Source organism: Polypterus senegalus, chromosome 2 (genome assembly GCF_016835505.1).
Source record: "Polypterus senegalus isolate Bchr_013 chromosome 2, ASM1683550v1, whole genome shotgun sequence".
Classification (NCBI taxonomy): Eukaryota; Metazoa; Chordata; class Cladistia; order Polypteriformes; family Polypteridae; genus Polypterus; species Polypterus senegalus.
Window position 1 is genome coordinate 210,115,297 of NC_053155.1, and position 144,179 is coordinate 210,259,475.

A 144,179-nucleotide genomic window follows, 5' to 3' on the forward strand; every position below is an offset into this window, starting at 1 on the left:
TGCATTCCACAGCCAATGTGTGTGTTTTACGATTATGGATGTCTGAATTTCAGTGATGAAGATGATGATGCAGCAGGGCCCTCCTGTAATGCCACATGCCATCTTTTTGTGTCATATCTAAGCACTTATTTATAGCTGCAGCTCAGAGCTCATTGTCACATTCGTGGACAAAACCTTACAATTCTCAGAGTGGTATTGTGAAATTTAACTTTTTTCTCAGTTTAGACCTTTTTGAAAGCACCTTTTTTTCACTTTTTGGATAACGTTTTGGTTTAGTCTTTTCAGTCAGCTCATCTTTCTGGCTCAGAACTTTTGTGCGTCCCTAGATTTTGTTTTTGGCTCCATCAGCTGGTAACCCTCTAATGCAACTGTAGTCATTTTAACAGTAGCTGTACAGGAGCAATAGACCATGCGGTGGTCTGGAAGTAGAAAAGTGATCCCTGGGAATATTCTGTGTAGGTTTTCACACAATGCTGGAAAGTAGGTCATCCAAAAAATCCATGGATGTCTAACTTTCCTTGGAAAAGGAGAGTTTTCAAGACCTCCTGACAGTTAGATGGCAGCATAGTGGCACAAAGGGAGAAGTGCTGCCTTGACAAGTGGCAGGGAACCTACTTTGGAGACCTGGTACAAATAAAGTTATTTATAATTCAAGGAAGCATAGATCTCAAAGAGTGCAACCAGAATTCTAGCCTCAAACACCTGTAGCCAAAGCACCTTGTAAAACTATAAGCTTAGTTGTTACAATCTTCCTTTTTTAACTTGGGCATAGCCTTATGGAGAATGAGACTATAAATATTTTTTAAAGATGTTACTCAAAAACAACCAATAACTGCCTGCATCGGTACAGATATATTTTTGTATCTGAGCAGGCCGCCTTAAATTTCAGTGCTGCAAAGCTCTGCGGGCAGTTGACAGCTGCCTGCAGTGGAAGGTATTGTTAAATGAATCTAGCTGCTATAAATGTGTTTTTTCAACTCCCAGCAAGAGGTACTCAGCAGAAAAACAGCAGTTACTGGAGTCTCCAGCAGAGTAGATAGACATATTAGCTGATTTTTTTTTTTATTTTAGACTTCAGAAACAACATTTTTAAATGTCAAAGGGTTAGCAGTAGTGTCTAAGGTTGTTTCTTTTTTGAGATGTCTTTTTCATATTTTTTGGGGAACTTTTAATATAATTCAGGCTATGCAGTAATTTTTTCACTGCTATGTAATCACTTACCTTTTTCTTTCTACTTTTTACTCTGTCAAGATATTATCAATTTACATCCACCAAGTATAATCAAGCTAATTTGAGTTAGAGGGCCACTCAGATTTTTTAAAAAATATTTTCTGTGATTGTATGAATAAAAAGAACTACTTCACTTCAAATCTTTCCCACTTTAGTGCTTTTTAAATACATTAAATCTGGTAAAGAAGAAATATGTGCAAATGTTTTGGCAGCAAATTATTTGTGTAACTCTTTAAACAAATACACATACATTGATCAATTGTGTTTTGTCACTCACATACTTTCTGAAAGGTGCTACGTATAAAGACTTAGATAGATAGATAGATAGATAGATAGATAGATAGATAGATAGATAGATAGATAGATAGATAGATAGATAGATAGAACATGAAGTGAATTCATGTTTAAAGTGCAAGGAATAAAATTTAATTTTATTCAGTTTACCAACTCTGCAAAGCTCTTTGACCGCGGAGTTTTATATAGTCGTCTCCAAGATGTTAAACATGCATGAGACCTGCAAACAAGATATGGAAGTTAGCATTGTAACGAATATACAAAAAAAAACAAACAAACAAACAACAAAAAAACCTCCCATATTGTAAAAAGGTACTACACATGTAGTTGCTGCAGTTGATATACATCGTTAAAATATCTGAAGGTTGAGGCTCGCAAGTCGAGGGCAAACTCTAAGCTCGGTGCAGACTGCCTCAAATTGCAAAGAAAGTGGCAAACCACTGAGTGGTTTGGCCATTGGAAAAAAAAAATTATAGGTTTCTTCTTTTAACCGCTTCTTTGTCAAAGACGGTCCTGCTACAAAAAAGAAGTCATTTAATTAATGGTTAAATTAAGTAATCAATTCGGCCTAAGTGTCTCGAGTACTCGGGATATAGATAGAGGCAATCAGAAGATAAATGCATACTGCTGATGTATGGTAATGTTCAATAATACATTCTCCAGCAGTCAGCTCTATTCATCAGAGAATTTCTCCAGGGTAAGACATTTGTTATTGGTTGTCTGCGGACCTCAAGGATAACATTTCTGTCCTTTTGATTGGCTGTGCCTTTGCTGCAAGATTCCCAGCGTCTAATTTTGACAGGGACTATAAAACCAAATCGCGGAGTAGTGTGAGAGTCTGTTTCAAATCTGCAGTACTTTCAACCGCGCCGACTAGACTCGGACTAACCTTTTTTTGGTCATTATTATCATTATTATTTTCCTCATCCCGATCTCTCTCTGCCCAGAAGCCGTGCTTCCTCCTCCGCCGCTCTTCTCCGGCTTGTAATTCTGTCGCTCAAGGGCTGCGACTCGCACTGTGGTTGAGAGACGGAGCTCACTGTTGACTTTTCCACCGGAGTGTTCAGTCAAGGAAAGTTGTAATGCTCTTTTTCACACAATGTTTTGGTATCTTCACGGATCTCGTTCATTTACGATGTCGACATCCCATAAAGAGTAACAGATGCACATTCTCTGGGACCGGACCTGTTGTGTGCGTCGTAAACCCGGCAAGTCCTCACGGGGTAAGTCGAAACTTTTCAGTATGTGAGATGTTCCGGAGTTATTCCCTGTGTGCATTGTGCGTCCTGTGCAACATATTGGTTGGAGACGAAAGTGGCAATGTTTTGCAGAGAGCTGCTACAAAGTAGATACGTGTAAAAGGCGAAGCACTTCCCATAGTGGCAGCTGGAATTGGGCTGCAAGGTTGGATACTTAAAGTCGAAAAGCAACATATTGATCTGACGATACTAGTACTGTCTTGCTGTCACAATATCTCTAGTGTCTTATCTTTCAATCTATTTCCTGTAGTGTCGTTCACAACTGTCAATCTATCTCTGTCAAGGCGATCTGCTTTTAAGACATTTGGTTCTGTTTTATTATCCGTTTTGCACGCACCAACTATTTATTTTTTTAAAAATCGTTGAGGCCGTAAATAAAAGTGATCAAAGTCAAATGCAACAAGTAACTTTTTCGAACTAAATGATGCAGTTTTAGCAAATCTGCCAATCGCTTTCATGTCATGGTTTGCGCGAAGGACTGGTCGATAAAGAGTGGTGCCTCTGATTCTCGTCCCAGCGAGTGAGCAAATAAAAAAGGTTGCAATCTTCCTGATAAGTTATAAGCGAAGTAAACTGATCTCATCTAAACCTCATCCTACCGTCAAATGTGAATCGAATGCAAAGGCAGAAACGTGTACGGGAAAATGTCAGCACTTGTTATTTTTGAGCACCTGTTCCAATCGAGGGTAGCCGTCTTGTAAAACTATTTGCCAGTATTTGTGACCTTGTATCACTTGTAACCCCCATGTTTATTTTCTTAACATAAAAAACACCTTCGCAATATTGATAGGACTCGATTTTTTAATCACTGAAATTCTATAAGGAATATCTAAAAAAATGAGATCGTGTACGGTACTATTGTATCTTGCGCATACACCATTGATTCCTGCATTCCACAGTCCTCGTCCAGCCCTTCACCATCCATAACTGCTTTACTGACGTTTACTGTACATAGTGCTTGACAACAGGATCTCGTCAAGGCAGAGAAATATCCGAGCAGAATCCGAACGTGAACTTGGCCGCAGTGCAATCCCAGGGCACACTCATTCGCACACACACACTCACTCACTCATGCGAGACACTATAGAGTCAATAACAAGTGTGCGCGAACGCTTTAATGTGCGAGAATGGCGAGAGAAAGTTCACATGTGAACAGGGAGAACTTGAAAAATTCAGAGTTGCGGAATTTACATCTTTTTTTTCTCTCTTCTGCAATAGCGTCAAGGAACGTTGTAAAATATATACATGTATTTTAAGTTTTGAAGACCATTACACTTCGAGACGGCTTACAAAGCGCTTCATCCCCACTCTTGTAACGTCATATTTATCCAACAGTGTTTTAGGACTGCGCTCGTTGTTTGTGTAAGCATTTGTGAGAAAATGTGTGAAAGTGTGATTTCGGTAACAAGAAAAGTTTCCTCGATCTGTGCACTTTTAGACACCGCCTGCCTAAACGCGTTATTTCCCAGCATGAAATAAGTAGCCTGTCTTTTCGTTTTTCATTTGACTTTAAAACAATTCTAATTAATACTCTCAGTCCATTATTTAATCCTGTGAAAACTGTACTTACTGTATGTACAGTATATGCGTATACTGTGGAATAAATCGTCACTCCTAAGATGTGAAATCGTGTGACTTCCCTCCTTCTTTTCTAGACGTATTATTTTACCTGCATGACACGCACAGATGGCGTGACTGAAAAGTACCGCATCATCCCAGTATTTGAACACGTGTCGCTTAATAAAATTCGGTTTCGCTTCAAAGTCTGTGTGCATTATTAGATAGTCCTTCTTGAGAGGGAAACAGGTTTACCGCACAGATTTATTTTTCTTTGAACAGGCCACGGTATTACTAAAAGCTATCAACTAAATCAAAACCATCGTACCCCTTATTTCTCTGAATATGTTTGAAATCTGATATATCTTAGATGTCTTTAAGTTTTGAATAAGGATACCTGGGTACATCTATTAGTCAGGTACTGCTATGTATGAAGACCTAAATGATTTGTTTGAGTTACAAACTGTTAAGAGACCGACTGATGTATTATTCCAATTCCTTTACGTCCTAATTTCAAAGTCATTCGGTCAGTCATTATCAAACTCGCTACATTCTAGCACAGGGTCACGGGGGTCTGCTAGAGCCAATCCCAGCAAACACAGGGCGCAAGGCAGGAAACAAAACAGGGTACCAACCCACCGCAGGGCACACACACACACTTCAGGTACAATTTAGGATCTCCAATGCACATAACCTGCATGTCTTTAGACTGTGTCAGGAAACCGGAGTACCCGGAGGAAACTCACGCAGACACTGGGAGAACAACGGGAAGCGAACCCTGGTCTCCTTACTGCGAGGCAGCAGCGCTACCACTGCGCCGCCAAATCTTAAAGTGTAACCATATATTGTATGTATTGGCCTCAGCAAGTAGAGAATCCTGTGGCGGAGTGCGCCATATGACTTAGGACATTAAACCCCGAGTTTCTGCAACCATGTGCAAGTTATCTCACCTGCCTGTACTAAAATTACAAAAAACAAAAAAAATGTAACCAGTTGCATCTGAAATGTTCAAAGTCGCATTGGACACATGCGCGAGCCAAATAATAATTAAAAGATAATAAACAATGTTGGCAAGATTTGACATCCATTGGTTGTTTAATACAGAAGTAGGATTGATCGCTAGGCAGGAACAACAGCCCATTCGTTGCACATCAAACACGCATATAACAGTATGTCCAGTACATATATACAAGACAGAATACTGTATTCTGAAGATCACCCACACATACATGGAGAGAACTTTCAAACGCCATACATAGCAGAACAGGACGGTGATTTTGAACTGTGAAACAGAAGCGCTAGCTACAGCGCTGCCGCTACATATTTATTGATTGTTTTTATATTGTGTATATTTGAATACTATAGAAGAAATAGCAGTGAGAACTAAAGAACGTTAAAGCAATGACGGAAAAATAATATCGACAGACTGGCAGTTTTTGTATTCTAAAACCCTTCGCATCGATTGAGCTGCGGTAAGTGCAGCCAGCTATTGTGCAGTCAAATTTCATTCCCGTAAGTGATCCTCACTGCGCGGCCAATAGAAGGCACGCATGGCTGCGCTAATCCCACTTTTCACGGCGGGTCGTTGTGCTCGCCAGTTTACTCGCAAAAAGCTCTCCCTGAGAGCATTTTGCTAAGGAAACAAAATCTTTGCTCCCTTAGTTGTGCTTATGATCTTGTTTAAGTGGTTACTCGTATCCGCAGCTGCCTACTTTAAGCCTTTTTTATCCGCTTTCAATTACTGTCGTACGTATGCTACCTTTTCCCTTGAAAGTCCTGATTTCTTGTTTACGGTTTGTGAACACTATCAAGAGGACGAACGGAAAACTCTTGACATGTCACGTGTTTCCTTCTAGTGAAATATTTTAAGCTTTGCGAGGCCCGGTGACACAATGATTAGTTCGGATCCAGGAGATTGGCTTCGATTTCTCGGTCCGATCACTCGCTGCTTTTTCATGTGTGTCTGGGCTCTCGGTAGAGCAGTCCGATTTTCCATCCATGTTACAAAGACATGCGAATTATAGTGATTTACAAGTCTAAATTGGCGTGGCGTAGGTGAGCGTGCCCAGCACACCGGCATTGGCACCTATCACGTGTGTTACGCTCGTTAACCTGATTCAAAAATGGACGAACAACTGGCTTCACAGTAGCAAATTCGTGTCAGTTGATCTAAGGGAGTGATGAGTATGCTGAATACTAGAATAAACAGATACGGGTTTGACTGCCTAGTTTTACTACTCTTAATATTTTTAAGTTTATAGAGTTGAGCCTGACTTCCTGACTGATTTTTCAATATTTGCAGTGAACCACTATAACAAGGTCAACGTAGCAGAATTATTATTTTTGTAATAAAGATATAGATGGATGGTTACATAGACAGACACAGTGCACTCAAGTTAAACAGTAAAATAAATGTTCAATATTTGTTTGAGGCAGACTTTATTGTCTTAGAAAATTATGTAAGCACTTCCAGCTCTTACACACCAAAAATCTTGTCAGACTCCCATCCTTCCATCCATCCATCACCACACCTGCTTAATTCCGTTCAAGGTCATCCTTCTCAAGTTACTTTAGGATCATAGCACATTCCTGTCCATTGTCTTAAAATACTCCAAAGTGATGTGGCTTCATTTTGGGGATAGTGTATCAGTGTCTTAATGTCTTAGCCCTACAGCGATAAGCACAATAGATCACTCTTTAAGCAATCCTAGATTAATACAGATGCACACCACATGCATATGCAAAATGAAGAGGTGCCACTTTAGTGGTAGTGTGTTGGGTGTGTCCTGATAATGCAAAGTACAAAAACTACAGATGAAGTTTTCTTTTATGTCAATAGAGTAGTTCAGCTTTAGACCTTTTGCCCAAACACAAATAAAGGTGCCAAGAAGACACTTTAAAGAATCATCTTGAGTTCTGCAACGGGCTCACAAAGAATGTCCTTCTACAAAAAATGGTTTTGGAGATCAAGATGATGAAAGCTGTAGGTAATTAGCTTCAAAAACTAGAACTCCATTTCAGAAGCACAAACGCTGTGCCCGTGATTCAGGCTTTTCTAACAGCTAGTCTTGAGATGAGTGCTGGGTAATTCGGCACATTTTGCAGCCTGGCATGTGCCTTGTTAGACTGATAAGTACAGTGTGGTGGATAGCAAGCTTAAAATAAAGGTAGTCTATCAGATGGTGCTGTATACTGCACATGTATGAGGTTCTTGCTGATTGAAATGCCTTTTTAATTCTTTCAGTGTGTTTGCTCCAACCACTCGGTCACTTGTGGAGTGAGAATAACAAAGTGCTCTGTGTGTCAATGAAGTCAGTATTGACCTGTAAAGAAAGACCTTGCTAGTAGCATTTTTTCTGTCAACAAAGTGGATAATAGTATGGTTCCTGATGACAATGAAAACATCCATTAGGGGGGGCTTTTAAACAGGAAGGGAAAAGAAGGGTCTCACATGATAAAATAGCTATGAGTAGTGTAATAGTGTAACAGCTAGCAGAGCAGGTCAAAGAAGAATTAGTAATGCCTAAAATGGCAGTAGCAGTCAACTGACTTAATAAAATCAATATGTTTTCATGGTCAAGTGCAAGCTTTTCACAACTAATGGAGACAAAAAACTATTAACAGCCCATCCATTCAATTTGGGAACTTGCTTTAACCCTAAATGAGATGTCAGGTTTTGATAGACCAGTAGCATTGAATGACGTTAGTTACTAAAGTGCTTAGTTATTTTATCCAGGGTCTTATTAACACAAGGTGGCACTGTGTTTAGCGCTGTTATTGCAAAACTATAAGAGCTGGGGTTCAGTTAATAGCCTGGCCACTGCGTGGAGTGATTTGATTAATTTGATTAAGAAGGTTTGATGATGGATGATTTTTCATTCTGGGTTTTGCATCCCATGTTCTGTTGTCATCTGTGCAGGTGGTCCTCCACATATACCAGTTTTCCACCCACATCCCAAAAGTCAAGCAGGTTAGGTTAATTGGTGAATGCTGACTGGTCCCGTGTGAGTGAGTGTGTCCTGCGATGGATTGGAATCCTTTCCTGGGCTGTTTCCTAACTTGACACAATGCCTAGATGGCCTTTCAAGAGACTTAGAATGTTAGCGAGCTTGAAAATGGTATGGTATGTTCTATTACTGTGAAAGTAAAAAGATCCTAAGTAACTTTGTAAAAAGAGTTAAGAGGGAGGTATAACGCTTGATCAAGAAAGCTTGAAATATTCAAATATACAACTTGCAGTGAGGTTGTTTAATGAGTTAATGATCCTCCCAAGTATAAAATGAAGCCTCTTTAGCACATTAATCAGGCTAGAATGTGCTGCAAGGTGCTCTCACCGTGGCTGCATGGCCTTGATCTTCTTTACTCTCATGATTCATTACTGAAAATAAATACATTTGAAATGATAGTGACTCAGATGTTGCTATTCATAAAATGTTGTGTGCTGGAAATAAGAAAAGGTTATATACTATATCCTTTCTTCCGCTATCAAAGTGTTTTAGTCTGGAATGCTTTGGTCAGGTATGCCTTCTGGTTGATTTATATATTATTTTTTTTTTTTGCTTTATTGATTTTAGACATAACTCAGCCAGACGTTTAATGCTAGATGTTATTCAAAAAGAGCTGATTTATATATGGAGCAAAATACTGAGGCATCAAGAAGGGTAACAGTGTTAGAGTGTGCTTAGCTAATTGAGGATACCATTAATTAATACCTGCCAGATTCTAAAAAAATTGCACATTGTTCCTTATAATCTTACTTTAACTTTTTGTAATTTTAAGTAAAACAGGACATTCTTTTCACATTGTATTGTGACAGGTGGTTAATCATTTTTTCACTAGAATAAGGTAAGACAGCGTGTTAGCAGTGAAGTATAAAAAATCTCAAGCACAACAGTTCTATAAAGCAGATAAAGTATTATAGAGAATCTGTAATTGTCTGATAAAGAAGCAACGATTTTGTTCCAGTAAGGCCTAAGTTGGGGACATTAGTAAAATGAGTGACACAGTGAATCAAGTGCCTGATAGTATCGCTTACTATTAAGATCCTGATCATTTTGTCTGATTCTGAGTTGAGGAGGGTGTGTTTGTCATTTTATCTTGAGCTTATTGAAAAATCGGCAAAAGTGCAAAGACATTTATCTAATAAAACCAATAATCAGGGTTTAAGGTAGACTATAAATGAAACAAGAAAAATACTTAGTAATAAAGCAAACCCAGCACATTAGTTTCAGAATGATTGACCTATTTATTTCCTAAATCTGTTTAAATCAATTAAAGATCCTAGAGGCCAGAACCTATCCTGACAGAACTGGGTATAAGATAGTGAACAGCAGTGGATGCAATATGAGAATATTGCAGGGTATATGTACATATCTTTCTCTCTCAAACAAAGCCAATTTAAACCTGCCAGTCAGTCTAATACATACGTCTTTGGAACACGAGCGGGAAGCCAAGGTCCTCAGAAAAAAATGCCAAATTGGAAAGAACATGCAAACTCCACACAAACAGTGAGTGCACATGAAATCAAAGTCTTTGGAGTCATTGTTAGGCAGCAAGACCAACAACTGCACCATCATGGCACACATGTCCTAAGATACATTAGAAAAATAGACCTCATTCATCACCTTCAAGTTAATATGTGGACTTCATTGCAAATTACACAAGTCTCTCTTAGTGTAAAAGCCCCACTTGAAGACAATGTCAAAAGAGCAATTTTTTATATCTAAATTGTACAAGAAAGTTAAATTAAAAAGTGAACATTTCCCTGCATTCCACAAACAGTGCCTTGTCATTCTCATTTACGCAGCAAAAAAAGTGTCCATCCCTGAATTGATCAAATATGTATTACAGTAAGTTTGATGTAGGGGTCATTTTTTCGTCAGCACATAACATACTTTAAAGTCTGCTGGGATGCTGCTGTGTGCACAGAAATAGTACGAATGTGCACTGCTTGATTTTAATAAAAGATCTATTTTGTATTGTAATGGCATATATTATGTTACCATTGTGCAATGACTGTGTAAAATATCAAATTCAAACTGAAAAAAAATCAATGATTTGTAAGACTGGCTTTACATAGTTTCAAGCCTGATGGGATGCAGAGCGACAGCTGAAGTAACCAAGCTTACCTTTGCTTAGCTTATTTTACCTTGTACATTAATGAAATTAGAATATAATATAAATTGCATTTCTTATTAGCTTACATACCTGAAAGACTGCAAGACTTAAAAAAGTACAAATATCCATATGTATATATACTGTAGGTATCTGTGCATGTGTATGTGTATTGTTATTGGGTACCCCAATATACCCAGTATAAATGTCAAGCAGGCTGAAGTATTTACAAATTGCACACTTATAAAAATAAATTCAAGGGAGGGATGAAAGCGAGAGAACACAAAAATATAAAAATAAGGAAGAAAACCCAACAAACCCTCCATCCTCTCTCGTCTTTGAACTTACCTATCTGTTGGCCTCCTTCTCCTTTTGTTAAGGTAAAGAAGCACTCCCTTCTTTCACTTGCCATCTTTCTTTCTCCCCTACACACACTATAGCCTCTTTTCCTACTGAAAGCTAAGCCCTATCCCATGCCACATCCTAGCTCCAGAGTCAAAATTCACTTAAGATAGTTTTAAATGTCCTCTCTGGGTTACCTCAGGCCACACTAGGAATTATTTCTTGGATTTTCTTGCCCTTTAAGCTATACTGGCAAGATGATGTCTGCTGCTACTGGCAATGCGCGTTTTTCTTCATCACTTAGGCTTGTGTCTGTGCTGAGAAATGTACTCTGTGGCATTGCTTCTAGGCACTTCCTGTCTATCGTGAACTGGAGGCAGATGAAATAGCTCCTAAACTGCAATGGCACACCTCCGTGTGTGTGATATCTGGTTGGCTGTCTCCCAAATACCCACTTCTGCATGTGCCTGAATTATTGTAACCCACAGAGAAGCCTGTCTTGTGCCATTTTTTCTGACTGGTTAACCCTTGCCCACCAGTAATCCATTACAATGTGTATATTGCATTTTAATTGTAAATGTACTCTGTACGAAAACAGAAATTTGCAATTGTCGTGAAACCAAGTCACAAAACAGCATTTATATTAATAATAGGTAAAAACATAAATAATTAACTTTAGCATTATGTTGATTTTATATTGTACCTTATGATTTGTAAACGTTTCACTATTTTGCTGCTTAGTACTATGTCAGTTATCAAATTTGTTATGCAAATTAAAAGCATTGTTTTGATTTTCTGCCAAAAAGCAGAAATGTGCAACCAGGAAGATGAGAAAGGAAACAAGCATACTCGAGATCAGGAAAGGGGTCTGAATACCGAGAGAGAGTAAATAGCCAATGCTCAACACTGGACACCAAGAATCCAAAGCAAAAGTCCTAACACTAAAAACTGTCTTGGAAGTGCCTTTTAGCTTCCTCTGTACTACCTGTGAATGAAGAAAAGAATGAAAGGGATGCAGAAGTTGAGTGATGCTTTTTGCATGACTGCTCTTAGAGGCTCGGCTAGACAAACTTGGCTGCAAAGATTGTGTCAAAACAGAACATAACATAGCATCAGTAGGAAACAGGTAGTATATCTCAATCAGCCTATATCTAAATAATTTTAAAATGGAGATACTGATAGGGTTTCCCAAGGGTCTTATAACTCATTTCACAACACACACCCTTTCTGACATATTTAATTTGCGAATACTCTAATTATACTACTGTACACTGTTCTGCTTAAGCACTTTGAGAGGGTGTTCGCTGTGGAAAGTAACACAGAGTAACATTCTCTAATCCATTTCAGGACCACAGCCATTCCTGGCAGTGTTGGCCACAAAGCTTGAAGCAGCTTATCAGGACTCACTCATGAACACAGCAATGCTATGAACACCTTGCAAGCAAAGTGGCTGACTTGAAGAGAGCTACAGCTTTAATCGTGACTTTAATCTTAATCTTTAATCAGAAAAACTGGACTCTTCAAACATTTGTTGATCAAGTAAACAAATGCTCTGTGTATGTTCTTAAGAACTTCCTAAAACACTGAGGTGTCCTTTCATTTGCAAAGTGTTTGTTATGTATTGCCTAGTGCACAGGAAAATGTAATTTTTTCTATTTGTGAAAACTTTTTTGCTTTGCTCTTCAGTTTACACTAGAATAGGCTGGTTGAACAATTTTGGGGGACAAGTTTTTAAATACATGTTGTTAGTTCTTCCTCACCAGAAATTCCTTAAACTAAACCCTGCTAACTGTGGCTGGCCTGTCAGGAGATGATTAACTTTGTGATATGAAGACATGATATACTTTCTTCCTATATGCAGTACACAATCATATTTAGCAATATAATCAGTAGCATATACAGTAGGTAGTAAGATTTGTTGTCTGGATTCGACCTGGTTATATAATAATATTAACTGACACCCACGGCTCCGCCTGCGTAGTAGTGAAACAGGACAAACTTTAAAAATCAATAAACATAGTTATCGTTAGCTAAGTGGAGGCAAGGTAGGCTATGAGGCTGCAATGTGAGTGAGGAGGGCCCTGCCCAGCTCCCTACTCCTGACATCACACTTCCCCCTTCCCTCGGCCTGCAGCCTCTGTCTTAGATTAGCACAAATAAATCACTCCTACAAGCAAACTATGATACTTAGCACTCTGATAGAAGTCGCAAAATCAACTGGAATGTTCAAGCAAATTATGGAAAAAAAACAGATCTAAATCTGTTAAGTAGTTCTCTCATGAAAAGCGGACAGACATACAGAATGACAGACAGACAGACATGGGATTTTATATATATATATATAGAGATGCATCTGAAATTCCTTGATAAGCTGCTTTATGGGAAAATATGATGCACAAAATACGCATAAACAGAGATTATCTTCAATCCAACAAATGGTGTGGGCTACAATTACAAATTTATGGATTATTATATCAATTTGCTTTTATCATACATTCCTAATTCAGAGAAGCATATCCTAGCAAAAATGGGATCCAGTCAGTAACCCAACCTCAACAATGAACCACTCTATTGTGTGGCACATGCACATGCACAGCTACAACTTCTTATACGGATGCAATTTAGAATAATCAATTAAATTAAAACAGAAATCTTTGTATTGTAAAAAGAAAACTGGAATATCCAGTGGAAAAAAATCATACTGAAAGAGTAAAAACATGCAAACTTTGTAGTGCCTGGGTTTGACTGATAACCAGAACTCTGCAACTGTAAGGTACTAACAACTCAAAAATGCTTCCTGAATTTGAACTGTTAGAATTTTTATCTTTATCAATAGTATATTGCACAAAGTTGTCCAGGAGTATTTTACAGACATTAAAGATACAAAACATGATAGACCATCTATTTAGAAAATTAGAGAGATAAAGAATTTGGGGAAAAAAAACAGAACAGATTTAATCTCTACACCTCTAGTTATGGCCTAGATAAAGCTTCTACCTCCACACAGAGACCCTGGGTTAACTGGTGAGTTGGACTTTTTCTGAAGTCTTAATTTTCAAAATGTGAAGTAACACACAAAATGTATGTTATGGCTTTAGAAATACACTGATCAGCCATGAAAATGAAACCACATGCCTAATTTGGTGTAGGACCCCTTTTTACCACTAAAACAGCTCTGACCCATTGAGATAAGGACTCCACAAGACCTCTGAAGGTGTCCTGTAGTATATGGCACTAAAATGTTAAAAATGTTAGCAACAGATCCTTTAAGTCCTGTAACTTGCAATGTGGGGTCTCCATGGATCAGACTTGGAATTTGGAGGCCAATTCAATCTTTGTCATGTTCCTCAAACCATTCCTGAATAATTTTTGCTGTGCAAGCAGGATACATTATTCTGCTGAAAGAGGGAATACTGTTGCCATGGAGGGGTGTACATGTTTTGCATCAATCTTTAGGTAGGTGGTATGTGTCAAAGTAACATTCACTTGAATGCCAGAACCAAAGGTTTCCCAGCAGAACACTTCCCAGAGCATCACAGTGCCCCTGACAACATGCCTTCTTCCCATAGTGCCTTCTGCTGCCATCTCTTCCCTAGGTAAAAGATGCACACAAACATAGCCGATCATTTGATCTAAAAGAAAATGTGATTCATCAGACCAAACCACCTTCTTCCATTGCTCCATGGTTCAGTTTTGATGGTCATGTGTCCATTGAAGGCACTTTCAGCGGTGGACAGGAGTAAGCATAAGCATTCTGACTGGTCTGCAGCTATAACCCCCTTCACATCAAGCTGTGATACACTGTATGTTCTGATGCCTTTCTCTCATGACCAGCTTCAAGTTTTTTTTTTGCACTTTGTGCTACAGTAAGTCTTCTGTGGAATGGGACCAGACAGGCTAGACTTTGCTCCCCATATGCATCAGTGAGCCTTGGGTACCTATTATGCTGTTGCCAGTTCACCAATTGTTCTTCCTTAGACCAGTTTTTGTAGGTACTAAACACTGCATACCAGGCACACCACACAGGACCTGCCATTTTGGAGATGCTGTGACCCAGCTGTCTAACTATCACAGTTTGGCCCTTGTCAAAGTCACCCAGATCCTTACGCTTGCCCATTTGTCCTGTTTCCAATGCATCACCCTGACTGACTGTTGAACTGACTGTTCACTTGCTGCCTAATATGCTGTATTTCATACTGCTTACATGTACTAAAATATTTTTTTTTTATTTTTCATTTATTTTATGAGTATATTAGAAACCTGTAAGACATATGGTGCTACATTTTCTTCAAAACTACTCTAGTATCTCTTCCCTATCCATTTAGGGATCAGAGGAATACAATGATTAAAGTTTTAGTAAGAGATCAATTTAGCATAATTGATTGACTAACTTATTTTGAATAAATGGATGTCTGACAACCATAGACTTGGTCAGGCAGTTTAATATTACATCACTGGGAAATTCAAATAAACTGACATCCAAAGTGGGGATCCTACATTTGACTAACACCCTTATTCAAGGTAACTTGAACTGCAATTGTTTGTTGACTTATTATTTATTTCTAAAACAAAATTGGAGCAAAGGCAATTTAGGTGAATGAGGCACTGGTATGAATTAAAGAAGCATCATTAAGGTTTAAAGTTCAAACATTCACAACACCCCTCATAGCAAAAATACTCTGGTAACATATCAGCTACTCTGCAGTAGAACAGGAGGAATGGAATAGCAGAGATGGCAAACAGCATTAGCCCTGTCAATAAAGTCTGAAGAAGAGGAGTGAGACCATTTTCTGCTCTTTTCCAAATTCTTTGATTGATAGGATATTTTTCACTGTTAACCAAAAGGAAATACTGATTAGTTTTAGTTTTCCTAAAGTTTTATTTTAAATGTTTCCTTTGGGGAATTAAGAGAAACAAATACTTGATTGCTCTGATATTTTAACAGCACACCTTTAACATGTGCTTTTGTAAAATTCTACAGCTCAATACAAGTGCTGTTATTATTATTATTATTATTATTATTATTATTATTATTGTGTTTTAGTTATTGTAGTATTTTTGGCTAATATCTTTACCCAAGGCAACTTAATAGATAAGGTTAAGTGACAAGGTCAGGGGGAAACAGCATATCTGTGGTATTCAAGATGCTTTGATTTATATAGATACACATATTTTCCATTTTTTAAATTAATATATATGTGCCATGCACTACAGATTTCCAGTATTTGATTTCTTTGTCTTATATTTTAGTCTGTTGTTTAAATCTGCACATTTTAGTTGCAGTACTAATGGATTTCTGATTAAATAAGATGACTATACTGATTACAAGTGCAGCTTAATCTACTAAAAGACTTTACTGTGTAACCTTGGACAGAATGTTAACATGGCAAGTTCATTACAAAGTGCCATTTCTATTCAATTTCCAACGGACATGCTACTGTATGTATTACTAAATGAGATTAATCTAGCTGTTTCAATGCAGGTGCTGCAAAGAAAACTCATTAGACAAAACATTGCTGGCAATTTTGGATATAAGCATTTTATAGGGCATTGTGCCAGACTGAGTGGTTGCTCAATAAATTAATTTCAGCCTTTTGGAAAAGGAGCACAGATTGCTTTGGTCGATTGCAAAGCAGGGTGGATGTTAAAATGAGATTTGATCCTACAATACTAATATTCAGAACACAACTTTAGTGAGGTCTGCCAGAACACAAGAAGGCTTTGAGATTTTGGGAATTCCCTCAGGCAGCCTAGTCATTTGTTAGACATCTGTATCTTCTTGTCTGAAGCTTTCATCAAATTCCTTGCTTTATTATTATTATTATTATTATTATTATTATTATTATTATTATTATTATTATTATTATTATTATTATAACTGACATTGGAACACAGTGGAAACCATTTTAGAGTGGGTATAGAGGAAGGTCCAAGATTTAGGTCTAATTAAAGTTAAGGGGTGGCTGGTGAAAGCCAGCTCAAGGGAAAACATTTAGTATTAATTACCACCAATAGCGTCAAGTACTGCGCTGACAATGGATGCCATGCATAACAATGCTTTTTTTGTAGAACAGAGATCTTAACATTGGGTGAAAGCTTTCAATGTATCATTTAGAGGATTAAGCAGTAACCCCAGTAGCACCTATGATGATAAGAAGTATTTGAACATTTGTTCTTCACAGTCTCTTAATATTGTTCTGTAGCTGATGGTAGAGCTCTAATTTATACTGTTTTCTTCAACTAATGTTATAGTCAAATTGAATCCAAATATCAATTAAATTTGTTTTATTGGTGGATAAGTTTATATAAATGATGTCCAATTGGTTTTCATTAATAGTAATGTTGGAGTTTCCAGAGATGAAGTATTCTTCAGGTTTTTATGCTTCATCAGTCTGTCTCCATTAATGACTTAGTGTTTGTAATGTGTTTATCTTAGACAGAGTCCTGTGGATATTGATCACTAAGTTGTTATGGCTCCATAAATTAGATGCATTGGCCAGTATTTACTCACACCTGTACAGTATGTTTTTACCCTTGTAGAGTCTTCTGGTTTAAGAACACACTTAGGCTATGTGATCAGTTTGAGATCATCTACTCTCAGAGTGCTTACATCCAGCTCCACACAGATCATAATCCATTTAATCCTGGGCCATGAAACCTTGAGTCAGGTGCTGCGGGTGCTGGAATGTAGACCTAAAGTCTCAAGTTCCTAACTTTCTGGAATTTCATCAGAGTCTGTTCAAGCGTTAATATCTTTTCTATATTATGGTTCATGATTACTTACAAATCCTTGACTCTTAACTTTTTTGGGCAATTGATTACTCATATCATTTGATATGAACAACCACAATTTTAACTTTCTGGCTAATTGTCTTGTATCATGTTCAGGTCTTGCAAGGCCTTGATAATACTGTATTATCACTTACTCAAAACAGTTATTCCTCAATACATTTCAATTAATTGCTCAAGATCCTTTTTCAGGACCTTCATTCTTGCATTGAGTGGATAAATCCATGCCAATATTGTAGTTGCCCTTCTAGTTGATGTTCTAAATGATTTTTTGATCATTCGATCATTTTGTAAAGCATATTGCAAGTACAGCTAATAAGTATTCATTTAGGATTTGCAAGTTTCTTCAGTATCTCTTGCTTAGTTTGGCCCTGGGTAAAGATAGTCTGGGTAAAGATCTACCTTCACCACTTTGGCCTCTGCAAAATTTTGCAAGAAATGATTTAACAATGTTATTTTTCTCCTCTATTTCAAAAAGTATTTTTTAAGAGCAATTTTTTGGATATGATCTGCCTTACTTAAGCCTACCACTGAATCCTTAGATTTTAGGATTGTTTGGATGATGAATTTTATATGGGCACGGAAGTCTTGATACATAGCCAGGTCCTTTCTTATGCTTCACCTCATAATATCCACATTCCTTATATGTTGCTTTGATTGCTGGAAAGGGGTTCCAACATGACTATTCAAGGCATAAGGGTCCATGGACAAAGCAGCATGTCCTTCACCACATCTATGTCGGCTGGCATATCTTCTTTGAGAAGACGAATGGCTATCATTCAGGTATGGTCTAGCGAAAAAGCCTCTGATAGTGGCTATAGCAAATTTTTTGAGCAAGACCCCCTGCCTAAGCTTCAAATGTGTCCCTTGATAACCTGTACAACAGGTAACGTCTTATATGATTTATGTTTAGATACTTACATTTTTACACTGCTAAAGGAGGTGTGGGTTTCCTTGAGGTTAGTAAGCCCATAACATCATTATGTGTGAGCCCATATTATTATTACTGTTATTGTTGTTGTTAATTTCCACATAGATATTTCTGAATTATTATAGTTTACATTTAAAATTATGTCATGTACCAACCTCTGAAGTTGGCAATGTCTACCACCTTTACTCTTTTGAAGAGTGCAAAACCTCTAGATATAGAAATTACTGGGGTCAAAAGTCATCTTCATCTCCTTTTGAATAATCACTAATTAGCATGAAAGCCTGAAAAGAATGATAAGAGAAAAGAGAAAAACATGAGAGTTTACACATTTTTTTTGCTTCTATGTTTAGATTTGGTTGTTAGTCTTCAGCAGACTGGTAAGTCCAGACCAATGTGAAAGTGACTTGTCTTGTTAGTATCACATCTCAACAACCTTTGTCTTAATCATCAAACAACAGGGCAATATAATAAAATTACAGTGCTATCAGAAACATGGCAGTGGTTATATTTGAAGATGTACAGTACATAATTAGAATGCATAATTAATTTAATTAATATTGTCCGAACTGAACAATAGGCAGTGCACTTTGGGTAGCAATTCTTTCTCATAGCCTCAATGTCATTAGTGAGTCAAGTGACTATTCTTGTTTCCACATGTGTGTTCTTGGGGCTTCTTGGTTTCCTTCTAAATTGTAGTAAAGTAAGCTTCAGGTTGACTGGAAACTCCAAAATGGCCTGGCATGACTGTAGGTGCATTAGTATACTTCACAATAAGTGGTCTTGCTGCCTTGTGTTCAGTGCTGGAGGGATAGGATTTGGCTCTACAATACCACAAATAGAATAAACACTTTTGGTAAATGCATAAATGAAGGAATAGATGGTATGCTCATGCAATGGGGTATAAAGAGCCAAGACAAGAATACCTTTAAGAAGATATACATCCCAAAAAGGTGTGATGATTTTTTACTTTGTTTTTTGTTTTTTTACTATAAGGTAAAGAACGATGTAATAAATTTGGTAGATTGTTCCTCTCCATTGATGATGTGGTGCTGCTAGTCCAAGTAAAAAGTGTTTTTTTTCCCCATAAAAGTTCAGGTCTGGAAAAAAAACCCTTTAGAATAACATCTGCCAAGGCTCAGGCCTCTTCCAATTGAGATACCTTAACCCAAAGTTAGAAGGGAGTCCTCTGCAAACAGGGGTTTACACTGAACTGTCAGATTTTCTGTTCTCGGGGGTCTTCTGACCAGAAGTGGCATTTCCGTCTCTGGGCTCCTTAAGGGGCATAGCTTCTTTCTCTTGCCATCATTGAATGTCCCTGGGTTTAGTCACTCTGGTAGACTTCTTTCATGTTTTGCAGTTTTGAAATTACATGCAGAATTAATTTTGCAAAACTGTATGTAAAATTAAACTGTGCTGATCTTCTTATGACTGGTTGTCAACAATACACAAATCAGAACAACAGATATAATTAAAAATTATCTACAAGGAAAAAAGAAAACAAGGAAAAATATTCAAGGTACACCAAAATAATACCTGAAGATCCTGACAAGGGTCAACTCCATGGTCACTCCCAAAGGGTAGGGCTTGACAGGATCCAAAACTCAGTCTGAAGAAGTCAAACTTCTTTAAATGAACTGAAAATCCAAAATTAAGTAATTGGGATTTATAAACTGAAGGATGTTTATGGACATTGAACCACTGATGATACTAAGCTTCATCTAATATTGCATTTCATCACGGCGGTAGTCTAAGGTCACTTTTTTTTTCCCGATAGCAGTAGCAATATATAAATGTTATAAGGAAGTGAGAGACACCACCATGAAAAGCAGCTTTGAGTTGTAATTGCCACCAGTGGCAATGATTGCATGAAGCCAATAATGTAGGAAGACATGACGACATAACTTTCCTCTCAGTCCAAGATAGTTTCTCAGAGAGTTCACCCATATGTCAAAAGCATCATTGAGTCAAGGAAAATCAGTGCAGAGTGAAATCTCACATTGTGAACGCAGAGGAAGTCACTTTAAATGTGAACGAGGGTCATTTTGGAGCTGAAGTTGATCAGAATTCAGACTGAAAAGATTCAAAAGCACTAATGTTGAATATACCAAAAAGACACAAACCATTCAAGAATTTAGACAAGCATGGCAGTTTTAAGAAAAGGGAAAAGAAGAGAAAGAAAATAATTAGTGTGAGCTTCATGTTCATAAGCTTAAGAACAACAACAGATGACATACTGTACATAGAGAATCCAGATGGCAGGGAGGGAACTTACAGACAGAAGAGTGTAGGCAGTTTTAGAATAAAGAAGAGTCAAGATGCGGCAGAGTGAGGAGTATGCTATAGGAACGGAAGGGCAGAAAGATGTTGAAATCAGTGCTTTCTGACAAGGCTCATTATGCAAGGTACTATATGCAATCATTGATCTAAAATGATTTAAAAGAGAACATATAATTTTGACAAACATGATTTTGAATATTGCAGCTGATGCTTGGTTTTTAAAGTGTGAAAACAGGTCATAACCCTTCATCCCTCAACATTCACTTTTTTTTTTTGAAAAGCAAAAACAGCGATTCAGATTTTTACAAATACTTATTTGGTGATTCCCCATAAGCCCCTAACTGGAGTAAGCAGGCTAAGAAAATAGAGGAGAGTAACTGTAACATTTTTATGTTTTTATTCTGTTATAACCCTAGGTTTATTTGTGTTGGTCAGAAAGCTTGTGTAGATTCATTCTTTTATAAGACATTTCAGAGTACCAAAGTGGAATTCTTTTGATATCAAACAGTAATGGCCACATTTGAATGCTTTGTCTTCTTACACTGACAATATGTGTCTTGACATGTTGCTTTCGGCTGCATCTGACAATTGCAGTAAGCCTCTATGAAAGATATTCAGTTTTAAAACTCTGTTTTGAGCCGCAATGTTGAAACAGTTATGATAACCACTCACTGTAATGATGTCTGTGTGTCGGCCCATTCTTCTAACTTCCCCCTTTTATATTCCACGGCTCCTATCTGCCTTCTCCATCTGGCGTGGCCACCACTGCGAGGTCAGCAGTTTGCCATTGCTTTTATCAGAGTCATTTTTCTTTCTCCAGAGCTGTTTCAACTCATTCTAGTCACGTGTTCCCATACTGTTGGTGGCTGAAAGTGATGAGGACTTCATCCTGAGAAGCAATATTAAAGAAGTCAGCTTTGCTATTCATCAACTGGCCTGGTCGACTGCTTAAATGATCAGTAAATCTATAGGCTAGGCTCTTGTTACTGAAGGAGTTATGATAGTGCACCATTCAATTGGCCCTGTCTTTTTTAAATAAAGATTTACCATTACAAGTGACTTAAAAATTGAAAGTAAAAACACTGTAGGCAGATATTTCTGTTGTTTTACATTATGGATAAACTGTATCATCATGTGTTGGCAGATTTTATTGAGGATATTTTATATCTCTAGTAACAGCCCCCGGGGCATCTTCACTTGCAGTTTCCTCAAAAATGAAAGAAGATTATTGAATAGACTTTATGTTTTAAGGAGAAATGCAAAAAAATTTCAATTGCACTTACAACACTTTTTTTGTTGATATTACTTCTGCATAATTACAAGTCAAGAGCAAAGCTCTAATCATAAGAACATATAAGCAACATATGAGAGAGAGAGAGGTACACGCAATTTGAGATAAAATTCTGTTCAAAGCTGTTTTATACAGTACTGCATTCTTACATAAGTTGCTACAATGGATAGTACCTCATATCTTTGCAGTCCCTTGTTCAGATCTCCACTATGAACACGGCTTGTGTTAGATTTGAACATTTTACCATGTGTGAATGGATTTCTGTCCAGGTACTCTGATTTACCACCTTCATTATGTCTATGCTTTCATTATTTAGTCAGCCTGAATGAAAAGTCCCTGATGATACTAGTAGCAGAAGAGACAGTCGGTATATTCATTTTACAGCTCCTTTACAGTGATACTTTTACAAGAATGAAGGAAAAATAAGCATATTTTTTGTAGCTGACAGACATTTCAAAAAAGAACATTAACAGTGCAGCACATTAAGGAGATATATGAGACTCTTAAGTCAAAGACAACACAGAACTGTAATATTCACATGCCATCCATCCATCGTCAAATCCACAATCCAACTGGGAGTTGTAGTGAGCAGACGCCAATTCCAGCAGCAGTTGATGCAAGGCAGGAACCCATGCTGGATGCAGTAAATATTCCATTCTAGACTTAATATATTCTTACATATAATCTGTATTTCCCCATCATATTTATCCCTTGCTGAGTGTCTGTGTAGTCAGTATTTAAACATGTTCTGTAGATATTCAAAACTCAATTCACAGTCAGGCACCAAAAATGTGTTACTGTCTCCTTAATCATTTTTACTTACTTTAGGAAGGTGTAAAGTTGATTTATGCTTTTTAATATCTGGCTCAAATATGTTATACAAGGTGGAAGAGAGAGTTGGACAGGAGTGTAGGATCTGATTTAGTAGTATAGTGGGACCAAAGTGTCATGGAATTTTGTCACGCGATGCCCTCATCAACCACTTTGCAAACATGATAAACAGAAAAGGCTCTTGATATGTCCTCTCTGCTTATACAAACAACATTATGTCACAAATCAAAGAAAAGTCTCTGTGAATACAATAGCTTAGATTGCTACTAGGACTCACCTGGCATCTACTGAATCTGTAATACAGTATTTGAGGTGATAACAAAACGTGTCACAAGAAGAACTATGATAGTGGCGGCCCTTGTGCTCAGCCACTCCAAAACAGCCTGACAGCCAAGGCCAAGAGATATAAAAGCACTATATACAGGTGTTCAAATGAAGTGACTTGTCCACTTGCCTATGTTTCAAACCTACCAAATTTCATCTCCATTTCTTCACTCTCTACTGTATCATCATAATCTGGTCTCACTCTTCCTCCCACCATTTGAGCCTTGCCCCTAACCAGCCTTCTGGTTCCAAGCAGGTCAATGAGCTCAAGGCAGCTTTAAATCCCCTCCTGCTGTCACTTCTGTCCAAGCTTCAGATTTACTACCAGGGTCAGGACAGCTTTATCTTTGCAACAAGGGCACCAGGCTAATGTTTAATCTAACAACCATTGGAATATTCACACCTATTAGCTGCCTTAGGCTTGAGAGAATCACAACTCCAAGGCATCTTCCACACAATTTAAAAGGTCAGCTCTGTCTGCTCTTCCAGCCTGCAGACATTTGCTGTCTGATCAGGATGTCTGTCAACATTCTGCCAGCCCTTTATGGCTTTGCTCTCTTTACATAAAGAAGGTCTGATGTTTCTGACAACTACAGGGTCTCATTAGTGTCCTGGTGGAAATTTACATTTTCAACCCAGGAGCAGCTTTCTCCCTACCTCCCACATGGCTTTATCTATAGACCCTCTGAGATATCAGTTCCACCCCTGGTGGCACCCATATTTCTGTACAGGCATGATGACGTACATCATCCTTAGCAGTGTTTATTTATGTGTTCTTGTGGCACCCAGACCCAATCCTGTGCCACCCTTTTCTGCCTGTAGTCTGCCACTCATGACTAAGGAATTCGAGACTAAAATGTTTTGCTACCACCGATGAAATAAGAGTCTATTGTGACAATAACCTCTGTACTGTGATATTTTATAATGCAATCATCATTATATTTTAGATTGTTTATGAAATCTATAAAATATATGTTAAAAATTTAAGACATCAAAAGGATGAAATATTTGCTTAAAATTTTTATCATGCTTTGAAATGACCTGACAATGATTAAACAAAAACAAGCTATGATTTTCTTAATGCACAGTGAATGCCAGGCCACTGCATTTAACTAAGGGCCCTAAAGTCAACATGTAATCATCATCAGAATTTCTCTTCCAGTTCTTTCAAAAACCGAACAATGAAAGTGAAGTCCACCTGCGGATACGGTTTAATGAGTAAAGATGTGCAGCTGCCAGTGACTCCCTCTCAAGTGAATGAAATGTTCAAATCAAATGAGTGAATTCACTAATAATGCTTTAGTCAAATTCATCACCCCAATAATAATGGTAGCTATTACTATTTGTGAGTAAGCAGTGGTGAGCACTGATTTAGGCAGCTCAGGTTTGGTTAATTGATGAATGTGTTTACAATCAGTAGACAGTAAGAGGCAATACGTGCAGAAGAAAATGAGAAAACTGTAAATATATACTGTATATATGCACCATTATATATATATATATATATATATATATATATATATATATATATATATATATAAAATCCAATGTTTGTCTGTCTGTATGTCTGTCCGCTTTTCTCGAGAGAACTACTTAATGAATTTAGATTGGGCTTTTGTTTTCTAATTTGCTTGGACATTCCGGTTGATTTTGCGACTTCTGCCATTGCGCTATGTATCATAATTCGCTTGTGATACCAATTTATTTGCACGGATCCAAGAGACACACAGAGGGCCGAGGAGAGGAGAGCAGGGACCTCCTCACTCATGCATCAGCTTCGGGCCGTATCTTACATCCGCTTAGCTAGTGAGCAAGAGAACTACTTAACGGATTTAGATTGGGCATTTGTTCTATAATTTGCTTGAACATTCCGGTTGATTTTGCGACTTCCCTCATCACACTAAGAATCATAGTTTGCTTGCAGTAGCGATAAATTCGCGCTAATCTGAGACAGAGGCCGCGGCCCAAGGGGAGGGGGAAGCTTGATGTCAGAAGTAGGGAGCCAGGCAGGGTTCTCTTCACTTTCCTTTTTCACTAATATGCGGGCAGACCCGCAGGGCATGGCTAGTATATCTATATATAGCATAACAGAAAATTTTAAATCTGTTAGAGTTGTGGATGTTGTTCTTTGCTTTGTGTAAGCCATATTTTTGTTTAACCATGCATTACTATTTTATTTATATAACAACCTGTAAAGCACAAGGCGAGGGTGTTGGAATACCAAGGCAAAAGCCATGTTTAAGTGAGAAAAAATCAAGAATAAAATAAGGAAAAGACAAACCAAAGGCCTCAAAATACTAGCTTTCACAGCCTGTCAGATACAGTGGTCTGTCCTCTTCAGTATCAGAGTCCATAATGAACACAGACAGGTGGATTGTTGGTATATATGCAGTATACCCCCATGACCATGTGTTAAGATATAGCGGGTTGGACAATGACTGACTGACTGACCTTTTGGTCAATTGCTTTAATCTCCCACCTGAAAAAAATGAGAGAAATCCAACCTTTAACTGAATTTATTCTGAGAAAAAATATTTCCTTATCAAAAATTCATTATATTTAACAAAACCACATATGAATTTTTTTACAACCCTTTTTTACTCATCCTTTACCAGGGGTGCCAATAATTGTGGCGGTGATGTATGTTTCGGAGAGCAAGGGGCAAGGCTGTGCACTAAGAGTGATATCATTTCTTCACTGTAAAACTCTTCTTCTGGCCTAGAGAAAAGAAAACAGTAGTCATTAAAGATGGTGTTGTGCCATCATCCTTGTCTGACTTTGTCACCTGCTTAAAGGCTATAAGCTGCCCCGTCAGCTTGCATGTGTGACACAGCCCTTATAATCGGAATTAAGATCGAGAGGCAAGAAGACCAAGGTCTGGAACCGAAACCGATTCTGAACCAATATTAAAGCCAGCTTTTCAGCAATACACTTTTGAGCTTACGGTTAGAGTATCTTCTAGGCAAGAGCTTAGCTGGTATGTAGAAAATGCAGATAATGTTTCTGTGGAGGTAAATGTAAAATAAAATGTTTTTGATGCTTGTGCAACTGTATTTCAGATGGTCAGCAAGGGGACAAGTCACCCCACCAGTTAGAGCCTGTAGAGTTAGGTTAAATGGCTGCTCAGGTTTCCTTTGATTTGCTACTTTGTGTTCCCCAGTTTATCTCTTTGTAATTTGTTCTTTTGTTATAATTGAAACTATTATTTTAATAAGAGGTTATTTGAGTGATTTTTGGCTGGGTAGAGGTGGGACACAGAATTGCTCTGTCACAATAGATAAGTATCATTTATTTGAGCATTAGATCGGTGTAGTTTAACCTTGCCTCTTTTTATTTCTTTTTATTTCATGGAAACATTGTTGAAGTCTGTTTAACTGTTTGAACTGAAATTGTAATTCAAGCTTCGATTAAAGAGATCACTTGAAAACCTTTCCAGTGCAGTCTTCTGGCACAAAAATATTAATTGATCTCCACTCACCCAAAACGCAGACAAAAGAGCTGTGAGCTTGAAGCTGCAGATATCAAGCGTTAGCTGGTAATCTGTTGTAGAAAAGACACTCCAGCTCCTCGAGGAGTACTTATAGTACCAAACTTATTTGGCTAAAGAGCATGTGTGGCTTAGCAGCGGCAAGCAGAGCACGAGGCCCATGAAGCTTTCTGACTCACAGGATTAGTGAGATCTGCTGGGGCTTCACCAGTAAAATGTGACCTCTGTCTGAGTAACAACAGTTTGAAGCAAATAGCCTCCCATTCATCCATCCTAGCCTAAATTTACAGTACTACTTATTGTATGGTATATGTAAATGGTTTAAGTTTAGTTTTTTATTTAAAAAATTGCTAGCACCATCTCCAAAGTAAGTAGCTGAACTTCAAAGGGATGTGACAACATATTGCAAACGAAAAAAGAAAGTCTCTGTTTAAGTGAACGTTTATTTGTTCACCATACCTGAAACAAATCATCAACTGTTAAAGAGTTAGAGCAGCACTCCTCTGAGTCCTCCTTAACACGACTTTCCTGACCAATGCTGTTCAAAAGTCATTTTATTGTTGAAGTCTGTGATGCACTTAATCTTAAACATTTATTAAGAGCATGTATAATATTGTATCACAAACAAGGAATAAGCCTGGAAACAGAGACCCAACACCAAAAATAATCTTTTATTTTGCTGCATGCTGAGATGCTTCAGTGGTTAACAAAGAACTCTTTTAAAAGATGTCCTGTAACAGTGTATGCAGCATTTGACACACCAGCAGCGCACCCTTTTTTAACACCAATCAGAAAAGGAGGTGTGAAAACTAAATGAAAAATGAACTTATTCCCTTCCATGTTGTCTCTTTATAAAAAGAAGAAGATTCAGGACTGCCTAGCTGCCTAGCAAACATTCCTGTGTTAAGCTATAGGCCAAAATATGAAAGGCGTTTTTGGAATTTTCTTGCAACTTAGTGGAATTAAGATATAAAAAAAAGATTTTTGTAATTGCTTTTTTTTTGTTAATACATTTTGAAAAAATAAAAAAAATAGATGAATTGTTTGCAGTCATTGCAGCTGAAGTTGGCTCAACCAGTCATTAAATGTAAGGGGGCAATTACTTTTTCACACATTGCCAGTTGGTTTTGCATAACTTTGTTCACTCAAATCATGATATACAATAAGCTAAGAAAAATCTTTTTTGTTCTCTCAGGTGCCCTTTATTAGATATCGGATTTTGGTTGAAGCCCTAAAAACATTCAGTGTCAAGAATATAGTCAATCAGACAGGGTGCAAATACTTTTTCACAGTGCTGTATATTAACTGATTTTAGATGTCTTGAGACAAAGATGGAGTAACTCCGGCCCAGACTCCTGACTTTCAAGACCAGCCTAGAGAGAACCATTACATTTCAAAAAGCTGGAAAAGTCTGCAGACCCACAATAGTTTTTATAAAAAGGGAATACTCAGCGTTAGGTGTTTTTAAAATAAAAAATGGCTGATGCTAGAACCAATTAAAGTTAAAGGGGAGCTGAGATGGTGCACCTTTAGACTAGATTCAGTGGGAATTCATGATATACAGTAAGCATAGAAATGACAGACACACAAAGTGTGGTGTAGTGTTTAAGGCTTTGGACCTCAGTCTATTAGATTGTGGGTTCATATCCCACTATTGACACTGTGTGACCCTGAGCAAGTCACTTCACCTGCCTGTGCTCCAATCACAAAAGAAAGGTAACCAAATTTATTTTCAAATGTTGTAAGTCAGCTTAGACTAAGGTGGCAGCCAAAATAAATAAATGTAAATATAAAAGAGAAATGTTCACTGAGGTCAAGTGGCAACCACCTACCCACCCACCTTGCCTGACTGCAGTTACACCTTACTGCCCATAAGGATGTCAGATGGCAGAAGAGGACTGCAAAATTTAAAAGAAATGCTTGTATTTGTTCATTATACAGTATGTTGTAATCATTGTTTTTATACCATTCATGTGCTGACTTTAACTGTAAACTCCTCATAAGAGGAAAGATGCTATAACGGGGTCTCTGGTAAGCACAACATGTGTTCATGTGTTGTATTTTCAATATTCAGAGATTTGTATTGAAAGGCACTATACAATAAACATAAAGTGTGGGCAGTTTTCAATTTCATTTTCAATTTCACTCCCTCAAATATACACTTTGTATGAAGTTAATAAAGGATTCTATAAAGAGATGAACTAAGGGCTAGGAACCCAGGAGGGTTATAAACAGACTTGGAAGAGCTGCTCTGTCTAACAGGCCTGGATCCTGTCCATGACAAAGTTGACTCATTAGCCATGAAATTTCAAGTCGTTAAATGTAAAGTGCAGCCTAATAGTTACAATAACCAGGAATATAAAACAGAATTAATGGATGTGCTGTTTAGTGTAATAAATGTGGGAAGGACCTCAAAGAGTGAAAACCTGGCAGCTCATGTCAAAGTGGATTAAATGCTTTGGTGTTAAAACAAAACAAACTCCATATGAACCCTGAGCTGTGTAAAATATGTTAGGCACATGGCTGGACTAAGTGGTCTGAAAAATCCACATTACCATAACTCTTTGGCTTGACAAACTTTGGTACCTTCATGCCCTCTCTCTGTTTTTTCATCATTTATTTTTTTGGGCATTTTTCTACATCTACTTTATGTTGTTATAGCTCTCCTACCTATAGGGTGGTCCAGATCTAATTATGCAATTTTCATTACGCTATAACTTATAAAGTTTATTACATAGAAAACCACCCAAAAAATCCAGGACCATCGAGAAGTGTGTGAACTGACGAATCGTCTTCATGTCGAACTGGAATCGTTCCCTCATAAATCAAAGTCATCCAGACAATCTGGATCTGCATAATTAGATCTGGACCAACCTGTATTTATGCTTCACCTTAAAATGTGTCAGTACATTTTTACTCATTCTATATACATTTATGCTATATACATACCATATATACTCATGTACAGTGGTGTGAAAAACTATTTGCCCCCTTCCTGATTTCTTATTCTTTTGCATGTTTGTCACACAAAATGTTTCTGATCATCAAACACATTTAACCATTAGTCAAATATAACACAGGTAAACACAAAATGCAGTTTTTAAATGATGGTTTTTATTATTTAAGGAGAAAAAAAATCCAAACCTACATGGCCCTGTGTGAAAAAGTAATTGCCCCCTTGTTAAAAAATAACCTAACTGTGGTGTATCACACCTGAGTTCAATTTCAGTAGCCACCCCCAGGCCTGATTACTGCCACACCTGTTTCAATCAAGAAATCACTTAAATAGGAGCTGCCTGACACAGAGAAGTAGACCAAAAGCACCTCAAAAGCTAGACATTATGCCAAGATCCAAAGAAATTCAGGAACAAATGAGAACAGAAGTAATTGAGATCTATCAGTCTGGTAAAGGTTATAAAGCCATTTCTAAAGCTTTGGGACTCCAGCGAACCACAGTGAGAGCCATTATCCACAAATGGCAAAAACATGGAACAGTGGTGAACCTTCCCAGGAGTGACCGGCCGACCAAAATTACCCCAAGAGCGCAGAGACGACTCATCCGAGAGGTCACAAAGACCCCAGGACAACGTCTAAAGAACTGCAGGCCTCACTTGCCTCAATTAAGGTCAGTGTTCACGACTCCACCATAAGAAAGAGACTGGGCAAAAACGGCCTGCATGGCAGATTTCCAAGACGCAAACCACTGATAAGCAAAAAGAACATTAGGGCTCGTCTCAATTTTGCCAAGAAACATTTCAATGATTGCCAAGACTTTTGGGAAAATACCTTGTGGACTGATGAGACAAAAGTTGAACTTTTTGGAAGGCAAATGTCCCGTTACATCTGGCGTAAAAGGAACACAGCATTTGAGAAAAGAACATCATACCAACAGTAAAATATGGTGGTGGTAGTGTGATGGTCTGGGGTTGTTTTGCTGCTTCAGGACCTGGAAGGCTTGCTGTGATAGATGGAACCATGAATTCTACTGTCTACCAAAAATCCTGAAGGAGAATGTCCGGCCATCTGTTCGTCAACTCAAGCTGAAGCGATCTTGGGTGCTGCAACAGGACAATGACCCAAAACACACCAGCAAATCCACCTCTGAATGGCTGAAGAAAAACAAAATGAAGACTTTGGAGTGGCCTAGTCAAAGTCCTGACCTGAAACCAATTGAGATGCTATGGCATGTCCTTAAAAAGGCGGTTCATGCTAGAAAACCCCCAAATAAAGCTGAATTACAACAATTCTGCAAAGATGAGTGGGCCAAAATTCCTCCAGAGCACTGTAAAAGACTCATTGCAAGTTATCGCAAACGCTTGATTGCAGTTATTGCTGCTAAGGGTGGCCCAACCAGTTATTAGGTTCAGGGGGCAATTACTTTTTCACACAGGGCCATGTAGGTTTGGAATTTTTTTTCTCCCTAAATAATAAAAACCATCATTTAAAAACTGCATTTTGTGTTTACTTGTGTTATATTTGACTAATGGTTAAATGTGTTTGATGATCAGAAACATTTTGTGTGACAAACATGCAAAAGAATAAGAAATCAGGAAGGGGGCAAATAGTTTTTCACACCACTGTATATGTTGGGTCTAAAAACCTGAATAAGAGCATAAAATCAGACCCCAACTTATATGCCCGTTCAAAAGTGCAACATTTTTTTTTTTTTACATCTTCTTGCCTCCTCCAATCATGCATCAGTTTCTCAGACGCATCGAATTTTGTTGCAGCAGTGAAGTTACCAATTTTAAACCAACTTCATATTTTCTTCTGATCGAATGCTTCATCGTAGATAAGGGATGCTCTTATGATAAAGGTGTATGAGGATGCGAGATACAAAACACACAAATCAGTGCAAATGTTGCCTCGGAATAGTTCTGGTATTACCGTGTGGTCAAGTAGGCGCAGTAGAGAGAGAGGGAGAGAGAGAGAAGTTAGGAGCACGCTCTGATACAGTGCATTGCCACGCCCACATAGAAAAAAAGGGCAGTGTGCTCCATGGTTACTCTCTCAGGTGGGCATTAGCATATCATAATCTCTTGGACCAATAGCGTGAGTTTCCTGCATTCGACTTATACGACGACATTATAAAATACCAGAAGTTATACGGTAACATCAAGTCCCGACTTATCCACGAGTTTATACGGTAAATGTATGTATTTGCATCACCTCTAATTACTTTGATTGTAACTATTTTTCCTTTTCAATTCATTTGATTATTTTTGTTACAATATAATTGTTTCTGGGCGGCACAGTGGTAGCACTGCTGCCTCGCATATAGGAGACCTGGGATCGCTTCCCGGGTCATCCCTGCGTGGAGTTTGCATGTTCTGCCTGTGTCTGTGAGGGTTACCTCCATGTGCTCCGGTTTCCTCCCACAGTCCAAAGACATGCAGGTTAATGTGTGCTTGATGTGTGTGTGTGTGTGTGTGTGTGCGCCCTGTGGTGGGCTGGCACCCTGCCCGGGGTTTGTGTCCTGCCTTATGTCCTGTGTCGGCTGGGACTGGCTCCAGCAGACCCCTGTGACCCTGTAGTTAAGATGTAGCAGGTTAGATAATGGATGGATTTGTCTCTAACTTTTATTAACTTTTATCACAACTTTTTTCTCTTATATTATTTTCATTTGCTATTATTGATAGTTATATGTGTGTGTGTGTGTGTGTATATATATATATTTATTTTTTTTTTCAACCTTTGACACAGTGGTATCAGAAATGTATTCTTTACATGTGTTCAAATTATTTGATTCTTTATCCAGTTTATACTTTTCTTCAACCTTTGAAGAAATATACCTTTGATATATTTGTGTACATCATCACTCTGCTCTACAGCCAATGATGATATATTGCGCTCATGAAGGTAATTCCTAGTACTAGCTAGGGTGGTTAGGGGGTCACCTCATAACTGCTACAGATATCTTGAAACATTGCATTCTGATACTTCTAGTAGCACTGCACACGCTAACAAGTTGGTGCAATTGGCTAGTAGTTAGTACTGCTTGCTGCCTCACAGCTTCAGCAGACTTGGTTAAAATCTTGTATGTGTGTGGATTTTGCACATGTTCCAGTGTCTGTGAGTTAGGAGAGGTCAAGCTAGTATATCAGATTAAATTTTCCTTCGGTATTGAATTAAAAAACATTTTACCAGAATGGTAAAATTAGAGGAAAACTTGCAAATACATGTAAATATGAAACCCAAAACATGTGTATCCCAGATCGCAACAGGAAACAGAAATAGTGATTTTTCTGTTGGTGTACTCATTTCTTAAAGGTGATGTCTTTTTGGATGAACTTTATGTATGTAAACTTGGCAACTTTAACAATATTACCCAGAGTACTGTGTGATTCAACCTGATTGGCAAATCAATATAAACAGAAGAAAGGACAGGAAAAAGCTATGATTTAGTATGGGTTTGATTGGCACCACTACCAGCGTGAGTGATTGTGACAGAATTTTATGAGTTCAAGAGGTGAATACCTGTTAATCTAAGTAAAACATAGTTAACAAGCATTTAAAAAAATAAGAGGTGTACCGGTAGTACATTTTTGGCTTCTTAAAAGGTACTTTCTGTGTGAAAAGTAAATAAAATGCAATTTGCTGCAATATACTTATCTTGAACTGGGAGTTCAAAGCACCAGAGAATTCTAATAAGTTCCAAAAGATCTTCCAGAACTGTCCATTAGAGGTGAATATCACTGACAAACGCATGCTAGTAATAAGTTCAAACTCGGGATCTTTATAAAATAAAAACATTTATTCTTAACACAGTGCTCTGTAATAAAAGCAAGCTCGATGAAACACAAAAGGCAAAAAGAATTGTCTGAGGCAAAGGCAATCCAAGTTAAAGAAAGTTCCAAAACAGAATTCAAGGCAAGGTCTAAAAACACAGCAAACAGGATAAAAATCCAATAATTCACAGTAAGCACAAAAAAAGGGTTGCTTTATGCTTTATTTATATGATTGCAAGACAGGGACGCTATCCAGTGACCTGAGACAAAGATTGGACTCCTTTGGTACTGTTTCTCTCTGGTGAATCCTTAGGTACCGCTTGTTTGACTTTGTGTCAAATGAGCGATTGCTCATGGAGTCCCGAATGAGGCACATTACCTCCATTGTGAGGGAGTGTCAGTTACAGCACTATGGCTATGTGGTACAATTCCCCGAGGGTGATCCAGCTCAAACTGTTGGAGATCCGAGCGGCTGGACCAGGCCAAGGGGTCGCCCATATAACGTCTGGCTGCGGCAGATAGAAGGTCATTTCCGGAGGGTGGGACTGGACTGCGTGTCTGCCTGGGGGGTTGCCAACCAGGATCCCTATTTTGTCGTGCGCCTGCTCCCCAACCTGACTTGACAGAAAAAGGCACAAGAACTCACTAATTCCAGAATGCATTCAAAATTAACCGCTAGGAACCATTGAAGAGCCTCCAGTTTTCTAGGGTGGAGGGCAGTTCCAGGTGGTCATTGGCAGGTGGCCCCACCTCTTGAGGGATCACCCACAAAACGCATGGCACATAACACCGGCATAGATACAGATACATAAAATGTAAAGAATACTGTAAATCATAAACAAAAGTAATAGTAACATATACAAGTAAATCAAAAATGAGCAACAAAGACACAAAATAAACATTTGAACCTCAGCCAAGGGATATGACAATACCAAAGCCTTCAGAATTTTTAATTATACCATGATATGGATTTATGGCTATATAAGGAGAAGCATTCTGATCATCTGCAGGCTTTTTGTTGCTGGCAAGCTGCATGTTTTGCTTGTCTCTTGTCGTTGTTTTAAGAGCTGGGAGCACATGAAGCGTGTCTGCCAACAGCAATCCAACAGCTGCTAGGTTAGATGTCTGCGGACTTGTTTTAAGTGATGTGCCATCGCGCTGCTATCAGTCTTCCGTGCTGTACTCCGCCCTACCTCAATCGGACCTAACAGTTACTTAAAACAAAAATGGCTTCAACCTGGCTGGGACGTTACAATACTTTCAAATTTTACTGCTTTCATATTCTTTACCTTTCTCTGCATGTGTTTTGCGCCATCGTTTGTTTGAGCCTTTCGAATTCCACTGCTTTCATAATCTTTTATCTGCCTTTTTTTCTCTCCAACGCTTTTGGGTCTTTTTTCTCCGTGCTGCTCTTTCTTCTTCTTTCGTTGACCTTTCATCTACAACGCATTGTCCTTATATGCTTTATATGTGCTGAGAGCACAGGATCTGTGTGTGCTACGTGTCTTTACACGACTGAGTGTTATTTGATATTGTTTGCGTCTCACAGGTCTTTTAAGTGTCTTCCGAGAACTTCCGAGAAGATCGCGTATCGTCGTCCTGCTCTTCCTTTCCAGGATTTTTTTTTTATAAAGAAAAATGTCAAAGCCAGCTTATACACCTAGAGTTGCTTCATTGGCTGGGACCTTCTTTGCTTTCAAACTTTTACTTCAGCCCAGTTTACCACCATTAAAGGGCTTCAGACCCATGTCCTTGTGCCATTATGGGGCAAGATAATGAACAATCTAACCTCCTAACAGTGCTAGTAGCAGTCAGAAAGAGGCTTTAAGCTTTCACTTAAGAAAACTTATTTATTTGCATTAAAACCAATAGCAGCCGATATAAACTGATACAAAGAATTATACAACCCGATTGGCTTCATGTGATCTTGATCTTCATCCAGTCCAATTAACAACATCAAAGACGCAAATGACACTTTCACAAATGATACATATCCTTACTTACAAATTACATATCCTCAATTGAAGAGTGAACAGAAAAAGAGTTTCATGACAATTTCTGTCAACTAAGCAGCATCTGAGAGAGAGAAAGAGCTCCTTGCAAGCATACTTAAGCTGAGATGAAACTGAAAAGCTCTGCGATTGTCCATTTTTTTCAGCAAACAGCAACTGGTCTGAGTTTTTGCAGAAGACTCAGGCACTTGTTCTCTCCGTTGCTGTTTTTCTGTTTCAAGCAACACCCGAGAGACAACTGAAAAGTGTATTTTGTCACAATTAAGAAAATAGCATCTCATTCTTCCTTTCTTGCCCAAAATGAAGAAACACACAGAACCCCTGGCATACTGGTTTACATCTCTGTTAACAGGGCATAATGAAATTTAGCAGTTTCTCAAAGCACACAAAAAATGTTTCAGACATCATTATCACAATTTGAAAGTTATTTTCCTATAGGCTCCAGTACTCCACAGCCCTGCTCAGGATTAGAAAATGGTACAGTATGGTATGGTATCATATGCACAATCTAACTGTTCAAAAAACTCTGTGAATCTTGTTCTCCTTTGAGCCTTATGAAAATACACAGCACTCTTCTTCAGCTTGGCAAGCTAAGGCCTATCACCTAAAATCAATCTGCTGAAAGGGTTAGTATATCCCCTATACACTTAGCTAGAGTAAACTGGTCATTCTAAATGTTCCCTATGTAAATTAAGGTTGAATCCTCCCTTTTGCCAGATGCTGCCCTAAACTTGAATTTAGGAATGGATAGAAGTGAATACTTCTAAAAACTTCCATATATATATTCAGGTCCCAAATATTAGACATTGCATTTAAAAAAACAGTCGGGATGCTTCATATCCATTTATTATGCATCCCATCATTCATCATTAATATTTACTGTTATGAAGCTCCCCTCAAAAAATTATAAAAATGCTGTAGGCCTTTAATTATCTAAAACCAGGTCAGTAATTCTTTTGTCTAAAACCAAAAAACAGACCTCACCCCAGACAGATTTGTCCTTATCACAAAAGGCAGACCACAGCCTGCATGGGCTCAAAATGGGGTTCAGGCTTTAAAAGTTAAAAGCAAAAAAAAAAATCTCAAAATTGCCCATCAGAGTAGAGGACTAGAGTAAATCCTAGGTCTTCAGGACAAAAACAATACTTAGTTCTTTACTCTTTCAAAGTTTTATTAAACATTCAAAAAGAAGAACAAGGGAGGGGATAGGACATATTTATGTCTCTGAGGCTAGGGATTTGCACTTGTTGGTTCAAATCCCGTAAACACCTAAAGTGACTCTACTTGACTAAACCCTTGAGCAAGGCCCTTAACCTGCAATTGCTCCGTCCTGGGTATGTCGTTAATCTGCATCCAGCCCTGCATGTAGGCCCTCCAACCTGCAGGGAGAAACCTGGGGGATGGTGGCAGAATTGGCACTCCAGCCACCATAAAAAACCTCACACTGTTCCACTCCATCTGAGCTAGTGTGGTGCTGAGGTGTTGTCCATTGCATGGCTGCATTCGGGTCCTAATCTGGGATCCTGAGTTGGCTTGTCTTGTGGTGGGTGTGGCAATGCGCTGTATCATTGCATGCTCCTAACATCTGTCTCTCTCAACCCAGAGCAAACAAATGTAATACAAAACCAAAATCACGAAAACAAAGCAACAAAAAATTCAAAAACCAGAAAATACAGCAACACTCACTAACAATTCAAACTTCACAACTAACAATACTGTGCTGGACTCTCTGCCTTGAATAAACAGGCAGAGGGCAGTCCTCCAACTGAAAGTTGTGGAGGTCCCGCTCCCTGATACTCTATCTTATAAAAAAATAAATATATACATAATAAATAATGAATGAATAACATAACAAACATAACATATACGAATGCTGAAAATAATTCCAAATACAAAACATTCAAAATAATACACAAATAACGAGATAAATATTAAAATAAACTGTACATGAGCCAGAGACAAAACTCTGGGTAACCCATGGCAATTATCTAGCGGGTCGATGTAAGACACGCACAAACACAGGACATCAATTCACTCCTGAATTCCCACAAATTTGACTTGAATGTGTATTTGAGATCCTAGATATACAATATGAATTATCCTGCTGAGACAAGTTACTGAGGCACAGCCTTTACTGACTTAAAGTTTACTTTCCTGGCATGTGCCTGTTAGCCTGTTTCTTGAGCTTTCCAGTCTCCAATTGGATTCTCAGCTTGTTCTATTAGTTTGCAGACACACAGTGTCATACTCTTTTGATGATGTATGAATGTCTTGTGAATGGGTTTTTGTTTCTTTGGTATTGTGATTATTTGCTGGAATTGACTTCTGCTGATAAGACTTTCCTCCACGGACCAAACAAAAACACAGCCAAATGTCGCCTCCTCCCGGTAATCAAGCCTGTCTTTGTTAAGGGTCGCCACCTTTTCTTGGGTGTTTTCGATTTTTCATTCATGCACATAAATAAGTGAGTGAAGAAAAAAAATCTTTTTTTTTTTTACTTTTTTTTTGGACAAGTCATAACTAAAACAGATGGGAACATTTACAATATAATTGGGTTAAATCCTCTAGAGGAGAGTAAAAACTAATATGCATGCCATAAGTACCTGCTGCAGGCCTGTTAGCTAGAGATATTCTTCACGCTGTGATTGCCTCCTGCTATCAGGCTTGTTTAAGCCTCCTGGAAATAGAGCTCATAGTGGAGTCTGACTTCTTTAGGGGTGTGGGCCATGGGCTATACTCTTGCTACTGAGCCAACATTCAAATGAATAAGGCCAGCAGAAGATGATAAACACAGCATTTAAATGGTATAATACAAGGACAAAGTAAAAAAAAAAATCAAATTTGGGATGTGCCTGCTGTGGGTCAGGAAAGGTTGGCTTTCATTAGTACCTGCCCTGTCTATTTCTTTTTAGCTTTTTGGAAATGGTCTTAGAAAAAGAGACTGGCTATAAGAAGTGGGCTGCACTTGGTGTGCTCATACCCCAGTTTGGTTCCCATACACAAGGACTTTGCACATTCTCCATTGCAAATGTGTGATGACATGTGCCCTGCAATGGACTGGGATCTCCTCCAGGGTAGGTCCTTTCCTTATGACATATAAAGGAAAACACAGGCTGAAAAATGGATGGATTGATGTTTGTTACAGTTATGTTAAACCGACTATGTGACATATATATGATGTAAAGAATGAAAAGATTTATCAAAAACCAAGTTGTTGGAAATCTGGATGATACTTTAGCTCCATTGAGCTCAGCACATTAGTAAAAAAGTGAAGGCAGAAGTGCTGCCTCACTAGCACTCTAAACAGGAAAAATTAGCCATGTTTTATTTTTGTTTATCATGCAAATTACCTCATTATCTTTCATGGACAAGTTTGAAGATCTGATTTAAATTGTTATAATGATTTCACCACTACATTGTGTTCTTTTAATCTCCTTTAATTACATGAGCTCCTCACTTGCCTCAGATATAGTTAATTCCTCTGTGCATTGGACAGGCATCAGTATTTGAGGACATTGGACAAATAAATATGTTTTGATTACATGCCATAAAAATTTTGTGCCAACTTCCTTTCGCTACATGATTAATGCCTATAACCCTAAATTTAGATTTTGCAAAGTCGAAAATGGATGGATCTATCAAGTAAAAACACATTACAAAGTCTAACCTTCTGCCAAGTTAAGTTTCAGGGTATTAAGGAGCTGGAACTTATCCCAACATCAATGAAAACCAGCCCTAAATGGGATGCAGGACATTAGCATTTGCCAAACTAAGTGTGTCCATTTATGTCTCTGAATGTGAGAGGAAGCTGAAGCACTTCTTAAAAGAAGCAGCTCAGGCAGCTAGTTGGCTGGAAATGAAAGCCATGCACCTGAATTTTTTTAGGCTGCAGCATTTTGCACGTACCACCTTGCTGCCTCAATACATTGATGTTTAGAGTGGTGACATGTTGCATGTTGATTAGCAAAGGCAAGTAAAACTTTCTCTGCAATCTGTCCATGTGACAATAACCACCCTATGAATAATTTACATTTTGCTTGGAACAGCATGATGCTTACAGATCCAATGCCTTGGGTTCAATTTCTATGCCTGATCATTGGCTTTGGAAAGTTTTGCATGTTCTCCCTGTGCTTATGTGTATATTCCTCCACAGCCAATCACAACCCTGAACTGGACTACGTAGGTCTGAAAGTTTCTCCGGTTTGCCTTCCACATAAAGACATGCAAGCTGGGTTAACTTGTGAACTTAAATTGTCCTTGCATAAATGTAAATGTGGTTGTGTGCTTGAGTGATCCCTGGGATGGACCGACACTCAGTCCATGACTGTTTCCTGCCTTTCGTCCAGTGTAGCTGGCATAGGTTCATGACCCTGAGGTGTATTAACCAGGTCTGAGAATGTTTGGTACATTACTCTAGTAGCACCTGTAAAATATAGCCCAAACACTAAGACAGCCAGTTGTCCAAAAAGCACTCTTTTATTCTTCACAACACAGCACAAACACAGTGCCCAAAGACTCACAGTCCTTTTCCACTCCTTTCTCTGTATCGCCGCTTCTGCTGCATTCCTCGCAAGTTCCATCCTCTTCCGCCCGACTCCGGCTCCCTGAATGGAGTGAGGCAGCCCCTTTTATAATGCACCCAAATGTGCTCCAGGTGCTTCCTGATGATCTCCCTGCAGCACTTCCTGCTGTGGCGGAAGTGCTGCATTGGCACCCGGAAGCACTCCGGGTGTACCTGCTTCCTTGTTTGGTAACACTTCCTGGTGTGGTGGAAGTGCTGTAGTTCTAGGCTTCTTAGTCCTCCGAGCGCCCCCTGGCGGTGGCCACGGATCCCCACAGGGTTGATCCTTCCAGCTCCGAGGTTCTCACACAATCCAGGATGGCTGCCCTCTTGCGTCCTGGGGAAGGAATTTCCCCTCACCCGGTCCCCTGCTTCTCCTGTCCTCCCAGTGGGGCAAGGTCCCCGGGCATCCATCACAACTCTTTATTTATATGTACAATGGCAACAAAGGCTTTGTATCGAATTGAATTAAATCAAATAGTATTTAGTACATTTCTCTTTGAAGGCTAAAATAACAAAATTCAAGTCAAATGGACTTACTAAAGGGTTACAGTAGCATTTATCTGCAAATGGAAAATAACATAAAGGTTATTCTGTGATGAAAGCTTCTCTTCTGAAACATTTTGTTTCTAACTTTTTTACCTTTCAATGTGAAATAAACTTTTTTTTTTTTCGTAAAGCAGCCTATCCGTAGCAAGAACTGTTGCAGTGTATATTCCAAAACATCAAAAACAAAAATTCTCTCTGTATTGCCTTTTAAAGCTCACACTCTCCCAAAATCATTACAAAACCAGTGAATGAGTATACCATAAACTGAAATTCATAATGGAGCAGCATGCTGGCACAGTGGTTTATGCTGGCACCTCACAGCTCCAGGAAGCTAGCTTTGAATGCTGCCCCATACACCATCTGTGTGAAATTTGGAGTTTATTTTCATTATGTCTGCATGATATTTTTTTCAAGTATTCTGTCTTTCCTCCCAAACCCCAAAGAGATTCGAGTGTTGGCTTAATCGGTAGGTCTAAGTTGACCTGGTTGTCTGCCCATATCGCCACAATATGCTTGCTAGGTAGGGTAGTCTGTGCTGGCCTGGTAAGAATGAGTCTGGTATCACATCAAGGACTGGTGCCTGCCTTACACCAGCTGCTGCCAAGAACTGAAAAGGATTAAGCAGGTTGAATTAATCAGGGATGGATTTTCATAATGAAGGCCTAAAGCTCTATCGTTCGCTGTTTATCAGATTTGAAGCTCTGTGTGAATAATTATTGAATTGGCTAAAGCACCATCATATTGTATGTCAGTCAAACCCCAAGTGGAATTGAGCACATGAGTGATAGAGACCGCCTGCAAAGAACTACTGTGAATGTAATATACATGTTGCTTCAGCTGCTTTAAGTCTGGTTATAGTTGAATTTTTTTCAGATATGCACGGAGGGGACGAGTCATCAATTGTCATGGGAACAAACAAGCAGTATCTTATTAGTTATTGTCACTACAGAATCCCATCAAATCCCTGATGCCAGAATGTAAAAGAGAAAAGCCTTTCTGGCTTCATTCATCCCTGTCATTCTTGTTGCTTTTTCTTTTGTGTTTGTGTGTGAAATTTCAGGCCAACAACGCCCAGAGTCTATGGTTTTGACTCCTTCAGTAAGCCCCTGGAGTGAAAGCTTTCTGAGGCTGGATCCAGATGAGAGGGATGTAATCTGATGAGTCTCATTCCCTGTCATTTTCAATCATTCTAATTATATTTGGACAGAGGGCTCATTTTTAGAGGGGATCGATTTATCTCCGAAAACCAAGTTAACATCAACAAGACTGGGTTTATTAGCACTCAGCTCAAACCTGTGGAGACCAATTAAAAGGTTGTTACTTGATTCTGATCGGTAAGTGTTGCTCACTTGCCGTCACTGAACCTTACCCCTAATTTTTCATCCTAATCAGATCAAGATGACAAATCTATCTGCTGCATTAGCGCTTGATAATATGGAAGATTCTGACAAGCCTGAAAGTGATGTAAAACTTAGTGGGTTTGGTTTTGTTATGTATAACTTCAAAAGAAAGTAACCTATTTTGCCTTTGTAGAACTTTGACCAATTGTTTTGAATATCCATCCATCCATCCATTATCCAACCCGCTATATCCTAACTACAGGGTCACGGGGGTCTGCTGGAGCCAATCCCAGCCAATCCCAGGGTGCAAGGCAGGAAACATACCCCAGGCAGGGCGCCAGCCCACCGCAGGGCATATTTTGAATATTTGTTTTTTAGTTGAAATAGGCCACATTTTTGGCATTCTTAGAGTGATAAAGCATGTACTAGAAAAAAAAAACTTTAAGGATTAGAAGAAAACTTTGTACTGTCATTTTTTAGTTAATCTATAAGGAGAACTTGGCACTGCCATTTTTTTAGTTAATCTATAAGGAGAACCTGCTTGCCTGCTCTACAGTACTTAGTATTTAACAGGTCAGACAGCTAAAAGAGGAACTGGGGTCTTTGCAATTGATATAATAACGACAGGTTTGGATCTACAAATATAAGAGACACACACCAGCCCAGGGCCACAGTTAGAACATTGATTGCTAGAAGTTTCAAGAATGTTGTTCATGCCTAGTCAGGATTAATTCAAGGGCAAGAAGAGTAAGATGGAAGTCAGCCCCTAAACTATGATGCCCTCTTGATGAAAGGCGATCAGTAAAGAAGAACAAGACCAGCATAAATATTCAGCTTGTTAGGAAGCTCTAGATCTCTCTCATTCCATCAGTTCAATCTACAGACCATGCTGTACACAAGATCTAACAGTTTATTAGCCCAGCGAGAGATGGAAAAGTCACCTAACACTCTAGGCACATTGGGTTTCTAGACATCTAGCAAGAAGACCTTCTATCCATTCAGGTTATAATGTCATTAGTTGCATATTAAGAACCTTAGTTTAGAGAATATTATTCAATATTGCTCCTCTATGTACCTTATATGTTCTTACAAATCACCTTGTGCCTCATGTATAATGCCATGCATAGAATTCACACTAAAACATGGCACATGGACGAAACAAAATGTTCGTACGCACAAAAAAGTTCAGATGCATAAAACTGTGGATAAGTAAAGTTCCACACACACTTCCGCTTTATAAATCCCTATCAACATGAATCTTAACGCACATAGACACGCCTACAGATCCACCCAGACTTCTCCCAGAATTATCGTTATTTGAATATGCAAATCAATATAAGTAGCCCCTTCTGTTCAGTGGCACATGTTAAAAAGAAGATGGAGATCCTACTCAGTTATTTGTTTGTTTTTGCACAATGTGCATGATTTCCTATTAACTATATAAGAAAGAAGTGAGACAGAAAGAATGCTCATTTCAGTTTAGAAATCTAATTATTTCTTTTGGACTGTTTTAAAAGCACATTGTGTTCATTACAAGCAAATGTTATATAAATAAATGCTGATTAACTGAATGGGTTGCTGCTTAGAGTGCAATGCTGCTGAGATAGGCTCCATCCGACACCACAACACTGGGGAACATGCAATCCCCCTGTATCAGAAGCATAATTTATAGTGATGTCTTTGTGACTGAGGAGATTGAAAACTGCCTCCAAGAAGATTCCTCTGCAAGTGTGCCTTCTCTAACCAGAATCTCTGCATGGCAGCCAGTTTTGTGGTCTATCACACATTGTGTATATCAACTATCCTGCATGGATGTGAGTCCTGGACTCCCTACAGCAAGCAAATCTGCATCCTAGAAATGTTCCACATTTGCTGCCTTTAGAGGATCCTGGACATCACTTGGGGGACTGGATCCCACACACTAAAATTCTGGAATGCTGCTAATCAACCAGCTCTGGGGCCTTTGACTGGGTATATTATCCTTATGGATGAGTTCTGGCTTCCCCTGATAGTCTCATGTGGTGAAGGGATGCCAAACTCAGGATGGCCCAAAGAAACCCTGGAAGAACTACCTGAAGAATTCTCTCAAGGCCTGCTCCATTCCACATAGGCAGCTTGAGACACTTGTTGGGAATCACACGCTTTGGAGACAGACCATCATTGAAGGAGTTTGAGGGAGCACTTTAAACAACAATGGACCCATGAATAAGAAGTTATTGCACCTAGGGGTCAATTCCCCTGTCCATTATGCCTCAGGGTCTCCATTTCCTGAATTAGACTGCTCTCCCACTAGCGTAGACACAGGAGGAAGAGTGTCTTGAAATTGATAAGTGGATGGACAGTGTCAGTGTTGTATCAGTTGGCAGCCATGACTGAATAACTTACTGAATGATATTCCATCTACCACTGTAATTGTTTTCAAAAAGTGTATCTATGGATGTTTAAGTAAATGGATGGGTAAATGGGAGGTCAGGTGGATGATAGAATGATTGTATGAATGAATAAATGAATGGATGAATGGATTGATGGCATAATAAATGGATAAACGAACAGATAAATGGATGATTGAATTAAGGTGTGTGAGTTCAACTCAGACTTAGAAAGCAACTGGTATTGAGGCTTTAGGATTTCTTCTCTCCATCCATCCATCCATCCATTTCCAGATCCAGTTAATCCACATAATCTTCCTTTGAAATTCATATGTGTGCTTGTGATATTAAAATTAATGTTCTTCCCAGCACATTTTTGGCTTGCTTCAGCTGATCAACACCAACAGGCAATGAGAAGAAGATGAGATGGCTGAAGTATTCCGCAAGAAAAGTGTACTTTAAATAAAGCACTTTAAACATTTCATCCAACCATTTTCCTAATTCATTTATATGAAGCAGGGTTGCAAGAAGGCTAGAGCCTATGCCAGGAAGCATTGGACACAAGGCAGAAACAATCCCTGGACCACACAGCAGTCTATTGCAGGGTAACACATACACACGCACACTTTAAGGCCAATTTGGCATCACCAATCCACCTAATTTGAAATATTTTGGACTGTAGGAGGGAACAGGAGCACCAAACTCCAAAACCATTCCAAAACTAGTCAGTATTTGTCTACGTTTACTCACATAGTTCAGAGTCATGCGTAGGCAGTGTTAGAATCTGTGCTGGCAAAAGTAGAGGGATGAAAACTACCTAGCATGCCAATCCATCACAAGGCAGATTTCCATGCACATCCACACTCTGTCACACCAAAGCACTTTAGTGTCGCTAGTCATCCTAGCAGAAAAATTTTAGACTCTGCAAAGAAACCTGTGTCCTTAGAGAAAGATATGCAAACTGGGAATTAAACTGAAGTGAAGTGACAAGCATGACTGCAAAATCACTGTGCCACCCAATGTTAACTGTAAATAAGACAATAATAACTGAAAATAAAAGAAGAAATATCAGATGCAAGCAGATAAAGGAACTGAGTTACTATTACAAAATTGGATACAAAGATATGACTTTATGGTTCCAAGGCTAAATCCTAAGCCCATCAGCCACAACACAATTTGAAAACTATGGATTGGATCTTAAATGGATGAATGAGTGACTAGATGAATTTAAAGGTGAGCTGCATGGCGGTGCAGTAGTTCCTGTTATTTTCTCACCATTTCAAGTACAGTGGAACCTTGGTTCACGACCATAATTTGTTCCAAAACTCTGGTCGTAAACTGATTTGGTCGTGAACCGAAGCAATTTCCACCATAGGATTGTATGTAAATACAATGAATCCGTTCCAGACCGTACGAACTGTATGTAAATATACATTTTTTTAGTTTTTAAGCACAAATATAGTTAATTAAACCATAGCATGCACAGCGTAATAGTAAAGTAAATGTAAAAACATTGAATAACACTGAGAAAATCTTGAACAACAGAGAAAACTAACACTGCAATAGTTTGCGCTACAGTGCTAGGAACCGCTCGCTAAAAACACTGAGTTTTAAGCACAGGGAAAAAAATGAACATTTGAAAAATTTAATAAACCACCAAGAAAAGTAACATTGCAACAATGCACGCTACGAACCGATCGCTGGAAACAGAAGTGAAAACAAAATCAAGCCTTTTCTACCTTATGCGTCCAGCCCTCCATCTCTCGCTCGCTCTCTCTTTTGCAAGCCTGGAGCGCCTGTGTGTGTCTCTCTCTTGCGCGCCTGTGTGTGTGTGTGTGTCGCGCTCTCTCTCTCTTGCTCGCTCACTCGCTGCACAGGAAATGCACAGGGAGAGACTGAACTTGTACAAACCGAAAGGGAAACTGGCTTGTTCGTATAACAAGTGTGTGGTCATGAACCGAGGCAAAAGTTTGGCAAACTTTTTGGTTGTAAACCGATTTGTACGTGTACCGAAACGTTTGTGAACCGAGGTTCCACGGTACCCAGGTTCAACACCTGGAGTTGTTCCTGTCTTTGTAGATTTTTCAGTTCTTCTCTATTTCCTCCTTCATCCTAAAGATGAGCATTTTAGATTGGCAACTCTAACTTGCTCTGGCATGAGTGTGTGTATGTGAGTGATTATGTCTTACAATGCACTGGTGTAGCCAGTTCCCCAGCACCCTGAAACACAGGATACAAGTTTGGTAAATTTTTGTGTTTTTTTTCATAGTTATCATTGCACAAAACTGATGGTTTTTACACCCTCCGGATAATAATGATTAAAATGGTGAATCAGGACAATATTTACTGTATGAGAACAAATGTTCTACCACTACCTTATCATGCAAATGCACTAGATCATCAGGTTTATGTGGCTAGTATCCCTCACGCCTGTCTACTGTATGTCAGCCTCATTTGTCACAAACATGCATGACTTCACATTCCCCAGCCCACCCTGCTTCTCCAGGAGCTGACTCAGCAGTTGCCTTTATGCACTAGAAACACCTCATTAGGTAAGCCTATGAGCAACTTAAAGTGGAGTCTGTACATGTGAGCTCAGCCACGTCATGCAATAGAACAGCTGTAACTGCTGCAGCCACATGGGACCCATGCTTGTCCCAGATGACAGAGAAATGACACTGGACACTGTGACTATTTTGAGGAGCTCATAAAGTAGACATTTTCCAGCAGGGCGCTCACTGTTTTCTGCAAAGGATAGAGTTAACTGTCATGCATGGTGACACCTGTATTATTTGTAACATTTTTTTGATTCAAGTTAAGTGGGGCTACTAATACACTGTCGGAGAAAGTTGTGTCCATGAATAGGGAGCAGGCCAGTTTGATTTTCCTTGTTTATATTAAATTTTAATTTATATTCATGCACCCAATGTTGGACCAGTCAGATTTCTTTATTCTCTCTTTTTTTGAATCCTGTCGCCATGGCATATTTTCATTATTTATATTTTCCAATAGCTAGTAAGAGAGAAAAGTCTGCTCCATAGCAATATACACACACGATGGGTATCCCATTCTATGGAAAGAGAAAAAGCAAAATAAAACCCACTGAGTCAAATATTTGCTTTTCAACCTTTCTTGACTTGCTTTCCTTTCTATTATGATAAGATAATGTCATGAATAATCTAGGTTTGATCCCTTTCTTGTATTAGATGGTGTAGCAATACACTTCAGCTGCTGCATCCATGAACTGGACAAAGTGAGTACAGAAAATGGATTGATGGACTGATGTCGTGAATATGAGAAAAACTAAACAGATCAGCAATGCCCTATAATGATCTCATTTAAGGCGTGTGTTGGTCAAATGTCAGTATTGCAGCTGGAGAAAAGTCATTCCAGCAATGAGCGCTGAGATCTTCACCTCTAACCCTGTTAGTTGAATATCTGGTTACTTGGGTGGGGGTCTGGACTTTTTGGATGACAGGACTGTTCTTCTTCTCCTGTGTATAAAATGTTAAGAAAAGGCTAAATAAGGCATGGTCATGTATCTATGGAAAAACTAATATAACACTAATACAGACACAATTAAAAAAAGTAAAAATTAATGAACAGAAACACGAGAAAGTCAAAAAATCAAGGAATGCTAAGAAGTTTCAGATCACACATTGCATATTGGCAGAGGCTTTCTTTAAGTTAATTTAACTGAAAGGGCACAGTAAGCTACAGCTTATCATCAGGCACAAGGCAGAGACCATCCCTGGATCCATCAGCTATCTGCATCAGACTCATCTACACTGAAGCAATTTAGAGACATCATAAATTAACTTGACCTGTGTGTCTTTGGGACTTGGGATGGACCTGGAATACACTAAGAATAAAAAAATGAATAACCTTTCTGATAATATCAGGAACATGTAATATTTTATTTTTGTTTTGGTTTGATAAATTGTTTAGTTTTTATTTGTAGTAGTTTGTTTTTTATCCTTCTCCATATCTCCACTATGTGACAGTGGTCAGCACCACAATGGCACTTTAAAGATGCACAAAACACACTTTTGTAAACTTTTCCAAATGTTGTCTAACAAAGGAAAGGCCGAACAGCAAATATACTGGTATTGACTTGAGTTCATTTTGTGTCTGTAAATCTGATTTTCTCCTAGTAATGTGCCAAGATTAGTGATGCTTTGAGTGAACCACCTCAACTAAACATTAAACATTACATGGCCATTCTTTAAAGAAAGTTCACTACAGCAGTTATGGTAAATGGCCTGTATTTGATATAGCGCCTACTAGAGTTCAAGAACCCCCCTAGGCGCTTCACAACACAACAGTCATTCACACGCTGGTGATGATAAGCTACTTTGTAGCCACAGCTGCCCTGGGGCGCACTGACAGAGGCGAGGCTGCCAAACACTGGTGCCACCAATCCTTCCGACCGCCACCAGCAGGCAAGGTAGGTTAAGTGTCTTGCCCAAGGACACAACAGCTGCATTCTCATGCCGGGAGCCAGGATCGAACCTGCGACCCTCCGATTGCTGGACAACCCACTCTACCAACTGAGCTATTCTGCTTGAACCACCAAACAAGTTAAACAATGGGAGAATGGACAAACTGCACAAATACGCCAGGATTTCAAGTGATATCTTCAGATAAGAACATTCTTTGGTTGCTGTATCCAAGAAACAGAATATGTTGTTGGCTATTGGCAAGGACATGATAGACTTTTATAAAGAAGGTTTCAGTCATGTGTTGGACTTGCATATTTGGTACTGAAGCTCAGGTTCACCTAATCTCTAACAAGCAAATACAATTGGTTTCACTAAGCTTAATTATTGGTCCACACACCTGTCCATTTTACAAATGTTTTATCTGTCTGAGGTGGCAAGAATCCAGGCAGGATTGGGATAAGGTGGAAATTAGCCCAAGATGGAGCTAAAGATGGGACTTCCTTCCTTTCTTCCTAAAAGGTTTTTCCATTATCTGCATGGATGATTACACCCCTTGTAACAGCTCAGTCACCTAGGGGGTGCCTTAATAAGAATTAGAGCCACAGCTATGCACGTCATTGCTCATTTTATCTCTCGAGCCATTCATCTCACTCTTTGAAATGATCTTATAGTGCAAATGTGGCCAGTTTTAGACTTCAGCTTCAGTGACAAATTCCAAAACATGTTAAATACAGATGACCAAAAGTAGGGGGACAAGACTGATAAGATTTAGGGATGCCCCCTCTGTCCAGGAGATCTGTATCCGTGTAAAGAATGTTTGATGGAGATGCTCATTTCTTTCAAATTAAGGAAAAAAAACATTAACATGTTTCACCCATGCTCAGTGATGTTGATTTTCTTCTTCTTCTTGATATTCTCTCTACAAAACACTGATTAGTTTTGCCTCCAAAAATGTGCAGGTTAGATTAATTGGTGAATTTAAACTGGCCCTGACTATGTGCAAGACAGGGCACTGTGATGGACTGCTGCCTACTCTAGGGTTGATTCCTGACTTTCTCCTAATTCTGATTGAATAGATTCTGGACCTCTGTAACCCTGAATGTGATTAAGCAGGTTTGAGATGTTTCTTTTTATGTTACATCACTATAAAATTCACAACAACCTCTGTTGTAATAGCTTGATCAACTATGAAGGTCACATTATGTAGGACATCTTCTACTCTCACTTCTTCTTCAAAATTTCAGTCATCTTAATAAACATCAGTTCTAAGAAGAGAAGGTATTATATAAATGTTTAAACACAGTCTTCAAGAAGATCTTTATGAGTCAAGTGTGGAGCGAAACGTTACATGGCTTATTGAAAAAAAAGGTGAGAAAGAAAAATTTGGCGGGGGGGGCTAGAAGTAATTAAAATGTGGACATAAAAGTAATATGGATAGAATCAAGTGGAAAGATCATAAAGAAGAACACTAAATATGTAAGTCAATGTTAGGAGAAGATAGAAAGAGGTAATGGGGACAGTTTAGAAGTTCAAAGTCTGGCAAATGAGGCACTTCATGGTAGATTTGTAAGACAAATGGTAAATAGCCACTAGTCACCATTATTAAGTAATGCTAACTATTAATTAATTGATATGGTCATTACATATTGTGGTCTATGGCCGGCCAGTCATCCTGGTCAATACCCCCAGACCGCCAGGTGGAGCCCTCCCTGCAGCATGGAGGTGCCCCGAATACCAGCAGGGAATTATGGACAATGGAGTTTTCATCCTCAGCCCTGCTGGATACCACAAGGGCCACTAGATGGAGCTGCAGGGAGGAGCAAAGAATATTTGCCCTATGCCCCGGAAGTACGTCCGAGTTACATGGACAAGAGGAATGATGTGCTTCCGGGGTGAAGAAAAAGGACTTTTTATCTGAGTGTTCCTAGTCACATGGACAGAAGGAGCGAAACACTTCTGGGTCAAGAACTATAAAGGAAATCCTCAGACGACGAGCTGAGCTGGGTGGAAGGGTGGCAACGCGTCTGGGAGAGTGGAGGAATTGTTTATTGTGTATTTGGGAGTGATTAATGAGTATTGTGGAGAGGAGGGTGTTTTGTGCACTTTTTAATAATAAAAAGTCATATATATGGACTTTTATGTGGTGTCTGGCTTATAGTCTGAGGATTCAAGTGAGCGATAGCGCCCCCTATCTGTCACAATATGTAGAGCTTCCACATCCTCTCCACATCTGTGTGAATTGTTCTTCCCTGTAAAAATCCTGAGTGTGCCTTGTTATGGGCTGGCTATCCCTTCAGGGGTGGTTACCACCTTACATCTAGTCCTGTGTGTATATGTGCCAGCTCTGCACAATGCTGAGCAGAATAGTTGTTAGAAAATTGAATGACTGATATTAGGAGAAATCAAAAGAGAGCCACAATTTGGAGAAATTAGGTTAAGAGAGAATGTGAACAGCTAAGCACCTTGAACCATCATTGACTAAACTATAGTGACATTTCTGATAGAATATCTTTACAATTTGAGAACTGCCTCATTAGGTGATTTGTTTACTATCACAGCGTGAGCCACAGGGGGGTTAACCTACAGTTGTACTGTATGAATTGCAACTAAACTCCCTACCTACTACACTAACCATGTCACTTGCTACTACATCTTCTCAAAAAAATTTGAAAAATTACACTTTTTTTTTTTACTTTTTTATATTCTATACCAGATATAGTTGTTTTCAATGCATAACACATTCCTGCAACAGGTAGCGTGTAAAGGATAACCATTTCTTTAGGTGTGTAGAGGCTTGTATTTCAGAGTTCCTTTTTGTAAAATAAGAATGGAGGTAAGAATGCTGGAATATAAAGAAGACCTCAGACGCCTCAAAACTGATTTCCTCGTGTGAGATAGATGGGCTAAAATGTTTAATGCACTTGAAATGTTATTATAAAAGCAAGCGATAAATTATTGGCCTCACTGTATGAAGAAAGCAATCTCTTAAATATACTCATATAAGATATTTTATATCAAACGAATATAAATATGCGCTTAGATGTTATGTACATTTTAAATGTTTCCTTGTCAAACAGATAATGATGATGATGAGGATGATGATGTTTTCAGAGCAGTCATGTGACGTGTGACCTTCTTTAAACAGCCTGCATACAACACTTGGTGATTAATTCACTGTAACTGACATGGATTGTCCTCATAAATCATTGCCTGCTTTTATGCTTTGAGCACATTCTTAGTTTTATTGACCTTTTCTCTTTGACCCAGGAGGGAAAAAAAATCAATCCAGCAAGAAACCGACAAGCAAGTAGATCTATATCAACTGAATTCAACCACTGGGATTAAATCAATAGTTACTGATTGTAGTCTGTAATATTAATAAATTCTACCCTGTACTGTATGCAAGGATTTGTTAGTCTGCAAGCAGACTGTTATACTTTAAATAAATAATTCCAGAACGTAATGATCAGAATGTATCTTTCTGGCAGCATTAATAATGCTGCATGTTTTATTTACAACAGTTGCACCATTACTGTAATTGATATATGCAGTATAACTATAAAAATTTACAAACACTTCTCAATATACACTGTAGGACCAAAAATTTGCAGACACCTGAGCATCACACCTATATGAGCTTGTTAGACATCCCGTTCCAAACCCATGAGCATTAATATGGAGTTGTCAGCCCCCTCTTCTGCTACAGCTTTCCGTAAGATTTTAGAGTGTGTCTGTGGGAATGTGTGCCCATTCAGCCAAAAACACACTTGTGAGGCCAGATACTAATGTTGGACAACAAGACCTAGCTTACAATCGGCATTGCAATTCCTCCCAAAGGTGTTCAGTAGGGAAACCCATTTCATGAACATCCCAATGCACACTTGTTGTGCTGATGTTGCTTCTCGAGGCAGTTTGAAACTCTGTTCTGAGTGATGCAAAAGAGGATGGGTGATTTTCATACACCGTGCGTTTCAGCTTTGTGAGTTTGTATGTAGCTATTGACTCTGCAGAAAGTTGCCGACTTCTGCACACTGGGCACCTCACCATGCGCTGTCCTCTCTCTGCGATTTTACGTGGCCAACCAATTCATGGCTGAGTTGTTGTTGCTCCTAGATGCTTTTACTTCACAACAAAAGCACTTACAGTTGACCAGGGATTATCCAGTGAAGTAGAAATTTCACATATGCATTTGACAAAGGTGACATCTTATGACAGTGTCACGTTTAAAGTCTCTGAGCTCTTCGGTATGACCCATTCTAATGCCAGTGTTTGTTAATACAGATTATATGGCTATGTGCTGATTTTATACATCAGTCAACAATATGTTAACAACCTGAAATAAATATTTTATGTCCATATACATTTGGCTATATAGTGTTCCTCTTTCTGTTGTATGTCTACATAATATAATATAATATAATATAATATAATATAATATAATATAATATAATATAATATAATATATACACATCTACGTGTGGAAGTGTGTGTGTCTGTCTGTCCGGCCTGGAAGTGCAAGGCTACAGCATGAAGCTCAATGAAAGCGACTCTGTCACCAAAGTGAAACCGCTGAGAAAAGAAAAACTCGCTTAGCCACTAATACACAAGTGAGGCGAACACATTGGCAAAAGGACACCTCTGAGGAGAGAGAAACTCACTTAGCCGCTGATAGACAGCAAAGCCGAGCACGTCGGCAAAACAGAACCGCCGAGGAAAGAGAACCTCGCTTAGCCGCTAATGCACACCTGATGCGATTGATTGATTGAAGTGCCAGAATCCATGGTTTCTAGGAGCCTGGGCTTTTTACAGCATAGGCTTACACAGCTAGTATAATATAATATAATATCCATCCATCCACCCATTTTCTAACCCGCTGAATCCGAATACAGGGTCACAGGGGTCTACTGGAGCCAATCCCAGCCAACACAGGGCACAAGGCAGGACCAAAATCCTGAGCAGGGTGCCAACCCACCGCAGGACACACACAAACACACCCACACACCAAGCACACACTAGGGCCAATTTAGAAACGCCAATCCACTTAACCTGCATGTCTTTGGATTGTGGGAGGAAACCGGAGCAAACCCACGCAGACACGGGGAGAACATGCAAACTCCACGCAGGGAGGACCCGGGAAGCAAACCCGGGTCTCCTAACTGCGAGGCAGCAGCGCTACCACTGCGACACTGTGCCGCCCATTATATAATATAATATAATATAATATAATATAATATAATATAATATAATATAATATAATATAATATAATGGACTGGTGCCCTATACAGTGCTAATTCCTGTCTTGTGCCCAAAACTGCCAGTATTGAATGATTCCTGTGATGTAGTGATGCCCTGTTCAGTGTTGTTTACTACCTTGTACTCAATAATTCCAGTTTTGCCTTTGACTCCTATAACCCACAAAAAAATTAAGCATAAGCAGGTATGGCAGAATTATAGTATAGGGTAATAGATAAATAGCCTTTTAATCCCAATCAAAAAATAAGGTGTTATACTATCACAAAAATGTTAACATATTGCTGTGGGGCATAGTGGCACAGTGGTTAGCACAGCTGCCTACAAGACTAGTTGTAATCTCAGGCTTGCTCATGCTGTGTATGTGCATAGGTTTTGTGTTCTTGCCTTATCTGCTTTTTTTATAAGACTGTTGGGTTTCCAACTAAAGATATGCATGGTAGTCTAACCGTCAGCTCTAAACTGGCCCCATGTCAGTGAGTGTTCTCTGAGGTGGACTGAATATAATATAATATAATATAATATAATATAATATAATATAATATAATATAATATAATGGGTAGTATCACATCAGTCTTGTTTTTCTTTAGATAACAAAATCTCACTTTAAACTCATAAAAAGAAAATTTTGTGCAAATAGTGATCAACTCCAGTTTTCAATTAAAATTTTACCTTATGTTTTGTTTTTTTATCCGATATTTCATAAAAGGAAGCTAAAGTTTTATTAATATCTTATTCCAATAAAAAAGTTAGTAATACATTTCAGAAAACTCCAAAATATGTTGCTGTCATTGAAGGCCTCCATGCTGATCTCAGAAAGTCTAGCTTTAAAAAGATATTCAGGAAAAAAAATGAAACGAAGAATACAAAAAGACGATTTTCAAAAATGAGTCTGTATAACCTTGTGCCCTGAATAGAATAAATTAACACTTTGCACAACTCATCCTATTCATGCTAATAAAATCAAACTGATGCATTTTACTTGGAAAGATTTACAATTTTCTGGGTGGATCACCTTCAAAGAATAGAAAAGCAGTTGGCAGATATAATAAGCGCTTTTTGTCTACTGCCAATCACCCATACTACTCAGGAGAATTACAGTCGCCGGTGGTAAAAGAAAGAGCCTCAGTCTCATTTTGCAATTTTGCATTGCTTGTTCATTTGTATGAGCCGAAATGTATAGTGATAGACAATCCAATTTAATGTGAAAACATGCATTTAAATCAAATAATTTATTTCCAAGGGTTCAATTTTAAAGGCCAATAAAAACAGGAAAACAACACATTTTAATTAGAGATGACAAGTCAAACTGTAGTCTAGTGTCCAGTATTGCTTAGGTTAAGTCCTTTTTGGTTAATTGCAAAGTCAAGAAAATATAAAATTAAAATGTAAAAAAAATGAAACTTAAAATAATCCATTGAAGTATGGGCAGTCAATATAGCTTGTTTTGGGTATGTTGCTGGTCTGTAATATTCACCAATCCATTTTTGAGCCAGCTTGCCCATCTCTTTTTTCCTTCTAATTGCACATCAGACTTACTCATTTGTTTGCTGACTGGTAAACTCAAACTCTGTGTAAGTTGCTGGCCATTTTAAGGTGACTGTATTCTTAAGGAGGATGTTTTGGCATGAACCTGTGAACAAAACATTGATGGGGCTATTGGCCAGAGTCTCAGAAGAAAATGAAGTTAAATACCTGAGTATGAACAATAAAGAAGCAGATAAAGGGACTATGCAAGTTACTTTTATGAAACTTTAATGAGTTAATACATTCTTACAGATGAGGATGCTTTAATAATAATGTGAAATGGGTAGTGATGCTGATACCAATATGCGATTATTTGAAAAAGGAAAAAAAAAAAGGCAAATGCCGATACCAATTGTTTGGTGGTTCTGCTCACGTTGGATAAGTACATTTGTGAAAGTATAATAAATGACATTTGCAAAATATGAAAAATCAGAAACCAACTCTTGGCATACAAATAAAGAAAAAACAGTCTCTGAGTGGTATAATTTTATAACTAAACTGCTCCCATTTTAAGTCACTGATCATTCACTTTAATTTCATGCAGGCAACACTAACATTAGCTTAATAAATAAAATACACAGTCTCTGAGTTATATATTTTATAATTTAACTGCCCTCAGTTACACATTTCCAAAAACTATCTTATTTAAATGAATAACAAATAATTGATCATCAAGTGTGATGATTTCCATTATTTCAGAGTAATACTTTGAGATTTTGCACTGCTTGAATACAATTTTCTTCAACTATCAAATGCTTTGTCGGAGTTCTGCTATCCTTGGCCAGTACTGAAACTTGAGTGTTCTTGGCCAAAGCCGATTTACTTTTCAGAAACTTGTCATGTTACTTAATTTGCCTTGCCTGGAGACAAGCAGTCAGATTTGCTGTATTGTAGTTTTTACTAGTATTCCTTCCTCATGAAATTTTTGTGATCCCACACCGCAGGCATTTTTCTACCCACTAAGTTTTGTTGCTGAAGCATCATGGGAAATATTTTTGCAACAGGAATAATCGCTAGTAAATATGGGCTTATTTTTAACAATCAGCCAATAGCCAGTTAGTAGCATTTTCTTGCTTTACTGGCCAATTCTGATAGTGGGCCAGTACAATCGGTGCATCATTAAAAATGGGTTTTATTATTTTACTTTATTAAAGTTATCAGTAATCTAGCCTGAATTGGAAACCTGGAAAGAATCTCCAAGAATGCAAGAGGAAAGTGCAAAAAAAGAAAAGAAACACACATTCATTTGAGCCCAGCACCCAAGGACCTATAAGTTAGCAATATTAATGACAAAAGAATTGTGCTGGCTATCATTTTCAATTGCAGTATGCCAAAGTTGGATGTCGTGGTAGTAAAGAAAAATCTGCAGATCATGAACCAGAATGTTATTGGGTGTAAGGGATAAACCAAATGAGGCTCACGAACCTGCTCTTAAAGCAATTAGATGAGCTGAGACTTTAACGTGAGGATGGAAAAATGACCAAATATAAGCCTGAATCTGTAACTATTTATACAGTATTTATAACTAGTAGTAGTACTGTATACTACTTTCTGGTCATGTTTTACTTTTTCTGTTTATTATTTTACTTTTATTGGATTACTATACTTAATGCAGCCTACAAGTTCAGGATATGTTGTTCAATGTTTTTCATTGATTCAAATATAGAATTAAAAAAGGAATGCAGTGCTAAAACAACCCACCATATCCCAAATCCAGGGACAGAGAGCAGAATAGTGCCTTCCTCAGAAGAGAAGGGTGTTTTTTACAGTTAGAGTCAAGTGTGTTAAGAGATTTGTTTAGGGTGATGCAGTGAATCCCATGCAGGATCTTAGGTGACAATCCCTGGGTTTGAAGTTCAGTGTCCTGGTTTCTACACCGTACTACCTCTACTACACCATATCCTTTTTAGGTCCTATTCAACATTCTCTATTGCTTCATTCCACTCTTTGACTTTTTGTTGTTGACTTTCAGTTCTTTATCTTTGCCCTTGCACCTTTCCTACTACCATTTGTCTTTTTCTGCCCCCTGTGGCATCACCTTCTAATGTAATTTTGCCCTTTTGTTTCTTGAAGCCCTTGTTACAGTAACTAAAATATTGCCTTGCACATTTTTCTAGACTATTATTTACCACATGTTCACAAACCCACTCAATTCAACTCAATTCCCTCTTAACACACACACAACCCTCAGTCACACTCATGCTAGGCAGACCAATTCAGAATCAATAGGTAACCCAGCCTGCAAATATCTGGGATGTGAAATGAGAACAATGGGAACTGGAGAAAAACCCACACACTCACAGGAAGAAGAAGAAGCAAATGCCATGGAGACAGCGGTGAGGCACAGAGCTTGAACCAAGGACACTGCACTTCAGTGTTGCCCACATTATTTTCTAATATACTGTATGTATATTGGCTAATGGGATTTTCCTGGGTGTTATAATTTATATACAATTAACAAATGCTCCATTTTTAAGAGGTTTGAGAGTTCATTTGGTCCCCAAATATGCTTAATCAAACCAATTAATCAATTAAAGTTTTATTAAACAAGTGGATGTCACATATTAAGGCATTGTTCGTCTCATTTTTCCTATCTATGGTAGAGATACCGTATATACTCGCATTTAAGTTCTCCCGTGGAAAGGTTGGGCTTGAATTAATGTAAAATATCTGGTATTTTATACTGTTCGTCATATAAGTTGAATGTGGAAAACTGACACTATTGGTCCAAGAGATTATGATATGCTAACTTCCAACTGAGAGAGTAACCACGAAGCACACTGCCTTTTTTCCTCTGTATTGTGCCTATGTGACCACACGGTAATACCCGAACTATTCCGAAGCGACATTTGCACTATTTTGTGTTTTGCTTATCACACCCTCATACAACTTTATCGTAAGAGCATCCCTTATCTACGATGAAGCGCTCGATCAGAAGAAAGTATGAAGCTGTTTTTAAAATAAAAGTCATTGAAGTGGTAACTGCAATGCTTCAAGAAATTCTGATGTGTGTGAGAAACTGGTGTGAGATTGGCGGAAGCCAAGAAGATGTAAAAAAAAAAATTAAGTGTTGTATTTTTGAATGGGTGTATAAGTTGGGGTCTGATTTTATGATGGATTTTTCGGGTTTCAAGACCCAACTTATACACAAATATATATGGTAAATAGAAAAATGTCAGAATTGCACATCTCTTGACTAAGATTAAAGTTAAGTGAAAATCCCAAGATTTATTGTTCATTTTGGCTACAATAATTCTGTAGTATTAGAAGCATGCAGTGAGTATATGTTATGACTTTAGGAGCTAATATAATTCTTTATTTTTTTATCTTGCATATGTTTATTTGGCTAAGTGGCACTTATCCTAAATTGACATTTGTGACAATTTTAACATTTAAGTTTATTTTTCTGATATACTGTGGATCCTGTATCTACTCTTGTAAATAATCTATCTGCTTTATCTTGAATTGCTTCGTAATGCGCCTTTGGAGTGTGTTCACCATGAAAGATTCAACCTGGAGATAAAATAAATATTGATATCTTGATAGGGTGTTAATATTGTATTTCCTTTCTAATGCTCTAGAAGGCATTTGTCCTCTTCTGAGACACAAACTGTGCTACTAAAAAGTCTTTCAAGCACATCCCTGTCACTGTGGGCCATTTATTTGAAAGTCTGCGACAGCGGCTTGAACCGGGATCTCTTGACACCTTTCCCAGATGTAAGCAGACAGCTGTTGTGATATGTAAACAAATGCCCTGCCTCTCATATCAATCAAATTTACCTGGCCTCCTCTGCTAGTTTTTGTTAAATATGCAATCTAGCAGAGGGTAATGAAATAGCTTGAGAGAAATGACCTTGCCGGAGCTTCCCATTTAGCACACCTGACTCTCTGCTGTTGCCCGCTCCAGCATGCATGCATTTTAATGTGTGCTGATGAAATGCCTCAATTCCCTAGTTTTATATTCAGTATTTGGTCTGATCTCTTGCCTGGTAGTCAGTATATGATAATTTTTGTACACCTGGCAGTCTTTTACCTCCATTAGCATATCCAACACAATAACCATAGAAAAATCTCAGGTGGCCCATAGTTTGTTTAGCTGTATAAATCATTTGGATTAAAACAGGGTCCTGAGAGAAATATTTGTACTCCATTCAGCATTTAATAGGGGAAGATGAAACATAACTCTTTCTAAAGGTTTTTCATTCCTTATCTTTGTTTTAGAAACCCCGTATCACAAGGTTTTTTTGAGCTTACTTTAATAAACAGTTAAATCTCATACTTGATAGTAATGCATATAGAAACAAAAGATCATGCTGGTGACTGGAAAGCTCCATCCAAGTTTTGCCATCCATACCTACATAAGTAAATTTTCTTATGAGTGTCAGAATGGGTAGGAGGCCTCGGGGCATTGGAATAACATGGCTCAACGCTTCTTATACCCAGAATGGTCATAAAAATGTCCTAAATGGGATAAAGTAGGACACAGTTGCATATTATGGCTCATGGATGCAAAGGGAGGCAAGGCAACCTTGAACCACATCAGGATACTTCTCTAGTACACATAAAGTAGTTGCTCAAGCCAGTGTGTAAGGAGCTCTCTCAACAATTAACTTTAGACTAGAGTTGGGTGATGAGTTCAGAAAAGACTGAACTGGTATGAGGATAGCATAGTTAGAGAATTCCATGCAGATGTAAAGATAGGGAAGGAAAAAAAGAAACTAATTATGATGTTATAGAAGGCAGGTGATTTTGTTAAGGGACAAATTAATTATCCTGGGATTTCTGCAAGAAGCAAAAGAATAGGAGATGGTAATGAAAACAAGATGTCATCTGAGGTGTGAGACGAAGTTATAAGTCAAAATGAAACAAGAATATGCAAGCCAAGTGGCAAGACAAAAAGTCAAAAGTGAAGGATGTAGGCAAGAGTTAGGAAACCAAAAATAAACCTGGCACTATGGCCTAGTTGGAAATAAGATAGCTACACTAATCCACCGAGGGTTAGTGTTATACAGAAACCATTACATGTGTATCACATACGCACTGCAACTATATTAAGGTGATGATTAGCCTCAAGTGATGTTTCAAACAACATGATATAAATGGCAAAAAACAAGATTTTAGCCAAAATCAACTCTTCAAAATAAAATCAAAATGGAAAAAGAGAAATTTGATTTGCAGGTCCAAAAAACCAAAACATACACACACAATGTGCATAAAAACTAAGAGTATTTCAGGTTTCACCAGGTAGATAGGAGCTTGTGTTTGGCTAGGCCCATTTGGGACAGTTATGTTGTTAACTTTACATCCTTTATATTGTTCAAAGTTGTGGTGGCATGAATTAGTATACAGATTTTTATTCTACAGATTAACTGTAATTTATTTATTTATTTTTGTCCTCATAACCATCTGACCTTATCACTGGACTCATCTTTAGAGACATACATTATGCTATTGTGTATAAGAACGGTATTCTTCTATTAATTATATATCTACTGTTTTATAAGATCGAGAAGATTTATTTATGGATTTAGTTTTTCTTTCTTTTTTATTCATTAATATTCTTACCCACTCTTATTTGTTTTTTCTTTTTTTCTTGTAACTTTCTCTGTGAAATCTTGTAATGCACTTTGAGCTACATTCTTTACATGAAAATACACTTTATAAATAAATGTTGATATATGGTATATAGAAATATAGTTGGCACTGCCCTATATATATTGTAAGAGATTAAACAATAGAGAGATGTCAAAGGGTTGGGGGCCTATTGGGTACCTCATCTATTATAACAGAAATTGGAAAAGTCCAAATAATATCACAAACATCTTGCATCCTCTTGTAGTCTTACTCATGGGATGCTAAATAGATATAAAAATCACTCGTCTCAGTGCAGCTCTGTCCTTCTTCATCCTGGGTTTGTTAATGAATGGCAACTTCCAGTGCTTTTGTTTCTTAAATAGTCTACAGTGCAGACAGGTCAGGATTTGCGAGGGAAAACCAGAACTGGCATTATAACTCATTATGATCTAAGAGAGAAGAAGGAGTCAGCAGCCGTGTTCCATTGGACACTCTATTAAAAAAAATCTTGGAAAGAGACGAGACGTGATTTTCTTGGAGAGACACGTCCCGCAAGACAAGTCCACACCCGGGGCCAGAAATAAAGGACAAAGAGTAGATGACAACGTAGAACGTCATAAAGAATTCAATAATGTTTGCGCAGTACACATGCAGAGCAGATCAGAATTAATGAAAATACTAAAATTCAAAAGTCTCAAAAAAGCATATGGAAAGATCGCAATTTTCAAACAAACGAAATTTATCACTTGGTGAAATAACAGAACAGAAAAAAGAAATTGAATGTATTGTTTGGAGTTAAACTTTAGGTCAGAGACTTGTAGATCGTCTAATTCGTGTTGCCAGTGAGAATTAAAAGATTCCAAAAACGTTGGTGCGGTATGAAGTCCCGTGAGACAGAGACTTTTAACATGAGATTCTTTCAAGACACGCCCTACTTAAAATTATTTTCAAACAAGACCACGGTCATCTAACCTCAGTCGTGTGAATGCTTTTGGCCAGACACACTTTCTGCTCTCTCAGCGTTTATAAATTTTACCAGGACAATAATTTTAAATGTTCTAGATGACACATCAACGACGAAGTGAAGAAGAAAGAGCATGGACAAACTTTCAAAAAAGTTGTTTTATTTATTAGAGAGAAAGAAACGATATTCACTCACAGGCAGTTATACGTCGTGTTGTCACGTTGTAAGTGCAAACACAGAATCAAAATTCAAAGCGATCATGAAAAAAAGTTAATTCCAAATATTGTTTTTACTAAAGTTTTAAAGTAAAAGTGAAAATAATGCATATGTAGCAATTCCCATGAAAATAACAATCTCTTAATATTGTATATCCGGTTAACCAAACCTGGGGGTGGGTGAGTGAAGCAAGCAGGGGGGAGAACCCCTAGTATATATATAAAATTTATTCATAATGTCTGGAACATTTTTAATGACCGGAGGCCAAGTAATTCTTCACATTGATTTAAAATGCAGTGCTGGAAATTGTTACCTACTTTGTATTATAGGTAAATCCTAAATTTAGCATTGTATTTTCAAGTTCACTGAATTCAGGTCAATGTCACAGAGAGCAGAAAATAACCCTGGACAGTTGCAAGTTCATCGTAGACCCCACTCATGGACATACCCATTTGAGACTAATTTGGAATTGACAATCATCCTTACTTGCATGCCTTTGGGATGTGGGTAGAAATCAAGAGTACCCTTGGGGGTAAATCTCATGCTGCTATAGGGTGAGTGTGCAAACTTCACAGAGAGATGTTGGATTTAAATGCTGATCTATCAAGGAGTCTCTGCGAGCCACAGCACCACCTTATAGGTTATTTTAAATTAATGGAAGCTGATATAAAACACAAGAAAGATAGCATTTTTCCAGACAGTAAGAAGAGATTGTGTTTTATTATGAGCTAAAATCTTGGCAGCAACCACAAAAGAACATGCCCCTAACTACCTATAAAAAAGGAGAATTTTGTCCCTGTTATGATTTTCATGGTGCCAAATCTATTTTTGTAGCCAGCTGGATCATGAGAGTTACCAGTACGATTAAAAGTTTTCATGCAAATATGGCTAATTACTGTATCGTAAAGCCACAGTCATTTTCTCACTGTAATTTCCTGTAGGTAAATAGTCAATTAGCACAAAATGATGCATATTTTTCTCATATCTCTAAGAAGGAAATTGAAAGCTGTCTTTAACTGTTTAACACAAAATCCCCTTCCTCACTTCAAAGTTAAGCATACTAAAATCCTCTTTAATAAAACCCCTGTGTGCGTCCAGGTATCCGTGTGTGTGTGTCTTCTGGTGAAGTGCGCATGCGTGGGGCCGCACGTGTTCAGTCTTTCCCTGTGCAGAGAGAGAGAGAGACACATACACACACACAAACACATAGGCGCGCAAGAGACACACACACACACAGGCGCGCCCGTGTATTGTTGCAATGTTACTTTTCTTGGCTGTTTATTAAATTAAGGATTTTTCATATGTTCATTTTTTATTCCTGTGCTTAAAACTCATTAAAAAAAAGTGTTTTTAGTGAGTGGTTCGTAGCGCTATAGTGCAAACTCTTGCAGTGTTAGTTTTCACTGTTGTTCAAGGTTTTCTCAGTGTTATTCAATGTTTTTACATTTAATTTACTTTTACGCTCTGCATTCTGTGGTGTAACTGACTATACTTGTGCTTAAAAACTTAAAAAAATATATATTTACATTCAGTTCATACGGTCTGGAACAAGAGATTAATTGTATTTACATACAATCTTATGGGGGAAATTACTTCGGTTCACGACCAAATTGGGTTTCGACCAGAGTTTTGGAATGAATTATGGTCGTGAACCGAGGTACCACTGTATTACTGTCAGACAAAATTACAGGCATTTTACGGAAATACAAACCAGTATTACTGCGAGAGAAAATTAAAGGCACACAATACAGTGACACATATTACAGCCACATACAAGGTCCCTTGCCATTTAATATAGACTGTTCCTACTAATGTTTATGCACTACTGTTCTAGCGCCCGTTATTGTAACGGGCTTAATATCTAGTGTTTAAATATTTTGATAGGGGCCCATATGTTAAAAATGATGAAAAAGCACTTTAAAAAAGTTCAAGTTACAAAGAATGATTTAACAAAACACAGACTTACACTGCATCAGTTATGATCTTGGTCACAATGTGTAGGATGTTTTCTCTGTGTCTGCAGAAGATTACACATTTGACATCCCAAAGAACTGTGGATTAGAGTACTTGGTGAGCCTTATCTGTTTCAGTATAACCCAATGAGAGGTGTGCTCTGTGATTATTGGGGTCTCCCCCAAAGGGGTTGCTGCTCTGTGAATGATCCTGCCAGGATATGCTCTTGCTACTTAAGACTGTGCAGTTGACATTATTCAATGGATAATTTCAGTGTAACAAAATACAAACAAAGGAGAGTAATGACATAATTATGTAATATTCTAAATAAGAAGTAAAAGTTGTTGCTTGCTCTCATTTTAATGTATTACCCAGCAGTGGCATGCAAACATGACTGAAGCATGGTTAATAGTAATTTTGCCCCTAATGACAGAGAAAGTTATACGTGAATGGAATCAGTTAACTATAGCAGAGTCTTTGAAACATTAGGTAAACAGCAAGTTTTAGTGTCTGATTCCCATTAAAACTTTCAAAACGTTTTTTGTTGTTTTCTGTTTAAAATTAACACTGCTGTGTCCCTCACAGCTGTTAAAATTTGATAAACTTAATATTTGTTTTATGAGTGATAATGTAATGGTGAGCAAATTTCAGAGGTAATTCATATTACCCTGACTGCCAACAACTGAAAACAAATTCCCAAAACTTGCTCCTTCCTTCTTCATTGTGTAAAGAATATTAATAGAGATATCAGTTGTTGGAATCCAATCAATATATAAGATGAAAAGTCAAAATAATTAAATTATATGTGAATCTAAAAGACAGAACAGGCAAATCAGTTTGATTTTTTAAAACAGCTTGCCATTCACAGCTATTTCACATATAAGCCCACTATATTGCCAAAAGTATTCACACAAACATGAACTTTAATGACATTCCATTCTTTATATATATAGGCTTTAATATGGAGTTCATATTAAGAGCTTCATCTCTTCTGGGAAGGCTTTTCAAAAGGTGCAGGAGTGTGTTTATGGGAATTTTTGACCATTCTTCCAGGAGAGCATTTGTGAGGTTAGGCACTGATGTTGGATGAGAAGGCCTGGCTCGCAGTCTCCGCTCTAATTCATCCCAAAGGTGTTCTGTCGGGTTGAGGTCAGGGCTCTGTGCAGGCCAGTCAGGTTCCTCCACACCAAACTCGCTCATCCATTTCTTTATAGACCTTGCTTTGTACACTGGTGCACAGTCATGTTGGAACAGGAAGGGGCCATCCCCAAACTGTTCCTACAAACTTGAGAGCATGAAATTGTCCAAAATGGCTTCATATGCTGAAGCATTAAGAGTTCTTTCACTGGAACTAAGCGGCTAAGCCCAACCCCTGAAAAACAGCCCTACATCATAATCTCCACTGCACTGCACTGCAGTCAGGTAAGTACTTTTCTCCTCGGATCGGATTGCCAGACAGAGAAGCCTGATTCGTCACTCCAGAGGTCACGTCTCCACCCCTCTACGGTCCAGTGGCAGTGTGCTTTACACCTCTGCATCCAACGCTTTGCTTTGCACTTGGTGATGTAAGGCTTGGATGCAGCTGCTTGGCCATAGAAACCCATTCCATAAAGCTCTCTATTCACTGTTCTTGGGCTTTTGGAGGTCTGTAGCTATTGACTCAGCAGAAAGTTGCCGACTTCTGCACACTGGGCGCCTCAGCATGTGCTGTCCCCGCTCTGTGATTTTACGTGGCCTACCACTTCGTGGCTGAGTTACTGTTGTTCCCAATTGCTTCCACTTTGTTACAATACTACTAACAGTTGACTATGGAATATTTAGTAGTGAGGAAATTTCACGAATGTACTTATTGCACCGGTGGCAACCTATCACGGTACCATGCTTGAATTCACTCTGCTCCTGAGAACAGCCCATTCTTTCACAAATGTTTGTAGGTGCAGTCTGCATGCCTAGATGCTTACTGTTATATACCTGTGGCCATGGAAGTGATTGGAACACCTGAATTCAATGATTTGGGTGGAGGTCCCAATACTTTTGGCAATATAGTGTAAGCCTTCGACCGAGTTCTTTGTCTACACTGTGATTCCACCTTTCAAATCTTTGCATCTCAATGGATATAATGTATTTTATCAGTCATGCACCAGTGATCATTTATTAGTTAATACTCCTGTTTTAAGATATGAAAAGAATCCAGCATTGTGCACACAATTTTCACCTGTAAATGAGTCGCAGAAATGCACGTTCTTGTGGGTTCCTTATTACAGACAGAACATTTGTAAAGGCACATAACTTTTTTTTTTAAGAGAATGGAATTTGGACCTTGCAATGATTCGTAGAGAAAGTCGAGGTCTAGTATTGCTTTCTGTGTAAGTGCTGATTGTGAAACGTCACTGATTTCAAGGCTTGGTTGACATTTTTGCCTTTAGAGGGACTGAATTAGATTCAATACTTGCGGCTTACACTCAGCCCATCTCTCCCTTTGGAGGTCCTGGCAGTAGCACAGCAATTTTAACTGTGTGGTGCCTCTGTTTTTGAACTGCAGTGCAGGAGTTATCAGAGGGACAAAGCTATTTGAATGTGTTTCATCACTTAATGGCACACCAGCACCTGTTGCCTTAAGGTTGTTTCCAGTTCCTCCAAATTGTTGATCATGTATCATTTCCTCACAGTGCTTGATGCTACACAGGATACCACTACCCCCAGATCATCAATTGAGTGTCTTAAGCTTCACAGGGGACACATTTGCAAGATTATTGAGATATATAAAGGTAAATTGCTCAATTTATATTTAAATGTGATGCACTGAGTTAAAAGCTTATGTTTTTGAGTTCAATTTGTTCACCCGCAGTACTGTATGTGGTTCAATTTGTAGCTCAAAAATGAGAAATTTGACATCTTCAAATATGATAAGACTTTTTTAGGGGGTGCAAACATAAATCAAAAATTTTCTAGGAGTGCAGGGCATTGAAATTGTTGGGAACCTCAGTTCTGTCAGTCCTGGTCTGTGTTATTGGTAGATCTCCTGTCTGACATGAAGCAGGTGACAAATTAAAGGATCACTTCTCTAAACCATTCTACCTTAAATATGAGTGATCTACAGTGCTGCATCTTATAGCTACTTTACTCATTGTATGCCAACAGCAACATTTCACTCGCAGAATTAGAAGTGAGGGCGGCACGGTGGCGCAGTGGTAGCGCTGCTGCCTTGCAGTTAGGAGACCTGGGGTCGCTTCCCGGGTCCTCCCTGCGTGGAGTTTGCATGTTCTCCCTGTGTCTGCGTGGGTTTCCTCCGGGCGCTCCGGTTTCCTCCCACAGTCCAAAGACATGCAGGTTAGGTGGATTGGCGACTCTACATTGGCCCTAGTGTGTGCTTGGTGTGTTTGTGTGTGTCCTGTGGTGGGTTGGCACCCTGCCCAGGATTGGTTCCTGCCTTGTGCCCTGTGTTGGCTGGGATTGGCTCCAGCAGACCCCTGTGACCCAGTGGTTGGATTCAGCGGGTTGGAAGATGGATGGAATTAGAAGTGGGAGTTAGTTATACCAGCTGAGGTAAGATTCTTAATTCTGATTTGAATTAAAAGAAACATGCTAAAAATTTGAGAAAATCCTGGCAGTAGAATTAAAAGGTAACAGCTATACCTGCTATCAAATCAGATGAGTAGCAAAGTCTAAACATGTGTTTCGACACATAAGAGGTGCGTCAGTGTGTCAGCAGTCCATTTGTTACTTGTTAAAAATATGTCTCAGTCTACCAAAACAGTCAGAATTTTGTAATTTTACTGTAATATGGATTTTTACCCACTCCTTGCTGAATGGTCTGTTATGAGGTATGTTTTTAAAAGCAAACAGACCTCTTTATGCTATTACATGTTTTTTGATCCAGAAAGTGAAACAGAGAGAATAAACTAAATTAATAGTCATTTATCAGACAGGAGTCTGAGCATATTAACTGCAAATCAAAGCCAAAAAGAAACCGAAAACTTGCAATCCAAAATGAAGAAAGCAGGAAACTGGTATTTTAGGTTTTCCAAAACTAGCACTTGTCTTCATTTATTTTAAGGCTCTTCAGTCTCAAATTCGGATAAACTGTGTACAACAGGACAATCATTTAATGACATCTCAGAAAGCCAACCAAGTAACAAGCAACAGGGATCACTGATACAAAACAACACGGTAGCAGTAGAGTGTTGTACCGTGTTAGCCATAGATTGATACAGGACAAAGTAGGGTGAAATGACACCTTTTATTGGCTAATTAAATAGATTATCAGATGCAGCTAAGGCCCCTCTATCAGGCAAAGTAATGCCCTGTCATCAGGATGCAAGTAACTCGGAAAATGGTGCCGTGCCTAGAAAAATATAAAACAGAATGAAAAGATGAAGGTGTTGTAAAAATAAATAGAAATTAAAATTACAATACTCACACCTCCAAAGTTTAGAAAAAATAAATTAGGAAAATGGCAAACATGTTTTTGATGTGGTCAAGGTCAGTGAACTGAATCTGAAATTACAGTAAATTTTTCATTTTACAGGTCAGTTCATAAAAATGGTCAATGAAGCTAAATGTCTAAAACTAATTGACAATAAAGCAAAAGAGCTGTTGAAGGACTTTAAGCGAGGCAAAACATCCCTCTCACCTTTACGCATCAGTGACCAGGCTGCAAAAGTTGATAAGAAATTCAACTTCAACTTCCTGGTCACCGCCATTTACAACGCTCTGCCTTCAGAGGTCAGCCCATTTATTATGGTGAAAGCTCACCAGATGTTGCTCTTACTGAAACAGTTAAAGGAGATTAGAGTGTTATAGGATTCAATGACCCTTTTCTGCAGGTCTGTTATTGAAAATGTTCAGAGCATCTCCATCACTGTTTTTCTGCCAAGGATAAAAAGCAGCTAAAGAAAGTGATGTGCAACACATCTGGTATCATCTGTCACCACCTCTCCAATGGAGTGCGGGTTCACTCTGCTTTTGAAACACCATTAAGATCTTATCTGAATCCAACCCCCCATTTCTGTTTACTCTTGTTCTGTCTAGTAAATCTTTGGTTTCTCAAAACCTGAACTAACAGATTTGATAACAGTTATTACTCTTCAAGTAGAGATTAAAACCTGCTGGCCAGAAGAATAACAGCGACCTACAGCAAGCTACACTACAGAAGATCCTACATCAAGGTGTGAAATACGTGAGACACAGACCCACTAATTAACTGGTTGGACAACTTGAAAGCCTTAAACTGAAAATGCTGGTGAATTCCTGAATTGAATTTTTTAAATATATTTTATAGTGTTCTACTTGTGTATGTGCTAGTTAGTGGGTATCCGAAAAAGTATATTAAAAAACAAATTCAGGAAAAGGTCACTGTTAGGCTGTTGCTTTTTATTTTAATCTGCTTTACCTTTGAAATAATGTGTTCCTGTATTCGGCACTCCTAAGTCCATGTGACCTTTCACAATTTTTTCAGTGATTTTCAGTCGATTACTTCATTAACGAAATTTTAGTGATTCAGGGGAATTTTCAGCACATTCCCGTAACAGCTAGTTGCATAGTCTGACATACTCAGTGACTCTGTCCAGCTAGTCCATAACTGACCGTGACACAGTCAAATGAGTTTATTTTTGTGTAAAGTAATTGGCATGAGGTTTGTTTACATGAATGCTGACAAGCAAAGAGCTCCTACCTTGAAGTAAAATGTGCAGTATATAGTGCAGTGACAATGAATGAGGAACATGGTTGTTTTGGACTTTGTAAAGAATAATAGAGAAGTTTGTCCGTCTGATGTCTCTTGTTTTACTTGCCTCAACTGAATGGAAAAGAGATGAAAAAACAGCACAGATTGAGGCTAAACTCGTAGTTTCTGTAAACCCTTTGGGCACCACCAGCTCCATCAGATAAACATGACCACCAGATAAAAGGAATGAACATGAGATTCTTTAGAATTGTGAAACTGCTGGATTGTTATCATGCGTCAGGTAATTTGACACTCCCAGCAATTTCTACTCATTTAAGTTGACATACTGAAGTGACAAGATCAGCAAATTCTGTCATCAAGTCTGACGTACTGTCTAACTAAAAGTTGTGTGAAGTGGCGTTGGCTTTAAGTAACTAGAGCTGCAGCAGTTGTCTGAAGTGTGGAGCCTCTGTAACAAACTGGTTCATCACACGCAATTATTTTAATCCACATGATGCAAAAGCCATTTTAGCTAGTGATGATTTGTTTATCCCAATTCCACTCAGAAACAAACATAAGAATAGAACATTATGTGCTCATAAAGTTTGGATTTATGTCTAAAAAATTTGAACAGAATGAAAATTTCCCAGACAGGGACATTTCAAATGAAACTTTCCTCATTGTTGAATGTAACATCAGGTCATGTGAGAGTTTGCAATTTCTGCTGTCCTGCATAAAAGTGTGTCAAGGAAAATGGAGGCTCTGCATGATGTTGTCAAAACTACAAGGTGGCATGACTTCTGCTTGCAGATTGGTATGTGATGTGGTTTGTCTGCTTAACATATGCATATTCTAAGTAATGCCATTCTGCTATTCTATAGTACCAGTGTTCAACCAATAATGGAAGACTAATGGGATTACAACTGAAAATTTTGCACATTCTACTTAGCCTAAAGATACATAGTATATATATGTCTTGTATGTCATGTATACATCTCTTTAATGGTGTCCTTGATGGTGTATACCACCTAAATACTATGTGCGCTTATGTTAAAACACAAAATGATTAACTGGAACACACACAGCTTCCACCATTTGTTTAAGATCACTTCCTCCAAAGCTTTCCCAGCCAGATGGCTGACATGAGGCAAATGTGGCAGCATGCCCATAAATTTCAGTAGGGAAAGACAGTGTCAAAAACATTCAGGAATGACAAGCTGATGGGAAGACATTTGTTATTTAAAATGTAATTAAACCATCTCTGGTAACTTAACTGGTATTCTCCACTGATTTTAAATCTGTTACAGCTTTTTTGTAAATAGAGGTGAAATGTAAATGTGTAACAGTGATGTGAAAATAGCAGCATTTACTGTAAAGCCGTGATACCCATACACTATTAAACACTATAAAAATAAAATGGTATAACTTACATTTTCACACTTAGTACCGAATGTGTTGTTCTAATCCTACATTTCTAGCTTACAAGTGCTTTCTTATCGATGACTACTGTAACAAGGTTTAGGGATCCACCCCATATACTGTAAGGCAAAAAAACAAGTAAGCAACTGAGTAGTCAAAGAAGACAGAGTCCCAATAGACTGCATGAGGAGGAGTGGTGCAGGTGTTCATAGGTGGTGTGCAGGAAGAGGTGGGTCTGTGTGGGGTGTCAGGTAAGTGAGGTCAGTAGGAGGACATGGTCTGGACAGGAATACGGAAGTTGATGCCAGTTTAACTGGGTTTTTCTTCTGTTGATCTGTAGAAGAGGGATAAAAAAGGTTGATGCACTCCATCAACCCCTGAGCTGACATCTCATCTTCAGTTAAGCCCTTTGACTGTCTCCTATGCACATGTGTGTGACACTACCCAATCCTTGATCAAAATTACTATTTACAAGAGTTTGCAAAGTCTTGAAGTGTATTGCATGAATCACTACTTTTGGTTCTTTTTTGATTCTGTAATCTATAGAACATCAATGAAAGACTCCACATAATCCCTGGTGCCTCCTAAATGTCTGAGCTTCTCACCTTTAAGGCTGAACCCAGACACCCTGCAAAGAAAACTAATTTCTGCCACTTGTATCTGTGATATAGTTCATTCAATCACAGTTAGTTCACAGCTGTCCCTCAGCACCCCCCACAGCAACAACAACATTTATTTATATAGCACATTTTCATACAAACAGTAGCTCAAAGTGCTTTACATAATAAAGAATAGAAAAATAAAAGACACAATAAGAAAACAAAATAAATCAACATTAATTAACATCGAATAAGAGTAAGGTCCAATGGCCAGGGGGACAGAAAAAACAAACAAAAAAAAAAACTCCAGAAGCACAGACAGGTAAAGTGACTTGCTCATGGTCACACTGTGTCAACAACAGGATTTGAACTTCAGAGTTTTAGTGTGAAGCAGATAGATAGATAGATAGATAGATAGATAGATAGATAGATAGATAGATAGATAGATAGATAGATAGATAGATAGATAGATAGATAGATAGATAGATAGATAGATACTTTATTAATCCCAAGGGAAATTCAAGTACCAGTAGCCAATAATTAATTATAGCAAGTTAAATGCAAACTTTTAAGTACACTTACTACACAAAGAACAAATACTGTATAAATAATGCAATCACAGTACACTAGATGGTACATACAATAATGTAAGTGCAGTGAGAATTGTGCAAATACTACTAATACCAGGTGGCACATAATATCAAGGTCAAAGTGACAGATACTAAAGTGACTTAATGTCAGAGTAAATTAAAATAAAGTGATATGGTTTATGCCTTGCAGTGGGCTGGCACCCTGCCCGGGGTTTGTTCCCTGCCTTGCGCCCTGTGTTGGCTAGGATTGGCTCCAGCAGACCCCCGTGACCCTGTGTTAGGATATAGCGGGTTGGGTAATGGATGGATGGATGGATATGGCTTATGCTGAATGGGTATAAACAAGTAAAACATATTTTAATAAAGGGTTATACAGTAAAATCCATGTAGTGCATAGCTAATACATCTAATATAGCTTATGAGCAGAGGAGTGTCAGCCCCTGTTGTAAAGAGCTGAAGAGTCAAATGGCCTTGGGGACAAAAGATCTCTCCATCTGAAGCTCTACAACACAGCTCCTGCAAATAATAACTTTGGTAAAAAAAATAAAAGGCTACAAATATTATAAACAGAAACTGACAGGTATTATGTAATACATCCAGTTGTACAGCTAGTGTACAGTATACAGTTTAATTTTTCACACATTGCTTTTTTGAGGCTGCTTATCCAATTGGGCGAAAGGCATGAACCGGCTGTTGATAATGTGGCAGTGCATAGCTGGTGTGGCAAGCGGCTGGGGGCGGTACCCTGCTGGGACACCCGGAAGGACCAGAGGAGGGATTACGCCTCCTCCAGACCATGGGGGGGCGACCGCCCTGGTGGCTTTGGGGACCATGGGAAAGGAGCTTGGAAGCTAAGCCCTGTAGGGGCCCATGGTGACTGCCAGGGGGCGCGTTGATGCCTGAGGAGCCCTCGCCCTCAGCACTTCTGCCGCACCCGAAGTGCTGGGGAAGAAGACCAGGGACACCCGGAGTGCTTCCAGGTGCACAGCCGGCACTTCTGCCACACCAGGGAGTGCCGGCAGGCAATCTTTGGGAGGCACCTGGAGTACATCCAGGTGGGTTTAAAAGGGGCCACCTCCCTCCATTCGATGGCTGGAGTCGGATTGAAGAAGTACAGAGCTCGGTGGAGAGGAGTGGAGGCGGACCTGAAGAAAGAGGCATTGGATAAGAGCCCTGGACTTTGTGGGTGAATAGTACGGGAGTACTGGGTTGTGTGCTGTCACTTTGTTAATATGTATAATAAACGTCTGTTCGTTGGTGAACCATCGGTGTCCACCTGTCTGTGTTCGGGTCGGCTTCCACACTGGGTACTGCCATGCACATGCTTGCCCATTCTCAACCAATTGCAATGTAATCTGCCATGCTTGTCCAATAGTTTTTTATTCACTGTTTATTGTTGAAGATTAATGGCTACTATTCTTTACAGTAACTTTTTTACTTACATGATTACATCTTGTAAGCATTTACCAAGATTCTTGCGTTGTTTAGCATGTTATTGATGTTATGCCAAAAAAATCTCATTAAGCAACATTTTTATTTATACATTTATACATGTGAGAATAGCTTAAATTGCTTAACAAAAAGTAAAATAATACAATTGCAAAATATAACTAAAAGGTACAAAAACAAAAAAAGAATAGAATTTGAAGAATTCCTAAAGGAAGTAAATGTAAATTAAACTACGATTGAACTAAGTAACCTAGACTAAAATGCAAGTGTGGCATGCAAAAAACAAACAGACCTGAAGTTAAAGTGTAGACTTCACACAGAATCATGGGAATGCATCAACCACAGTACACCATGGTTAAATATACCATTTTTACACATGCATTGATATATTTTTATGTGAATGAGAGATTGCCATTTTTTAAATTTAATAAATTTACAGATTTTTTTGAAAACGTGTTTTCTCTTTATCATTTAGTACTAGAGGGCTCCGCCCCCTGCTCGCTTTGCTCACTCACCCCCGGTTTTGGTTTACCGGATATACAATTTAAAGAGATTGTTATTTTCATGGGAATTGTTACATATGCATTATTTTCACTTTTACTTTAAAATTTTTGTAAAAACAATATTTGTCCTTTATTTCCGGCCCCAGACGTGTTTAAATCTCTTTCTCGCAGGACGTATGACACTACTTGTGTTGTGAAGGGGGCTGAACGCACGCTAAGGAAATGCGGTAGGATCATCTGCTGTCTTTCTGCTGCTGCTGCTGGCGAGCAGCGTGCTCTGCTTGTTACGCTCCGAGTTGATCATTTAAAAGCTTGTACAGCTGCTGTCCTTTGGGGGTGGTTTGGTGTTTCTGAACGCATGCTAAAGAGAAGTGGTGAGCTGCGTGTTCTGCTTGTCGCTTGTCGTTGTTTTAAGAGCTGGGAGCACATGAAGTTTGTCTGCCAAAAGCATTCCAACAACTGCTGGGTTGTTTTAAATGTTGTCTCACTGCCTTGTCTCTCTTGTTGGTAAAGTATCTCTCGCGGGACATCAAATTGTCTTTGCATGATGTTAAGGTGTCTCTCGTGGGACGTCAAATTGTCTTCTGAGAAGATCACGTCTCGTCTCTTTTTTTTTAATAATAGAGAGATTATTGAATGTAGATTGATGGGCAACATGGTAAATGTATCGATTTAAAATTAAGTCTACAACCCAATAAAGTTTGCAGAAACTGAAGGAGTTTGAATACTTTATAAATCTACTGTACATTTCAATATAACATATATTGTATTTGGAAATAGGGATTTAAACAAGTACAAATCTTTCACAAAATATTTTATGTGAATACCTAGTTATGCTAGCAGGCATAAATGGCAGTAAGTAACCTGCAAGTTAATTCTGTTATTTTGAAAGAGGTAGGTGAATATACTGTAGTTTGATGAGTTATATTGGGGTGAAAGACTTGTACTCATCATAATTTGTTTAACAGACCAATATCTAAAAGCCCAGACATCCATTTTTTGTACTGATTTATCTAGGATTATAGGGAGACAGAGCCTGTTCTTGGCACCATCAAGTGTGAGGCAGTGAGTTGCGTCAGATGAGCCGATTAATATGTTATAGCTGAAAGAAAAAAGAAAAAAATATGAATTGTATGCATTTTTTATTTGCTGAGGTATTTTAATATAGCATATCACATAATATCACATTCTCATGCTCATCTTTTCTAATTTGGGCCATGGAGAGCCAAAACCTCACTAAGGCCAAACTGGTAACACAGCAGGAGTTAAGGCTGGACTAGGGACCAGTCTCATCACAGGATCCACTAACACGTACACCCACACAGAACCAGTTTAGTATCACCATCTCCTGACAACTCACACGTGATTCAAATTTTATAGGAAAACTGGAGAGAACTCAGAATGGACAGTGACCCATATTGGTATCAACATGCTGCTCCAGTGTGACTTAGTAAATTAAACCTAAAAATAAACAATTCCTTTTTTTAAAATGATCATGAATTTAAAGCAAGATTTGTGGAAATAAACATAATGAAAAAAGTATTAGAAATGTAACTATTTAAAAATGAAAAATGATTCCAAAAGCTAAAATAATAATTGGCAACTCAGCTCTTTTAAGTTTTTCGGGTACTTACACCCAGTATTTTATTTGGTCACTTTTTATGCATGCAGCTCCAATTTTTTTCAAGACGTTTTTGGATGCAGACTCAGGCCTGCTGTTATGTCTGCACTTTGCCAAGTCCTTGAGTTTCCCTTCGCATTTGAATACCGCTACCCTTCCATCCATCATCCGTCTATTATGAAGCCTGCTCAGTTCAGTCTTAGGTCATGGGGGTGACCCACTAAAATGGAGCTTGACCATTAGCAGCCAGCCCTGAAAGCGCCCTGCTGTCTTGTCGCCAAGCAATTTGAACTGCCTAATAAGAGCGGTTTTCCCCATCAATGAAGAAAAGGATTGTGTTTTTACCAATCACTAGTTTTAACAGACTGCTTTTATACTTCAGATTGACAGCTTGGGCTAAGATATTCTGACTCGTTTTAATAATGACTTGTGTGTTAATAGCAGGAACAGTAATTGTTTTTTTTTTCTGAGCTTTTCATTTTACTCCAACAATATTCTGTCTGTAGCTTAAGTTATGATAAATATGTAACCATTGTCACATCACCATGGCAACCTGGGGAATAAGACCTGTGTCTCTGGAGCTTTGATTAGGTAACAAAAAAATCTTATAAAAATAGATTTGTCTCCTATAATGCCTCTTAACCCAAATGATAGGATTTTTAACAAAAAGACCCTAATAAAACCCAATTAGGTCCATATTCACAGGGAAAATAGTTTCCATCCTTCCTCCTCTTTATATTAAATTAAAAATAATTATGATGAACCACAGAGTTGTTTATTGTTCATTCTAGTTTAAGAGCCCCTCAATTTTAGGTAGTCAGTCTCTCCCTCTGCTGTTTACAAAGAAACAGACAAAATATGTTAGACATGGCAGCATCTGGTCCATGTAATATTATTATTATTATTATTTTCACTTGATGCTTTAATTGATTGGGTTCCTCCTATGGTAGCCAATAGCACAAAGCTTAATGGTGCCGATTACAGTTTTAGGCTTCCTAAAAACAAAGTGATGAATGACACTTTTTCATTGAGCTCCCTGACGTGCATTATTGAATATTAGCCTCTTAGAAACAGCTGACATTATCATGTGGCATGTTGAACTTGTGGGGATGCATAATATGATTAGGAGAAGAATGACCCTGACAGTGCTTCTCAGCAAGCTCTTTGCTGTTACTGAAAATCTAGGCCTAATTAATAAATAAATAAATAAATAAATAAATAAATAAAGGAATGAATGAAGGAAAGAGGAGACCTACTTTAGACATCATTTACATTAATAAAATTAACTATGGTGCAGTAACATGTTGCTGTCTCCCGGTTTTCCTAGTAACATGGACGACACAGTTATTTTGTCTTCTATCCACTTATGGATTTAGTGAGAGCTGCGTAATTCAAACAACATCAAATGCAAGGCTGTAATCCTGAATCACCAATCCATCAAAGGGCATAATCTTGCACACACCAAAGAGTGGTAAAATATTGTGTTGCCAGTTAACTTGAGGGAAACTGTTGTACTAACACAGACACATAGAGAACATACAATCCTCCAATAGGCAGTGACAGCACAGGATTTGCTTTCCACTGTTATATCACGCCAGCCCTTTTGTTTCTTCTCTTGTCATTCATTTTCTGCCAAAGTGTGTGGGCTTTGCAACATGACATAATAAAGCAAAAAAAAAAAAAAAACTAACAATGCCTTATAGACTTGAATGAGCAAAAGGTGCTCTGACCATTAAGCATGATGCGTTAACTGCGTAACCCCAGTCAATAAATGCAAAACCAGCTCCCTTCCCTTCAACACTCTGATTGTTTTCCCACCCTACCCAGGAGATCTTGCTCTTATTTACCCAAAGTCTTTTATGAAAGTCCTAAGGAACTTTTACACCCAATTCCAGACATCATTTCTAGGTTAATGGCAATAGTTTCCAAGGTCTAGAGTAATAGTCAAAACTGAAACAATGATTCTTAAACACTGTCTGTCCTTGAACATTGGCATTTATTTAATGTGCTAGGTGCCCACCATTGCTTCTTAGCTATTCTTTGTCATTCCTTTAAGACATTTACTAATGTCTGCCACACTCTACAAAATTCATCTTTCTGCATCTTTCTGTAAGTATAATTTATAATTCATACAATTTGTTGAACAGCATACTGTTATCTTTGGGGTACCTTAAGCATAAGGGATTCTGTGCACTAGGGACCCTTATTGTTTCCATGAATATAGCTACTTTGAGGCTTATCTCCCATGTACTACACCATAACACAATGTATGTATAAATGAACGATTATATATGAAGGCATGATTATTTACAATTTGGATCACTGGAGCATAATCTCAAATCTTTATAAGGAATATAGCCATTATCAAAGGTGTTTGCAAATTCCAAGATTTTCTCTTGAATCTTCACAGTTTATTTTTAGTCACGATACTAGATCGTCTCTCACCTCCTTCACCAGCCATAATAATAAAGAAGCAACAATAAGAGATTTGTAGTTTTGTAAACTCCGATGTGTTCTGTGATGAATTGGCTGTTACTGCCTGGATGAGCAAACGTGCATGGACAGCGACACATTATTAGGTGTATACGTTGATAAATAATTGGAGTGAGTCGCTGTGTGGGCAGTTGCTCATTTATTAAGTGTGTTATGCCTGCTTTCTTTTTTTCCAGCCTTAAAAACAGACAATTGAGTGGAGTGTTTTACCTTCATGTTTCTTTGTCTGAGTCTGGTCTGTCTAATGAGGGCTGTGCTCTGTGACCTTGCTAAAAGAGCGATACTATCGATAAGACATTAAACCTATCCTTCAAAAGTATACAACAGTGACAGTCGCTTCCTTCCTTGATATTATACATTTGACTGTGCAAGGCTATGTTCGCAAATGTCTTCTTTTCCACTTTCTCCTCTGCATGTTTGTAGGATGAAACAAATAATTTCATTCATCACCATCGTCTTTATTCTTATTATAATCTGTTTTTTAGCAAGCCCTGTTTACACATGAAATATATCATCCATCCCTTTTCTAACTTGCATCATCCTGTGAGAGAGCTGGAGCCTGTCTTTACAATTTTAACAATGTTGATTTGTTTTTTCATAGTCGTTTTTCAAAGCAACTTAAAAATCACATACTGTAAGTACAATGTAATATATTTTTTGTCCTGCAACTGAAATTTAGACAAACTAAGTGACTTGCTCAAGCTCACACAGTAAACGGTGTTCACCAGGAGTCCCCAACTCCAGTCCTGGAGGGCCCCAGTGGTTGCAGGTTTTCATTCCAACCCTTTTCTTAATTAGTGACCTGTTATTGCTGCTATTAAGTGTAGAAGAAGCTAACATTTCAAAAGTCCAGCTTTTCCATCCATCCACCTAGCAATTAATCTCCACTGAACCCTTTTTCCATTGAAATTTAAGATCACAGGAAGATAGCAATAAGATGTTTGATGCGGTTCTAGTTCATTACATGGAACACACACATTGTTCTTAAAAGAAAATACAAATATCTCTGTGCTATGGTCTGTTTTCTAAACTGACGCCATAACGAATATGCCAATTACTTTATTACAAGGATGTTTTAGTAGAACATTTTAGCATGTTTTCAAATTGTGTTACTCTGGAGATGTACATGGAATTCAGGTAGCAACACCTGGAAACCTGTAAATACCCTAAGTTTAAGAAAATATCTGATACAAGCATTTAATTATTTGACTTCAAGTGATGCTCAAGTGTTTATTGTTCTTTATCATAATAGCAAAAATAACAAAACCAGTCCAGGAAATGATAGCTCCTCTTCTCTTCACTGCTTATCTGTTTTAATTAGATTTTGCAGCACTCTTGAATCAATTACTTTAATTAATCATTAGAACTTACAAATGTGTACAAGTGAGAGGAAATGTTTTATTTAATTGCAGGAAATAGTGGGGTATTTGGAATGTGTTTATATTTGTTCTGTCTTACTAGATTTACAACTAATTTCCATTGCATTGAATTTGGGGATTTTGCAGCTATTGCATCTCTGTCTAAGTAACTGAAGCTTAAGCTCATTTTAAAAGACTAGATAATGCAATTTGTTTAAACAAGGATTATTCAAGTAATGTATGCAGAAGAGAATAAAAAAGACAATTAATAAGCAAAACAAAAACTTTATCTCTCAGATGCCTCCATCTTTGGGCCCTAAAAGATTTTAACTTCTTCCCTCTCCATTTGCTGTATCTCTTTCTAGTTTCTAACTGTAGAGAAAAGCCAAGCAAAATGACCCCTTTTATTGGCTAACTAAAAAGATTACAATGTGCAAGCTTTCGAGGCAACTCAGGCCCCTTCTTCAGGCAAGATGTAATGTGAAGAAGGGGCCTGAGTTGCCTCGAAAGCTTGCATATTGTAATCTTTTTAGTTAGCCAATAAAAGGGGTCATTTTGCTTGGCTTTTCTCTACATTCATAATGGCTAACACGGTACAACAACCTAGTACTAGTTTCTAACTGGAGAACCTAACACATTTTCTATGAAGGTCCAGCAGCCAGACAATTATTTCATAATGCTGTAAGATATTGATAACTAAAAAAATGATTCTTAGAGTTTCTCAAGAAACTGTGTGTTACACTTAGAGTTAATTTACCAAACTGGGATGCCAGGGAAAAAATGAGTAGAAATGATCAGGAATTGATTAGGTAACTTGTGCCTAAAAAATGATACATAAAAGAAACAAACTATCAAATGAGTCAAAAAAGCAAAACCAAAACTCAAGCAAGCAAAGTTCTGACTCCCAGAAATAGCTGTTTTATTGTGGCTAATACTAAAAAAAGGCTTATTTATTGAATCATGGCAGATAGTCCACCGCCATCTTAAATAGTAGGGACATGCTGACTTCACTGCTGTGGGCTAGTGCCCTGCCCGGGAGTTGTTCCTGCCTTGCACCCTGTGTTGGCCTCGATTGGCTCCGACAGACCCCCCGTGACCCTGTGTTAGGATATAGCAGGTTGGATAATGGATGGATGGATGGATGAATGCTGACTTCATAAGCCACATGACTGGCAATGGTAACCATTGATATAAATAGTATGACAACTTTACTGTTATAATTCCCAAAATAATTTATCAGCAAAGCACCAGACCAATTTTACCATGAGGCTTAAACAGATTTTAACTCTTTTTTTGGGTATATCTTTCAAAATTATTATGTTTACCAACCAACAACTAACAATAGGACATCAATTAATGACAGCATTACATCACTTGAATTGAAGTCTGCTTAATATAAAAGCTATAGAGCCACCACAAGCCTGTTTGGTGTACATTTTCAACTACATAATACAGCATTCAAGTAGGCCAGGCTTATACTTTATGCAACGCGATGCTTGCTCCAGTAGACACTACTGCTGCAAAAGCGTTATACTATTTATACTTGCGCATGTACTTTACGTAAATCTGGAAGATTCCACCAGATGACAGTGCAAGATATCATTACGGTGAGAACAGGTTTGACTTTGCTGTGTTGTGAATTACCTGAAAAACCCATTAAATTCCAAGGAAACCTTGCCACAATATCTCTGAAAAGGATGTTTAATGATTACATTCATCAATCCAGGGATGCGCCCATTCCAGCTAGCTCTGGGCACAAGGTAGATACAATCCCTGGATGGGTCACCAGCAGCTCATTGCAAGGTGAACACAAGCACACACATACACTATCATTATTTTAGCATCACCAGATCCTTAAACCTTCATATCTTTGGAAGGAAACCTCAGCACATTGTGGAAACCCACCAGGAAAACATGCAAACTCCAGGCAGGGAACACCAGGAAACGTGACTCCCTGTGAGACAGCAGCGTTACTGCTCCGCCACTGTGCCACCCCCACATGTGTAATTAACAGTATTCATTATTTAAATGAAATTAAATATTTATCTGTAAAATGTAATATAGATACTTTAATGCATTTCATTATGAAAGTGACATCAAGTATAAATCTAAGGATTCTAAATGTGCAGAGAGCTGGAGTATCATACACTTAGTGTGTTCTGTGTGGCCATTGCTGCTTGCCGCAGCTGTCGATGCAGGAGGAAGCCCCAGAAGCACGTAGCAATTAACAACTGGGTCACTTTTAAGATTATGTTTATGATGGTCTACTTCAATGATAAAATAAACTACGAGGTTAAAGCGGATATTTCAAGATTTAAAACAAAATTTCCACTTTAATCACAAAATACACCTTTTCACCATGGCCTCAATTTTTTTTTTCTCTGTGGCTCAGATATGTCACCGTACATTCTGATGCTGTTGTGATGGTGTTAAAAAAAAAAAAAGGACAGCACAGAAGATGGTATGTGAGATCTTTAAAATGTATCGTGTCATTACGATGTGGATATGCAATATAAAAGCACCACGAATGCATTTGTATGTCGACATTTTACTTCACCACATCAAACCATTCATCAAAAATCGAAGTACGCACATCGATCCTGGAGGATCCGCAAAGTGGCTTTCTGTCACATGTTGATAGTAAACAGAGACTCTGACGTTACTTTACGACTTTATCACACTAGGCCCCCCTACTTTTTTGCTGGCACACATGTTGCAATAATTTCTGAGGACGTGCGTCAAATGAATGCTAGGAATGTGTGGCAGCCATGATGCGTGCGCGTCCGCGTTCTCAGTGTGAAGTATAAACCAGCCCTTACACTGGACAACAATAGCTTTCAAAAGTTTTGCTTCCTAAAAATGTCTGAAATATTATGATAGACAGCTTCAAGCTGAACCAAATACAATTTTAAGTTACTATACCACATAGGAGTTTGGAGAAAGGTGAAATTAATTTTTATTGAAATTAGCCTGTTCAATTGATCAATGATGCTGACATATTGCATTAGTTAAATCAAACTAAAAATGTATAGCTGCTGATTTTTGTTTGTACACAGCATATGGTGCTTCTTGTTTCAGTGCCCAACAATATTTACCCAGAATTGATGTTTTCCACTTGTCCTCATGCATCATTGAAATGAACCGATGAAACCTGTCACCATGCTCTTCACTGACTACACCAAGATTAGCAAGAAAAAACGTGAATGCAGAAAATTAATTTTTAGCAAAATGGTGCACTTTATGTGGAGCCGTGGGGCACAGCTAGTGATTAATAAACCAAAGTTATATGCAAACATTAGAGAAAAGCCAAGCAAAATGACACCTTTTATTGGATAACTAAAAAAACTACAATATGTATGCTTTCGAGGCAACTCAGGCCCCTTCTTCCGACAAGATGTAATCTTTCCTTTTTGCATTTCGTTAAGAAGAAGATGTCGCTCTCCATGTGTACCAGTTTCTTCCACCAGGTCTTCAATTCCATGTAGTAGCGGTACATTACAGTATCTTGTATGTCTGTAGTACTAGGGTGTTGTACCATGTTAGCCATTATGAATGTAGAGAACATTACATCTTGCCTGAAGAAGGGGCCTGAGTTGCCTCGAAAGCTTGCATTTTGTAATCTTTTTAGTTAGCCAATAAAAGGTGTCATTTTGCTTGGCTCTTCTCTACGTTCATAATGGCTAACACGGTACAACACCCTAGTACTACATCCAAACATTAAAAAGCATTCACAACATGGGGTCAAGCAAATAAAAGGTGAGCACTGCAATAACGTATTCTAGTTTTTTGGTAGACTTCTTGGTATTTGGATTTTTCTGTTCTTTTCTAAAAGATCTAGTTGTGATTTAGACTTTAAACTTTCATTTTCAGAATTAGGTCTTGTTATGCTGTTTGAGGGTAGCACACTGATGCAGTTATTAATGTAGCTACCTCACTTATCCAGCATCCAGAGTTTGAATCCTTTACCTATCTGTTGTCAATGTGAGGTTTGCACATTCTGTCAGTGGCTGCATGGTTTCTTCTCCAGGTTTTTCTCATACGCCCCAAAAACATGTCGGTTAAGTTAATTGTCAACTATAAATTTGCCTGAGTGTGAGTGTGGATGTATGCATACAGAAAGTGAGCCCTGCAAGGGTTGGGCGTCAGTCCAGGTTTGTTTTCTGTCTTGTGTCCAGCGCTGCCTGGGTAATATCCGGCCACAGTGACCCTGACCTGGATTAAGTGGGCTGGAAAATATCATGCTATAGTACTTTATTGTATTTTTGCAAAGACAGCATGCATATTTCTTGAACACATTATGTTAACAGGATGTAACTTGGAATGATAGGTGATCAAAAAATTGAGCTCTTATACCTCCAGTGCTTTTATATTGAAGATACAATATTAAGTATATAGCAAATACGCTGCAGTGCAGAATTAAATGTTAGTAGAAAATAAATGCATTTAATAGTGCATCTTGTAAAACACTTTGAGCTGCATCCTGTGTATGAAAATATACTATAGAAATAAATGTTGTTTTCAGAAATAGTGCCCCTCCAAAGATGATGAAAAGGGAAATTAGAGGAACATTAAAATAGGACATTTCTCACAGTCTGGGGTCAAAATTCTCAATTACCAGGTGTGAGCTGCAAAGCACATTTTATTTGGTGTGAATTAATAGTATAAAATTATTCCTGCATAAAGGAGGGTCTTGGGCAGAAACTAGCTCAAGTACAGCTTTGAATTAAAACTGAAGCATTTTGTGGACGAGATGTCATCTCATATACACACCAGGCACATTAACCTAACAATCATGTTTTTGAACTGTGTAACAATTCTGCCATATTTGGAGCTATGCATTGTGCTGATTTTTAATAATATTATTATATATAAATTAACAGTGGTATTAAATCTAAGAAACATTGCAGCTTCAAGTGATTGTAAGAGACCCGAGAGCTTTCCATGGATACACATTTTAAACCGTACAATGTAGCTCTTATTTGGTATCTAGTGTTTTCTAACAAAATAATGATCTAAAAATTAATTGCTTTGCATTGCTGTCTCTTCTTTTGCCAGGATTCATCACTTAGAAGATGTTCCAGTTTGAGTTTGAGAACAGGACAAGTGGAGGCCAAGTTTCCCAGAGGCCTCTCCAACAGACCCTGCAGCTGTCCTTTACATTCCTGTGACTGGGAGGGAGACTCAGAGGTGGTTGGGGTTCATCTCAAAGAAATACATCAGGTCACTACTCTCCAAGGACAGCATTTTGTTTTTCTGGCAGCTGATATGAATCTCCCAGAAGCAGAGGATTGGTTGACATTACAGTGCTGCCTTGGTGAGGAGTTTCTTCTAGTGCTGAAGAAGCAGGAGAAGCGAGAAGGGTTCCAACAGTACTTTGCAGTTGTCATGTTGCTGGGGCCAGACAGTGCAGCGGAGAAGTTCACTTACAGGCTGGAGCTGAATCGTGATCGGCGACGCTTAAGCTGGGAGTCCACAGTTAGGTCCATCTCTGAGGGCATCAACACTGTGATTGCTGAGAGTGACTGTCTAGTACTCAGTGAACCCCTTGCACGCATCTTCTCGGACAATGGCAAACTGGGAATCATTATTTCAATATCAGCAACGAAACAGTCATGAAACTGGGTATGAATCACTAGAATTCTTTGCCTGCAGGTGGCGCTCCTAAGTGGCAAATCACAGTTTCTCTGACAATGCTTTGCTTTGTGGGCACCTTTAAGAAAGACGTGGAAGCTACAAAGAGCCCAACTTCTGAGCCTTATTGTAACTGTCAAACCAGAAAATATTAGCAGGACCTTTAATGACAAATTTACACTTGAATCTGTTGTATTGTGCCAATCAGACATAACTTCAGAGCTAAGCTCAGACTGTGGAAGGATCCACTTTTTATTTTATTTTATTTTATAATGTCTCCTCATAAATCACTGTTTTTTAAGAAATGTAAGATGATCAATTACAAAGGAGAGCTTTATATGTACATTTCTTTCTTTCTTGGTTAGGGTTTTCATTATTACTTTAAATTTAGAATGTGTATAAATTTAAGTACATGCATATATGTATGTATACAGTATACTGTATATAAATACAGAGAGCGAGAGAGTATGTATATCGTTGTCTTTGGTTCAATGGACATTTCAGATTTACCCAAGTTGAGTGGTTTCACCTCAAATCATTTTCCTCCACTATCTGTGGTCCTGAGAATCCTTTGGTGCAGAGAATCTGTTCTTCTCATGTCATACTTTCATACATGTCATACCCCAGTCATGTTTTGCAACTCTCAATTTAGCATATTAACATCAAAGAATGACTTTTTTCATGACAACCTTCTTTACTTGCCTTTTGCTAAATGCAAAAGGAAACACTGATCTTAGAATGTATGTATGTATATATATATATATATATATATATATATATATATATATATATATACATACACTAATGGTCAAAAGTTTTAGAACACCTCAGTTTTTCCATTTAATATGGAAATGCACACAGTTTAATGTCTTAATGTTTTGTGAAATTAAGGCATAGAACAAATAAACAATGGGAAATAAAAAAAATATGTCAAAGAATCATTAAGTGTGCAAAAATGTTATTCAAATTTTTGATTCATCAAAGTAGCCAACTTTTCCTGATATAACAGCCAAATTCTCGTAACCGTTTTGATTCAGAATTCCATTCTCTCTGTGCAAGTCACCAAGTCTGCCTCCAGCAAAAGAACCCCCTACCATCATACTTCCTCCTCCATGTTTGACAGCTAGTGTCATTGAGAAACCATCCTTTCACCAACTCGAATTCCTTGCAATTCATGGGGGTTAGGGGTGCAGGACACCCATGAATGTGAAAACCTGCAAATATGTTTTGGGCCCATGGTTACTGTACATTCTATGTTAATTGCACGAAATAATATGAAAACATTGTGAAAAATGCGAGATAGAATGATCAGTGTGCAAAATCATATGTGTGAAGCTGGCTGCTGAGACAGATACGTGGCATCCCACAGACAAAGTGCGTAATTCTGCAAATTTTTACTGAAGTATAACAGCCTCCAGAAAGTTAATGTAAAGTTTTTTTCCTACCATAACACCGTATGTGAAGATTTGTAGAAGTTGCGAGTGCCCTAAGACAAAGTTGTTTTCCAACCTAGACAAAAATCACACAAACAAGAACATAAATCCAGAGAAAACTGTAATGCGATAGGTGTAATTGAAAACCAATTATGCAGTGAAGCGTTTAAAACAACGATTGTGATCTTGCCGGCTTGTTATGGCTCACTTTTACAACCAGTACCCTCATCTTTCACCTAGCAGCCCTCTTGGAAACCGCCAGAGCTGACCAATGATGCAGCATTCCCAGGGTTACTGGGATTTGTAGTCCATTTATGTTGCAGAGCTACAGCGTTGTCAGCAGTATTCCACAATAAGCTGCTAAGCTCTCAAAATAATTTCCATTTAGTTATTGATGACAAACCCACAAATAGTTGGATCTGCAAACTGTAAACCTGTGAATCGTAAGGGCCAAAATATATATACTGTATTCATATACATTTTGTATATTTTTACATATACAGTATTTGCTCTTCATGTTGTGTTTTGCATTATCTCCAAATTCTGCCTGTAGATGTGGATCATCTTTCTTTAATTGACTTCGTATATAATATTCACATCAATTGCATTACCAGATGATAAGCATTTTAGGACATTGCAACCAACAGCATGGCGCAGCACTATCAAAATGATTACAGACACAGTGCCCAAGCTTGTCCCAATTTCTGTTTGCATTATGTAAATTTTTCATTTATTTTATTTATGTTAAATACACTAGGTGGCTGGCTGACTAACAATTCTAGACATTGTCATGATGTTTTCTGTGCAGTATCCAAAATGTGATTTATTTTTAACTATGCCTCATATAACTATACACATACTCATGCTAAGCAATTATCTGATCTTTCATTAGAACTCATAAGAAAGCAGACCATTAATTTACTTTTCAGTGATTCAGCCACTTGTTATCGTGAAGAGTAGTGATCCAAAAATATTAATAAATTCATTTTGTAAAAGGCATACTCTGTCTGTTCTTTGTGAAAGCATTACCCACATAGCTGAAAGCATTCCCCTCTCTTTCTCCTTGTCACCTTTGTTTAGATTGGGAGTTTGCAAGGTCCATTACACTGAATCCATTTTTGGCTTTACTTGTAGATTCTATAGATGAAAATCCTGAGGCCTAATTAGCCTTAACCTTTGCTTATTATCTCTGCTTTAAAGTGCAGTTCTCCTGTTTATCCTGTACCTTCATGCATATTCATCTCCCATTTACCTGAGTGTAACTTGCACCTATTGATGGGCATTACTTGAACATTAGACATGCATGGTGGCTCTGAGGCTAAGGATCTGCGCTGGTATCCCAAAGGTTGCCAGTTCGAGTCACTGCCAAAAGAGATCCTACTCTGCTGGGCCGTTGAGCAAAGCTTGCATGACCAATATAAGGGTGTCAGAAAAGGTATTGTCATTACTGGGGCTTACATTTGACCCATTCCTAATTGTAAATAATCCCAAAAAGGGCAAAATATAAAATGTGTATTTAAAAAAAAACTTAGGAGAAAACAGAAAAGTACAGGGAAGCTGGAAACAAATGGTATGAAAACACTAGATTAATCAAAACACAATGCAGCCTTGCTAGATACAGGTTCTTTGCGCTATCTACAGTATCTGGTGCTCTCCTTCCTCTGGCCTCTCTTCATCTTGTTTGTCTAGCACCATCCTAGGGCTGTCCTACTTACTCTACATTCAACCAGTCACTTGACACTGTCTGAAAGGGGCTTTTATTCTGAGTTGAGGAGTGACCTCTGGAACTCCTAGGATCTTTCTCTGAGAACTCCTCTAGCAACCCAAGGATTCTCTGAATTTCTAAACCCCAGGATTTAATTAAAGGGCCTAGATAGCCATTGTTTTAATATAGTGTACAAAGGAGCCATGTATAACTTAAGAGGTTTCCCTTTTTCCATGTATAGACAGGAATGTAGTATGTATGAGGGTACTCAACTCTTAGGCTCACTACTGCCCTGGTGGCATACTTCTAATTGAAAGAGAGTCAGACAATCATATTATTCTCTATGTTGTCTATCCTCTAGTGTCACTGGGAACACAACACTCTTCCACCCAGCATGCACTCTCTCTCATTCTTACAGGTATCACGTATACAGTCATCCAGGGAACTCTACATAGATATGGAAGGTGGCGATCCAGTTACAAAAACATGGCCGCATGAGTTGATACTGCTAGTATGTAAATGTGACTGAAGCCTTGTCCATAGCTGGGCTAGCGCTTGTAGTTTAGAATTTTAATTTTGTACTCTTCTAAACCATCTATAGAAGTTACTCATTTTGTAAAATAAAAAGTGAACAATTTGTTAGATCATTGGCTTTGTATCTTGAGTATCATAAAATGAGGCATTCCAAACTCTAAACAAGCTAATGGATAATCTCCTGATCCCTTCTCTTAAGGCTTTTCTAATTTTCAAACCTAGACATCTAAACGAAGGGATTAAGGAAACAAATAGTTAATGAAGAGTAAAAAAAAATGTAAGGGACTGGTTATGCTGTCTATTTTGATGGTTTTAGTAAAATTCCTTCCTCAACTTTTTTTAAAAAAATTTTGAAATGGAGCTTCAGCATTGGCAAATTTTCTGATCTTTTCGTTACATTCATGACACCACCCTGCTCTATGCATTGTGTTGGTTGCTGGGGGCATCCTGTTATTGCCTCTTTTTCCTCTGATCTTAACATAAAGTCAAGAAAAGCAACAAGTCTTCAAGCTCTCTTAAGTAAAATTATTAAGACATTTCCTGGTCTGCCCAAATAAATACATCTTTCTGATCTTGACACTTTTAAACATTAAACATTTTCGATTCCAATTTTTGAAATTTCAATCCTTTGCCTCTTGTTTATAAAAAGACATGTATTATATTTATGTACAAATAAATGTATTTACTGGCCACAGTAAGTAACTGTATTTGTGCACAAATGGAGTTTGTGACTTTAGCAACACCTCTGTCAATAGCATTTATACACCATCGTCATTCCATCTGCAGAAAGAAGGCTATCATGGTGGCACACTGCTTAGTGTTATTGCCTCACAGCATGAGCCTATGTGTTGTGTCCGTGTGGGTTTTTCCTAGAGGTGCTCAGGTTTTTCTCAAACATCTTCAATATATTGTTTTCTGTTAATTGGCAATTCCATCCTCCAAATTCCATACTTGAATGTGCGACTGGGCCCTGTGATTACTTGGTGCCCCTATCCAAGCTTACTTCCTGCCTTGCACCCAGTGATGCCATGATAGTTGCTTACTGGTAGTGTGGCCCTGCAGCTCAAAAGGTGAGCAGGGGGAGTTCTGTCTTTAATGTTCACTGAGACAGGACGATGTATCTGTAACCCAAACATCCAAGGGTCGCAAACTGGTGGGCAGCATTTAGCTATGACACCATAGAGCAAATTCATGGACAAAGACAGTTATATAGCAATGTAAGTAAATAAAATGAAAGACAAAACTAAAAGTTGGAGCAAAAATTAAACTACAGAACCTTGAAAATACACTCAAGTGTGCATTTGTAGTCTTTTTTTTATTGCACAAAATAGCACCTTGAGGAACCAACAATACCTTGTGTGCTTCTGCCAACTCTATTCATAAGGACGACTGCTCCTCTTGGCCAATATGTTCAGAATATCCACCATAACTGAACAGGCCTTGAATGCTTAGCAGCAGGAGCAGAAAATAAAGATGGAAACTGCATGAAAATAATACAAATTAGAAACAATTCAAAACAGCTATTTCCATCCTTACAGAATGGCATTTTAAGTGGTTTTGATTGTACAATTATATTGATTTTTCTGCATAGCACACAGTATATAAGCAGAAACACAAAATCATAATACACGTACAATTAAAAACAAAAATCAATACTGGAGAGTTGAATGCTTAAGGAGAATGTGATATGTATATAACTAATATAACTAATAACTATATATATATATATATTGCTTCCTATTATTGGTGGCACCACTGAGTACTGTAAATGAAATGAACAAGTCAATCCCAGAGATGAAATATTTCAAATAAATACATTTGGTAAGCAGAATTGACAAGACCATTGTTACTTTACAAATTATAATGTCTTCAGTAATACTAAAAGGCTGTACTGATTGCCATGTCCTTGGACTTATAAAAACATAACACCAAAGACCGTTACAACTGTTACATTACTTGATGGCAAAATTACAAATTCTACAGCCACTTAAGCCTTACAGCAGGGGACACTGTTTATGCTTTTATTTAAATGTACAACATAAAAATAAAAAATAAGTTAAACACCTACCGGCTCACTGTTGAACATGGCCTTTGTGTTTATTACAGGATCTAATACATTTACAAGGAAGAGATTGAATGAGTAAGGGAGTCTTACATCCAAAAGTCTTAGATTCTATTATTAAATCATTACAGATCCACATGGTGTAATATGTTCATTTATTTTGTGGCTCCTGTTAATAATAATAAATATTTTGACTTCAAAAATTACTAAGCCTATTCTTATTTATATATGTGAGTCTCACAGTCATTTAAAGCCAACTTGAAATTGCAGGTCTGTCACTCTTTAATTTAAGTAGAGCCTTACATAGCTAAGGCACTAACACAAAGCTCTTTCCTCAGTCAAAAAGTCACATTGCCTGGTATAGAGTTAACTAGAGATAGGGAAAAGTAAGTATTATCTTAAAAAAAAAATTATTATTGAATTAATTCAGACAAAACTATAATGTTACTTTACGGGAGGCTCTACTCTTGTCCAAGTGTGAGTAGTTCAGCACAGAATTTATCAGATTAGAATAAGTGAGATGCTACCAACATTCTTTCTGTACTTTAACAGTAAATTTGATTTATTTGAATTATTTATTGTTTATCTAATTATCACATTAGCCTGCAGACTCAGATGAAGTTACGATAGCTAAGTAGTTTTTAAGCTCCACTTAGAGAACACATCAAAGTTTACACAAAGTAAAAAAGAAGCATTTAGAAATTCAGGAAGATAATTTGAATGCCATTGTATTTTTTAGCTCTTAATATGCAGATACTTTTCAGGTACAATATTTAGAAATTTTACATAATACATATTTTTGCAGATCAAGCGATGATGAACACTTGTACTTCTATATGAAAAAACCATACGAGAAATGTCTGTAACCAATGCATCTTGTTTTTTTAAAAGATAAGGACTATTTTACTTTTAAATTCTTGTTGTTTATATAAGCCATCATTCCTTGCTTTAAGTGGATTAGATTTTCCTTGTTTCACTTTTATTATATGTTTTTGCAGTTCTATAATTTTTTATTAAGTGCTGAAAATGTTATTATTGTGTCATTTTGTATTTGTTCATTTTTCATATAAAAACTAAAGAAAAATGTATTACTTTCATACTTGTTTTGAATTTCCTGTGCCTCACAACAACAAAAGGAAGTGTTAGCAAGCCAACATTCACTCATTTAAAGTGGAAGCTCAAATCAATGGCATCTTTGGTCAAGCGCTTTCCTGTAGGCACTGTAAACAGTCAAAAATGTATAAAGATCTAAAGTCTGGCTGCATTGTGGCGCAGTAGTCATTGCTTCTGCTTCATGAATTGAGCCCCCTGGGTTTCAAACTTGTGGCCGTTAGTCATGTGTGCAGTTTGTATGTTCTCCTCATGTCTGCATGTTTTTCCACGTGCAAGTCTAAATTACCTGTATGAGTGTGATCTGCATTACTGGCCTCCTGTCTAGAATTGCATCCTTGCTTGTGTTAGGTTCATCCAGGATAAACACCACATCTTGAAGTGGATTAAAAGTTATTTCACATGGGGATCAATCATTTTGATGTGGGTATAGCAACCTAATAGAGAGTTAGCCCCCATTTGCACACAGAAATGCCTGACTTTATTGAGGATTAATTTAGGAAGGTTCTGAAAGTGAGTACTTCAGAATTTTGTTACCACCTAGACAAGCTCAGTTAGATTGAGATCTGGGGCCTCATGTATAAACGGTGCGTACGCACAGAAATGTTGCGTAAGAACTTTTCCACGTTCAAATCGCGATGTATAAAACCTACACTTGGCGTAAAGCCACGCACTTTTCCACGGTACCTCATGCCTTGTCGTGCGCAAGTTCTCCGCTCGGTTTTGCAAACTGGCGGCACCCAGCGTCAAAGCAATGGTAATGTTCTTGTGTGATTACTCATTATTTTCATGACGCGGCTTTATAAATACACAGAAACTAACCGCATATTGTTTATTAGTGTAATGCATCTGATTGTAATTAACTCGTAACAATATAATGGTCCAGGGAACAGCCATAGTATTCCAAATACCATAACTGCTTTAGCGTTGTTACTCTCACTTCTTCTTCTTCTTCTTTCAGCTCCTCCCGTTAGGAGTTGCCACAGCGGATCATCTTTTTCCATATTACTCTCACTGCACGACTCGGAGTATTTATATCACTGTATCTGAGTGTGAATCACAGCAGCAGCTGATCGGAAAGAGAATTATCGGTATACAGCTTTAAGGACACGCTACCTCAGCCACTGCAAAATGTTTTAAAGCCTTTCCTGTACGGACCTCGCGGTTCAGAAACAGTTTAATCCCAAGAACTTTAAATGCACTCAATCAATTGCTCCTTGTAGAACGGTTTGTACTTATAAGTACAATCACCCCACTGTAAACTTGCACTACAGTTATAATATCTCACAACCTGGGCCACTTTATAAAGCGCGTATTTACATATGATGACGATATCATTTTTAAGGTGAAATGCAGCAAAATATGTTTGTTAAATTATACACATAAAACTTTAACTTCATTTAAATAATCTATATTCTTCACTGGGAGTGTCGTGAAGGATAGAATAATTAAACATGTACTACGAAGATATTTCAATGTTCTTTAAACGTTTTGAAGAATCGGCGCTAAGCTTACAGATGGCTTAACGTCTATTACAGAGCTGATTGTGTGGCGATCGGTTACTTGGGGAAAGAAAAGCAAGGACTCTTGGGCGCCACGCCAATATATATTGAATATAAAACAGAAAGAAAATAACAACACAGCTAAAAACGCAGCGACAAATTTCGACAAAAGATAAATGCTTGTCATGAGCACGAGGCTCATGAAACACATGTTTAATAATGTGCTTTAGCTCCTATCATCATGAAAATGACATCACGTATACATCTCAGTATTTTAGTTATTCAGAGAGCTGTAATATCACAAATGTAATGGACTCTGTGTCCAGTTGGAGGAAGAGAGCCAGTTTAAGAAGCAAGTAGTGATTCACACACATAGATCACATACAGTAGAAGATCAAATACAAAACAAAGCATTTAACGTGCTACTTTAATTACGATGTAATTTTGAGAAACTGGTTAATTAAACGATTTTAAGATGAAGTTTATAATGTTCTACTAAATGACAAAATAAACTACGTGATTAAAGTGGAAATGTCGAGATTGAAGTTGACATTTCGTGCTTTTTCCCCACCGTGTGCCTTTTTTCTCTGTACCCTAATAAGCTTTCATATGACACTCAGACAGTGGGCTTACAACTCTTCTTTCCACGGCGACTTTGATATGTGACTTCTTTTTTATTTCCGGCACTGTGCGATTTTGTGAATGTGAGCTTTCAAGTTTCTCCAACACGCTATGTCACTCGATCAACTTCATTTTGTTGATTATACCACGGTTTATTTGAACAAATAGTATGTTTTTCCTTTGCCTCCACTTGGTATTCGCTGAAATTCTTATATTTTCCCCGTGCGTTTCCCATTGTCTTTTCACAGAAGGCTGCGCTTAAGGGCGATTTATATTGATTTGCATATTCAAATAGGCGTAATTCTGGGAGGATTTGGGGCGTTACAAAATGCGTGCACGGCGTAGTTTTCACACTGATCGGGATTTATGTAGCGGAAGAACGTGGAAGTTGGATTACGCACAGATTCCTGCATCTGGATTTTTCTGTGCGTAAGCACATTTCGGCTTTTGTGCTTACGCCATGTTATAGTGCGAGTTCTACGCACGGCGTTATACATGAGGCCCCTGGTGACTGGGGCTGATTCAATGTTATGTTTCATAGAACCATTCTACAACATATTTGAACTTACACCATCTATCAAAATTTCTGCTGAAAACGTCCATTCACATTGTAAAAGGGTATGTGATATCAGCTCAGTGGTCACATCTCCTCCTTCATTCAAACACTCCTCTGTCTACATTAAATAACCAAATTTGTGCCATAAATCACAATCCACACCATTACCTCTCTGGATTTGTGACACTTTTAAGAAGGTAAGAAGAAATGTAATGGTCCATTGGATTATTTTCTTCTTCTTAACCTGCCTGTTCCAATCAGTGTGAACCAGCAGACTCTAGAATATGTCAGGACAGATTAATTTCTATTCAATCTCTCAGTAAGTCCACTGCAACCGTTTCTTCCTGTGTTAAACTGATGGGAGTTTAGGTTATTGGCTGCCATACTTCACTTCACTGCACATTCTCCAATGTTAGATGATTTCTTATAGTATGAAAGTAACCCTTAAAATTTGTGGCAGATGGCTAGAGAACTTACCCCGGGAGGGCTAGGTGGTAGCCCCTTTGGGTTGCTGTAGCACTACTGATTTCCACAGGGGGGGCTTCATTGGAGTTGGAGTATGGCACAGCCCTGTTGCGTTCCGTGGATGCCACCAGGCGGTGCTGCAGGGGCTGCAGAGCTCTACTACGTTGGGTTTCCGCCTCACCTGGACCACACTAACAGGCAACCAGAGGTGTTTCCATGTGCAGAATAAAAGGAGCCAGCTGCCACTGCTCTAGAAGCCAGAGTTGAGAAGGAGAGTGGAGGCGGAAGACAGAGAGAAAAAAAGAAAGAAGGGAAGTCAAAGAGAAAGTGCTGGGTGCTTTATTATTGTGCTTATTTGTGTTTGTGACTGATGTGCAGGTGGGAAATGAAAGGGAATCGTTTTCCACAAGAAAAATAAAAAAGTGTGTCTGTCTGTGTCAGGTTGTGAAGGACTGAATGCCCCCTGCAGGCCACAAAGTGTACACTTAGTGTTTTTCTAACACTCACAGGTGTTTCTTTATTAATGATTCTTTCAACACCACTATTCAGATATTTGTTGATTGACTGCAGCCATTATCCTGGACAAGTGATGTCAAACTTTATTGGTTCCCTTCATCAACAGCATATTTAGAGCAAATGGAGTTACTTGTGGCTGAACATCTCTTAACCATTTAGCCCAAACTCAGTTATGACAGAAAATTCTGAGTAAGGATGCCACTTTTGATATTCTGGTAGCAGTTGCCATGCCACACAAAAACACGCAAAATTATTAGTTTAGTCAAATTTAGGCAATCCTTTAATAGACCCTGCACATATGAGGCTGTCAGTCAATTTTGACATCAGCTTCATCATATAGGGCTTTCTTGATGAAACGCAGATCAAATGATCATTGAGGTATATCTTACTCCACTACATTTTTGTGCATTTGAAGCAAATGACAACTTGCCCAGGATGGCACCATTGATTGACTGATTGATTGATTCATTAATTGATTCTTTTGTGTTTTCTTCATGCTGGTTCTATTAAGGAGCAATTGGTTTCAGGTAAGAATTAAGCCTGGATGGGCTGTCAGTCCATTCTAAATCACATCACACTCAGTTAACAGTCACTGTCACTTAATCTTCAAATAACCAGAAACGTTTCACTGTCTTTACTTAGAAGTAAATCATAAGAATCAATCTAACCAGTAAGATGTTTTAAAATAGATATATTGTTACTCTTCTGTTTGGATCAATCAATGGTTGAAATATGAACCAAATATCATAGATATGTGACTGCTAGGGGATGCGTAGAACTCCAATAGACCAGGTCATGAAGGCCTAAATCTGTTTCAAACCTTTATTTTACCCTTGTCACCACAGAACTCTCTGTCTAACCCAACATACCCCAGCAGTGGGGCTTTCTATTTCAAAGCAGTTAGATGCCTATAAGATGAATAGTCGTTCATTAGGAAGGCAGACTGATGAACAAAGTCCATCTCCAGTTAACAGACTGGAATGGTTTTATACAAAATGTAATTGATTCCACTTTCTCTACTGAAGTCTTATGGCCTGGGGAGACATTTCCTTTTTTTTACCTTTATGGGCTAGAGTGACTTGTTCATTCCTCTGTGAACCCTCTTGAACATGTCTATGCCAACCCACCCTTGGCTTCTTCCTGCCAATAAACAGACCATGCATCTGGAACTCTCAATATCTCCAACAGTTGAATGTTCTTGCACTCTTAGCTCAGTGAATTGGCATAAACAGTTGTTAAATATTCTTATATCAAAATCATCTTGACCCAATTCAAAAAATGCTTTGGAAGAGTGGACCCAAAAGGAGGTTGGTGGTAGGTGATCTGCACACTTGAGTTCTTTGGATAAAGTGCTATTTTATAAACCAGTGGTTCACATGTTCAAAGAGAGTCACTTTGCCTGTGGCGTTTTATTCAAACTAATTTCCCAATCAGCACATAATTCTTCCTCCGGATAGATCACATTATTTAGTGACCCTGTGATGCAATAGTGTCCTGTCCAGGTATCCTTGCTTTTTCACCAGATGACTGCTGGGATAGGATCCAACTGCCCAGCAACCCTGCCCTGGACAAGCAGATTCAGAAAATGAAGGATCGGATCAATGAACATTGTTTACTGCGTTGACTTTAATATTTTCTTATTTTAAGAAATTCAGAAATATTTGTATTTTGGTCAGAACCCTATATGCTTGAGTTGACTTTGCAGTAGAGTTTGCTCCCTCAATTGTATCCAAATGCTGACAACACTGAAAGCTAAAGGGATCAATGACTTTAGTGCCATTTTCATGTGCCTGCTCAGTTGAAACAAGCATTTCTTCATTAGCTGACAAGTGAGGAGGCAGGGAATTAGCTGTCCCCCTTTAGCATTCAATGCGGTTTGCCCCTAATCTGCTCATTGGTAATCATCAGCATTTGGATACAACCAAGGGAACAAACTCTGCTGTCAAGGGCAAATTAAAACAGAAACAGCCAAGCAATAAGCATTTAAAGTTTTGGCAAAGAATCCAAATATTTTTTAATATCGTAGAGGCCCACTACCTGAACAACAAGATCAATTAAAAGTAAGAATGACATGTTGATTGGTAAATTTCTTTGGAATAAAAACCTAAAGCCATGTAGGATCCCCAAGATTTAACCTGAAAACCACTGTAATAAACAGAAGCACACTTTATTTTAAAAACAGGTCATTCTAACCATTTTCTTTGAGCTTTATTCCATTAAAATGTACAACACTCCAAATTAAATCTAGTAGGGCATAATGTACTGTAAAGGTCTATTACCATGGCCAACAAAGTCAATGCTTTACTTTCACACTCATGGTGTGTTAATAATGTAAGCCAATTTCTGTTAGACTCTACTGGTCATATTCAGTGCAAACATTTGTGATGTTCCATCTATTGGAATGTATATTGGACAGTTTGTTGTAATAAAATTATTGCATTTCCCATTCCAACAGATGGTGCGATGCAAACATTGGCACTGCTACTGGGAATCCTACACCAAACTGTCATTATCACTTAACAAAGGAACATATAAATAGAAAAAAATAGAGTACAGTATATACTCACGTTTAAGTTCTCCCATGGATAAGTCGGGCTTGATTTTACCCTATAATTTCCAGTATTTTATAATGTTGGTCATATAAGTCAAATGTGAAAAACTCACACTATTGGTCCAATAGATTATGATATGCTAATGCCCATCTCAGAGAGTAACCACGGAGCACACTGCCTTTCTTTCTATGTATTGTGTCTACATGACTACACGGTAATACCCAAAATATTCCGAAAAGACGTTTGCACTGCATTGTGTTTTTGTATCTCACGCCATCATACATTTTTATCGTAAGAGCATCCCTTATCTATGACGGAGCGTTCGATCAAAAGAAAATATGAAGCTGGTTTTAAATTAAAAGTCATTGAAGTGGCGAAAAAAATTGGTAACTGCACTGCTGCAACAAAATTCAATGAATCTGAGAAACTGGTGCGAGATTGGAGGAAGCAGGAAGATATAAAAAAAAAATGTAAGTGTCGTATTTTTGAACAGGCGTATAAGTTGGGGTCTGATTTTATGATCAATTTCTCGGGTTTCAAGACCTGACTTTTATGCAAATATATATGGTAAATACTAAAGAGCGCGGTGGGCTGGCGCCCTGCCCAGGGTTTGTTTCCTGCCTTGCGCCCTGTGTTGGCTGGAATTGGCTTCAGCAGACCCCTGTCATCCTGTAGTTAGGATATAGCGGGTTGGATAATGGATGGAGGGATACTAAAGAGACCTATTTTCATTTGAACATTCTAATGAACCGCCTTCATTAATACAGTGGAACCGCGGTTTGCGAGTAACTTGATTTACGAGTGTTTTGCAAGATTTTTCAAATTTTTGAATACATTTTGGCTTGATAAACGAGCGATGTCTTGCAATATGAGTAGTATGGATACACTTTGCCTGCTGAGCGTCATGTGATCACAACTGAGCAGATTGTTCTTCTCTCTCTCTCTCACACGTCTCTCTCTCTCCTTATCTCTCTCGCCCACCGCGCACGTCTCTCTCTCTTTCTTCTCTTGAGGGCAATCGTCTCCTGTTCTCCGTCTGAGTCTGCATGCCTCACTCATATAGTCAACAGCCGTATGAGCATATACAGTACTGTTTACTACAGCATTGTGACTGTGTGTGTGTGTGCGTGCACGTGTGTGCTGTGAAGTGCGAGTCCCCGTCTTGCACCCCAAAACACGAAGCTGAGTCTCAGTACTTTAACAACACTAGCTTTATTCAGCATGAAACAGCAACAGGGCGGTTATTTATTGGAGCGGGATCTTTATAATGTTCCTTGTATCACCCATCGACGGCAGGCGCTTCCAGCATGTCTGAGATCTTTTTGGATACGCTTATACTCTGAACTGTTACAGCGCTGGGAGACTCTTGCTGGAATACTCTTCGCGTGTCGTCCCGTTGGGTGGAATCCCACAAGAGTTTAGAAACTCACTCACACCAGCCATGATTCTTTTTAAAGGTAAAGTACAGGTTAATTTGTTTTATGTATTTTTACTTTATATTTTGTATTAATCATTTTTCTATGAATAGTTTTGGGTTGTGGAATGAATCATCTGAGTTTCCATTATTTCTTATGGGGAAATTTACTTTGATATACGAGTGCTTTGGACTGTGAGCACGTTTCTGGAACGAATTAAGCTCGCAAACCGAGGTTCCACTGTATAGCAAACTGAGAGCAGAAACAAATAGTGCAAGTAAACAACATATTCCATTAACAGCTATAAAGAGGGCACACTGGCCTCCTAAAAGCCAAGTTTGAGAAGCCCATGATCATTCCATTCATCTGCTTTCTGCTCTGTGACTTTCAATAGGTTCCAAAGGGATCAGTACTTCCTCTGTCAGCCTTGTTTGCTTCCTATCATATTTCCTTTTAAAAATTTCCTTTGTTAGTTTATAGCAGTGATGGCGAACCATTTAGAAACCAAGTGCCCAAACTGCAATCCAAAACCCACTTATTTATGCAAAGTGCCAACATGGCAATTTAACCTGAATACCACCTAAAACTGAACACCAGCATAACCAAGGGCTGGTGGTGGATTTTAGGAGGCCCAGGCCCCTCATGGACCCCGTGATCATCAGAGGTGAGTGTGTGCAGAGGGTACAGACCTATAAATACCTGGGAGTGCAGCTGGATGGTAAATTGGACTGGACTGCCAATACTGATGCTCTGTCTGTCTATCTACTGAGCTTTTAGTTTAGAAAAGCCACTCATACATTAACATCTTTTGTCTTAAAAGAAAAACATAATAGCGAGCTTTCAATGATACAAACAACTTTTGTTGAAAGGTTAAAGTTTGCATTCGGTATGCTTTTGAACAATTAATGTGCTTTTGCTGTTGTATGCATGCTGATAATGTGTCTAATCTTGGCTCATACTTTGTAAGTTTGAGAGCAACACATGCAGCACTCAGGTCATCTGTTAGTCTGTTTCTGGTGTCAGATTTGATTTAATTCAAAGCTGAAAACAGCTCTTACAAGCATAAGATGTTCCAAACAAAGTAAGGAAAGCAATCTCAAGTGCCTTCATTGACTTAAGATTATTTGGCAGAGAATTCCACACTTTAAGGATTTCATTTTCATAACTAACTGTGCTGTCCTTTGTCATCCCTTTGATCCTCTCAAGTGTTTCACGCAGGTCTTCCCTATTAAGCTCCGCCCCCAAAGCTTCCATTATATATTACGGGGTCGTGGATCAGGTGTGGCGATTAGCAACTCCGGCAATAATTACAGATCGCGACGACTCCTCACCTGTGCGCTTAGCGGGACTGCCTACATCACAAAGCTCCGGAAACCGCTCCGGCCACTCTACCATAACCCCCTTTAAGCCGCGAGTGCGGCAATTATCTGTTAAAACTGGCCTTTTCAATTTTGAGCTGTGGACCTGCTATACCACATCCCCTCCAACCCCACCACGGGAATCACAGACTCAAAAGGCTGCAGTCCGTGCCGCACCCTCAAGCAGCATGTGTGCTGCCGCCTTACCAGACAGCAGAGGAAGGAAGCGCTCCCATTGGGCTGCTGGGCAGAGGGTGGGTGATGTGAGAAAAGTCCTCCGGCGCGTGAAGAGGGGCGGTGAGGGAGCAGCCCGGCCCGCATTCCTCTGGCATTATAATGTGAACTCTGTGCTCGGGCGCGGCGCGTGCCCACTGAGAGGGCTCTGAGTGCCCCTTTGGCACGCGTGCCATAGGTTCGCCACCACTGGTTTATAGTGTTGGTTGTATGTGCCATTTGTTAGAATGAAAAATGTAATCTACTTTATTAGCGTGTGAGACAAGCACCTTGAGCTGGGCTTGTCAAGAATGGCCCCCTTGTGTGAGCATGTCGTGAGAGGTGTTATATGTATTATACACTACAGTTGCACTCTGTTGAATTCATTTTAATTAGATGAAGCTTCTTCCGTTTGTACCTAATATTTCCAATGTACTGTATATTTACTCTGAAGGTCTCCAAAATGCAAATTTCAAGTGCATGCTTTGGTCACTTGTTCCATGTATTGACTATCCTCCATTTGAGAAAAATATCTCCTTTGCAAACAACCATCTGACACCCTTATTAAAGAATGGATTTTACACTCAGAGCTGGCATCCACTGTACTAATGCACTTCATAATTTGAACACTTCTGTCATTTATCCTCTTGACTGCTATTAATTTAAAATGAAAAGATTAATCTCCTTCAGCCTGTTCTCATAACTCACACCATACAGTCCTGGAAATAATCAAATCATCCTTCTCATGACTTTTTCAAGAGCTGTTATGTTGTTCTTGTAATATGAAGACCAAACCTGCACACAATATTCCAGATGAGGCCTCAAAAGTACATGATTCGGCTTAAACTCTCCTGACGTGTACTCCTCATAGCGTACTATACACCCTAACACCCTCCTTGCTTTTTTAATTCCACGTACACTGCCCAGTTGTGAGTGGTTATATGATCATTAAAACTTCCCAGTCCTCCTTATAAGGTGCAGTTTCTATCTCCAAGCCTCCACTATACACCCATATCAAATATTCTATACTCCATATGTAAAACTATTTACTGTACATTTAACCTCACTTGCTGTACATCTGTCTGTAACAATTTTATCCCTAATTTTCATCAGGGATGTTCCAGACTTTGCATAATAGCACGGTGCCATTGTGCCCATGTCTGTAGTCAGTGCCAGCTTTAGCATTTTAGATGGCCTAGGAAAAACTATAAATAGTGCCCCCCAGACCACCAACCCCTGCCACCCAGTTGTACAGCCATTTCTATGACATAAGAGTTTGACAAATGTAGGATTATGGTTAGTTTATCCTTTGATATTTTACTACCTACAGAATATAAAATTTTGTTTGTAATCTGATAGTTTAAATGGATTATTAACTAATTTATAAATTTACATTCATCTATGCATTTTATGATGATTAAAGTTATATATTTCTGTCAATACATTTCATAATTCTTGGTAAATTATGCCAGTGGTAACACCGCTGCCTTGCCACAAGATAACTTGGGTTCTCATCCTGGGTGTTCCATGCATGGAGTCCTCTTCCCGTGTATGTGTTGGTTTTGTCCCACAGTCCATAACATGCTGGTTATATAGACTAGTGATGCTAAATCGATATTTTACATTTACTTATTTGGCTAATGCCTTTATCTGTTGATGCCTTTATCCAATGTGACTTGCAACATTTATGGTACAATTGGTTACATTTCTTTTGGTTTTCTAATTGGAGTACAGGCAAGTCATGTGACTTGCTCATAGTCACACAGTGTCAGTAGTGGGATTTGAACCCACAATATCAAGATCTGAAGCCATAACCACTATACCCCACTTCCTACTGACATATATGTGTGTGTGTTCACCCTGTGATGGGCTGGCACCCTGTCCAGGATTGTGTCCCCAGTGTTTGCTGGGATTGGCTGCAGCTTCCCAGTGACCTTGCCCTGGATAAGTGGGTTTGGAAAATTGATGTTTTTTTGAATTAAGTATATATTTTACTTAGAAAATATGCAAACACAAATATTAAAATATAGGAATGTAAACAATATTACATAATAATAAATAGGTTAATTGCTTGAAGTTAGTTTCATTTTACAAAGAGAACACAAGTTTTAAAACAATAATAAAATGTTAAATTTAAGTTCATTACATTATAAAAATATGAATCATTGGAATTCAGAACTGCATTTTTCTTGACTTCATCTTTGCAGCCCTTGAAACAATTTATTTTAAATCAACTCTATGGAATAGTACTCTTTCTTCTGATAAAATTGTTGAAAATTACACCAAGACTAAGGACATATGACATACATCTACAGCTGAGTCAGGAAGTATTTGGACTTCTGAATACTTGATTGAATTGTGGCTTTAATTTTAAATGGATACATTTGCCATTATTCCCCATCCATCTACACTTAATCACCCATAATGACAAAGTATAAAAAACATTTTTTCAGAAAAATTTGCAAATTTGAAAATCAGAAGCTCAAATCTCTCAAATGTGTAAGTATTCAGGCTCTTAGTTCAGTACTTTGTAGAAGTCCCTTTGGCAGCAATTACAGCTTAAAGCATGGGTGTCGAACTCCAGTCCTGGAGGGCCGCAGTGGCTGCAGGTTTTCATTCTGACCATCTTCCTCATAAGTGACCAGTTTTGGCTGCTAATTAACATCTTTTGTCTTAGTTTTAATTAACTTGACTCAGGCCCCTTAGTTGTCTCTTTCTTTCTTAATCAGCAGCCAAACAATAATGAGATACAAAACGAGCCAGCACATGACCAGCTCACCTGTGCCTGTCACACAATATCTAAAAATAAAGAAGGGTGAAGGTCTCGGTAAAGTTGATCTCTCAGGTCACCAAAACATTTGGACGGTGTTCTTAGAAAAAAATGAAAAATCAACAGTTTTGGAAATGTCTGCAATGGCAGAATGAGAGCGACAACAAGCCACAGAATTAAATAACAGGTTTAATTGAAAGCAAGAATCAGCTTCTCATCAAGAGATTGGTTGGAGTTTGAAATCCCAGTTTAGCTAGTCATCCGTTGGCTCGTTTCACATGTCATTTCTGTATGGCTGTCATTTAATGAAGAAAGAAATCAATTCAGAGAACTGAATCCTCCAAAACAGGGCTATTAAAATTAAGGAGTGAATTAGCAGTGAAAACTGCTCGCTGATTAGGAAAAGGGTTAGAATGAAAACCTGCAGCCACTGTGGCCCTCCAGGACTGAAGTTTGACTCCCCTGGCTTAAAGTCTACTTGGGTCTGTCTCTACAAGGTCTTCACACTTGGGCTTGGGCAGTTCATCCAATTCTACCTGGCAGGCTTCCCCACACATATCATGGGATTTGTAGTTGGGGTTTGGCTGACCTCTCAAGGACATCCAGAAACTTGTCACGTAGCCACTCCAGCATTGTCTTTGTTGTAAGCTTCCAGTCCCTGTTGTGTTGCCACAGTTTGAGGTTGTGTGTAATCTGGAGCAGGTTTCCTTCAAAGACTTCTCTGTATTTGGCTACATTTATCCTTCCCTCAACTTTGACCAGTCTCCTTGTCCCTGCCACTGAGAAGAATCCCCATAGCATGATGCTGCCTCCATCATGCTTCACCGTAGAGATGCTATTAGACAGGGGAACAGCACTGCCAGGCATAGTCCTTAGAGTTCTACCTAAAGAGTTCAATTTTTTTTTTATTAAACCGGAGAATGTTTTCCATATTGCAAACAGACTGTCATATGTGCCTGATTGATGGAGTGCTGCTGGGATGATTGTCCTTCTCAGAGGTTCTCCCATCTTAGCAGAGGACTATTCAAGCTCTGCCAGAGTGACCATTGGGTCCTTGGTCACCTCCCTGACCAAGCTTCTTCTTGCCCCATTACTCAGTTTGGCCAGAAAGCCAACTCTTGAAGGAGTCCTACTAATTCCAAACTTTTTCCTTTTCATATTTATCAAGGCAGCCATGCTCCTGGGAACACTCAAAGCTCTAGGAATGGTTCTGTACCCTTGCCTTGATATACAGTTAGGTCCATAAATATTTGGACAGAGACAATGTTTTTCTAATTTTGGTTCTGCACTTTACCACAATGAATTTTAAATGAAACAACTCAGATGCAGTTGAAGTGCAGACTTTCAGCTTTAATTCAGTGGGGTGAACAAAACGATTGCATAAAAATGTGAGGCAACTAAAGCATTTTTTAACATAATCCCTTCATTTGTGAATTGTGAATTGTCTGACCTTATATACACAGGTGTGTATCTTTTTCAACATTGTCCATTCAATCCAGTTTGCCACAGGTGGACTACAATCAAGTTCTAGACAGGATAAAAAAGCAAAGAAGATATATGTGACCACGAGCTAGTGTGCCACAAAGCATCTCGCTGGTTATATAAATGAGATTCAGTTTTTTTGATTGCAAAGCTTTCACAAAAATTGTTTTCACTTTCTCATTATGGAATATTGAGAGTAGATTTATGGGCACAAATGGAAAATGTATCCATTTAAAATGAAATCTAAAATACAATAAAACAGGCAGAAAGTGATTGTGTCTCAATACTTTCTGAATCCACTGCAGTAGTTACTAGTTTTATTTTCAAGTAGACCAAATTCTGGGTCTCGTTTCAGGTTTTTGATCTTCTTTTTGATGTTGACTTTGATTTTCACTTTGCTCCTGTACTTTCAATGCTCCTGTGTGGTTTTTTTTTTTGACCTTCCGGTTCTTTTTCTTTCTCTCACAGTAATCTCACTGTGAAGCCAAGTCCTCTCCTATCTTCACTCTTCTATCTATCCCTTTTAGTTTAATAAGTAGCCTTTTATTGAGTAATCCTGCAAAAGTATTTTGATGGTCAAGGTAAATAATAGGATGTAATTTATTATTTTGGTTATAGTTAGAAAGCACAGAGTTTGTATTACTTATGTTATTGTGTACTTATTGTTCTGTCTTTTATTTTGATACAACTTTTTATAAAAAAAATTTTGCAACTGTACCTGACTGGGGTAGCAAGCCTAGAAAAACCTCAAGGGTAGAGCAGCTTTTTGGATCAGTTGGAATACATCTGGAAGAATGGAGGTGGAAGTGCTGAAAGAAAGTATTGTAGCTCTCCAATTGAACTGTCTGTGTACTCCTTACACCATTTACTGAGAACTGAGCCTCCCAAGACCCTCTGCTTTCCAACAGTGAAGTGTAATTTCTACTGTCAAAAACCATGTCGATTATATGCTAGGACCATCTCGTTTTTTGATACCTGCATCCAAAACTTTGTCTGTAATGAATTTTAAGGTAACTCACCTTCTGTAACCAAAGTCAGCACAATCTCCATTTTTAAAGACTGGTGCAATTTCCACCTTTCAGTCAGGACTTTTTCTGGTATGTATTCAATCAGTCAGTCATTATCCACAGGGTCACAGTCATTATACACAAGGTCACAAATCCCAGCAGACAATCCCTGTCAACACAGGGTGCAAGGCAGGAACAAATCCCAGGCAGGGCGCCAGCCCACAGCAGGGCACACACACACACCAAGCACACACTAGGGACAATTTAGGATCACCGATGCACCTAACCTGCATGTCTTTGGGCTATGGGAGGAAACCAGAGCACCCATAAGAAACCCACACAGACGTGGGGAGAACATGCAAACTCCACGCAGGAAGGACCTGGGAAGCACACCCAGGTCTCCTTATTGTGAGGCAGCAGCGCTACCACTGCGCCACCACGCCGCCCAGTATGTATTCATTCCTAAAAAATACACAAATTAAAGGTTTGAAGAAACACTTGTCGTCTTCTCTGAGTATTCTGTGTTAAATGTCTACTCCAAGATTATTCTTATTATCATTTCGCTCTCTACAATTTCAAATCGGTTATTATTTCTAAGGCTTTGTCTGTATCTATTAGCATGTTGCTGACCTCCTCAAAAATGATAAATGAAGTGTATATCTCTATGTGTTTCTTTTTCTCTCTGTGTTATTTCTGTCTTGTTCTTAATACATTTCTTCTGCCTGTTATTCAGCTGCTTAAATGATAAAAGAACTGCTTTGAAATTTCTTTAGCATTGTTAGCAATATTCTTTTCCAACCGTTTCTCAGTCTTCTCTTTGAATTGTTGCTCTAATTATTTTATACACTGGGTTGTTGTTTTCAAGTCATGTTATTTTATAGGCACATTTGTCAATAACATTTTTTACACTCTGAGTAATACATTGAGCACATTTGTTTGATTTCTTAATTATTTAAATTTTTATCTATGTCCCCAATTGCTTCTCAAGTGACTCCACATCTACATGATAGCTTCGGGTTATTTCTTTAAAGAATCTGTTACATTTTGGTTTTTAAATTTGCTTCTCTGTAATTTGATTTGATATTTTACAGTTTACTGATTTACTCTGACAACAGACTATGAAATACATTATGATCTGAATGATGCTTTCATGATGGATCCTGTCTTAGTGATTATAGCATGTCATATTTTGAGAGGTTTCGCTCATTATTGATAATTTAACATGCCAGCTTCAGACTATGAATTCTGTTTTTGTGTTCCACTACTTGTTGCAATGTCTTCTTGGTAAATAAAGCTGCCCATCAGATATGTCCCTGTTTAAATTTACAGTTTCATACTGCTATCCACATTACCTGGGGGTATAACATACGTCCAGAGTTAAATTTCCATTTTTGCTGATTTCTGCTCTAACCCAAGTACATTCATTAAGTCTCGTCTCTCCTGTTAAGAAGGCCATAACTTCATAGTTTCAGACTTTTTCTGAACAAAATGTACTGATTAATATTTTACTAATCTCCACCCCAATGTTCTGGCAAGTTTCATTTATAGCTAAAATATGATATTTATAACGTAACGTAACATTAAGCTTTGTAAAGGACCACCTGGGTCCTTACCTGGCCTGGATGTCCTTGGAATAGAACAACTGGGGGAAAGAATGTGCATGGGGCATTATCTTCACAGGAGAGATAGATGGCAGCAAGTCCAGGCTCTGATCCCCACATGAGTGCCCACAATGCATGCTGGGTACTATAGTCATGGGGAACAGCCTTGCTGGGTCCGCAGGAAGAGCTGCGGGATCTGTGAGACCATATTCCATGGGACTCTAACCTCACCAGAAGTGCTTTGGAGATTCTGTATCATATCAGCAGAAACACTCCCAGGGGATTAGATTAAAGAAGCTGCCTGCCACATATTGACGGACCAGAGTCAGGTGGAGGTGGACGAAGCTGATGAGTAGGAGTGTAGGAGGTAGTGAGCAACTGAGAGAGAGATGACAAAGAGTGATTTATTGTGCTATTGTACTTTATTTTACTTGTGGTGGGAAATGCTTAAACGGAAGAGTTTTCCACAAATAAAGACTCTTAGTGCTATGAACTTGTATCCTAATCTTGCTTGTTTTGGGGAGCTGGAGTGCCCCCTACTACCACAGCTTCTTAAACCCTCTTTTATCCAATTCAGCATTGTGTGAGGCTATAGTCTATTCTAGAACCACTGGGCACAGCCCCAGGAACCAACCCCATAAATGATCAGCACATATCCTACCCACATATACAGACCAGTTTAAATGAGCCAGATATACACTATATTGGTAGCAGTATGTGGAGACCCATCCAGATTATTGAATTTGGGTGTTTTAGTTGCACCCCATAAAAAAATAAAAATAATAATTAACTTATGTACTAGATACTTAGCATGTACATAAACTCAAGCACATTTCACTGTCTTGAAGCCTGAAGGACAAGTCTGGGTTTGCAAGAACAACAATACCTTGAGGACTGCATACTACCTACTGTAATGTTTGGTGAAAGAGGGATGGTGGTCTGGGGCAGTTTTTCAGGGTTTGGGTTTGACTCTTTGGTTCCAATGAAGGGAACAGTTAATGCTGTTGAACGCAAAAACATTTTAGGCAACTGTGCACTTTCAATTTTGCAACTAAAGTCTGGGGGAGGCCCTTTAATGGTCCAGCATGACTGCACTCCTGTGTACAAATCCAGGTCCATAAAGACATGTAGAGGAACATGAGTGGTCTGCAGAGAGCCCTGACCTCAACCCCATTGAATGTACTTGGGATGCATTAAAACACTGATTGCCAGTCATGTCTTCTTATCCAATATCAGTACCGGACCTCACAAATGTTCTTTTAGCTGAATGAGCACAAATTCCCACAATCACACTTCAAAATGTTCAAAGTCTTCCCAGAAGAGTTGAGGCTGTTATAGCCACAAAATGGGGGTTAGGCAACTCCGTATAGATGCCCATGGTTTTTGAATATGATGTCCTACAAGTTCATATAGGTGTGATGTACAGTGTTATGTCCACATACCTTCAGCTTGGTATCTTCCTGTTCTCAGAACATTAATAGTCATGAACCGAGGATGGACTAGTGCAATGAGCACTCAAGCGACAAGTTCTTTCAAAAACAAAGAGCCCAAAGTGCAGAGTAATTTCAAATTCTTTATTAATAAATAATCTATAAAAATGTGTGTGAAGATTAATCAAATAAATAAATTCCAATAAGTATTTCCTTTGAAAATCAGAAATAAAAACTCATTGTCTCCTCCCTTGCCTCTTTCCTAATGCTTACTCACTCTCTCATCTCCCTTGTTCACCATCCTAGGGTCTGGCAGCAGTGATGAGACGAACGCAAATACAATCAACCTTCCAACTCCCTCTCGTCCCAGCCATGTTGGTTGGTAGCCGCTGAGACCTTCCTACTGCCATCCTTTGCCATCTGCAGGTTTGTACAAACGCCAATCACTCCTGCTTCAGCCAACTCAGCAGGGGCGATTCACTCCTGGAACATTGTTGTCACCGCTGTGCTGTGGGGACTCCTGACTGCCTTGCTACCTTTCCTCAGCTGTGGCTCCAGCCTGATGCTGCTTTCTCCCTTTTCCTCTGTTTTATCTTCTTTTCTCATTCTGTTTCTTTTTTTTCTAACTAATGACTCCTTGCTATCCCTGTGAAAGTAGGTGCTGCACTTATTGATTCACATATACCTACATATTTGTATATATCTACATTCGCATGTCTGAGACGCACTATTTTAAAATAAAACCCCTGCCCCTGCTCCGATCTGCCACGGACCCCTTATACACCATACAGTAATCAGGTGTCTACAATCTTTGATCCAAATAGTGTTATTAACTACACATTTTTCTGTCTTCATCTTCAGTTAGTTTAAAATGCTGCATGCACATTATCAGATCATAATATGATCATACCATACTTACAGTCTTTAGAGAGGGCCTTACTATAATACTGCATTGAGAGGACATAAATCTGACAAAATTTACATTTATTCCAAAGGAGTGTGGTCCCCAAAAAGTTTACTTTCTTTAGAGAGGTTGTTAGTTGGAGATTTTGATTTCTTCTTCTCTGACATTAAGTGACGTGATTAAAAAAAGTTAAAACTATTAATCTTCTAACCCACTTTTCCAGCTCAGGGCCAAAGGGAACAGATGTCCTGAGGGACACACCGGGCTTATTTATTTTTTTAAGGGGTCATCCAACTCTCCCTGTTTAAGCACAAAATAAACTTATTAGCCATAGATGTAAACGTACGTTAATTTGCTCAAGCCAAGTGGGACTCCCTTCCTATTTCCATGTATGCCTGTAAGTGTCAATCAAGGGACGAGTAAATCCAGCCAAGCCTCCCCTGTAACGTCGTAGTGGTAGACTCAGGTATTTGCAGCAGGGAAGAGCACATGAAGAGGGATTTGATTCAACAACATGTATTAATCATTTACAGAATACAGTGGGATTTATCTGATACACATTCTAACAGATAAACATTTTTGAAATGCCAGGATTATTTGTGTTACCATTTAAAAGTCTCATTTATTTATTTATTCATTTTCTTGCCATTTCTCTGCATTTATCTGAATCATATTTTCTTCCTTTTGTGGTTTTGTCATGCTCGAAATTCATTTAATAATAATAATAATAATAATAATAATTCATTACATTTATATAGCGTTTAAAAATTACTAGAAACATACTTAAAGACATTAAAAATATTTTATGTTTTCCTGGGATGCCATGATTGTTTATTATGAGTGTGGCCATTGAGTGTTCTGAATTATTTGCAGTTGCAATGGTTTTTGATTCCCAGTGATGGCCATAAGCACATTTCCAGGTCATCCAAGATTGCAAACTAAAACACTAAACGCTGGTGTGTGATTATTCTTGAAAGTTTTTTGTGCTTCACCCTTTGCTAGTTTTGCTGACTTCAATTTTGTGTTTAACATTATTAACTAAGACAAAAGTAGGACTGACATTACTCTTTGGCTTTGACCTTAGTATTCTAACTGCCCCCCTGCAGTGGCATATCACTGAGTGCAACCAATGTTTTCTACTGTGCTAGACAATTTGCATCTGCTCTTATCTAAGAGAGCAGGGATTGTTCCTTTAACTAAAAGATGTTGATTTCAACAGCAAGGACACTATTAAAATACAGTCATGACTGGAAATGTAATGAATCAAAGGATTACTGTGAAATATGAAAAAGTCGGTTGACTAACTATGACCAGAATCTTAATAGATTTCCTGGCAGTATTCCATCAGACCCAAGGGATTTAGTTATTGCCTGTAGGCCTTCCTAAAGTTCATCCATTGTTAATCACACATCTACAGCTACAGTTTATGCTTCACAGACACGAGGAAGGAAAATTTATATAAAAAAGATATTCAATTTCATTTCATTCAGATTTATTGTTATATAGTACTCTTCTCTGAAGATATACACAGATTTATAAATAGAAAACAGTAACAAAACTGAATAGAACCATGTGATTTTTACATGGATTTGCACATAACAGAGTCCTAAACAATCTATTAACTTGTTTCCAAAGAAAGAATTTAGATAATGTTGATATGATAAATTAAACCAGTTTTTCTATTTATTTTTAGTCACTTTTAGAAACAAAGCATAATAATAAAGCAGAAGTCAGTCAAATCAAAGCAACATAACAAGTACAACAGTACGCTCCAAAAACCCTCCATGAAAATTAGCACTCAAGTGACACCCCACAAGAAGAGCTTATGATTATAGATCCCCGGCTAAAGCGATTCTGTACACAGAGTAAAATAGCAAATTGCCTTAGATCATTTCTAAGGAAATAAATATTAAGGCAGATCTTTGAAGAAGGTCCTTGATTTCCTTCAATTTGAGACAATATTGAACATTGCTTTCCCACAGCGTTATAGATTGGAATTGTGATACACCATCTCCACCAAGTATCCTGCAATGGTTCAACAAATGGCCAAGTCGTCGTACCAAGGATAAATCGAAGTGAGGGACAGACATGATGGATATAAAAACTTTAATAAAACACAGGTGATATCAAAAGCATCAGTTCTTATCAAAAGTTGAAGTTAAGTGAATTCAATGGAAATCACACCAGGAAGTCCATCAAACTAATTCACAGTTCATGTGTCTAAATAAATATGACAAAATAAAAATAAAAGCACAAAATCTCAGCGATTCTAGTCCCATTCCCTTCTCCCTTGTCCAGGCTGCTCAAAATTTACCTCCAAGGGCTGCTTCCAAAAGACAAATATTAATCCAAAAAAAAAAAAAACAACAAAAATGAATGTCCCTACTCATGACATTACCCTCACTTCTCCATGTTCTTGGGGACAAATAAGAATAACTGCTCCCCCTCCTACTGTGGTGCATCCTATGCAATGACAGACTCAACTGCAACACAAACACAATCGACTCAACTGCAACACAAACACAATCCTTGATGTCCATCATCCTCTTCTTATACAACCTCAGAATCTCTTCCACCAATCCTGATTGATGCCTTACCCTGCCTCCTCAAGTTACCAAGCGTGTCTTATGATTCAGTCTGTTCTTCGAGCTGTAACCTGGAAGGAAGCTATTAAAGGTCTCAGGTTATGCTCCTCCAAAAATAAGTTACACATTGTTTGTCACATTAAATCTAAGTTCTTGGGCTATTAAGTATTTAGTGCTGCTGCTCTATGGCAGTGAAATTCACTTCTCTCGTCACATTCTTCACTTGCCAACCACTGGTGAAACACAATCTACCTCATTTAAGCTCATTTTAACTTTAATGAACCAGTGGTCCAGTATCTTTGATGACTGTTTTCCTTTAATTGCCATGATGCTCATTAAGCTAACTGGTGTACAGTCTCCGGAAGCAACTTCAGCCAATCCTGTGCTTGCTAACTTTCAGTCCTTAGGAATATTCCTGGTATGTACTGTAGTTATTTCTGAAAATTGCATGTCAATTCTTTATAGCTACTTTGAACACCCTTTTATAAATAATCTGTTACCATCTACTCTCGGACTCTTTTTAATATTTTTTTATAACTATCCATAATTTAAAAATTACGTGAATACCTCAAAAAATGAGAAAACCTGCTCTTCCTTTTTTGGGATTTTGAAGTCCTTTATTACAAATAAAGGACTAGTACCAAGAAAAAGGAAGGAGGAAATAAAGGAGGGAACTGAAAAGAATAAAACAGAAGAGGGAGTAGATGTGCTGTGGGATCTAATGTAGAAGATCTATGGACAGGAGAGAATACCAGAGGAGTGGAGGAATAGTGGATAAAGCTGACATCACATATAAAAAATATTTGGGAAATGGTTATAGAGAGAAGGTTTAGGTAAGATGCCACCATAGGGGAGGAACAGTTTGGTTTTAGGCTAATAGAGTTGATAGAGAAGCCTTGAGAAAAACAGAAGGGTTTATTTATGGTGTTTTTTGATTTGGAGAAGCCTTACTGTATGTTGGTGTGACACATCAGAAGGTCTGGAGGTGCATAAGACAGAAAGGAAACCCATAGAAGTACAGGGTGAGCCAAAAAGAAGTACCACATTTCAAACATTTATTCTACAAAAACACTACAGGATAAAATAAATTTCATTATGACACAAGAAAGGGTACACAAAATAGATTTTTTTCACTGTGTTTTAAAAATGATGTCTTCAAGGTGGTTGCTATCATTAGCAATACGCACTTCGAAACGATTTCTGAAAGCTCGCATGACTCGTTCAGCCATTTCAAGAAGAATAGCGGCAACTTTGTGGTAAATAGTGTTCTTGCGTGCTTTAAGGTTTTGAGGCTGGTGTGTATATACCTTCGACTTGAGATAGCCTCACAAGAAGAAATCATGCAGAGGGAGAGGAGGCAAACATGAAGGCCACCCGTCACAGCTGCGTAGGCAGATCAGCGTCCCCAGAAACATCTCACGCAAAACTTGCATGGATCTCCGAGCTAGATGAGCTGTGGTTCCATCCTCTTGGAACCAGGAATCCACCACATCCATTTCTTCCAGTTGGGGTCACAAAAAGTTGTCTAGTGTTTCAATGTAATGTTCTGAAGTGATGGTGAACGTTGCTCCCCCTTCCTCAAAAAAAAAGTAAGGGCCTACAATGCCAAAATCTGCAACCACACAACAAACTGTAATATGCTCACTGTGCAGGGGTCTCTGATGAAGTTCACGAGGTTTGGTTTCAGCCCAATTGCAAATGTTTTGCTTATTTACACAACCATTCAAATGGAAATGTGCTACGTCGCTGCACATAACGATGGCATCTCGATGAACGGTTTGCAGGATGTTCACACACAACTCTCTACAGCTCTACCAGTCTCTTTCAGTGAGTTCCTGCACTAACATCATTTTGTATGGATGGAAATTAAGGTCCTCATGCAAAATCCTCCTTAAAGATGTGTTGGAAATGCCTAAGGCAGAAGCAGGTTTACACGCCTAACATTTAAGAGACAAAATGGATGCCCTTATAGCTTGGATGTTTTCAGCCGTTCATACAGTCTATGGATGGCCTGGAGATTGTGTTCAATGTTGTACCCATCTGTCTAAATTTAGCCACCCATTGAAGAATTTTTTCCCTATTTGGGATGTCACCGTTAGGAAGAATTCTGATGTGCAGTTAGAAGGCACATTGCATAGTGATGATGGATTTGTTGTTTGTGAAGAATGCTTTGACAGTGAAAGTACAGTGCACACTGGACCAAGGCATGTAACTGACTAAAAACTCCAAGGGATCTCAAAGGACACCCACCCCAACCCACTTGGCTGCCTCTACCTTGGTCAATGACCTTGAGAAACGCAGTACTTCATTTTAGCTCACCCTGTATGTGAGGATTGTCCAGAATATGCTGTATATGAAGGGATGATGACTTGGGTTAACAAGCAAGATCACAGTTAGAGCAGGTCTTCAAAAAGAATCTTCTTTAAGTCCTTACCTCACTGATCTGGTTAAGGATGTATTGAGTAATGGGATACAAGACTAATCAATCTGGTGAATGATTTTGTTGATGGCATTGTGTTGTGTACCACCAGAAAAGAGGAAGTGGAGAGGAAGTTGGAAGAATGGAGGAGGGCTTTGGAAGATAGAGAGATGGCTGAAGATAAATAAGAAGACAGAATATATGAGATTTGATGATCAGGTTTCAGAGGTTAGCCTGCAGGGAGAGCTATTGAGAAGAGTGCATAAATAGTCCAAGATGGAAAACTAGATGTAGGATTAACCCATAGAGTGAAGTGTGGATGGAACAATTGGAAGAAAGTATCAGGAGTATTGTGTGATCGCAGAATTATGGTGAAGTTTAAAGGTATAGTTTTTAAGACAGTGGTAAGACCAGCAATGATGTATGGAGCTGAGACATGGGCAGTGAAGGGAGCACAGGTGAAGGAGTTTAATGTGACAGAAATGAGAAAGTTTCAGATGGATGTATGGAGTTACAAAAAAAAGGACAGAATGAGAAATGAGACAATGAGAAGTACAACAAAAGTGGGAGAGATAACAAAGAAAATACAGGAAAGTAGGTTGATCTGTTATGGACATATAATGATGAAAGACAATGAATATGTGAGCAAAAGAGTGACGGGGATGGTAGTGTAGGGGAAGAGAAAGCAAGCAATGCCAAAGGTGGATGGATAAAGTAAAAGAAGATCTTAAGAAAAGGGGTCTGACAAGGAGTTGCAGGACAGAGCTGTTTGGAGAAGTCTGATAAAGCACATGGACCCCACATAGAATTGGGAAAGATGAAGAGAAAGAAGATGGCCTACAGCTTTCAGAATTGGGTAGGTGAACGGCATGAAGTGTTCAGCTTAACAATATTTTTTGGAACACAGCGTCTACTCCTTTACTGATTGTATTTTTTACTGAGCTCTGTTTTACTCTCTGTGTTTGTGCTTTTAATAAAGAGGAAAATAAACCAAAGTGACTTTTACTTATGAATGGGAAAAAAAGCTGCCAAATCTCAGCAAAGTTTTGTGATATTAAACATGCCACAGATAAGAAAGACAATATGTGAGATTGTTTTGATGCTACCAGACGTTCTCATCACTATTCCAGGATGTTATGAAAAATGTGCATTATTATTCTGTTTCTATTAAACAATGTGTTATAAAATGTATAATTCAAGAGGTTAGGATCATATTCAGCAGATGTGCAAGTTAGACTTGTTATACTTATATGCTGCTATTAGGAAAACAAATACATTCTCAGTCATTAAATCAAAATAATACATACAGTTAATATACTGTACATGTCATTATTACACAATTGTATGATTAGTGTCAGGGAATATTTTTAATCTAAAGTCAAAAGAAAAAAAAAGCTCTGCTTATTACGAGTGTATTTCCATAATAATTTAATCATAGTGTACTATGAGTTTAATTTCAAGCCTACTCCACTTCACCTGTACTTCACTCTTTGTACAATGATGGAGGGTCTGCACCTAAGCTTCATGACATTGTTGTGGCAATGCTATTGAATATTCTGGGGTGTGTATGTTCCAGTGCTTTGAGAATGCAAACTGCAAGTCCATAAAAATGCACATGAGCCATGGGATTTGAAACAATTGCTTTTAATTTAAAATCTTCTGACATGCCTTTCATATTGGAAAGGGTAGTAAGCATTTTTTTCCAGACTTGCAAATGAAATTTCACAGTTTCACAATAAGTGAGAAGATGTACTCTAAGTGCCATGAAGGTCTCAGTTATATATGTAGGCTGTGAATGGTTTCAGTACTACATTCTTAATTCTATTTAGAAATTACTTTAATAATCTGAAAGATCACCCTGTTTTTCTAGCTGAAAATAGTGTAATTATATCTGTTTACAAAATGAGGATTATGTCTAAAACTTCTTTTTCCTGAAATGTGTGGATCTACTGCTGCGTTGGACTCCCTCTTGCCCAGCAGGGTACAGCTCTTCATTTGTAAGGAATGGACAGTGTAGACTAGCAGGTAAAATCTTCAGAGTACAAATGACTTTCATAAGGAACGATCACCAACTTTTCCTAGCTGTAAATGACCTGCTTATTACTATTTAACAAAATGAAGAACATTTTCTCCAGATCTTCTTTTTCCAAAATTGTGTGGACCCAGTGTTGTCCCTCACTCTCCCCTACCTGCGGGGACAGCACTTCACTTATTAGCAACAGATAGTGTGTGCAGAAAATTAGCTTACTTTAAATTAAGTCTAATTGAGTCAAAGTGATCCTTAAATTTGATTCATGGAGAGAGTGGACTCTTATACTATTGCAATGTTAATTAAACACCAGTGGATTTGTGCTGGTAATTTAATCCTTACCATTCCCTATATCTACGACCCTAAGAAATTCAGCACTGAGACTATAGAAATATAGTAGCCATCAGAGTGGGAGGAATGGTAGAACTGAATAACCGGGGCCGTCAGTGGATGAGTGCCCAGGAACACACATGGCTTTTGAGGGGGGAGAATGTTCTCACTGAATAATGGACACTTCTGCAGCACTGACCACCTCTTTGAGGGCTGAATATTTTTTCCAAAAAACAATGGTTTCACTCAGAAATTAACATAAAACGTCTGTTGCTGCATGCTGTGGCTGCCAGTTTGCCAAGAATGTGCGGCAGGCTTGCTGCCAGGCTGTCTTTGCATGGCTGGGACAGCAGCAGCGGTCACGGTCACAGTGCTTTACAATATGGTTTCTACCTCTTATCATTGTTAAGTGGCAATCCTCCCTGGTGAACATTGTCAGCTGGGGACCAATCAGCTGAAGCTGGAACCTCACATTCATTTTTGATCACTTGTATCAAAATCACAGTCCAACAAGTTTTAGTCCAGTTCAGAGATAATAGGCAAAACGTCGTCCACGGAGTATTTTGTTTTATGCATTCACTTTACTCTCTCATCAGATGTCAGTGCCATTTTTGCCTTTGTGTGAGCCTTGCTACTAACGAGAGCGCAGGGAATCTCGGTCAAACCAAAGAATCTAACTTTCCTTCTAGCAACGAGCGTCCAACAAAAATGTAACGGTTGGTTTTGTCACAGTTTACAGTTGCTCACCATCGTCAGCTCCTCCTTTTGATAAAAGTCGAAATCAGTCCTGAAAGAGTTCATGGAGATCTCACTTTCTTATACTTTGACATAGTAGTCAAAACACCTTGAGTACCGCCACTACTTTTTTCAATTCTGTCTCGAGCAGTTTTGCCTCGGGAGAATCCAGTTTCATGTGACCCTGAAAAGGGTTATTTGTAAAACATTTTGGATGAACAAGTAAAATAAAAAATAAATAAATTTTTAGAGAGTTGACTGTGTTATCAGCTGTGAAGAATATTTTAAAACAACCTTCATTTTTCTCTATAAAAAAGGAAAATAAAAAGCACACTGGCAACACAATTTTCATTTAGTGTGCTGTAAAAAAGTTAACTCCTTCTGTTTATGGACATTAAAGGTTTTATTGGATGTGGAAAAAGTCTCTGCTGGCCCATCAACTAATGATTTTGTTTATTTCTGTATTTCATAGTCAAATGTAGGTGTATCAAAACAGAGACAAAGGTTAAACACCAAGATGTTGTGAAAACGCATCTGACCGCAATGTATTCTCTGAGCCTCTCAGGATGGCTACGGCTCTTACCCTGAACAAACAGAGCATGACATTTCCCAGATACATTTAGTCTGTTTGACAGTGGTAGATAGCTATAGCAGATAGGTGCTCTTGCATGAGGAGCCAAACATTAAGCATGAGATAAAGTTGCAAGCAGTCGACACAAGATATCCTCATGCATAATGTAATCATAAACTGCACACGTAAGAGAAAAGATAAGAAAAAGTAAAAGATAGAAACCAAGCTATCTGCTCTAGTAGAGCTTACAGAAAACGAATCTCAGGCAAATCCCAAGCAAGAACAGTAATAATTGTAGGAAAAGAATGGCAAGCTTTTAATAAAGGCAGACTGCCTGGTGAAGAAGAAATACATCTTCACAATTAATCATCTCCTTCAAATGACAGTTTGGCAGCATCCATCTAGCATAAACATGACATGCAAACTCAGGGCACTTCCTGCCCCACTCTCTGTCCTGTATGCCAAAGGGTGCCAAGAAGTGCAGCTGGCAGGTTGGTTCTCTCAGCTGTGACACACCTCATTTATTAGTTTTAAATGGATTATAGAATAAAATATCATACTATCCAGGATACATGTGGAGTGTCATCTGAAAAAATTAATTTAATTGTACTTGTAGTATATATAGATATAGCGGGTTGGATAATGGATGGATGGATGGATGTACTTATTACAGAAATGGTCTATCACTCACTTTTCTGTTTTATATTCAACAAAAAGCGAGTCATGGATTTATTTTACAAGTAACTAGCTAACAGAATACATTTTAAAAATTGGATATATCTGGCCTAAATGTACCTTCAACTTTCCTTATTATCCTGTTGTTCCCTCTCCAGGGCACGCTTCCCTAAAGCCTTCAAAGCATCTTGCTCACCTCCTGTCAGCTTTCATACATCCCATCTTTGAATGTGACTCTCAGTGTGGCTCCTTTGCCATTACTCCTCCTCATGTGTCTTACACTCACACTTACTCTTACAATTGCATCACAAAAGCCAAACTAACCAATCAGATTGCTCATAGGAACTGGACAAACCTTAGCATTTTATTATATAGTACGAGGTGAGACACAAAAAAAAAACAGACTGGGCTTGAGGCTTTCCTGGAAAACCGTGAGGTCGGCCAGACATGAATCATAGAACAATATCCCCTCCTACACGCCTTCTCAAACCATTGACCGGCTAGGTATATCCTGTGGATAGCTAGTCAGTATTTGCACAACAATTGCTACACGATTTGCTCCGAAAATGTCGGGTGAAAAATCGAACAGCAAATCAACATCAAATTTTCTCTTTTTCCATAAAGCAGTTTTTGACTGACAAAAACATTCCTGTCCTCAATCATCCTCCCTATTCGCCTGATTTAGTTTCCTGTGATTTTTACTTGTTCCCGAAAATCAAGTGACCTAAAGGGAACACTTTTTTCTTCAATGGATGAAGTGAAGACAGAAGTGACAAGCCTGTTGAAGAGCCTCAAGCAAGAAGACTTCCAGCACTGTTTCAATAAATGCAGATGCGTATGGCGCAGTGTAGAGATCGGGAGGGGGAGTATATAGAAGGTGACAATGTTTCGAATGCTGTAATTCATCAATAAATATTGTTTTTCTACCAATCTGGTTATTTTTGTGTCTCACCTTGTAGATATGGTGCCCACATAAATAAACATTTGATGTTTGCAAGAGGCAAGTATAATTTAACAAAAAGGCAGTACAGTACAGTGGTTAGCTTTGCTCTCTTACAGCTCCAGAAACCAGATTTCACTTCTCAACCCAGTTCTTTTTTGTGTGGAGTTTATAAAGTATATCCTCCTATTATCCATTACTATGTGATTTGATTCAAGTTTCATTTCATGATCCATAGGCATGCATGTTTGGCTAAATGTTATCTTTATCTATTCCAATTTAGGTTAACATTTTAAATAACTATAATGTCCAAACAAATCACATCCATTACAACCGCAGATTGGAAATACAAGAGGCATGGAGTCTTCCCTAACTTACCTGTCTGTTGTTTCATCATGGGGTCTAAAGACCCATACTGTAAACACCTGGAAGCTTCAAACCCACCTTGGCTGCTCTCTTCAATGCATCAATCCATCCCTCTTTACTGACAGTTTAATAACCCATCACATAGTTGGGTCAGGTGCCTTTTCACTTTAGGAGGGCATTAGAAGCAGAGCTTTGAGTTTATAACTCTTTAATGATTCTTTTCTAAAATTTATTTAGCTCTTCCTTTGCCAGCTGTAAACATTGAAAACATGGCTGAGTTACAGAGGTCATTTTACAGTAATTAAATTGTCAGTCATTGGTATTACTCTGCAGACAAAGGCCAAAAATACTTTGCTTCCTTTTCAAAGTATTGCACATACTATACTCACCATTATAGTTTCTACAAATACTTTTTTCTTCACATCAGCTTAAACTGTGCCTCAGAAATTCTCTGTGTCAAATTTAAAACTAGTAGGATGTGCAAGTGGCACATGATTCATTTTACAAGTAACCTACACACAGGCGTTACACTGGCGATACATGGAGTGAAAGGAGCTGACCTAGAAACTGCATTTCGGAAATCTGTTTTATAATGCAACATTTTAATATGTTATTTATTCTAGTATTTTGCCTAGTACAGAACATTTGTATATTCAAAAAATCTGGTTAATCTTTTATCAGTTTCTCATATTTAAATAGGCTAATTTTTACCAGGTGAACATTCATTGTACAGTAAACGTTGAAGAAGCTTATCTACATCCCTTTAGGCCAACATTGGATATCTACATACAGTATATAGCAACATGATGTATGCCATAGTGACCTACATTACTCTGACGAACCGCAGGGTCATCTTTAGCTGTGTCAGGAGAGGCACTGGCAGTATCAAGGACATCTGGCAGAAAAATAAGTGCAAAATAATCACATTAAAATGTACTACTAAAATACTGGAACCGTAATTTTCTTGGATGGTCTTTTGTACAGTACTACACACATAGATATGAGAGAAATGTCTGAGGTGGTCTCAGATGGAGTCATACTGGGCTAAAGTGATTTTGAATGGTATAAAAGAACATAAGCAATTACCTGGTGTTACCCCTTCTTTCTTCTCTTGTGTCCACCTTAAAATGGCTTCCTGATTTCTCTTGCAGCTGGCAGTATATATATATATATATATATATATATATATATATATATATATATATATATATATATATATATACAGTACAGGCCAAAAGTTTGGACACACCTCCTCATTCAATGTGTTTTCTTTATTTTCATGACCATTTACATTGGTAGATTCTCAATGAAGGCATCAAAACTATGAATGAACACATGTGGAGTTATGTACTTAACAAACCTACCTGTTGAAGCTCATGGAGAGAATGCCAAGAGCGTGCAAAGCAGTAATCAGAGCAAAGGGTGGCTATTTTGAAGAAACCAGAATATAAAACATGTTTTCAGTTATTTCACCTTTTGTTTGTTAAGTACAAAGCACAAATAATCAGGCAAGGTATAGGATCAGAAACACAGTAGTCAGTGACAACAACTGAGTGCAGGAAACAAGAAGCACATCAAGCTTACTTCTCTTTCAAAGATATCCAGCATATGTTCAAAACTGGCAGGAACCACTGGTCTCTGGTACACCCATCTACAGTCTGGGGAAATAAAGTCAAACAACTCACCAATGTAGGTAAACACCAGGACTAGGGTGCAGAAAAATGGAAGCAGGTGCTGTGCACTCCAAATATGAAATTGTTAGCTCTAAAAGAAGGCAGTTTGCCCTGCCTGGAACAGTGAAACATGGTGGAAGTTCTCTGCGCGTTTGGGGCTACATTTCCAAAAAGTGAGATGGTGATTTGATCAAACTTGATGGATCCCACACTGCTGAGAAATACAGGCAGATTCATAACCATCATGCAGTACCATCAGGAAGGCATCTGATAGGTCCCAGTTTCATTCTGCAGCATGACAATGACCCCAAATACATGGTCAAAATCACAAAAAGGGGAACAGGGAATCCTGCACCAGGCAATATAGCCCCCACAGAGCCCTGATCTCAAAGGCAAGAGACACAGCAAAAGCCTACAGGCAAGTTCTCTAAGAGGCCTGGAACAGCCAACCATTGGACCTACGAGAATTGCTGTTGTTTTTAAGGCAAATTAGTGGTAGATATCAATTTCATTTATATTTTGTTACATCATTTTAAAGGAAATGTATTGATTAATAAAAAAAAAAACTATTATTGGTTTTGTTTTTGAAAGCATACCCTATTTACAGCATATTTTCACAAAACTTTGCAAACTCTGACACAGTACTGTATACGTATATACAAATACAGTGGAACCTCGGTTTGCGAGCATAATTCGTTCCGGAAACATGCTCGCAATCCAAAACACTCGTATATCAAAGCAGATTTCCCCATAAGAAATATTGGAAACTCAGATGATTCGTTCCACAACCCAAAACTATTCATATAAAAATGATTAAGACAAAATATAAAGTAAAATACATAATACAAATTAACCTGCACTTTACCTTTAAAAGAATCATGGCTGGTGTGAGTTTCTAAACTCATGTGGGATTCCACCCAACAGGAAGACACGCGGAAGAGCGTCCCAAAGCAATCGCAGTCTCCCAGCGCTGTAGCAGTTCGCCGTATAAGCGCATCCAAAAAGATCGCAGACATGCTATAAGCGCCTGTCGATGATGGGTCATACAAGGAAAATTATAAAGATCACGCAGCAATAAATAACAGCGCTGTTGCTGTTTCAAAGCTGAATAAAACTAGTGTTAAAGTACTGAGACTTTAGGGAGCAAGATGGGGACTCGTACTTCACAGCGCACACACACACAGTCACAATGCTGTAGTAAACAGAGAGACGCGCTGGGCGAGTGAGATAAGGAGAGAGAGAGAGACGCGCTGTAAACAGAGAGACGCGCTGGGCGAGCAAGCAAGCAAGATAAGGAGAGAGAGAGGTGCTGGGCAAGCGAGCGAGATAAGGAGAGAGAGAGAAGAACCATCAGCTCAGTTGTGATCACATGACGCTCAGCAGACAAAGTGTATTCATACTGCTCATATTGCAAGACATCGCTCGTTTATCAAGTCAAAATTTATTAAAAATTTTTGCTCGTCTTGCAAAACTCTCGTAAACCAAGTTACTCGTAAACCGAGGTTCCACTGTATATGCAGATTATATAGATGCCCAAAAGTGGAATCTAAAATTTTTTTCTCTGCATTACTACTTATGTAAAATAAAATCATGTTTTGTATTTTTGTTGCATGACATTTTGTAATATACTTTAACTACACTGTGATTATTGTATAGCACATTGGGTTAATTTAGGGGAAGCACACTTTGTAAGAATAAATTAAATTGAATGAATTAAATCAAACTCTTCCATCCATTATCCAACCCGCTATACCCTAACTACAGGGTCATGGGGGTCTGCTGGAGCCAATCCCAGCCCAACACAGGAAACAAACCCTGGGCAGGGTGCCAGCCCACCGCAGGGCGTGCACACACACAAAGCACAATTTAGAATCGCCAATGCACCTAACCTGCATGTCTTTGGGAGGAAACTGGAGGAAACCCACGCAGACACGGGGAGAACATGCAAACTCCACGCAGGGAGGACCCGGGAGGCGAACCCGGGTCTCCTAACTGTGAGGCAGCAGCGCTACCCACTTCGCCACCGTGCCGCCCGATTAAATCAAACTCTTTCACACAAAATATATATAAGGAATTCAGATTCCTTATAAAATTTAAAATTTAAATGAAATTCTGCTGCTTTTGTCGTCTTAATTTTGAGTGATAACTGCTGTGTGCCATTTATGTCCTATCGCTTTTCATGCTTTTCATTTATTTAAACCTTTACTCTACTGCTCCTGCACTTTTATATCATTTATGTACATTTGACATAGCAAGTAGTGAAGACATTTTATACTGGCCAAGGTGAGTCTAAATGCATAAGTGAAGGTCAAGAAGGATCAGTGACAGGTTTATTAAAATTAGAAAAATAGCAATGAAAGCTCACAAGTGCAGACTTTTTCAGCTTAATCCGCCTGCCTTTTAAATGGCTTTATCAAGTGTCTCAAAGGGTTATATGTTCCTTGACAAATAAACATTTGCAAGGTGTCATTCAATGTTTTTTGATAAACAAAGGAAATAGGACACTAGTTTTACTCAGTCTTACAATACATGCAATTACTATTAACCAGGCATTGTCTTTGTGGAGTAATACCTGTTATCTGGTTTCTTCTCACATCCCAAAGATATCTATTTTAGGGTAACAACTCTAAATGATCTCTGTATAAGTCTAAACATGCATGCATTAGACTCCTGGAGTACTCTCCTTACTGTTAGGGCAGACCCAGGAACCTTAAGCAGAAAAGGCACCAGGTAATGCATACACAGAAATGCAGCATGTATATATAATAAAAACATTGTATGAGTATCTAGAAGTCTCCTTATGAATGCATGGGCTCAGCAAATGAACGGATGGATAAATAGACAAGAAAGTAGCAAAAAGTGTGAATGCTAGGCACTGCTTAAAAAGGAAAACACAGGATAACACAGATTGTTTATCATTCAAGTCCAAGCTCTCATAATGCCAAATTATTAATTTATTTACTAGTATTTCCTAAAGTGGGCGATAGCTCCCTAGTTGGAATAAAGTTCTTTTGTAATTGCAGGATTTTAAGTAACCAGAAACTATACAGATATGATATTAAAAGGCGATACCTCTCCCATAGTGATACGGCGGTAAGGAATCACATAAGAGAAAATAACTTAGCTTTCTTTAATGATGATTTACGCGGCATTAGAGACGAGGAAGCCATAGTAAGACCTTATCAAGGTGGGATCTCGATGTATATAGTCTGCCATTGTTTGTCGCTGCAACAGAAGGATTTTCAGGACAGATGACGATATCACTCTTCCGTCCGTCGGCTTTGAGGTGTTTGGCTGCTGTCTAAGTCTTTTATACTGTTTTCTCCACATGTAGGCTCTTAGGTTTCAAACAAGGCAGGGAGAGGATTCAATTTCATCTCTAGAATAGAGAAATAGTCCAATACCCATTTTTGTAGTTGTCCCCTTCTCTCTTCAAATGCTTGCATGGCAGTTCTAAATGCTGAAAGCCCCTTTGCGCTAACTTTGGCCTGGCCTGTACATGTGATTGGATTTATAAAATAATTTTTGTACAGTGCACAGTGACATTAAACTTATATTCTGATTACAACTAGCCACATCATCTGTCAAAGAAATTTTCAAAATATTTGATATCTCTTGCCCTATATGTACCTTCAGTGTCTTTCCTCTGTATTTCTGTGTGTCTGAAACTGTCTCTGGAGTGTTCCCATAAAACTGCTTCTTGCACTCTGTCACTTCGATGCACCTTGCCTGCCTCCTGTCCGCTTTTATGTTCCCCATCTTTGAAGGTGTCATTCAGCATACATCCAACACCTTTACTCGTACGTCTCACACTCACACTTTCTCCTTCGATCACATCATCCCAGCCAAACAGAACAATCAGATCAAAGTCATACTGCCCGATCAGATTGCTCAGAGCAGCTGGACACATAGATCTTAGCATTTAATTATATATACACTGTCACGAATGTGCATTGAAGGACTCCTTCACAGGATCAATAAAAGAGTGCAATAATCCTCCAAGACCAGGGGGGGGAGCTACCGCTAACTTTATCTTCTCTTTTCTCTTTCCTCACACTACGTAGAAGCCGCCCAGTGAGAACAACTAACCCTTGCCCCTTCTCGTCCAACTGCCATAAGAGCCGGGCATCCCCAGAAGTGGCATCTTATAAGGCCAGAGCAAGACGAGATTCCCAACGGTGATCTTTTTGTTTCTAGTTTATGAGGAGCCCCAGAATAGGGAGTTGGACAAGGACACACATTTTTCTTTCTATTTCCAAGAGCTTTAAGTTTGTCTGGTGAAAAATGAAAGGAGCAACCTGTTTGGAGTCCCAAAAATCCTGTGAGTTTGAGACTATTGTTCCACTGCTTGATCACAACACACAGACCTTAGCATTTATTTATAAATTACATTTTTAAAATATAAACCTGAAAAGGTTAAGGCCTTATTTACCATATCCCCCTTCTTTGCTCACCTGGATTTCTTGGAGTGACCTCTCACTTAGAAATTATGCACCTTCTGTGCCCTACAAAAAATTGAAAATTCTCTGGGAGAGTCATTTTCTTACAGGAGTGTATCCTAACACCTTAGCACTTAACACCTTAACACTGAAACAGTATGAGGTTTTTTTACAGTGCCTATCCTGACACCAATGCCTAGGTTTTCCCTGTAAGCTGGAGGACCTGCTTGCAGGGCTGGATGAAGATTAATGTCATACCCAGGAAGGAACAATTACAGGTTAAGGGCCTTGCTCAAGGGCCCAACACTTCTGGTGTTTAGTTGTGTCATGGATGGACCTAAAATAGTGCGTTACAAGTGACACACTCTAAACTTGTTCAAGAGAAAAGTTAAAAACAAGTTCTTAGGCTACCAGAGTTCTTAGGTTTTCATGTTCTTCCTGATGTTTTGATAATAGAAGTCTCAGTAAACTGTGACACTAGTCAGTGTAGATAAATCGATTATGTGGTCACAACGTTTGAACACGCTTGGAGTCTGGCAACAGTGTTTTGAATTGTAAGGGCCAATCTTAGTCATATGTAAAATTAAAGTGTGTAATGAGAAGATGTTTTCAGTTGGGTCTTTCTTGAAAATATCCAATCATGATTTTTTGCAAAAGAGGTTTTAGTATGCAATGGCAACTGCAATTTAGGTTCCAATTATATCAGCATGATAATGCTTAGACTGAGGTCTTCTTTTGAGTCGTCATAATATGAAGTTAGACTTAAAAGCTAAAAGCACATATTTCAAATCACATATTCATAGAACCCACTACAGGTGTAACATATTTAATAACATTTTCATTCAAATTGAGACTGGCTCAGCACAATGGTTAGCATCAGCCAGCTTTAATTTAAAAAAAAAAGGCCTGTGCTCAAGACTTTGTGGAAAAAAGTAGGCCTCACTAGCACAAAGTAAGCCTAGTTTGTAAAACTGAAGAAGCAGGCTATGTAACTACTCCACCAAAAGGAAAAGGCAGGACGAAAGGTAGGAGAAAACCCTAGCTATTCAGCTGGGTTGCAATGTAGGCAAGCTCCTCTGCTCTTTTAGTCCCAGACACCCTTATTACAAAAAACTGGACAAAAATGATTGGGAGAATGACATAGTCAAAAAATATATGTAAAGATCAAAACGAGGAAAGCAAAATCAGAAATAAAAACCTAAGTCAAAGTTATAAGACAGAGCCAAAAACGTCTTGTTCAGGAACAAAGAAAATTATAAGACGCTTTAAGGAGAGATTCAGTCCCAGCTGACCAGGAAATTCCCTGTGCTGACCTTTGATCTCATTGCATTGATGAGGTAGTGCACTTCCGAGTTATTTCCTTAGCAACATCATGACAACTGTAAACAAAATGACCCTGTCCATGGAAAAACAAAATTTCATCAAAACAAGATGGAAAAATTAAATAAAATGAATTAAATTAATTAAATAAAAACCCTTATCGCCATTATCACCAAAAATGTAAAAGATCAGAAAACCATGATCATAACAAACTTATTGTTAACATTAGCTTTCATCCATTCATTATCCAACCCGCTATATCCAAACTACAGGGTCACTGGGGTCTGCTGGAGCCAATCCCAGCCAATACATGGTGCAAGGCAGGAAATAAACCCTAGGTAGCACGCCAGCCCATCGCAGGGCACACACACACACGCACCAAGCACACACTAGGGACAATTTAGGATCACCAATGCACCAAACCTGGATGTTTTTGGACTGTGGGAGGAAAACCGGAGCACCCAGAGGAAACCCATGCAGACATGGGGAGAACATGTAAACTCCATGCAGGGAGGACCCAGGAAGCAAACTCAGGTCCCCTAACTACCCACTGCGCCACCCCTAACATTAGCTTGCACACCTGAAAATGAACTAAAGCCTATAAATCACAAAGGAGAGAAATTGTGAACTTTTTCCCAGGTAAATAAAAACAGAATTTGAACAATGAAATTCAAAACAAGTTTTTTCAAAAGGAAAAACAAAAAGCAGGTTAATTAGGTTACTAAGGATGCTTACAAAAGGCAATCCAGAAGTGAACAAAAATCATGTCTGAAATCCGACAATCAGAACAAGAATTTATAATACAAAAAAAGGGAACCCAAGGATGGGAGATTAACAACAACAGTAGTAGGAAGTGCCCCAGCAATAGTGCACATCAAAGACCCTTCATAAGCTGAGTCCAGTCCCGCAGTTGTAGTGTTGGGCCCTGCCCCCTTAGGTTCATCTTACAAGAAGAAAGGAAATTATTGAATATAGTCAACATATCACAGCAATACAATTATTAACAGACAAGACAATACTAATAAAATGCAAAAGGAAAGAAACAAAAACATGTTCAATAACTTAAAACAAAAAAGAATTTACGAAAACAACAAGATAGTCAAATTAAAAGGTCAGGGACAGAGCGCAGTGAAAATGATGGCAGGACCAGCATGAGTACTCATCTAATCACCTCGATTCTATATTTCAAGGCTGCAAGTGGGAATAAAAATGATGGGTTTTCATGGATCTTTGAAAGTAATTTTTTAGTGTTCAAATTGCATTCCTAATGATTTTATTTTCATTTTGAGTCTGAATTGTTTGTTTAGTAAGTCAGTTGTGGTTCCCAATCGTAATAATTGTTGATATTTCTCATATAGTGTATGTCTGTTGTATTAACTTTTAAATACATTGACATAAACATTTTTGAATTTGTTAAGGAAGACAAGGGTTGGAGAAAGCCAAAAATTTGACCATATTATTTTCTGCTTGAGCTGCAGCTATAAATAAGATAATGGATTATCAATTACTTAAATAAAGAATCTGATTTTATAATGTTACATTCTGCTAGTCAGTATTTATTGTTACTTTTGCTGTTTATTGAAGCTGAATGTAAAGTTTCTCTTGGATAGCTGCTGCGGCTCCGTTTCAACCAAACTCTCACCTACTCCCCTCAGAATTCAAATCCTAAAATACAGATAGAGATCCCCTGGTGCCAGTGCTGTATGCTAAAAGCATAAGCTGCAAGTTCCTTTCTTTACCAAAAATCTGAATGCACACGGCTTGTTTCTCCCTAGCTGGACACTCATAGTGTTTAAACTGTGATGTCTCTGCAATTTCGAAAAAAACAGAGATGCAGACAGTCTAGATCCAAGAATTCACTCATCACAAGTGACCTGCATCCATGATGTAAGAGCTTTCTGTGAGGAGGAACATGCTGAGTAAAAGTGTGTAAAAAAGAGCTTCTCTTGAAGGTTTCAGAATGGCAAATATTTTGATTTGGGAAATAAAAGATAACGTTAGTGTCCTTTTATTCACATGAAGCATTTTGTGCTGAGCAGGGGAAGACAACAAGGAGCAAGCTCCATCTTTTTGTTTTGTTGGAAATTTTAATTTAATTATGTAATGATTTATATTCAGCTATCCACAGTGTAAATCATTTTGACTATTATTCACTTGTTCATCTTGTCATGCACAGCTGCAACGGGGGTGGGGGGGAGGACTAGAATTTTCTTTCCCCACCAAAAGACAGTAATTACAGATAATTAGAGAAGATTAGTATTCAGCATGTTAACTCACTGAACAAGAATGGCAGATACATAAATGCACTGTATCTGAAGGATTCAAAGCAAACAGAAGCACTTTCTTTATAGCACTGAAGATGAGATGCACAGTTCTGGCCAGCTGTCAATTAAATAAGCAATCCGGTATCATAGAGGCACAGTGTATGAAAGTAGTGTATTGCTGCACCTCTCTGGCCTTCCCAGATAATAATTCCTGTTTATTCAAGCTGGTATTGTGACTACTCAGCTTTGCACCCTTTCAAGTGCCAAAATACAACCTAGTAAGATATGCTTTGTATGTCCTGCTCAAGCTGTTCTGCTCATTTGCCCTAATGCTAAGCTCTAGGCAGGTTTTTATGGCTTCTCCTCAAAGCATTTCCTACGGGTTGTTAAAGCCAAGAGGATAGTCCAGCTTCAGTGCCATAATTGCATACAGCAAATAGCTTTCCCCTTTGCCCCTTAGAAACTACTTCAGCAAAACAGACACCCCATTAGATAAGAAGGTTTTTCATACCGGTGTGACAGCACACTGCTATTAGAAGCTGCCTCACTGCCTGCCCAGGAAAACCTTTGGAAATTTCATTGGGGATTTATTCATAGATTGTCAGAAGCATTACTGCTATTACCTGCCAGGGCTGATTAGAAGAACGAGCAAGTCAAGGGTCAGCTGAAGATGGACAGTTACACTGCTGTATGTCAGAGGATTTTCAAAAAGAGCTCAATCAACGTCTACTGCTCCAATGAGATAATAGAAGACCCCAGAAAGTGTAGTGGAGAAGAGACCATAGTATTCAAAACCTTGGATTGACCCCTACATGCAAGAAAGCTTCCCTCGATGCAGTGCTGTAAACTATTAAATCCTTGTAACTCAAAAATCAAATTGTTTCCTTCTAGACCATTGACACTTTGATTTACTGTTGAAGCATTACTGATCTTAACTGTTCACATATATCTATCTATATAGATATACTGTATATGGTATGAATCAGACAGTCAGCCCAAAGTGATTAAGGACAGGGGCAAGGCAGTACAAGACCTATAGGTTGATTGGCATCTCTAAACTGGCCCCGTGTAAGTGAGGGCATTCTTTGATGGACTGGTGCAATGCTGCTAGGGTACATCAGACAATAACCAACTGCCACCTTCCAGATTTGGTAATAATAAAAAAGGAGAGACTTCACAAATCGGAAACAGAGGTGGGGAAGGTTGTAATATGGGAACACAGATTAATACGAGACAGTCCTTTAATTTTTTTAAATGAAGATGTAACAGTAAGACTCGATTTATTAAAAGGTTCAGCTGGAATAAAAGCGAAATGAAAAATGTCATTGAACTATATTGAGGTACCATAACAGGAATTATGAATATCTTAAAATATACTTTAATTTCATAATATTACAAATTAATTAAAAGATTGTTGCGAAATGACTTCCTGTGACATTGTCCTATTTTTGTGATATTTTTATCCTATCTTAAAATAAAATGCAATCTATTTCTGTATATTCAATAACCAGCAAACCTTGAGAGGATATGAAAAGAGAGAAAGAGAGAGACATCTCTAAACGTTAAATTGGCTTGCTGTTCAGTGCATTACCAAGAAAGGGGAAAAGCAATTTTAGCTCAACTTTACTATACGATTAAGGTTGCAGGGTTACCTGAAGTTGGCTCTCCAATTATTATCTTCAGATTTCCATTTTTTTTTTCCAGATCTAGCTTAACAGGTAAAATTTCAGTGCCCTTTATTGTCATGTGTATGGATAAATGCATAAATGTGCAGAGTGAATGACAAGGGAACAGCATAAACATAATGAAAAAATCAAAAGGCCACTATGCTTTCAAAATGCTCAGCTCAGTCCATTGTTCCAGAGGTAAAGATTGCACTGAAAACTACTCCTTTCTCTCGCCTTCAAACACATTAAATGTGTTAAATTTGACCAAACATATTGAATGTATAACACCTCAGCAGGCTAGATAGATAGATAGATAGATAGATAGATAGATAGATAGATAGATAGATAGATAGATAGATAGATAGATAGATTCTTTATTAATCCCAAGGGGAAATCCACATTAACGCAGGTTTCTGTACCAAATAAAGATTTTTTTTCCAACATTATGGTAATACAACCTAAAAATACCCTACACTAATTAGCCCATAATAATGTGGAGACCGTAACAATCTACTCATGACTGTGATGTATATTATAAAGCCACTATTATTTTGAAAGCTCTGAGCGCATGACTAATATATTCTGTTAGGTAAAGATGTGTGTGCTGGTAAACTTGGTAGTGTGTTCTATCAGCTAATCCAATAAAGAACAAGGACTTCCTTTGCATCCCTTGTGTTTAATATCAATATCGTAACACTATCATTCTCTTTTCAATTTTACAATACATAGAGCACCCCCAAGGGGTGTAAAGTGGCATTTCAGGGTGTGCGACAAAGACGAAGGCTAAATCACGATTTGCCAGAATTGAGCGAGGCGTGTTGTCTGACATTATCGTGGTGCAATTGGTGTCATGCAGTGTGGAGCCATTTGTAGGTCATTTATTAGTTAGTGCTCCTATTCTGCGATATTAAAGGAATCAAACATTCCGCACGCAATTGTCACCTGAAATACACATTCTCATTAGTTCCTTGCTGCGGGCAGAGTGTTCATAAAGGTAAACCATTTTTTTAAGAGAATGGAATTTGTACCTTGCAATGATCGTTAGAGAATGGCAAGATCTAATATTGATCTCTGAGCAAGTCCTGATCATGAAACATCATTGATTTTGACGTTTCACTGACATTTTTGCCTCTCTCTCCTGCTGGCAGTCCTGGCAGAAGTGCAACAATTTTAATTGTGCTGTGCATCTGTTTTTGAACTGCAGTGCCGGTGTTATTTGGGACAAAGTTCATTGACCGTGTTTCATTGTTGAGTAGCGTGCTGGTACCCATAGCTTCTCAAGGGTCTCAAATCCCCTAAACCTCTCGCTTGTTAATTGTATGTCATTTCCTCGAGATGCTTCATGATTCGTGGGATACACCAACCCGTGGATCATCAATCGAGTTCAGTTTGTTCACCCACTGCACTGTACTGTATGTGGTTAAGTTTGGGGCACAGAAATGGCTGGGAACCACTGGTGTAGAGTGTTGTCTTTGTTGACCTTATACATAGACCTTGTCTATTAGTTGTTTTTCATCTGTTAACTTTATTCTGGTCTGTGTCAGTTCTCTGGCCTGCCACGCTTGAATTGCTTTAACAACGAGCAACTTTTCTCTCAAGCCCATGTCTCACACTCCTATAACGGATGATTCTATCTCATATCATGAAATCTGTTAGTTTCCAAAATTGAATGTCTGATTTTTTAATTTTAAGTTCATAGTAAATTCCCCTACCATTTCCATCTTGCTTTGCACTCTGCTATAGAAAACAGACCCCTTGTAGGTCTCATTCTTCTCTGGAGCACAGAAGGCCTTGAATTTCTGTGACGAGGTCAAAGTTATTTTTTTCATCCACCATAAGCTGCAAACTGTTAATCATATGAATGCCATATAAAACTAACACGGTCAAAAACATTGCCACTTTGTTGTTTTTATCGTTTGCTCTAATGGCCATCTTATAGAGCGTAAAGCTCTACTTAAAATGCTTCCATTGCTAGGCCACATTGCCCATTAAATTCAGTTCTGCAGGCAGTTTTAATTGCTCCACTTCATCTGACTGTCCTGAGTTAGTGATAAAGTTCAGTCCATTTGATTCCTTCATGATAGCATTTTTTGTCTTTACTTGCACTTGTATAAAGCAAAACAAAAAGGAATCCACACTGATATATAAAACAGGTCTGCTTCCTTTATTGCGACAACAACCACAGCTCTTCCCGAGTCTCCCTACACCATCCCATACTCATGTGGCCTGGTGTGGTGTTACAATAGGACATAATATTATGTATGCTAACCTGGACATGGAAACAAGGTGAATGAATTCAACCTGGACTTACAGTACATGCCGGAAAAACACTAAGGTAACACTAGTTTAGGTACTGTGAAAATGCACTTATTACTCATTTACTCTTATGAAAAAAGACCTCTGCGGTGGGCTGGCACCCTGCCCGGGGTTTGTTCCTGCCTTGCACCCTGTGTTGGCTGCGATTGGCTCCGGCAGACCCCTGTGACCCTGTGTTAGGACAAAGCGGGTTGGATAATGACTGACTGACTGAAACAAGACCTTAAAAAACAGGTCTTCATAACACTTATAAAATATTGGCCTATTGACATGAAGGTAAAATTACTTGAAGTTAATATGAAGGATTCACAATTTGTATACTAAATATGTAATGTCAAGAGAAATACTGTATGTCTCAGTTAAGCCACCTCAAACCACAGCAAAGTGACGTTTTGTTATATCAGAATAATGACCAAAAAATATCATGAAGGATTGGGACAGCCACCCATAAAAAATTCCCTGGCTGCAAAATGGGTTTAAATAATTGTGATATGTTCACAAGTTAGAGTCCAAAACAGAACTGAAGTCTTTGAGTTAAGATGGCGGCTTTAAAAGCTGGTTAAGGAAGTAGCATCATCTCTAGGGCCGGAACTGGAAGTGACGTCATCTCTGGGGCCAGTTTCCTGAGATTGGTCTGCAAGGAATCAAGAGAGACAGTCAGTGCACCCCGCCTCCCCCTGGTCTATCATGGAATTACTATTACATAGACCCTTTAGCTGCCTCCTACTCGCACGTGTGTGACAGTTAGTAGATCATATTGCAGAAATTAATGAATACCTTACTGATGTGTTATGAAGACAAAAAGAAGTGTATGTTAAGGTCTTGTTACATAAGAGTAAAGGAGTAATAGATGCATTTTTGTAGTACCTAAACTAAAGTGTTACCATCACTATTTGAGAACTGTTCAAAGTACAGGGTGCTAAGTTAAAAGGAAAAGCATGTCGAGCACCATGGCATCCTTAATGTCTGATGAAAATTTGGAGGAATAGGAACCTACATTGAAAAGATCTGAGCTCTTTCCAGCTGCTAAATAATATTAGTGACAATAAGCAAGTGCTGGTGTTTTCACTGTTTTGGGAAGCAAAATGCATAATTTGTTCTGTATCTTATTCTATCTAGAGAAGACTGACATGAAAAGTTATGCCCTCTTCTCCAAACCTCTTGCCACTGGAAAGTAGTTTTTTTAGAAAGAACTATGGAGAATGGGAAATGGTGCCTCAGCACACAGCTATTCTTAAAATACTGTCAGAAACCAGTGAGTTTGGAGGAGATATTGAGGATGAAATTCAATTAGGAATAGAGCTACAAATTGAGGCATTAGTCTCTTTAATGTTAACATATGTGACAATACTAAACCACTTACTTCTACATCCAACAGACATTATTCTGAGTAATATACAAGGGAGAACTTCTCTGCCTACAAGATGCTCTTAATGAATAAGCAAACTGCTGTTTCACAGAGACTGGTTGTGTAAATTAAACTTAAACTGGAAAGAGATAAATAAAAATTCAACTGGAACACACTGGAAATTGTGCTGTAGGAACATGCTGCAGTTTTTTTTTTTCTTTTCTTTTCTAGAGAGCTTGGGGTATTGAAGGAAACAGAGACAATGTGTAGTTGATTCCTACGCAAAAATTCAAGTTCTGGAAGTCATTCATTGTTCCATATGCACAGCGACCAAAAAGTTGGGTTTAAATTAGCCCACCTCCCTGATGCCAGCTACACAACACAATACTGAAAGGCAGCACACCACAGAAGTGTATCACACAGCTGTTTGTGACTTCCTTTAAGTGAGGAACACAAGGACAATATAGGCCTAGCACAGCTATTCAATCTATAGCATTTGGGAATGTTAATAATTGAAATTATATTAAGAGATGCAGGCTGATCCTATTTGATTGTATATTCTAGATTTAGTAAAAAAAGGAAACTGAGCGGGAGATGTTAATGAGTTGTCATCATTTCTTAGAAGTTGTGCAGAACTAACTGTATATTAAGGATGCTTATTGTGATATATGCGAGTTACTGTTCCACCTTTGTTAGGTCCGAAAATGCTTGTCATCCTGATGCTGGCAATTTATTGGCAATTATACACATTAGCCTGGAATTGAGAATGATATTGGCCATCTAATAAAGTGTTGCCAATTCTGCTAAAAAGTACAGAAAATACAGCACTAAGCACCACTTTGCCCATGGCCAAATAAACCATTGCAAAGAACAGATGTCGATTTTGTTGTGCCAAGTGGGAGACATGTTTGTGTTAGCTGTTGGTGCTCATTTGAATGGCCAGAACTGCAGATAACATACTCCAAAACTATATAAAAGACCATTCAAGGGCCAGTATACATTAATATGGAAAAATGGCATTGACTGTAGCAGACAACATCAACAGACTGACAGACCGTTTTTCATTATAGACAACACATTCATTTATATAAGGTGGTGGCACTGGGGCCACAACTGTTACCACAGCTACTGCAAGGATCCAGCATAATGGAACTTTTTCTGTTCTTGCTGTTTTAACAAAATTAGCTGATGCTTCTATGTGAAACTATTTTTTGTCATAGAATGTATAAAATGGTAGAGATATTAGCACTAAGATATTGCAGATCCAAATCACTAGGTTCAAGTTATGTGCCTGGTCACAATCTGTGGGGCGTTTGCTTGTTTTCTGTTCTATGTGCATTTCAGTCTATGTATTCTGGTTTTGCACTCCCACTTGACAGATGTGGCTGTTAGTTTAACTGCTGATTCTAAACTGGACCTGTACATCAGTACACCCTGCGGTGGACTTGTAATCCATTGACGTTTGATTTGTGTTTTGTATCTAGTGAAGTCTAAATAGCATCCAGTCTCCAGGGAGCCTCTATTGGGGTAAATGGGTATGTAAATGTTACGTTATATATGTTTATAGGCTTTTTAAAATTTGTTTATTAAAATGACTAAATAGTATTAGATTGTAAATATATAATAGTATAAATAAATAAGCACATCTCTCTATTATATAAAAAATCTTTTTCAGAGAGACGAGACAAGACATTTTCAGAGAGATAATTTCACGTCCCACGAGATGAGACTTTGTGCTAGGAGATGAATTGAAAACCTAACAGGTCCAAGCAGGGGTGGAAATAAAAGATAAACAGTAGAAGAACAAAAGACAAAGAGTAGATGACAAAGTAGAACGTCGTAAAGACGTTCAAAAACGTTGGCACAATACACATGCAGAGCAGGTTAGAGATAATGAAAGTACAAAAATTCGAAAAGTCTCAAAAAAATAATAGTAAAGATCACATTAGCGCAAACAAACAAACAAACATTTTTACTCTGTGAAATAATAGAACATCAAAAAGAGATTGAATATAGGGACATGGGTGATATGACAGAGCTACTACAAGTTTGATTTCAAAGAAACAACAATTCAGTCAGGTTTATATTTATGATCACGGAGAAGTGATGCAACATAGAATCGAAAGAGTTAAAACATGAGAAAGAAGTTTTTTTTGGATTTCTATATGAATCCGAAAGATAACACTCGCATACAGTATATAATAAACCAACATGTGATGAATTGTCAGAGATAATAGTTCGAAAGACGAAGATATCAAAGATAGAGCTGATATTCATGTTTATCAAAAATGCATAGCATGATTTGTCACTAGCAGCAGATCCAGGGAATGTCTAGCGTGTAGGGGGGATGGCGAACACAGCGAGTGGGGGCAGAGCCCCCTAGTATAAAATAGCATTAATAGTTTAAATATTAATAATATAATGTGGTATAGCGGGTCCACAGCTCACTGAGTAAAGGCCATTTTTAAATAAATAATCGACGTGCTCGCGGCTTAGCGAGGAGTCGTTGGGCCATAGTGAGCCGTGGGGCGATCCGTAGGGTGTGGGCGTTTCTCACCGGGTGCACAGGTGAGGAACTGCCCACATTCGTGATTGTCCCATGGCTAATGCTGCAGCTGCTGTGGCCCGCGTCATTTTAAAAAGCGCGAGGCGGCTGAGATTGGGGGAAGGAACGAGAGAGAGTAGAGAGAAGGAAATGGAGGTTGGAAGCAGGAAGGAGAGAAAGAGCGCGAGCAAATCGGTGCAGTAGGAAGGAGGCGAGCAAACGCTCGCAGGTAGCTGAAGGCTGCCTGGGTGTTTGGCCAACACCTGGGAGAAGTGGTTGTGGTCACGCCCGCAGAAGTTTGTGGCAGGGCGGGAGTGACCGGGAAGGTGCAGGACTCTCCGCAGTCGGTAGCGGGAGTCGGGACTTGGGATGCAGTGTCCCGAATGTGAGCGTCTTGGCCATTATGGGATTCCCAAGTCACTGTCAGGTGGGAGCCGACCGGAGCCAAGGAGCGGGAAGGTGACTGGCAGTAGCAGTAGTAGGAAGAAGTTCAGCTGCAGAATGAGTGTCTCCCTTGTTACATGGCCCTGATGGGTGAAGCAAGTGGGACGCTAGTTTTAAACGAAGGCTCCGGGTTTGTTATTTGTTTTTAAAGACAGCTTCCTGATCATTTTAAACCTCGTTGTTTTTAAGAAGACTTTTTCTAATGGTTTTAATCTCCACGTTTTCATCTTAAAGTATTTATTTATTGAAGAACTGCACTTTATGAACACTTATGTTTGGATGGACAGTTTTAAATAAAAGCACTATTCACTTTTGCACCACCCCTTGCTCAATTGTTTATTTGCCTCCACTGACTAGCTCTCTCGGTTTCATTATCGACGGTGTTGGGTTCAAGGGTTCCCAAAATCAGATGGGAGTGTGGAGCCAGAACCCACATCGTCACATATAAGGGTGTGGAAATGTTTGATAAGTTAATGTCACATGACAAGGAAGTAGATAAAACAAGTCTACAACAGACTCCAATGAAAATAAACCTCTTCATGGTCATGGGGAGAATTACAGGTCAAACTACTTAAGTGAGAAAAAAACGATCTACCCACTATGCAGTCTGATGTCACTTCCCATATTACAGGAACGCAGTCCCCTAAGGAAAAAGAGTCTGCTATACCCCTTATTATATAGTTCCTCTGTGTTATGAGGCTAGTTCAACCTGTCATTCATGTGGACCCCCCGGTACTTGTAGGAGTGGACCACCTCTATATCTGGACATAAAGGCACTTTGGTGTGATGATAGTCAGTAACCAGTTCCTTGGTTTTGCTGATGTTAAGATGTTGACAATTCTCTTTGCTCCAAAAAACAAAGTTCCCCACCTGACTCCTATACTCTGTCAATGTAACTCAAGAATTTCTGTGTACGTTTCTAACTTGTCTTGTCTCTAATTGTTTGTTTTACTTCTTTCTTTCTGTTATTGGATGCAATTAAGAAGGTAATTTTATAGAAGAAAATATAACTTTATAAACCTTGAAACTTAATTCAGCAATATCTTAATATGTAAAATAACGCAGCAGAATACAGAAAAAGGTCTTGCATTGTTTCTATTCCTAGTGTTAACAAGCTCCAAGATCCAGTATAAGGTCAAGATGTCAAGTCAAAGCTTGCACAGTGAATTTCCCCCTCACCTTATCAGCAGAAGAGTACTGATGAGAGACTGCAGCAGGAAGCATACTGCCAAACTGCGGTTTCAGCTACCACCAGTCCTTTCATGTTAGTGTTCTTCATGGAATATTCTACTTCATCATTTTCTTACACTATGTCCAGGGCTACAGATCACCAATCCTTATCTTTGAAATTCTAATTTCTTCCTTTGCTTTCATCTTGGTTTTACCCACCACTTTACATCTGTAGTTTTCAAGGCCTTGCCATTCAATGCTGGGATTTCCAATGATGTCTTGGACTTTCAAAACATTCCCTGCCTGGGTGGCAGAGCAGTTCCCTTCTGATCAAGTGATCATCTGTACCTCTCTGAACTAGTCATCTGTTGAGTTACTAAAGATCATCTCAACTTTACATTTTTAAATACTGAATCATTCAATAAATTAACACAAAGGGGGTAACAGTGGGTATCCATCCATCCATTTTCCAACCCGCTGAATCCAAACACAGGGTCACGGGGTTCTGCTGGAGCCAATCCCAGCCAACACAGGGCACAAGGCAGGAACCAATCCCGGGCAGTGTGCCAACCCACCACAGGGAAAACACAAACACACCCACACACCAAGCACACACTAGGGCCAATTTAGAATCGCCAATCCACCTAACCTGCATGTCTTTGGACTGTGGGAGGAAACCGGAGCGCCCGGAGGAAACCCACGCAGACACGGGGAGAACACGCAAACTCCACGCAGGGAGGACCCAGGAAGCGAACCCAGGTCTCCTAACTGCGAGGCAGCAGCTCTAACAGTGGGTATTATCTTATGAATTTTACAACCCCACTGATAACAAGAACAACTTGTATTTCTATAGCACATTTTCATACAAAGCATGTAACTTAAAGCACTTTACAAGATGTCAAGGAAAAAGTTGCAATATAAATAGATAAGATTGTGAATAAATAAATGAGATACCAAAAATAGTAAATAAGAATAAATCAATGTGTGCATATATTGACACAGATATTTGTTATAGCAATAACAAAAGCAGAGTCCTTATTTATAAACTTGCTCTTCAGTATCTATAAGTTCGATGCTATGGTTAGATGGCCAGGAATGTCAGACAAAATAAATTCCAGGGGCCTCATGCATAACATCGTGTGTAGAATTCACACTAAAACATGGTGTAAGGAGAAAAACGGAAATATTCGTACGCACAAAAAAATCCAGATGCATAAATCTGTGCATTCGCCAACTTCCACGTTCTTACGCTCCATAAATCCCAGTCAGTGTGAAAAGTAACGCACGTGCATGTGCCACTCCCCAAACTCTTCCGAGAATTACGCCTCTTTGAATATGCAAATCAATAGAAATAGCCCTTAAGCTCAACTTTTTTTGAAAAGGCAATGGCAAAAGCACGAAGGGAAATAGAAGAATTTCAGAGAATACCAAGTGAAGGCAAGGAAAACTGTTCTATTTGTTGGTTTAAACAGTGGTATAAACAACAAAAGGAAGTTGATCGAGTGACAGAGTGTCGGAGAAACTCGAAAGCTAAAGTTCACAAAGTCGCACAGTGCCAAAAATAAAAAAGATGTTGCCAGATATCAAAGTCACCTTAAAAAGGTGAGTCGTAGCCCACCGTCTGAGTGTCATATGAAAGCTTATTATGGTACAGAGAAAAAAAATCGGCACACAGTGGGAAAAAAGCACGAGATGTCAACTTTAATCTCAAAATTTCCACTTTAATCATGTAGTTTATTTTGTCATTAAAGTAGAACATCATAAACTTCATCTTAAAAATCATTTAATTTACTAGTTTCTCAAATCCCATCATAATTAAAGTAGCATGTTAAATTTTTTGTTTTGTATTTGATCTTCTATGTGCTCTAATTGTGTGAATCACTACGTGCTTCTTAAACAGACTTTCTCTTCCTCCGACAGGACACACAATTCATTACACTCATGATATTACAGCTCTCTGAATAATTACAATACTGAGATGTATATTTGATATAATTTTCATGATGATAGGAGTTAAAGCATGTTATTAAACATAGGAACACGGTGGCGCACCGATGCCTCATACAAGATGCTTGCTGTGCCATGCGCGACCTTCAAAGAAATAATTTACCGCAGCATTACTGGCTCTTTCAAACGTACTAAGCCCCAATTTCTGTCCTTACTTTTTTTTTCCAAGTACCCAGTCGCCACACAATCAGCTCTGTAACAGACATTAAGCCATCTGTAAGCTTAGAATGCTGATTCTTCAAAACTTTTAAGGAACATTGAAATATCCTCATAGTACATGTGTCATTATTCTATACATCTATTCTACCAGTGTCGCACCAGCCTCAGAAAGAATACAGCGTGAGGGAGGAACAATCCATGAACGGAGAGTCAGCTCCTTGGTAGCACTGCGGCACCGTGTCCTCACATGTTTAATTATTAACAATATAGCTTATTTAAATAAAGTTAAAGTTTTATATGTATAATATAATAAACATATTTTGCTGCATTTCGTCTTAAAAATTATATCGTTATCATATGTAAATACACGCTTTATAAAGTGGCTCAGGTTATGCAATATTATAACCGTATCACAAGTGTACAGTGAGGTAATTGTACTTATAAGTACAAACAGTTCTACAAGGAGCACTTGATGGACTGATTGATTGCGTTTATAGTTCTTAGGATGAAAGTGTTTCTGAACCGTGAGGAAAGGCTCTGAAGCGTTTGCCATATGACAGCAGTTCAAAAGACAGTATAGCTGAGGCAGCGTGTGCTTGATGCTGTATACTGATAATTCTCTTTTCACTCAGCTGCTGCTGTGATTCCCCACTTAGATACAGTGATATAAATGCTCCGAGCGGTGCAGTGAGAGTAATATGGAAAAGATGATCCACTGTTGCAACCCCTAATGGGAGCAGCTGAAAGAAGAAGAAGAAGGTGCAGTAAGAGTAACAACACTAAAGCAGCTATGGTATTTAGAATAGTTTGACCATTCCGTGGACCATTATATTGTTAAAGGTTAATTACAATCAGATGCATTAAACTAATAAACAATATGCGGTTAATTTCAGTGTATTTATAAAGCCGCACCAGGGACATGGATCTAAAAAAGAAAAGGAAACAACACTAGAACAGTAGCAATGTTTTGATGCTGGGTGCCGCCATTTTGCAAAACTAAGCGGAGAACTTGTGTACGCCAGAGTTTTAGCTAGCGTGAAAATGTACGTGGCTTTACGCCAAGTTTAGGTTTTATACATCGCGATTTGATTACACAAAATCAAACCGTTTATACTTGAGGCCCAGGAGAAGATGCTAGAGAAAAAAAAATCTGCAGAGCCCGAACACTAAACGACTATCCAATCCTCACTGGACATTCCACCTATCATAAATGCATAAATATAGTTCCTATTGTTTTTAAAGCTTTGTCCTAGAAGATTCGATGCAGTGGGTCTTGTCAACAGTTGAAGTATTCACTTTCATTCCAACATCATATCACTGTCATGGCCACCTTGTACCCTAAAAGAGCTGCAGGAATCTCAACTCCAAATCATGCTGTTAAATCCTCCATCTCTTTCACT

At 38.4% G+C, this 144,179-nt stretch overlaps 1 protein-coding gene across 1 annotated transcript; it reads left to right on the forward strand.

Annotated features, from left to right (window-relative positions):
* The first annotated feature begins 1,903 nt into the window (after nucleotides 1-1,903).
* Nucleotides 1,904-86,298, forward strand: LOC120523701 (seven in absentia homolog 3-like). Its single transcript, XM_039745264.1, has 2 exons — nucleotides 1,904-2,747; nucleotides 84,966-86,298. Exons 1-2 carry the CDS (start codon nucleotides 2,607-2,609, stop codon nucleotides 85,524-85,526), a joined length of 702 nt encoding a protein of 233 aa, XP_039601198.1. The 5' UTR covers nucleotides 1,904-2,606; the 3' UTR covers nucleotides 85,527-86,298.
* The last annotated feature ends 57,881 nt before the right edge of the window (nucleotides 86,299-144,179 follow it).

Bases quoted from the DNA above. Each gene is read 5' to 3' on its own strand.
- LOC120523701 (XM_039745264.1), top strand. From the start codon at position 2,607: ATGCTCTTTTTCACACAATGTTTTGGTATCTTCACGGATCTCGTTCAT. The intron at 2,748-84,965 runs GTAAGTCGAAAC...TTCTTTTGCCAG, and splicing joins ACCCGGCAAGTCCTCACGGG to GATTCATCACTTAGAAGATG.